The sequence below is a fragment of the Antechinus flavipes genome, chromosome 5 (genome assembly GCF_016432865.1).
Source record: "Antechinus flavipes isolate AdamAnt ecotype Samford, QLD, Australia chromosome 5, AdamAnt_v2, whole genome shotgun sequence".
NCBI lineage: Eukaryota > Metazoa > Chordata > Mammalia > Dasyuromorphia > Dasyuridae > Antechinus > Antechinus flavipes.
Window position 1 is genome coordinate 230,759,759 of NC_067402.1, and position 144,179 is coordinate 230,903,937.

Sequence of the window (144,179 nt, forward strand, 5' to 3'; positions counted from 1 at the left end):
ATCTGCCTATGACAGAAAGTTATTTCTAATGCATAATTTTAGTCCCTCCTGCTGCAATGATATGTCATTTCAGCAAACAAAATGTTAGATTTGGAGTCTGGAAAATCTGGATTTCAATACTTTCTCAGACACTATGCATGTCATATTGGGAAAGTCGTTCAACTTTCTCTATCTCCCAGTTTCCATATTCAAAACAGTTTAAAAATTATAAAAAGTTAAAAAAGCACTTACTTCACAGGACTATTGCAAAGATCAAATAAAATAATATGTGAAATTGTTTTGCAAATTTTAAAATGATATATAAATGTCATTTTAAAATTCTCTACTTCCTTCAGGTTGTATCCTTAGGGGAGCTAGATATAGCTTCAAGAGGTTCCTATGCTTCCCTTATTTTGCTTTTGGCTTTCAAATCACTATTAAATTATCAAAGTAATAACTATTTTTCTATATATGTGTCATTTATTGGACCTGATCAATATAGATGTGGGATTGGAGGAAAGAGCTATAAGTGGGTAAAGGTGTCTAGTGTAGAACAAAAGGGCAAGTAGAGCTGCCCTAGTTGTTTCTGGCTCCCCAGATATAGTAGTTGAGCACTTAGGCTGTTTGGGGATGAAGATGACCATAGTGGTAGAAGTAAGAAAATTCTAAAAGACTCAAGGCTTTGGGAATGATGAAACAATTTTCTTATAGGCTGCTGAGTAGGAAAAATTGCTGACTCAGTGAATCTTAAAAGAGAATGACAGTGATAGTGAATGACTAGTCTTGTCACTTTCTTCTCTTCCATGAATTATTAGGATCATTCTATCTCTTGAGGGCTGGGGAGAGGGACCATCCTTTTCCAACCCCAGCAATGTGGAGACTATTCCATGGGGTAGTTAGAGAAGGGGAGCTCAACTTGAAGAGCATGAGCCTGTTTTTTTTTTTGTTTGTTTTGTGTTTCCTTTTCTGATCATAGCTCATCAAAGAAGCAGTCCCAAGATGAGTGTGTTGGAAGCAATCTTATGAGATGAAGAGTTCTGGAGTTACTCAGTTCACAATTTTGCCTATTGGGAAGTTTGTAAAAACTAATCTATTACTTCTTTGAGAAACTAACTACCACTAAGGAGGAGCTGGAGAAAATTGTTTGGACAATGCAAAGCCAAGATAGAATATAACAATAACTATTCACCAGTCTGGCAAATTACTTGTTATTCTGAAGTTTAAGCTCCACCTTGCTGATGATTTGGTCTTGTATGTGTTATGCACTTTGTTGGGAGGGGAGAGAAAGAAAATATCTTTAGCAGGAAATTTAATTTCCATACTAAGAGATACACTTATTTCTATCTCTTCCAAAAAACAGTATAGGATCATAGAGCTTAAAAGTCATTGTGTTCAACCCCCTCTGTTTATGGATGAAGAAACTGAGACCCAGAGAGGCCCAGGGTCATGCAGCAAGAAGTTTCCAAAGTGAGATGCAAACCCAGTTCTTTCTGACTCTACTAGTATCCTAAGCTTTATACCACATTTTTATCATATCCATACATATGGGTTCCAGACTAGAAGCATCCTCAAGAGTTCATCTCTAGGCTATCATTTTGTCTCTAGCATGTTCTTCCATACATGAAAGAATATCTCCTTTTCTTTGAGATCTTCATTAGAAAGTTCTTCCTCAGGTCTAACCTCATTCCTTATTGAAATTTCAGCATGTCTCCTCATGGCTAATCCTCTAGAGAATATTCTGAATTCTCATCAGAAGGCACACATTTCCTTATTACCCAAATGTGTGTGTATAAGTACATACCCACACACAAACTACCCTCTTTGGATTAAATGACCTTTTCTCAGTTCTCAACTTTATTTAATTCTCCATAGTATTTGCCAATGCTGTCCATCCTTTTCTCTTTGTTGAATACTTCTTTCTTAGCTGTTCTCTTACTTATCTCATCCCTTCTTAGATTCATTTTCTATATTATCATTCATATCTCACTTCCTACTGATAGTTGTACACCAAACCTTTGTCCTGGATCCTTACTTTTTACTCTGTCTTGGTAACCCTATTAGATCTCATAGGTTCTCTTACCATTTTTATAAATATTTTCATATATATTAACCATAAATACCTGTATATAAACATATATGCATATGTGTGTGTTTACTACCCTCATGTCTCTCCAGAGCTCCAGTCTGATATTACCTATTGGATACCTATTGGATATCCAACTGGATGTCCTGTGGACAATTTAAACTCATGTCCAAAAGAGGACTCATTATCTTTACCACCAAAACTCACCCTTCTTCCTTCCTAACTTCCTATTTTTGCTTGAAGGTACCACTATCCTTCCAGTCACCAAGATTCACAACTTTGAAGTCATTTTTGCTTCTTCTCTGTTCCTCATCATTCTTTCTCCCTCAATATTCAATGAGATGCCAAGTCCTATCAAATCTTTCTCTACATCCTTCATGACTCATCTTTTTCTCTCCACCTCTCTAGTTCATTTGTCATCTAGATTACTGTAAACACCTCCTAACAGATGAATTCCTGAATTCAGCCTTTCCTCTTCTGTTCTGCCATGAATAGTCCTAAAGCACAAGTCTGACCACATCATTCCCCTTCCCAAAAGGTTCCAAAATGTCACTGTTATCTGTAGGGTAATTAAATGACATTTAAAATCCTTCACACCATAGTTTCAGCTTATCTTTGTTATTTTGTATGTGTTTGTCTCATGTCTACATTTCCCTGATAAAAGCCTCTTGGGATAGGGACTGTTCTATTTTTGTCTTCCTATCTCCTACACCTAGTACAAGATAGGTACTTACTTAATGTTTGATGGTTGAATATACAAAGACCTAAACTACAAGGGCCTTGAAACATTCCTTGACGTAAAATTCCTTTCTAGAGCCACAGCATAGGAGGGGACTGTCACTCCTATTTCTTGCTCCAAAATGCTGGGAAAACAGAGTTTATTGCCTGGTCAGGATTCTTCTGCTCCAAGTTTTTCAAGAAAACTCCTATGTCTTCCAGCTCTTCCTTTATTCCATAGATAGCAAGTACATCCTCTCTCCAATTTTCCTTGAATAAAAAGGAATACCCAGGACATTAACCTTCACACTTACTTTCTTATTTATCTTATTTTCATTCTTCTTTATCCCACCCCTAATATTCCTTAATCAGGGGGTTTAACTTAGGGCCTATGCATAGATTTTAGGGAATCCAACAATGTGGATGATGAAAAAATACATCTTTATTTTAATATAATTGGTTTTCTTTGAAAATGGATTTTTATTTCATGCATTCAAAAACATTGTTCTGACAAATTATTGATTAAATAGATTATCAAATGGGCCTGTGATACACACACAAAAAATGGTTAAGTACTCCTGGTCTAAGTTCCTTAGTTAGCAAATCACCTTTTCCCTCCCTCTACTGTGATCTGTCCTCCACATTTCTGGGGGCACATCTTTCTTCTTTTAGATCCCAGCACACTTGATGATGAAACCAGCTCTTATTTCTCATCTTTATTATTTTCCTAGATGAAGAGAAAATAATGAAGAAACTACTCTATCAGAATCCTTTAATAAGACAAATAGAGTCCTAATATCTAAACTAGGAAAGAATAAAACACAAGAGGAGGAAGAAAACCAATATCATTAAGGAATGAATATCAATGTAAAATTTAAAAACAGATCTTCTAGATCATGATCAAGAAGATGGAGAAGTAGCTATTTTCCCTAATCCTCTCAAATTTTTCAAACTAGAAATTATGCACCAGAAATACAGTTATCTGTATGATCTAGGATATTATGAACCCACAGAAGATTAAAAACTCCGTGGACTGACATCTAGCTAGCTCACTCAACAACCTCTTCCTTACTAACTACAATGATCCTAGTTGCAAGTAGACCTTACCCACAGGCTAGCAACTACACATCTTAACCTTTCCCCTACTCTCTTTTTAGTGCTTTGCAGTTTGGTATTCAAAATCCAAATTGCAGAAATTTGCTGACTTCACAATAGTCAGCACTACAGTAGCATCTGTGCTTCTAGAGCTCTGCAGAGAACAAATATACAGAGGGAAGGAGTCAGGATATAACAGCCAATCCCACCAAAAGGGGTCACACATTTTTTTTCCTTCTACTGAAGCTACCATTACCTTCTGTTATCTTGTAGGAAAAATATGTCTTTAGAGTAAGTCTTTTATATAGCTGATGGGACTAGGGAAATAGATTTATTCCCCAATTAAGAATTATTTGTCCTTTCCTCTTGTTTCCCTCCTCATCTTGTCTTTTTCCCTCTTCTCCCTCTTGGCTGTGTCTTTTGCCTCTATCTCTATCCATCTTCTTTCTGCAGTCATTCTCCTATTTTTATTGACTTTAATCATCAAAAAGATGATTAGATTGATAGGGCAAAGTTGTGCATTTAGATAGAAGAAAGAGGCTGAGATCCCCCAATTTAGTGATTCATCTGTAATCTCAGAGAGATTATATAGATAGATAGATTGATAGATTTCCCACACAACCATATCACCTCCTTCCTGTGCCTTAAAAATGAGGAAGACTTCATGCATCCTCTTCTAAGTCTGCCTTGAATGGAGCATTATGACAAGGTATCCAGTTATTCTGAACCACATCTCAAAACATCTGATTCTTTCTCCTTCTTCAGATACCTATAGGCCCAAGTTTGAGCTTGAGGCTTTGAGAGTGCCAACAAAACAAAAAAGTACTACACCAAGGTGTATATCATGCAGACACTCAATAGGACAGAATCTAATTCCAAAGAAGTCTAATACAGGTAAACTATTACAACTCAGTTACTCTCAAGTGGTTATTTAGGCTTGTTTTTGCCCATGGCCATTTTAATATCATAATGACACTGAATCAAATATTGAATTGTATTATTGTCTTTCCTATAGAAGTCTATTATAATGTTAATAACGTGTTTTTATATGTTTCCATTTTTAATATCAAAATTCCTTCAATCAAATATTTTTTAGGTACCTGCTATGTGCCAGACACAGCGTTAGGCCTTAAGGATTCAGGAAAGTCAAATAATTCCTACTCAGACTAAATTTACAATAAGATATGCCTACTTAGTGGATTCCACTCAACTGACTTATACTTTATTTAATGTCAAAATGTAGATTTTCTTACTATTCCTCTGTTTGCACTTCCCACAATATTCTCAACTCCATCTTTTTCTAACCCACAACTCTCAATTCCTGTTTTTTCCTGTGTGTTTTTAACTTAGTTTATAACACAGAACACAAATCTGCCTTTCTCTAATTTGCTTTTCTCCATTTCCTTCTCTTTCCTTTACCTTCCTGTTCCCACACCATAAGTTCCTTACTTATTTCCAAAATAATTATTCTATCTAGAGTGGGTTCAATTATTTTTAAACAATGCTGTGTCTTCATTTTTTTCATGATACAAGTTGAAGATGGGATATGATAATGGTTTGTATGACTCAGGATCAGGTGAAAAAGCAAATTTCAACCTTTTTTCCCCCCTTTCCCCTCTCCCTACAGGCATGGTTCCTGTGCCTCAGGCAGGGCAAGAGGGAAAAGGAAACAGAAAATTCATTGAGGAAAGAAGAATTTTCTTTTCTATGGATCTTGTAGAAAGGATCCTTGAAGCTGGGATAATTTACAAGTAGGTAGAGAATTTATTAGGTTCTGGATTCTAAATTTATTTGTTAATTGTTTTCAATCATGTCTGACTCTTCATGACCTCACTGGGGGCTTTCCTTGGGAAGGATACTGAAGTAGTTTACCATTTCCTTCATTTTGCAGGTAAGGAAACTGAGGCAAACAAGATAAAGTGAATTGCCCAGGATCACACAGCTAGTAAGTATCTGAGATCAGATTTGAACTCAGGAAAATGAGCCTTCCGGATTCCAAGCCCAAGGCTCTATCCACCAAGCTAGCCCTATTCTCTTTATGTTTCATACTTTATTCCCATTCTTTCCCTATCCCTAAGCATATTTCTCATGTACTCAATATATGATATCATCATACTAAACTTTATATAGGCAAATTAGAAAGACTAGTTTAGTTGACATTGATAATAAAAGATAAATTACAATGGGTTGATATTGTAGGGCTATTGGATTCCTACTACATTAGCAATCTGACAAAAATCCTGAAATAAGTGCCCTTTTATGTATAAAACTCTGTCCTACATTCTATGAGAGTGATTTGAAAAAAGAGGATTCCTGGTATCTGTGCTCTGGAAGTTCTAAGCTAATCATTAAAGCTAGTCATACACATGAAAAAACTGATTTTAATGACTATTTCCTATCCTAGATATAGAAAAAATACAGAATTTAATACAGTAAGAACTCCTCTCAAGTAGTTAATGATTAAAGATAAACATTATTGATATAGACAAAATATCTCACTACACTAAAGTATCTTAAGACTTGCTTAGTATAATAAAATGAACACATGAATTAATATAAGCCACTATGTTAGAATGCAACTTGTCAGACTCTTTTGGCCTTTTGTGCCCCCCTTTTTCAGGATTCATGTTTCACAGAATCCTGGGAATCGTTGCATTACTCCAAGATTCTTGTTTGGCTGGCATGGTAGCTTTAGTGGATTGACTGCCTGGTTTCACAGACAAGTTACTCCATTTCTCAGCTCCAGGAATTTTATTTTTTTGTCTTGCATACCTAGAAAGCTTTCCCTTTTGTGCTCTACTGACCTTTAAGTCTTCCTTTTAAGTCCCATCTAAAATCCCACCTTCTACAGAATCTTCCCTAACCCCTTTTAATTCTAGTGCTTTCCCTTTTTAAATTATTTCCTATTTATTTTGTAGCTTAAATTGCTATTTACTCTGAGGCAATAGAAGAACAAACAACAATATTTATTTGCATATTGTCTTCCATTAAATTGTAAGCTCCTTAAGAACAGAGACTATCTTTTGCCTCTTTGTGTACTTCAGATGTTTAACACAGTGCTTGGCACTTAGTAGGCTCTCAATAAATATTTATTAATGGTTGATTAAGCCCAAAGTGCCTTCTCTTAATTCTAGTTTCTTCCCTGTTATCTCAAATTTATCTCAGATATAATTTGTTTTAAACATATTTCCATATTAGTTATGATGTGAAAGAAGAATCAGAGAACAAAAGGGGAAAACCATGAGCACAAAGCAAAAAAAAAAAAAAAAAAAAAAAAAAGTGAAAATAATATGCTTCATTCTGCATTCAGACTCCATAGTTCTTTATTTGGATGTAGATAGCATTTTCCATCATGAATCTTTTTGGAATTGTCTTCGATCATTGTATTGCTGAGAAGAACAATTATTAATTATTAATCTTACAATTTTGACTTACCATGGTCAAAATTTTAAATTTCAGTCCTCCTAAACCTATTCTTTATCATCCACCAGGATTTCTAATTCATCCTTCCCACAATATTCTCTCATGTCATATCCCTGCTCTGGCATAACTCTTCCCTTTCCATTCTTAACCTTTTGGCCCACCAGTTTAACTTTAAAATTTCATTTACTCTTGAATCCTTTGCTCTCCTATTCTATTGAGCAAATCACAATCCTGGATTAGTCAAACCACTACCTACCTTCCCTTCTTTCCACTCAAGTACTACTAATTGAATCCCCTACAAATCTATAGCTAACATTTATATAACACCTACTATATGGCCAGGCATCCATCATCCTTTTCCATGAGATTTTTACAATCTTCTTTTATAATCTTATGCCTTTGACAAAATTCTCTTTCTATTGGACAAATAAGTTAAGTGTTAGGCTTTTAAGGCTCTTTTTGTCATCTTATGCCAATTGAGCTATGTAAATTGAGCTTCTTGCATAAAATTATAATTTTTGTTAGTCATCTATTATCGGTCCTTTAAAACATTACTTTTAAAACAGTTCAGGATTGAGTTGTTTCATTTACATGTTATATCTTTTACTCATTACTCTTTTTTTCCTAGCTTTTTACGTTGGTCTAACAAATCAGTGATCTAATATACAGCTGATTCAGGGATGCCTTCCACATCAATGAGTTTTTCCTGTCTATTAAAATATAACCAATTTCATTTTTGTGTTGTTATTCGAACTTTCCTGTTGAGTACCTAATAATTCTCTTTTTGAAGAAAATATTCATAAAATAAAGGTGCGAGATTTCCATGTAGTCTACAAAAGTTAGTGGTTTCTCTCATTCCTCTTTCTGATGCGAATATTTCTCACCATCTTCCATCATTCCTATCTTTGCCTTGAAGTCACCAACTATCTAAATACAAACTGACTTAATTTGCAGGCTTTTATTAAGTTCTTGATAGATTTCCCCCCTCCCTATCCCCGTTCTTCCTTCTATACTATGCACACAACATTGGTGCATAAGTGGCATTTATTTTTTTTATTATAGGTTTTTATTTACAAAACATATGCATGAGTAATTTTTCAACATTGACCCTTGCAAAACCTACTTTTCCCTTCCTTCCTCCCTAACCCCCTTCCCTAGATGTCTAATACATGTTAAATATGTTAAAGTATATGTTAAATCCAACATATGTATACATATTTATACAGTTATCTTGCTGCACAAGAAAAATCGGATCTAGAAAGAAAAAACCTGAGAAGGAAAATAAAAATGCAAACAAACAATAACAGAAAGAGTGGAAATGCTCTGTTATGGTTCACCCTTATTTCCACAGTTCTCTCTCTGGGTATAGCTGATTCTCTTCATTAACGAACAATTGGAACTGCTTTGAATCATCTCATTATTAAAGAAAGCCACATCCATCAGAGTTGATCATTGTATATAATCTTCTTGTTGCTATATATAAGGATCTCCTGGTTCTGCTCATTTCACTTGGGGCATTTATTTTTAAGTGACATTCTTTTTGCAAATCTTATTATGAGCCACTCCATACAAAATGATCAAATAAAATACACAATTCTGTAAATCATGTCCAACTCTTCATGACCCCATTTGGAATTTTCTTGGCAAAGATACTAGAGTAGTTGCCATTTCTTTCTATAGCTCATTTTATAGATAAGGAAACTGAGGTAAACAGGATTAAATAATTTGCCCAGGGTCATACAGCTAGTAAGTTTTTGCGACCAGATTTGAACCCCATGAAGATGAGCCTTCCTGATTTCAGGCCTGGCACTCTATTTACTTTACTGCCTAGTGGCCTATACAATATATAAGTATATAGTAAATACAAGTAATTTCAGCAAGATAGAAAAAACATAAGCAACTAGAGGGGATATAAGGAAAGACCTCATGGAAGGAGGTAGCACTTCAGATAAGATGGAATTGAGAGATTCTAAGAGGCATAGAGGTAAGAAAAGAGGAACATACTCAAGGCCTGTGAAAAATTATGAAGATTATTAGTTTTGGTTAGGGGGAAGAGGTAAGAAAATAACTTCTGTTTTGGACATGTTGAGTTTGAGATGTTCATAAACTATCCAGTTAAGATAGATCTAATGGGCAGCTCGTGATGCGTGACAAGTCTAGCTATATAGACCTGAGAGTGATTTGCAGAGTAATAACTGAAACTACATGGAGACAGTAGATTGAAGGATTTCCTATGGAAGTGGCTCATATCTGTTGGAAATGCTCTAGTCCATTCCCATTACAAAACCATGACAGCCAATGAATTTACCCAAAGAGGTTTAAGAGTGAGCCTTGGGATAACACCAGAAACAACATTCATGTCTTAGCATGAATTTTAACATAGTTTGGGTAATAAATGAAATATAATCCTTAATTTGAAGAAATGGGGCCTCATAAATAAACTAAGTCTTAATAGTATGTATTTCAAGATTGAAACATTAAAATGGTATGCTCTGAAAACATTTGTTTGATTGATCATGCAATTCCCAGGCTCAAGTTCTAGAAGCTCCCTTTCGCTTCTAGGATAAGAATTTTTTGTTTGGTATTTCTAACTTTGAAGGCTTACTGCAAATTAACTCCTCTTCTAAGGGAAGAGAATCCTGCATGACTCAACTTGCACTCTAGATTATAATATCAAAGGCTTCAATAATTTTATATCTGAGACACTAAAAAGAAAATCTGTTCTAGAAGGAAATCTTCTAGAAAACTGATGAAAAAAATTAAGTAACATTCAGAATTCATTTCAGTAAGGCAGTAAAAGGGATAGTGTCTAAAGAGACCAACGTGGTTACAATTAAATTCATACTTTAGAAGTACATGTACAAGACCATCAGGCAAATAAGTGAGAATAAACATAAAAGATAGCATATTCCTGTAAGAATTTAGATAGGCAAAATCAAATCCACTATGAATTGAAACTTGAAAAAATGAAGCTAACAAAAGGGCTTTTTTTTTTTAACCTCTTAGGAGAAAAAAGGGACAGAATTTATGCTTGGAATAATAAATGATGGAAGAACTATTTCTTTTCTTACGCCATCTTGCACACCAATCCACCTTCTACTCTTTCAGGTAGTCCTCCCTCATTAAAATGTAGTCTTCTTGAGTACATAGACTATCTTTTTTGCTTGCATTTGTATACAGGCAAACCACGTTCACTCTCTGGCACACGGTAATGCTTGCTTACTTCCTTTCTGTATTTGAGTTTATCTCTGGCCCAGTCCACTTTGATGAACAATGCTGCAAAATGTTACAAAAACCCTATCTGAGAACTTCTTGCCCTATCCTGTTTCTCCTTACAAGCAATATTGTTTTCATTTACTTAGAAATAATTTATAATCTAACCTGTCATCTAATCTTTATAATACATATACATTTATACATGTCTATATATAAAATGGTTTCAAAGAAAGCCTATTTGACTCAAGAAACTTTCCTGTACACCTTGACCTGACAAAAGCTTTCATCTAACCTGTACCCTAAAGTTGTAAGATGTGGGATATTACCTAATTGCATTATTATCTTGTCCATATTTCTCTAATTTCTTTGTGAGATTTTGTCCATTTCTTTGCTGGAACCTAGGGACATCATAACTACAGTATTTCTCTGGTCTATCAAATTAAAAAAAGGTTAACCAAGATAATTAAAGAAGGAAGAAAACTACAGCCTAATTTTTCTTCCCAGGTTAACCTCAAAAATATCACTAATGTCTTAAGACAGGGACTTTAAAACAGAGCAGTTTATAAATTAAGAAATCTACGTGTATTTGGCGGGGAGTGAGGGGGTAATGAGGTGGAGAGGGAAGGGTATTTTTAAATAAAAAGTTAGGAAATGTTTGTTCTGCAATTGTAAAGTTGTTATGACCTAACTCTTACTGGATCTTCATCCCTGGGCAGTAACGAGCCAAAATCAGGAAAGGGGGGCCATGGGTGTCCCTGGACAAGGCAGATTATAGCAAAGAGAGCAGAAGCCATTCAGTCCAAGCCCCTCATTTTACTGAGATGAAACTGAGGTGCAGGGAGAGAAAGTGAAATTGTCTCCAGCTTGGGAGACCTCTTGGGCTGAGGGGAGAGGACATAAACGAAAAATCTCGGTTTTGGTGATCCCCAAGAGAAACAAGGGTATTTCTACTTCTTGAAGTGGCGGCTTTTTTCTGGGGCTAATTTCAGTCCAGCTCGCTGTCCTTACGCACGCGCAGACGCTCAGCAAAGTTCCCCACCCTGGCTTTTCCCGCTACTGGATCTCTCGTACTATTCTACTGCCACTGCTTATACCTATGCCTCTGCCTCTGCCTCTGCCGCCTCTGCCGCCGCCGCCGCCGCTACCACGGCTAAGAAAAGCTTCCGGTGCGACGGAGGTGGTTCCGGTTCGCAGCGGTTCCCGAGTTCTGTGTTCGGCTCCCGGCCGGAAACCCCCTCGCGTGGCGCCCGGTTCCGGTTCGGTGAGTGGCGGCGGGAAGCAGGAGGGGGAGCCAAGGGAAGCCGGGGCACGGAGGCCGAGCTAGGCTTGGTCGGGACACAAACTTGACTGAGGTGGGGCTGGAAAGAGGAGGCAGCGGCTCGGCACCCTTCCTCCTTTCGGACCTGCCTCTTTCTCACCTTCGCCACCCCCACCCCCATCTCTCGCCAGCTAGTTCCCATTTCCCCCCCGGCAGCCGTTAATCCTGAGGGCCTGGTAGTAGTAGTAGTGGTGGTGGTGGTGGTGTTGGTGGTGGTGGCGGTGGTGAGAGTGCTCATCGTTACCCGCCGGCCTCCGGCAGGACGCAGCTCGCGCGCTACGGCTGAGGCCGCCCTCAGGGCTCGCGCCGCCTAGGGTAGACCGCGGTGGGAGGAAGAGGTGGGAGTAAGGGAAACCATCGGGTCCAGGCCAGCTCCCAGGAGAGTGCTCGGTCTAACAGGGCGGAATGGAAGCGGGGCAGCAGCCTTCTTAGAGCCTGGATCGGAGGCCGTTTAGGAGCATCTCTGTGACTTCCTCCCCTCCACCTCAGTGTATTGATTCCCTCTCTGCACCCACATCATGCTCCCTGTGAGCAGCTCCCGCTGTCACTCCACGGCCACCACTTGTGAGCAAGTCCGGAGTGCTGGAGTCGGGTTTCCTTTAACTCCCTCCTCCCCTTTGTTTGCTCACCTGATTCATTCCTCCTGGTAATTTCTCCAGGAGCTGTCACACTCAATCCCTTGAAGTCCCCGAACGTGCGCGGTACTGGAGAGATGTCCACTTTCTTCTGACTTCAACAGGAAGATGCCTATTTATCAGTAGCTGTGCAGTATGTTCAGTATCTTCCGTTGCAATAACTTACACCCCTTTTATCACTTCCAAGCCAGCCTTATTGAAGACTCTGCTCCATTTTTGGTGCCGTTTTATAAGGATATCAGCCGTTGTGGAAATTTTAAAAGTTAGATACAGAGCCTGGAATTCTATCCTTATTTATCTACTAACCCTGGTTTCCTTGGTTGCAAGTTCCAGCTTAAAATCTTACTTTCTGCAAGAAAACTTTACTGATCCCCCTTATTGCTAATTTCTTCCCTCTGTTAAATTATCTTCAATTTTATCCTGTCCTTATCATTGCAAAATTGTGAGCTCTTTGAGAAGAGGAACTTTTTATTTTATATCCCCAACGTTTAGCACAGTACCTGGCTCATAGTAGGCATTTAATAGGTGAGCCTTTCATGATTGTGAACTACTTAATCGGAGGAATATGATCATTGGTTGAATGGATTCTAGAATTTTTCATTCTTTAAATAATTGTATCACATAAATTATATTGAATTGAGAAATTGTATTTATCATGAAATTTGAAGCATATTTTTAAGCATGCCCTGGACCTTCTCTCCCCCCTCCTCCCACCCCTTTTTATCCCTCTCCTTGATACCTCTTGCTGTTCTCTTTTGGAATGGGAAGAAATGATGATAAATTCTGCTCTGAAATCCTGGTGCTACTCATTTCATTGCTTTTAACTAATTGCAAAACAAGTCTTGCTACCATCCATTTGATGAGAGCCAAATCTGATGGGTGGGAGTGGACATTAAAACAGGTTCTACTGCTGCTTATTTTAGATGATAGAACTGCTGCATATTGCTCTAGGTCTTCATCTTTTTTCAGCCCTTCTTCCTTTATCGTGGCCTTTACTTGGAAGTAGCAATAATATTATCCTTTTGTTACATATCCTTTGTTCTGTAGGAATCTACAGATAAGTGATAATATCTTTGACACAGCTTTCCTCCTTTCATCACCTTGATTCCTAACATTGGAGAGGTAAAATGTCATATTAGATTCCATAGGCAACTTACACTCAACATGTACAAAATTGAGAATTAGAATTAATTATTCTTTATATATTTGGTAAAATTTGCATGTAAATCTAGCTTTGAATATTTTTTCCTTAGGAAACTTCTTTATGGTTTGTTCAATTTCTTTTTCTAAGATAGGGATATTTAAGCAGTCTATTTCCTAAACATGTACATAGAGGAATCCATTGCTTTTCTCCCTCAATCTGAACTTTTTGCAGACTTTGCTCTTTCTTTTGAGAACACTATTACCATTTTAATGATGCAGATTCATAATTTCAGAGTCATCTTTGATTCTCTTCTCTTCCCCTCATACCCTATCTCTAATTAGTTGTTAGAACTTATTCATTCTTGAAATACCACATCTCTCATCAATTTCCTTCACTTTACTTATATGGCCCCCAGTCTAGTTTAGGCCCTTGTTTTTCAGTCATATCTGATTTTTCCTGACATTGTGGCCCATGGAGTATTTTTTGGCAAGAATAATGGAGTGATTTGCCATTTCTTTCTCCAGTGAATTAAGGCAAATGAGGTTAAGTGAGGTCCCATGGTCACACTAGTGAGTATCTGAAACTGGATTTGAATTCAGGATTTCTGGAATCCGGGTCCCGCAGTATTTTCTACTGAGCCATTTTATTGCTTTCTAGGCAATCAGAGGTTAAGGTGACTTGTCCAGGGTTACATAGCTAGTAAGTGTCTGAGGTTAAATTTGAACTCAAGTCTTCCTAACTCTAGGGCTAGGACTCTAACCAGGAAGCCATCCAGCTGCCCTCCATTTTAGGGCCTTAAATATCTCTCATCTGGAATATTAAGTAGCCCCTCCTATTTAGTCTCTTTGTTTCCAGATTTCTCCTTTTGAGTCCATTCTATATAACTGCTAAAAGGTTCTTCCTAAAGTATAGATGTGACTGTGTCATTTCCTTGTGCAAGAAGCTTCATAGGGCATTCATTGCCTTTGTAATAATATAAACATATTTTAACTTGGCATTTAAAGCCCTTCACAATCTTTTTTCTGCTGATTTTTCCAAACTTATTTCACATTATCTCTGATTCACTCACCCTACATTTCAGCAAGGCTGCCATACTTACTCCCTGAAGTTGGCATTCCAACCCCTACTCTTCTGTTTTTGATTTTGTCTTACTTGGTGTGCCCTCATTCAGAGTTGCACTTAAATCCATTTTTTTGCAAAGCCTTTGTGAATTTTGACACTTATTAGAATTCTCACCTTTCACATTGTAATATCCCCTAATAGCTTATGACAAAGAGCTTATAAGCTCTCTGAGTGCTATTTTTTTGTTTATGATTTTTCTAATTTAAAGTAACTATTACTGGACCCTAACTTCCTACCTTTACAATACCCAAATATTTCAGTTTGTATCTGGTTCAGTTCTGGGGAACCCTATCCTTTAATTAGGAGAATTAGATTGCTTGTTCTCACATTCTTTGGCAATTTAACAAACTCCCAGGAATAGTTCTATTCCTGGTTTAGTTTATAGCTAATATCCAAGTCTCCCTAAGTTGAAGAGTAAAGAGGTATTCAGTAATACAATATGAATCTAATTCCTATACACAGAGAAAGGCTAAACCTAGAACCACAAAGTATTGTAAAATAATTTAAACAGAATTTAGTGACATTACTATGGGTTACATTATGTTGGGATACTGATAATTAATCCTTACTAAAACAAGTTTGAAATGCTGTTAATTAGCTATTTTGAGGTTTGCCTTGGCTAAATCCAGTCAATTTTACTGGTAAAACAGATCCAGCTCTGCCTACTTCTAGTGGTGGTGGGTAGTTCTAAGAGCTTTTGAGTAGTTACTAAGAACTCCTCCCCTGATACCAGCCTGATCCTGCTGCAACCACAACCAACAATTCCAGAATATCCAGTTTGAAATGTCCAATAGGCAGTTGGTAATTTGGTTTGAAGTTCAGGGGAAAGCCAGGGGCTGGATATATATATAAATCATGACTCATACGTTTTAAAGATATTTAAACCCATGGTAGTGATGAGGTTACCAAGAGAAAGTATTGAATAGGTACTATGTCAGCCATGCAGCTAAAGTGCATGATATTGATGTTAAATCCACAAAGGAGGCTGCTGAGAGATGTTAAGTAGGAAAAGAACTAAGAGAGAACAGTGTCATGAAAGTCCTTCATTGTGCTTTTGAATGAGTATCTAGAGAGTGGTCAAGAGTCAGAAAACATGAAGATTGAAACAAGATCATATAATTTAATAATTAAAATACCATTGGTAACATTGAAATTTGGTTGAGAACCAGATTGAAGGGGTAAAGACAGCGAGTATAGATAGTTTTTTTCTGGAAGTATGGCTGAGAAAGAAAGAGGGATGTAATTAAGAACTTGTAAAGAGAATTGTAAAATACAGCTTTTGAAAGATTAGAGACAGTTGGACACATTTGAAGACAGTGGGGAAGGAACTAGCAATTAGGTCAATGATAAGAGAATGAAGAGATGACTTGAAGTTAAAACCTGCTGGAAAGATAAGAAAGGATAGGATCAAGAGTTCATGAAGAAACATGGGCTTCACCAAAGAGAAGTGCTTACCTTAATGTCAGATACTGGGGGAAAGGAAAGAGTGGGAATAGCTGTCTTTATTTATATATTTCCTCATAACTTTCCAGTGTCTCTCTTTGGATAACTACTAAATAGCATTCTCAGAGACTACTCTTCTATAGTAGCATTTATATAGTACTTTAAGGTTTTCAAAGCATTTTTAAGTATTATATTGGCACTGGAAAGAGTATTCCAGTGGACAGAGGCTGCTCTCCCTCCCTTTTCATAACAGAATACTTATGCATATTTGAGAAGAAAGTTAAAAGGTTCTTTTATATGATTAAGTTTTTATCAGTCATTCTTCTAAAAGGAAACGATCTCATTTTTAAGTAAGGGGAAAGAATCCCAGACTTAGAATGTCTGAATTAGCAAGGACCTCAGATGGTATCTTTTTTAACTTTTGCATTATATAGATAAGAAAACTAGATTTTGCTGAGGCTAAATGGCTTTTTCAAAGTTCCATGTTGTTGATGGGGCATTTGAATTTGAGGAGAGTGAATTGTGAGTAATAAATTGGGGATAGCCTTTCAGAAAAATCTGAGTTCATGTCCTGCTGACTGTGAGACTTTTACTGTCTCGTCTGACTTTTTATTACAGATGTTTCCCATCTGCTTCATTGAAGGCAGTTTTGATAACAGGAATTCTTTATACCAGTGAAAGCACAGCTATAACTCCACAATCTCCTATTCTCCAAAATCAAACCAAATCTCTTATCTTTGTTCTTTTTATCATTTTCACACAACCAATCACTTAGCAGAATGTGCTGGATTGTGTACTCTCCATTAGTGGTGTTATCACCCTATCAGGTTTTTGTCACTTCTTGCATAGATTATCATAATTAACTTTTAAATGTTCCTTGGTCTCCAGTCCCTCTCCTCTCTGTGTTTTACATGACTTAACAGAATGAAGGTTAAAATAGGTTTGGTATTTAAAGCAATTCCAAATTATTTTTTTTTTTTTTGCACTTAAATGTTTTAGCCAAAATAACTTATTTGCTGTTCCCTAAACTTGATCTTCCATCTCCTGCTTCCCTAAGCCTTTGTATAGATCTCTTTCATATGCTCTTTTTTCATTTTAGAAGCTTCAGCTTTTTTGAAGACTTAACTGAGTACTGCTTCTTATATGAAGCCTCTTCTGATCCTGCTTAATCTGTTTATGCTTTGTGTCTTCCAGTAGAATGTAATCTCCTTGAGGATAAGTTTTTGTTTTGTTTTGTTTTTTCAGAATTCAGCACAGAACTTTTTATGTAGTAAGTACTTAATAAATCTGCTTTCTTTTTTTAAAAGATCATTTTTATTTCATTAAATATTTCCCAATTCCATGTAAAAAAAATTTTTTAACAATCATTTAAACATTTTTTTGAGCTCCAAATTCTCTCTCTCCCTTCTCATTCATTGAGAAAAGATAAGCAATTTAAAATTGATTATACATGTGAATCCATGAAAAAATCTATTTCCATATTAGCCATGTCACAAAGGAAAGCATATATAAAACAAAAAACTTTTAAAAATTTAAATATGTTCAGTCTTCATTCAGAGTTCATCAGTTTTCTCCCTGGAGGTGCATAGCATTTTTTATTATAAGTCTTTGGAGTTGTCTTGAATCATTGTCTTTATTTCTTGTGAAATTTTTCAGTTTGTCATCTCTCTAATATTGCTGTTACTGTATAGTGTTCTGGTTTTACTCATTTCACTTGGCATGAGTTCATGTAAGTCTTCTTAGATTTTTCTGAAAAGCATTCTGCATCTGAAAGCATCATAATAGCATTTTATCACCATCACATACCACAACTTGTTTGGCTATTTCTTAATTGATATATGCATCCTATCAAATTTCCAATTCTTTGACACCGTAGAGCTCCCATAAATATTTTTGTACAAACAGGTTCTTATCCCTTTTCTTTGATCTCCCTGAGATATAGATTTAATAGTGTTATTGCTGGGTCATAGGATATGCATAGTTTTATAACCTTTTGGTTAGTGCCAGATTGTTCCTCTCCAAAGTGGTTGGACTAGTTTACAACTCCATTAAGTGTTCCAATTTTTCCACACTATCTCCAGCATTTGTCATTTTTCTATTTCTTTTTTTTCCCCCTCAATAGTACTTTTGTTTTACATGTAAAGAGAGTTTTCAACATTCATTTTTGTAAGACTCTGTGTTCCAATTTTTTCTCCTTATCTTCCCCCTTTCCAAGACAGCGTGCATTCTGATAGGTTAAACATATGCAGTCCTTTTAAACATATTTATATTTGTCATGTTGTGCAAGAAAAACAAAAACAAAGTGGGGAAAACTACAAGAAAGAGAAAACAAACCAACAAAAAAAGGTGAGAATACTAAGCTTCTATACATTTGATTCATCTCTCTGGAAGAGGATGGCATTTTCCATCCGAAGTCTATTTAGAATTGTCTTGAATCACCATATTTCTGAAGAGCCAAATCCATCACAGTTGATCATCACATAATCTTGTGATTACTGTGTATGGTGTTCTCTTGATTCTGCCCACCTTACTCAGCATCAATCATGTAAGTCTTTCTAGGCATGTCTGAAGTCATCATTTCTTATAGAACAATAATATTCCATAACCTTCATATACCATAACTTACTCAGTCATTTGCCAACTGATGAGCATTCACTCAGTTTCCAGTTCCTTGCCACTACAAAAAGGGCTGTTAAATTTTTTGCACATGTGGGTCTTTTTCCCTTTTTCTGCCTTATTAAACCTATCTGGTCAGTATGAGGTAATAACCTGAGCTGTTTTGATTTGCATTTCTCTAATCAGCAGTGATTTAGAGCATTATTTCCTTTGACTGTAGATAGCTTTGATTTCTTATTAATACTTTTTTATGGGAATGCCTTGTGGTTTTCAGCATGCCTTAGATTACTTTCGTGATGTTACCATGTCCTCTCTTGCTTCTGCAGTTGTGTAGGTTATCATATTCCATGTCTGAAATTTCCTTCACTCATCTTGTCAACTTTCTCTTCTAAATTCAATTGAGGTACCATCAATCCCTGGAAGTTTTTTCTGCTCTCTCCTATTCTCCAGTTAAAAATAAGCTCTTCCCCTTCAAATTGTTGTGCAGTTTTGCCTATACATTTTCTTTGCAATTTTCATGTTCTTCCTTGTAGCATTTGATTTTAAGCTCCTTGAGGCTGAAGATTATGTTAGGAACTTATTCTTAGCACATGGAAAGTTGTAATCAATGCTTACTGAATTAAATCCACCTGTGTTTGAGACTGAAGTAATTATCACGTTCCATAAACCTGTTCCTTTTTTTTTTATTTTTAAACATGTACAGTTCCCTTTTCTTCACCTATATAAAGTCAGTTGCCAAATCCTGTTGATTCTTCTTAGGACATGTTCTGCATTCACTTCTCCTCTCCATTCCTATTGTAACTGTCTTAGTTCCAGGTCCTCATCTCTTCTCACTTAGAAGAAAACAGCCAGAAGACTATTACAATCTATCTTCAGTCTATTCCTTTTCCAGTACATCTTCTACTGTTCAAGTAATTTTGTGAGTTTTAATAATCCCATCATTCTAATCCCTCCTTTGACTTTCCATGTCTGACTAGTAAACTATAAATTGCTGTTTCTAGAATTTAAGACTCTCTAATGTGAGATCCAAACCTAATTTTTCCGGCCTTCTCTTTATTGCTTTTTCTAGTCAAACTAGAATCCCCCAATTCACCACCTGTTTTCATCTTGCCTACAGACCTTTGCTTCTCTTATTTCTCTTTTTACCCTCTTTGAATTAACTCTTTCCTTTCCTCCACTATCTCTGACCCATCTTTTTTCTTTTATTGGAGTCCTAACTTCAAAGCCCTATCTTCTATGAAAACTTCCCTCACCACCTCTCTTTACAACTAATCTTCCTTTTCTCCTCCAAATGAAAATGATTTATTCTGTTTTTTTAAAAAAAAGATTTATTCTTTAGAGGCATCATGCTGTAATAGAGTTCAAGACTGGAATCAGGAGAGACTTCAAATCCTATTTCTGACATTTAGTAGTTTTGTGACCATGGGTGAATATCCAAGCCTAAATTTACTATAATTGCTCTCCCCCATCTGCTAGCCCTTTTACCTCATTAAATTTTTTGTTTTGTACCTTAACCTTTTTTTCACTGCCTTGACTCTTAAAAAGTACTCTAAACTAGATGCTTCCAAATAAACCTGACCACATCTAAGCCTGCTGTAATCTTAGTCTTCCTTTTTCAATGCTCCTTGGAAATCATTCTCATTTTTTTTAAAGGTTCACTGCGTCTCCTTCATTTTTCATCCTCTTTCACTTCTTTACAGCATTTGATACTTGTTGATCCCTTCATCTGCTTTTGGCATCTTTGAAAGTCCAGTTTTCTTTGTCTAAACTATTCTTTTCTCTCTCATTGATTTCTTCTGTTAAATTGGATATTTTCTAAGATTCTTTGGCTTTTCCTTGTCTCTCTCCTTTACTGATTTTGTTTATTTAGTCCCATGCCTCCTCTGTGCAGATGTCTTCTATATCTTATCTGTCTGTTTATCTATCTATCTGTTTAGTTCCAACTTCTCTCCAGAAGCATTTCTACCAAAATGTTTTTGATGTATTTACATTCAACAGATACAGAAAAGATTATATTACCCTACAAAACCATTAGGGCAGCTAGTTGGCCCAGTTAGCACCAGGTCTAGAATCAGGAAAATTTGAGTTCAAATTAGGCCTTAGACACTAGCTTTGTAACTCTGGGGCAGTCACTTCACTGTTTGCCTCAATTTCCTCATCTGTAAATGACTTGGAGAAAGAAATGGTAACTCACTACAGTATCTCTTGTCAAGAAAATCACAAAAGGGATCATAAAAGAGTTGGACATGACTGAACAACAAAATGATTTCCCATTATACTTTTCTGTTGATTGTATTATTAATCTCTTCTATTTCCCTTACCTTCTACATCCACTTAGTTGCTCAGGTATGTCAATCTGAATTACATGGTACAGTGGATAGAGTGAACCTGGAGTCTGGAAGATTTGAGTTTGACTCTGCCTCGGATACTGATAAGTAATGTGGCATTTGACTTCCATTTGCTTCTCTATTGTAAAATGGAGGATAATAGCAATGCCTAACTTGACAGGTTGTTGCAAAGTTCTAATTAGATAACATTGTAAAGTTCTTTGCAAATCTTAAAACCAGTATAAATGCTGACTCTTACTCTTAAAGCTTCTCCCTTCTGTTGCCACCCCTATTCCATGACCTCATTACCATCAGCCTGGACTTCTGCCATAAACTCCTCCATCATCTCCCAACCTCTAGTCTCCCACCATCCCTTCAGAATCATTGTTCATAACCTATTTAATTTGACAGATAAGAAAGATTTTTACCTTTCTTATGCACAGATCTGACTTGTCATTTTGTTGTACAATACCCTTTGGCCCAACTTCCTATCTGAATAATCTAGATTGTTAAGTATGGCACTCTTTAAGATGGCGGGGGGAAGTTTAGAGAAGATCTAATCTTGACTGCCACATCTAATGAGATGACTTAATAAGCAACAATTAGCAAAATACCTAATAATAATAAAAAATGTGATGCTTGAAAGCCTGAAGAATTATTCTGCTGACTATGAAATATAATTAGAGAAGCCCAAAATACAATACAAAGTCTTAAAGCTATGTGCTATTTTTGTTCTTTTGTAATTTTTCATTTTATTGATATGTTTTGTTTTTACATTGTGTGTAATTATTTAGTTTACTCCAATATTATGAGAAGTTTCTTGTAACGAAGTAGAGGTTAAACAAGATTAATAATAGAAAGGCTTCATTTGAAAGTGCATGTAACAATCACATCTGTGATTGCCCCCCATCTCTGTTTTTTAAAAAAATAGCAGAAATCTATTTTCCTATCCCTAAGCTATTAGAAAAAAAACCCCAGATTTCTTTTAATAAATATGTTCATACATTTATTCTGCACTGTGAATCACTTCTCTGTCATATATCACATATTTCAAAAGTCCTCTGGAATCATGAATGGTCAATGTATTGAACATAGTTCTTAAAGCTTTCAAAGTTGTTTGTTTTTATAATATCATTGTCCTTGCATAAATTGTTCTGGTTTTGCTTATCAGTTTGTAAAAGACTTCAAAACTGCTTATTTTTAGAATTGATATGCATTGTTCAGTTTAACTTACCTCCTGTATCAGTTCACAGAGATCTTTCTATGTCCTTTTGAAATCATCGTTTTCCTAATTTTTACAGCACAATAGAAATAAATCATATCCATATTCCACAACTTATTCAGCTATTCTTCAGTTGTTGGAATTGGTAGGGAAAATGACAGTTGAACTGGACTTTGTCTAATGAATAGAATGTCTTAGATAATAATGGGCAAACAGCATTCCAGGATTAAGGAATATAGTCTGTGCTCCAGACAAGTCTAAAGGCATAGTTAGTAGTAATGTGAGATAAAACTTGCAAAACAAAGCAGTGTCAAATTATGAGGGCCTTAAATGTTAGAAAAAAAGAGTTTGAAATTTATTTGAACAAGTAGCAAGGAGCCACTCAATGAAGATTCTGAACAAAGCTTATTACCTGACCACACCTATCTTTGAGGAAGGATATCTGGCAGCTTTATAAATGGTGGGTCAGGGAAGCAAGAGAGCTAAGATCTTAGATGTTTTCTAGAGTGTATCTCCCTCCTTTTGCAGGTGAAGAAATTCGGGACCAGAAAAAGAAAGGGACTTAGCTAAGGTCACAGAGGGAGTTTCAGGGTAGTAGTAGATTTTCTGACTAACCCTTGTACTAAGCCATTTCTTTAATTTCCTTCAAATTGGTGCTACTCCCATATCTTAATAAAGCTGTTGAAAGAGAATGAATGACTTACTCTAGCCAAAACTTAATAGTTTTTTTCTCAGTCCTCTTACTACAATCTCTTTTTGGCACTACTATACTTTTTAGAATGTTCTGGGAGGTTTTTGCCTCCTATTAAGTAAGCAGAATTTCTAAGGTGGCGTTTCTAATATTTCAGGACTTCCACTTTCATAAAGTGAGGTTAAAATTAAGACAGAATTGTTAGCAATTTTAGAATGCAATAATTCACTTGGCAGGACTTGGTCAATTGAATTCACACAATCATGGGGACTGGATAACACCTATCTTATAGGCTAATTTCATTATTTCAGTGGCAGCAAGAAAAATTGGGGTTGTTGTTATTTCAGATTTTCTAGGCAAAATTTTCCCCTTCTCTTAATTAAAATGATATAGTCAGACACTCAAGAGATGATTTTAACATACTCTTTTAATGAAATAATTATGTTGGAACTTCAGAATCTCTCCATACTATTTGTTAGAACAGCATCAGAGGTCATTATCATATCATAGCTATCAAGGAATTTGTGAACCCAAAGTTAAGCCTTGAAATTTTCTTGTTCCACTTTTTCTCCTTTGAAAACTGTGTTTATTTTATTATGAAGTAATTATTTTCTGCCAATTGGCTCATTTTTCTATTTCATACAAACATTCCCATGTTTCCCCCTAATATCATATATTTCTTATGCCCTTTGTGGCTAAACTTCCTGAGCTCTTTCGTTTTCGCTCTTCTCACTTTATCCTTAACTCCTTAAGATCCATCTTCTGACAGAAACTGTTTTCTACAAGGTTACTAATGATTTATTAATTGTTAGATGCAGTAGCTTTTTCTCAATCCTCATTTTCCCTGACCTCTGCAGCCTTTAACACTGTTGATCACTCTTTTCTCTATACTCCTCTCTGGATTTTTGGGACAAAAGAATAACCAAACCAAGAGTTCCCCTCATCCTACAAGTGTCTGCAGCCATAAGAGTCCCTTCCCCTCACCTGCACTCACTCAGTATTATTGATTCTTTCTCACCCAGGGCCACTTCTCTGCATCACAGCTAGGCCTGGCAATCCTAATTAGTCCATGGTTCCTTCTGTCATCCAGACTAAGACCCCAGACTACCAACACAATCTGGAGGTGAAAGTTTCTGTAGTTCCTGCTAAGGCTCTAGCCAAACCCAGCTAGCCCCAGGCCCCACTGTGGAGCTAACCTGGAAGTGTTTGCACTTTAGAAAGGTTAATCCTTGGCCTGGGGTCTCACTTTGGATCTTGTGTTGTACTAAGAGCCCTGTTCTGTCTCGTCTTTTTTTTTTTTTTTTTTTTTTTAAACTGTGTTTACCCTGAGAAGCAAATATGCTCTGTTTGTGTAGGAAATCTGGAGAGTTTGAAATTTTCTAACATACTCCTCCATAGTCTCAGAATTCTCTGGTCACATTTATTTTTAAAAAACATGTCCCAGAAGTCCTCCTTCCCTAAAATCTCCTGCACATTACAGTCTAATGGCTATGGCTGTGGGAAAGAGTTGAGTTTGGGTGCTCATTGAGTGCTAGAATTTCCAAGACAAAACTATTTTCCCTTTTACATTACATCTCACTAAACTATAAGCCACAAAATGGGGAATTAAGTGGAACTCTTTCTATCCTTTAAAAAAGCATTCTTTTTTGTGCACTGAGAGAATTATGTGCATATGGTATCTAGGAAGGGGCATTTTTCCCATTAAGTTAGAGAACTGGGAAATGGTAGCAAGTGAGGAGCAGATTGATACATTCTATATAAGATCAATCAGCAGAATTGACTTAGTTGTGATTCCAGAAAGGGAAGTGGGTTTAAGGAATTAGTACTAGCTCTGTGGGAAAATGGAGTAAATAGTGAAGTTAAAGATCATTGCTTTCCTGAACTGGTTCTAGAGAGACATCTTTCAATCAAGTCTGGGAAGAGGTAGAGAGCTACTAGAAAAGTAGGGAGTTTCTAAAGTGAGGAGAGTAGTGAATAATCAAAAGTTGCTTATTCAGTGATTTGCCTGATGAAATAGACTATGAAAAGACTACTTTAATTCTATGACAGATCTCATTTTCTACTCTTATTCAAAGTCTAAAGGCATTTTTAAAAGAAAATGTGTGGGAGCAGAGTTGGAAACAGTGGTCATATTCTTTTGTCTTTTGAGTTGGAAAATTTGGCTCATTAAGCAATTTTGAAACTTAAGTTATTGGAGAAATCTTAAGGGATCTTAATGATCAGACAATCTTTAGCAGTTCTAGGAAGATGTTGTGCAGTATAATATGTAAACTTTCTATTGTGCATTATATATTATTTCATCTTAGGGACTACAACTAATGTTAAGAAGACAAAGGCAGAGAATTATATACTGCCAGACTTTTATCTATCATTTTTTCTATCTGTATATCATTTATGATTAGATATGTGAATGAGCTAAGAAAGTTCTTCTGTGTTAATTTTAGATAAATCTGCCAGAATTAGAAGGTAGGCTAAGTCTGATTTATTGGAAAGAGCACCAAACCATGTTATAAGTAAGAAAGCTTGAATTACAATGTTGACTTTTTAGTTTTATGCAAGTTGTGTGACTGTAAACAGATTATTTATCTTAATTCTCTGGTTCTGTTTGTTCATTTGTAAAATGAGGGAGTTGGACTAGTGAATGATGTCTCTTAGAGATTTCACATTTGTGGCATAGTCTAAAGAGACATTTTCAGTTTACTTCACCTTAGTTTTATTATCTTCTAATCGTTCATTTTTCTGTCATAGGATCATAGGATCATAGATCTAAAGTTAAAGGGGACTTCAGAAAAGACCATCTAGTCCAGGAGTCTTTAATCTGTGACATTAAAACAATTTGGGGGGAGATAACTTTCAATATAATTAGTTTCCTTTGTAATAATATGTATTTTATTTTATAGATTTAAAAACGTTTTTCTGAGAAGGGGTCCATAGGCTTCATCAGATTCCCAAGGAGATTCATGACCAAAAAAATCATCAAGAACTGATCTAGTCCACTTTTTTGTTTTGCATTTGAGGGAAATGAGGCCAATTCCCTCTTGTTTATATTTATTTTGCTTTTAACTATTTACAAAGAACACAAAGACTAACTTGTTCTCTTATGTATTAGTATGTAATATTCCTTTATGTACTGTCTTTTCTAGGGCCATGTATCTTCTCTGAATTATGTGATGTGAGAAGGCTGGACATGGGTAAGGACAACCATATGAAGTAGAAATGTTGATTCCTTGACAATGTAGCTGCACTAGAGATAAGAAAACAAAGGTCTTGACAGATCTCATTTTCTCATGTTTCTTTGCACTTAATGGTATTTGTTTTTTTTTTTTTTTTAGTTTTTCCAGTTCTAATTACTTACCACATTACAGATCTTATTTTGATAAGGAGTTTCAAAAAGAGCATTTAAAAAGCATCTTCTTATTTCTCTTACAGAAGAAAGCAAAGTAAATTATTTGTTTTATGTGAATTTTTGATTTTATTTAAATGATCTTGGGAACTGGTGGCAATAACATTTCCCACTACTTAGTTCATAGCATTCTGCTTTTTTTTTTCTCTTGTAGAAAGGATCAATATAAGAATCTACTGGTAGCCAGTGTGAAGGAAATTTGAGATTGGCTATAAAAATACTGGTAGATTACAGTTTTACTATATTCTCTTGTGATGTTTATATTATATTGGCTCCCTCCCTACTTCCTTTATTTTTTTCCTATTATCTTCTTTTCCACCTCCTCTTTTCAACATATCCTCCTTCCTATTTCCCTTCCTCTCTCTCAGCCATATTACTTGTTGTTATTCTCATTGAATTTTGATGGTTCTTATCAATTTAGACTCTATCTATTTGGTTAATAACAAATAGTACTGAGTCATAAAACTAATCTCAGTTTGGAAGAGATCTCCCAGGTTATCTAGGACAGTACTTTCTGCATAGGAAATTCTCCCATAATATCCTCAACAAATTGGCATCTAGCCTTCACATGCATACTTCCTCTAGGACCAAGCAGAAAAACCCTCTTTTATATAAATCCCTGAGATACTATTTCCCTTCAATGTCTTTCCTTCTCAAAACTACAAAGTACCTTCAGTGTTCTCTTTAGTTTCCTTATCTGTTCTGGTGACTGTACTGCATTCAGGTTGCCATTTTCCTTCCTAAAATATGGCCAGAACTGAATAAGCCATACACATACTAAATAGGACAGAGTACAAGGGAGAGCATCACCTCCCTTACTTTGGACGCTATGTCTATTAATGCAGTATAAGATAGATTTAGTTTTTTGGCTAACATGTCACAGGGCTAACTAATTGAGATTGTAGTTCACTGAAACTCCCAGAACTCATTTATACAAGATGTTTTTTGACTATCCTTTCCTTGTTCTGTCCTTGGACATTTTACTTTTGAATCTAAGGACAAAACTTGATATTTATTCTTTTTTTTCCTTTTTGTGCGGGGGATCACCTATTGTTAGAGGCTATATCAAGGATGAAGGTTTAGCAAAACTTGTTTAAAAGGAATATATTAGTAAGAGGAGAAAGCCAATAATATGAATTATTACGTTTAAATAATGAAGTTTCTTACTTTACCACAAGCCCCATATATTGAGTTAAACCTAGAAATGTATTTATTTGCTTATTTTATTTGTTATGTATTTATTTAAAACTTAACTACAAAATAAAAAAAGAAAAATAATTGTCATGTGCATAGCAGAATATGAGAGGATTCAAAATATGTAATGCTAAGTTTGCATTTCAAGAAAGCATATATAATAATAGAAGACATGGAATTCAGAACTATCTATCTTTCCTTTGCTCCTACAATGAACTTTTAACCTTATTCTTTCTTCTCCCTTTCCTCTTCACCTCCCCCAAGCAGGCTACAGTTAAGCATGGGTATATTTCTATATACATACACATATGCATATACATACATCTGAAGCAATATTAATATGACTGATATTAATGTAGATTTCTCTTTTGATTGAATTTTTTTTATCTTTACCTGAGATCAATGATTATTAACCTATTTTTTTCCCAATAAATTATACTTCTAATTTTTGTTATTGTGTTTATGTATCTCTCTTGTTTCCTGTCCTTGCTAACTCTTCTATTTTACTTCTATCCGCTAGCTTGCCCTGATATATTATTTAACCTCATCCTGCCCCAAGAATCTCTCCCTTATCCTCTCCCCCTACCCTTTCTCTCTCTGTTTATTCTTTCCCTTTAATCTATAGAATTTATTCCATTCCCATTAATCTACCCACCTTATACCATACCTTATCCTATTCCCTACCCTTTTATTTCTTTATAACGTGAGTTCTTATTGAGGCCCTTGAAATTAATCTTTGATGTTGACTCTTTGATATTTAGCCTTAATCAATTTTTTCTTCTTTGATTCAGCCCCTTAATTCTATTCTGTTGAAATCCTTTCTGAATCCATATCTGTTTCTTAACATATTAGTTGGCCTTTCCAGCTTTCTGTCATCTACCAGTCAGACAAGTATACTATTTGTACTTTCATGCAGGAGAGTGTTTTAAAAATACTGTACAGGGCTCAGGACAGGTACCTGGGATGCTCTACTGTAAATATCTTTTCAAATTGCTGTAGACCCTTTATTCCTTATTCTTTGGATCCAGCTATTCAAACAATTCAGAACCTACCTAACTGTACAGTCATTTAACTCACATTTCTTTTATTTTATCCAGTAAGATATGGTAAGATACTTCAGCAAATATGGAGATATCCCAGAATTCACTATCAATGTTAATCCCTTGACTGAGTAACTTGTAACTGTCAAAAAAGGGAATGAAATTCATCTTCCAAGCACTACTTCTCTTCCTAGAATCATTCATTCTAGAAATTTGCCTGGTCAAACTTACCTGCTTATATTTGGAGACGACTATTTTTTTCAAAATGAGTATTGTATTTTCTTGCCTCTAAATTTGCTGTTTTCCATGATTTTTGAAGGATCATGTATCTCCACAGTTACATGTGCATACATTTTTTCATTACTTTAGGACAGGGGTCCTCAAACTATGGCCCACGGGCCAGATGCGGCAGCTGAAGACGTTTATCCCCCTCACCCAGGGCTATGAAGTTTCTTTATTTAAAGGCCCACGAAACAAAATTTTTGTTTTTACTACAGTCCCGCCCTCCAGCAGTCTGAGAGACAGTGAACTGGCCCCCTATTTTAAAAGTTTAAGGACCCCTGCTTTAGGATGTCAGGTTCTAAGAGCTTGAACTACTTGAAGAGAACTAGGTGCTTCTTAATCACCTCATCTATTGCAAATCTTATGCGCATTTCACATTCCTGATAATCATTTTCATGATTGTCCAACGAATTTTTCCCCTTAGCCAAGGCAAAATAAAGATTGTCATTTTTTTTTTTTGTCATACCTTATTATGCTATATACACCAAGCAGTGATCTTGTCCCTTCTTTAATCATCTTCTTGTCACATTGATGCATTGTTGGTGGAGATATGAACGAATCCAACCATTCTGGAGAGCAATCTGGAATTATGCCCCAAAAGTTATCAAACTGTGCATACCCTTTGATCCAGCAGTGCTACTACTGGGCCAAACCCCAAAGAGATACTAAAGAAGGAAAGGGACCTGTATATGCCAAAATGTTTGTGGCAGCCCTTTTTGTAGTGTCTAGAAACTGGAAAATGAATGGATGCCCATCAATTGGAGAATGGTTGGGTAAATTGTGGTATATGAATGTTGTGGAATATTATTGTTCTGTAAGAAATGACCAGCAGGATGAATACAGGGAGGCTTGGAGAGACATGAGCTAAGTGAAATGAGCAGAACCAGGAGATCATTATATACTTCAACAACGATACTGTATGAGGATGTATTCTGATAGAAGTGGATTTCTTTGACAAAGAAAAGATCTAATTCAGTTTCAATTGATCAAGGATGGACAGAATTAGCTACATTCAAAGAAAGAATACTGGGAAATGAATATAAACTGTTTGCATTTTTGTTTTTCTTCCCGGGTTATTTATACCTTCTGAATCCAATTCTCCCTGTGCAATAAGAGAACTGTTCGGTTCTGCACACATATATTGTATCTAGGATATACTGGGACATATTTAACATGTATAGGACTGCTTGCCATCTGGAGAAGGGGGTGGAGGGAGGGAGGGAAAAAATCGGAACAGAAGTGAGTACAAGGGATAATGTTGTAAAAAATTACCCTGGCATGGGCTCCGTTAAAAAGTTATTTAAAAAAAGAAAGAAAGAAAGAAATGCAAGAAGCGCAGTTAGAAAATTTAAAAAAAAATCATCTTGTCCTAAGTGAGAAAGCTGTTTTTTATATTGTCTTTAGTGTTCACTGTCAATCGCTTAGATTTAGAATTCCTAATGCCATTTTTACTCTTTTGTATTTACCATCCTTATTTCTATTTTCTATATGTAAATTCTGACTGAATTTATCATTTTGTAGCAGAAATATTAGCCTTACTTTATATTATTATATATTTATATTACATTTATATATTAATTTTATATTATGTTTATATTTGATTGTTATACTCTTACTGTAAAGAAAGATTTAAAGAGGATCAGAAAAATAGATGCAAGTTAAAAAACAAAAAAGAATAAAAAAATTCATCCCATACTTTAAAAAAATTCAAGAGTATAGAGTTTTAAAATGAGCAAATTTTTTTGGTTTAAATGCAAAAGTATAGGAGGTTTTTGGGGGGCAGTCTTTTAAAAAAATTAAAATGCTTGATTTTTAAAGTTTGAATAAAGTATTTTCTTCTTTTTAGAATTCTGTTTGCTACTTTGCCTTTAATATTTCCCTTTGGTACTTTAGGCTATAACTTTCTCAGCAAAGGATGGAAAATAGATTCTTTATTCAGATAAGTAGATATGTACCTTGTGAGATATTTATATTGTGAGATGTGTACCTTGCTAATGAACATGTTTTGAATTAAAATAAAATCTTTACTTAACCTTTTTCTTGTTCAAATTAAGATTACTAATGGTTAGAGTAACTAGTGGAAAGGACTCTACTTAATAGTGGAATTGTTTCATAACATCATCTTTGGAGATCACTCAAATTATGTTATGTTCTTTTTTTGATTGGTTCTTATTAAAAAAAAAACCTAATCATTTGATTGTTTTGGGGGACAAGGGTATGGGATTCCTGGATTATGATTATAGCATAAAAATGCATTACTAAAAATAAATTACAAAAAGTTTGATTCAGTAGGAGAGAGTTTAGTTGAAGCATACTGTAAAATGGATTTATTTGTGTTTTGTTTTTTTTTACCCTCAGATGAGATTTCTAAAACTATGAGGATGGAGTCTAGAGAAATAACTTTAGTGAATCACAACACCATATTCAAAACACATCTGCCAGAGATAGGTTTTCAAGAGAACCAGCTTTCACTTTCTGACCACCAGGTTTGGAATCATTCCATAACTTATTTTAAATGTTTTATCTTTAAAAATTTTCTTGAATATAATTGTGTTTCTCTGTCCAAGTGACCATTCTATGAATTTTTACAGATAAAGAACATTAATGAGCAAATTTTGGCATTTGATATTTTGCAAATGAAGTATGTGTCAAATTACTTAGGAGCTCTTTCAGGCAATAACATTGAGGAAACAAAAAAAATTGAGGCAACATACCATATTCTCAATATTTATTGAACCCTTATAGTATAAACATAAATGTTCTAATTTAGTAGAGTTGCTAAGCAATGATAAAGAAAATGCACCTGCTTGTAGCTGCTCTAAGAGCCTATAATTGAACTGTTGCTAATAGTCTCTACCCAAAGGCCTTTGAGAAGCTCATAATATTTGCTGGCGAGCCAAATTTTTCCCTTTGGTGCTTTAGGCTATAACTTTCTCAGCAAAGGATGGGAAATAGATTCTTTATTCAGATAAGTAGATGTGTACCTTGTGAGATATTTATATTGTGAGATGTGTACCTTGCTAATGAACATGTTTTGAATTAAAATAAAATCTTAAAAAATCTTTTGAGGTATTCCATTCTTTTTCATTTTTGTGTCCTTAATCACTTTGTCAAACTGCCATTTTTTTCCTTCTCATATTTTTGGTTAATTTTCTTATTTTCCAACATATATTACAGCTTCACTTAATGAATAAAATTACTTTTAGTATATATGTTCTCCTTCACGTCTTTTGATTTGAAATCTGAAATTTTTAAAACATTATTTTGTTTAGGGATTGCCTTCTAGGCCTGAAAATTTGGATCCACCTTTTACTTGTTCTACAAGAAGTACAGTATACAACCCAAATTATTATTCAGGTATGATGCATTTTTTGGAGTCATAAAAAATTATGTTTATATATATATGGTGCATATTTCTTTCTAGTAGGGTGTTTGTAGGTACTGTTTAGCTCTTAACAAGAATGATGTGTCATTTCTCTCCTAAAACATTTCTTTAAAGCTCTTTTGATTGCTGTTTTTTTATTCCAATCACAACTAAATTTAAGTTTTATTTAGATTTTTGGTCATTCAGTGGTGACCCCAATTTGGGATTTGCTTGGAAGAGATAATGAAGTGGGTTTCCATTTCCTTTTCAAGCTTGTTTTACAATGAGGAAACTAAGGCAAACACAATTAGGTGATTTGCTCAAGGTTACACAGGAGAATGTCTACCAGATTTAGACTCATGTCTTCCTAATTCCAGCCCTGGCCCTCTTGTCTAGTGTGCCACCAAACTGTTTGAATAGTTTTCCTCTAATCCAGCCTCCTGTTTTGCTATACATTACTGGGAGAGGGGGCCAGAAGGAGAAGCAGTAGCATTTGGTAGAATCCGTATAAGTTTAGGTTTTAAAAAGTTTAACTTTGCAGGAGAATCTCCAAAAAATTCCTTAAAAACTCCAGTTGAAGAGGACTACAAGAAAATGGGAATAATTATATAATATACTATACTTGGATTCAAACTTGTTCATTAATATGTGAGCTATAAATTCTTTCTAGCATCAGTCATAGCTGTTTCTATATGTTTATTATACATTCCATGGTTGTCAGGTGCTTGCATTCTTCTGAGCTGTCCTTATTTTCTGGCCTTTCAGCTTATGTTCTGCTTTCCTTCTAACTCTGATATTCCCATAGAAGAGAAGTATATCTATGAAACATGTTGAAAAGTATATTGACAGAATTGAGTCATTGACCTTTAAATTGGACTGTGTAGAGAAGAGAGCACTGAACTGGGAATTAGGAGTTATTGATTTCTAGTTCTGAGTTTGCCATTAATCTGAAATATGACTTTGGGCAAATTACATAACCTTTTTGGACTTTAGTTAATTTAAGCAAAATAAAGTGGTTAAACCAGATGATCTCTTAAGATTTCTTTCAGCTCCGAAATTCTGATTTTTGTTGCTCCACTGACTTACCCATCAGTAAAGGATTTGGGACATTAATGTTTCCATTTGAATCCAAGTTATATTTCCTTGTAACTTTTTCCTACCCATTTGTTTTTGGGTGTTACCTTGTTATAAACTATGAATTCATTTTGAAATTTCTCCTTCAGTCTACCCATTTCCAAATTATCTTGGTAAGTTTTTTGTTTGTTTTTGCAACTTTTCTTGGACCTGTTCATTTAAACAATTATTATTCTAGTCACTTGGTAGGTTTTTTGTTTGTTTTTGTAACTTCTTTTGGACCTATTCATTTAAACAATCATTATTCTAATCACTTTGGCATTGCATCTTGCCAATTGATTAGACCAAATGGAAGTCCTCGCTACATCTGTCCTGTTATCATGACTAGGTACCAGTATTTGTTTCTTCTCTTATTCTAAGATTCTTTCCTACTCTTCCTCACGAAAGATATTTCATTTCCTGATTCTGAGCATTTTCACTGCCTCTCCCTGCTCATCTCTAGCTTCTCTTCCATCTTCTAGCTTCCCGGACTTTTAAGTCCCAATTACAATCCCACCTTCTCCAGGAAGCTTTCCCCAATCCCTCTTAATACTAGTGTTTTTGCTCTGTTGATTATCTCAGCATCTTTATACATAGTAGTTGTTTATATGTTGTCTCTCCCATTGGACTGTGAAGTCTTTGTGCATTGAGTTTTTTCCCTGGTTGGTTGTTTTTTGTTTTTGTTTTTCTTTGTATCTCTCCCACTTAGTATACTCTCTGGCTGTAGTAGGTGCTTAATAAGTTATTGACTAAGTGAAATAGAAATAGAGTTGCATAAACTGGGAGTCATAATAATTATTGTTTTTTTAGTAAGTCAGGTTTTTATGCTTGACTTCTTGCATCAGGTTTTTAAAAATCTCATTTCTATCAATTTAAAACCATATTTTAAAAAGAGAAACTAAAAGATACAATGGACAGAGAATTGATCTTGGAGCCAGGAAAATCTGGATTCAGTTTTTATCTTTGACACATATTAGCTATCTGTTCCTGGGTAATCTCAGTTCTCTAGGTCTCTTCAGACCTTAAGTTGCAAAAGAAGATGCAGATATCTGCATTGGTAGAAGTAGCAATCTTACTTGAGTTCCCTGTGCCAGTGAATTCACAGGTCTATCCTTTTCCTATTCTGATTTTTTAAAATCTGCTTTTGAGTTGATGAACAAAACAAAACAATGTTATTGATGGTGGAAAAATTACAAGCATCGTTTCATTTTTAATTCTGATCTTAACAGATAAAATTAGTATTTCCATATATGTAAAACAGGGAAAAAAGATTTCATGAAACCATGAATCTCTATTATGTTTTTATTTTCTTAAGTATATAATAAATTTGACATGCATCTTTCAGTACTGCCCTTCTTTTCTGTAATTCCTTTTGTTGTCTTCTGTACATTTCAAAAATGCTTTAATGACCTTTTCTTTCCTTTTCCTTATTATTCTTAAGGTGTCCAAAGATTTTGTATAAATTGTTTTCCTGGTTCTGTTCACTTTACTTTATACCACTTCACATAAGCCTTTTTTGGTTTCTCTGAAAACCATTCTTTTTTGTGATGCAATAATATGTCATAATTTGTTCAGTCATTCTTCTATTTGAAAGATTCCCCCTTTGTTACTAGTTTTTTGGTTCTAAAAAAGAGTTGCTATATTTTTTCATATATGGGTCCTTTACCTTTTTAAAATTTTCTTTGTAATATAGTGCTCAGAGGGTATGCATAATTTAGTGACTTCTTGGGTGCCATTGACTTTTAAGGATTTTATTCTAGTAGTCTTTAAATGGATAATAAACTTAGTGCACCTCCAAAAAGGGGAATCACTGATGCCACTTCTTTGGCAATTATTATTTAATATGTAATCTTAACCATGACATTTACAACTCTTGACTTTTCAGTAATTTAAGAATCCCAATCAAAACTCTTCCTGGGCTTAATGTTGGTAGTGCTCCCTTGTGGACCTTGTCTTGTTTTAATCTTGCTTCATCTTCAACAGCTGAAGAGAATTCTGTGATTGCATTGCGATCCTGAAAAACCCAGCTAATTCTGGATGTGATGACTCCATGGTATCAGCTCTTGAGGCTAAACCTTTTATCACATACCACTGGGAAGGTCACTCTGCATCAGCCTTGATCTCAAATTTCGTGCCTGTCAGGATAATTTAGATTTCTTGAGAGACTTAATTCCTCAAATAGACACCATTACTTAGAGACTATTTCTTGGTTAGATTTAAACAGAAAAGTGTGAGAGATGAAGGTAATGCTTACACTTCACATTGTTTAGATTTGATATTTATGACATTATTCATGAGACTTCCATTGTTTTAGCTTTGTCATGAAGATAACACCAATAGATGAATGTAGTTGATAGGAAAATGTGTTGGGAATTTCTTTAAAACAAAGAACAAAATATTATAATCTGATTTTGAAATCAAGTAAATGCAAATTTCTTGTAATTAAGCTAAGATGAATTGATAAAATATCATTTTTTGCTAATGTAAATAGCATCATTTTGAAAAATGTTCTGTGAAAGAAACTTTGGATTTGTAAATAGATTTAGAAAATGAGTCTATAATAATCATTCTAATATTTCCATTCTATAAGATCATGTAATTTAGAGTTGTAATGAGCCTTGAAGGTTATCTTATCTACCCTCCCTGATTTGCAGATGAGGAAACTGAGGCCCAGACCACTTAAATGACTGACTTGACTGAAATCATTCCTACTAAATACCAGAGCTGGGATATGAATCTAGGTTTTCTGAATCCAAATCCATGTCTCCTTCACAGCCAACACACTGGAGGCCATCATAGTTGAATAGAGAGAAAAATTCTTTATCATCTGATTTTGTTGGGTGTGTCATGGATTAATCAAAGGATAATAGGTTTATTTATTCTTACCTTGAATCACCAAGTGTCAGTTAATTTAAATTTTTTAAAAATTTACTATAATTTTTCCTCTCTCTAACTACAATTTTAAACAGATGTTATAATTTTACTTTAAAAATTTTTCTACCTTACTATCTATTTTCTTTACCTTGTGAATTTTAAAAAATGTGGTACATCAATTCATGTAGCTTTGCCCTTTGACAATAAGAGTCAATAATGTTTTAAGTCATTTTTTTAAGTCACATCCAAATCTTCTTGAAACCATTTAGGATTTTCTTAGCAAGAATACTGGAGAGTTGCCATTTCCTTCCCATCTCATTTTTCAGATGAGGAAACTGAGGCAAACAGGACTTGGGCCAGGGTCACACTATAAGTGTCTGAAACCAAATTTGAATTTAGGAAGAGAAATCTTCCTGACTGTAGGCCTAGAACTCTATGTATGCACTGCACCATCTAGCTGCCCTATAACTAATATTAATTATAGAGCTTACTTTTGTGCCAGATACTGTGCTAAGTGATTTATAATTGTTATCTCCTTTGATCCTCACAACAACCCCAGGAGGTAGGTGTGATTATTATCCTCATTTTAGAAATGAGGAAATTAAAGCAAACAGGTTAAGTAACTTGTCCTGGGTCACAGCTAATAAAGTCTGGATTTGAACTTTGGGTGTATCTGATTCCAGACTTGACATTCTATTTACTGCTTTGTCTTTTTATTCTTCATTCTGTTTTTTCTAGTGCTAGAGTAAGAAGGAATCTCAGAAGTCATCTAGTCCTAGTCCTTCATATTGCAGAGGAGAAAAGTAATTTGTCTAAGGTAGTAAATGACAGCAGACTTCAGAGGCATATCATTCTTTTCAATCTACAGGTCAGAGAAATTGGTGTCAGTAATAGCAGTCCTCAGAGTGATACAGATAGTAGTCATGTCTAGTGACAGGGCAGGTGATGGGTCATTTCTATTGTACAATAGTCAGAGTTGTTAGTTTTTAGAAGATGTTTAGCAGTCCCTCCCTCTATAGAAAGTCCTTGGTTGGAGAAGACAATACTTAACAAAAAGGAAGTAGCACCAGCTACTCATTAAATAACTCATGTTTTTAATTTTAATTAAAATTTTCCTTAGACTTCTACTTAGAAGATGTAGTTAGGGGTCAAATATTAACTTTAGCTGGAGATCCTAGGATCATATTGATAAGATACATGGCTCTAGCAGAATTAATATTCTCCATTAAGTTTGAAGTTAACAAAATTGAGAATCACCTGTATTTTATAGAAGTAAAACATTTTTAGTATTTAGGACTCTGTTTCTTTAAATGCATGATTTGCTACATTGCTTAGAACATGATTTCTATATACAGAATGCCAGATAAAGTTATTTATGATACGCATAATTTTTCTCTTTTAGATAGCCCTTCCTCAGACAGTTTTCGAGTTGAACCAAGAACATTTGGTCAAAGTATGAATGGCCATTGGAGAAATTCTACTCCTGCACCACCAACTTCAGCTTTACAGAAACCTAGAATCAGCCGAAGTCTTTACCATGACACTCGAAAGGCCTCCAGGTTAGTGTGCTATGTACATTATAAGACACTACCTTCAATTCTACCTCAGCTTTGAAAAATGTTCATGCAAATGTAGCTATTTGAATTGTTACTTTTTAGTACAATGGAATTTTTGGAATCTAAAATTGAGAATTGGGACAAGTCTTATTCTTAAATGTAATATAATTAGAATTACTTTTTATTAAGTTTGATAAAGGCCAAACCCTGTCAGCCATAGATATGAAAGGGTTAAGAGAAACATTATTGATGGCACATAGGTATATAAGAGTTCCTTTAAAATGGAGATGAATACTTTAGATAACTATTCAAAGTTGATTTGTACTACAGAGTTCTTGTAGTAGAGAAATCAATACTATCTGCAGGTTCCTCATATGTATCCAATCAGTTCTCTGATTAACTTATACAATTTGACTTTGTTTAGGACAGATGGATATTGCTACTCATCTGATAGCTTACAGGAAGGCATCTTTGATAGCTGTAGAAAATGACTTTATTGGGGCAGCTAGGTGGCACAGTGGATAGAGCACTGGCCCTGAAGTCAGGAAGACCTGAGTTTAAAATCTGGCCTCAGACACTTACACACTTCCTAATAACTATGTGATCCTGGGCAAGTCACTTACGCCAAATGCCTCAGCAAAAAAAAAGAAAAAAGAAAATGATTTTATCCTAGTCACACTTGTCTCAGACCATTCTGTGTCCTCTTCCATTCCTCAAAGGGACTGTGCTGAGCAGGATAGCCTCTTAACCTTTTTTGTGTTATGGATTGCTTTGTGATCTGTTTTGAGAAGTCTGTGTCCCTCTTCTCAGAATATTGTTTTAATATTGTAAAAAATCCTAAGATTACAAAGAAAATCAATTACATTGAAATAATTATCAAAAAATTTTAATAATATCTTTTTCTCAATTACATGTGAAAACAGTTTATAAGCATTCATTTTTACAAGATTTTGAATTTTGAGTTGAAATTTTTCCCTCTCTCCCTTCCCTAGCTTTTCTGGAAATGGTAGGCAATGTGCTATCATGTAAAACACATTTTCATATTAATCACAATTATGAAAGAAGAAACAAGTCAAAAGAAAAGAAAAGATGAAAAAGAATAAAGTGAAGGAAATGCTTCGATGTGCATACAAAGTTGTTTTTAGTTGTATGTGGATAGCATTTTCCTTCATGAGTTCTATTTACTTTCCTTGGATCATTTTGTTGCTGAGAAGAGCTGAGTCATTCATAGTTGATCATCACACAATGTTGTTGATACTGGGTACAACATTTTCCTGATTTTACTCATTTCTCTTTGCATTACTTTGTACACTTCTTTTCAGGTTTTTCTGAAATCTACCTACTCATCATTTTTTTATTGCACAATAGTATTATTCCATTACATTTATATACCACAGTTATTCAGCCATTTCCTAATTTGTGGGACATTCCCTTAGTTTCAATATTTTGCTACCATGAAAAGTGCTGCTATAAAATTTTTGCAAATGTATGTCCTTTTCCTTTTTTTACGATCTTTTTGGGTTATAGACCTAGTAGTGATTTGCTAGGTTTAGAGGCATAGTTCCAAATTACTCTCTAGAATGATTGGATCAGTTCAAAACTCTATTCGTAGTGTATTAGTATTCTAATTTTCCCACATTCTCTCCAGTATTTATCATTTTCCTTTTTTGTTGTGTTAGTCAATCTGATAGGTATGAGAGGGAAGTCAAAGCTGTTTTAATTTGCATTTTTCTTGTCAGAAGTGATTTAGGACACTTCTTCATATGTCTATAGAAAGCTTTGATTTCTTCATCTGAAAACTACCTACTTATGTTCTTTGACCATTTATCAATTGGGGAATGATTTGTATTCTTAGGAATTTGACTTAGTTCTCTATATATTTGAGAAAAAAGCCCTTATCAGAGATATTTACTATAAAGATTATTTTCCACCTTTCTGCTTTTCTTCTAGTCTTGGCTGCATTGGTTTTGTTTGTACAAAAGCTTTTTATTTAAATATTATCAAAATTATTTATTTTACATTTTGAATGTTCTCTCTCTTATTTGGTCATGAATTCTTCCCTTCCTCATAGATTAGATTTGACAGGCAAACTCTTTCTTGCTCTTCTAATTTGCCTATACTATGAATGTTATGGAATATTATTGTTCTGTAAGAAATGACCAGCAGGATGAATACAGAGAGGACTGGCGAGACTTACATGAACTGATGCTAAGTGAAATGAGCAGAACCAGGAGATCATTATACACTTCGACAACGATATTGTATGAGGACATATTGTGATGGAAGTGGATTTCTTTGACAAAGAGACCTGAGTTTCAATTGATAAATGACGTACAAAAGCAGCTACACCCAAAGAAAGAACACTGGGAAACGAATGTGAACTATCTGCATTTTTGTTTTTCTTCCCGGGTTATTTATACCTTCTGAATCCAATTCTCCCTATGCAACAAGAGAACTGTTCGGTTCTGCAAACATATATTGTATCTAGGATATATGCAACATATCCAACATATAAAGGACTGCTTGCCATCTAGGGGAGGGGGTGAAGGGAGGGAGGGGAAAAAAAATCGGAACAGAAACGAGTGTCAATATAAAGTAATTATTAAATAAAAAATTAAAAAAATAATAATAATAATTTGCCTATACTATCACACTTTATGTCTAAATTATAACCCATTTTGACTTTCTCTTAGCAAATGGCATGAGATGGTTGGTCTATGCCTAGTTCTTGTCTTAATTGTTTTTCAGTTTTCCCAGCAGTTTTTATCATATAGTGCGTTCTTATCCCAAAGGCTAGGATCTTTAGGTTTTTTTCAAACACTACATTACTATGGTCATTGACTACTATGTCTTGTGTACCTACTCTATTCCACTGATCCACCATTCTACGTCTTAGCTAATATCAGATAATTTTGATGATTATTGCTTTATTATAGTTTGAGATCTGATATTGCTAGGCCTCCTTCCTTTCATTAATTTCCTTGATATTCTTGATCTTTTGTTCTCTCAGATGAATTTTGATATTTTTTCCATCCCTCACATATAATTTTTGGGTTTGATTGGAATGGAACTTAAGTAAATTAGTTTAGACAAAATCATCATTTCTGTTACATTGACTGAAGTCATGAACAATTGATATTTTTCTAGTTTTTTAGATCTTTATTGGTGTAAAAAGTGTTTTGTAATTGTGTTTATGTAGTTCCTGGGTTTGTCTTCACAGTTGAATTTCTTTTTCCCTCTCTTGCTGTTGGATTTTTCTTAGTTATATAAAGTAATACTGATGATTTATATGGTTTGTCTTATAACCTGCAATTTTACTAAAATTGTTAACTGTTTCAAGTAGTTTTTTTTATTTTTGTATTAAAACTTTTTATTTACAAAATATATGGCATGGGAAATTTTTCAGCATTAATCTTTGCAAAACCTTCTGTTCCAAATTTTCCACCTCCTTCCTCCCACTCTCTTTCCTAGATGGCAGGTAGTCTAATACATGTTAAATATTAAATATATATATATATATATACACATATATATATGTATATATATGTTAAATCCAATATATGTATATATATATTTATACAGTTATCTTGCTGCACAAGAAAAATCTGATCAAGAAGGGGAAAAAATACCTGAGAACAAAATGCAAGCAAAGAACAACAGAAAGAGTGAGAATGCTATGTTGTTCAGTTCACTTAATTCAGCACACTCAGTTCCCACAGGCCTCTCTCTGGATGTAGCTGGCTTTCTTTAGCACTGAACAATTGGTACTGATTTGAATCATTTGTTGAAAAGAACCATGTCCATCAGAATTAATCATCATATAGTCTTGTTGCCATGTATAGTGATCTCCTGGTTCTGCTCATTTCACTTAGCATCAATTCACATAAGTTTTTCTAGACCTCTCTGAAATCATCTTGTTGGTCATTTCTTACAGAACGATAATACTCAATAACATTCATATACCATAATTTATTCAGCCATTTTCCAATTGATGGACATCCATTCAGTTTCCAGTTTCTAGCCACTACAAAAAGGGCTGCCACAAATATTTTTGCACATGTGGGTTCCTTTCCCTTCTTTAAAATCTCTTTTGGGATATAACACAGTAGAAACACTGCTGGTCAAAGGGTATGCACAGTTTGATAACTTTAGGGGCATAGTTCCAAATTGTTCTCCATATTGGTTGGATCCATTCACAGTTTCACCAACAATGTATCAGTGTCCCAGTTTTCCCACATCCCCTCCAACATTCATCATTATCTTTTCCTCTCATTTTAGCCAATCTGAGAAGTATGTAGTGGTATCTCAGAGTAATCTTAATTTGCATTTCTCTGAACAACAATGATTTGAAGCACCTTTTCATATGACTAGAAATAGTTTCAATTTCTTCATCAGAAAATTGTCTGTTCATATCCTTTGGCCATTTATCAATTGGAGAATGGCTTGATTTCTTAAAAATTTGAGTTAATTCTCTATATACCTTAGAAATGAGGTCTTCATCAGAACCTTTAACTGTAAAAATGTGTTCCCAGTTTATTGCTTCCCTTTTTATCTTGTCTGCATTAGTCTTATTTGTACAAAAACTTTTTAACTTAATACATTGAAAATTATCTATTTTGTGATCAGTAATGTTCTCTAGTTCTTCTTTGTTCACAAATTCCTTCCTCTTCCACAGATCAAGAGGTAAACTATCCTATGTTCTTCTAATTTGTTTATAACAACATTCTTTATGTCGAGATCATGAACTCATTTTGACTTTATGTGGTGTCATGTGTGGGTCAGTGCCTAGTTTCTGCCATACTAATTTCCAATTTTCCCAGCAGTTTTTGTCAAATAATGAATTCTTATTGCAAAAGCTGGGATCTTTGGGTTTGTCAAACACTAGATTGCTAGTCATTGACTATTTTGTCCTGTGTACCTAATCTATTCCACTGATCAACCAGTCTATTTCTTAGCCAGTACCAAATGGTTTTGATGACCACTGCTTTCTAATACAAATAGGCCACCTTCATTTTTTTTTCATTAATTGCCTTAAAATTTTTGATCTTTTGTTCTTCCATATGAATTTTGTTGTTTTTTTTCTAGATCGTTAAAATAGTTTCTTGCGAGTCTGATTGGTATAGCACTAAATAAATAGAATAGTTTAGGTAGTATTGTCATCTTTATTGTAAATATTTGCTCGACCTGTCCAAGAGTACTTGATATTTTTCCAGTTGTTTAGCTCTGACTTTATATGGAAAATGTTGTAGTTTCCCAAATATTTTATACTATCAACAGTTAGTTTAAATGGAATTTCTCTTTGTATCTCTTGCTGTTGGATTTTGTTAGTGATGTATAAGAATGCTGAAGATTTATGTGGAATTATTTTGTATCCTGCAACTTTGCTAAAGTCATGGATTATTTCTAATAGTTTTTTAGTTGATTCTCTAGGATTCTCTAAATATACCATTATATCATTATCAAAGAGTGATAATTTGGTTTCCTCATTACCTATTCTAATTCCTTTAATCTCTTTTTCTTCTCATTGCCAAAGCTAGCATTTTGAATACAATATTGAATAGTAATGTTGATTGTGGGCAACCTTGTTTCATTCCTAATCTTATTGGGAATGATTCCAGTTTATCCCCATTACATATGATGCTTGCTGATAGTTTTAAATAGATGTCCATTTATTCCTATATTTTCTAGTGTTTTTAATAGGAAGAGATTTTAGATTTTATCAAATGCTTTTTCTGCATCTATTGAGGTAATCATATGGTTTTTGTTAATTTGGTTATTGATATAATCAATTATACTAATAGTTTTCTAATATTGAACCAGCCCTGTATTCCTGGTATAAATCCTACTTGGTCATGGTGAATTATCTGGGGGATAATTTTCTGTAATCTCTTTGCTAATATTTAAGATTTTTGAATCAATATTCATTAGGCTGATTGGTCTATAATTTTCCTTCTCTGTTTCGTTTTACCTGGTTTGTCATAAAAGGAATTTGATAGGAGTCTTCCTTTCCCTATTTTTTCAAATAGTTTATATAGTATTGGAGTTAATTGTTCTTTAAATGTTTGGTAGAATTCACATGTAAATCTATCTGGTCCTGAGGATTTTTTCTTAAGGAGTTGATTAATAGCTTGTTCTATTTTTCTAAAATGGGACCATTTAAGTACTTTATTTCCTCTTCTGTTAATCTGGGCAACCTATATTTTTGTAGGTATTTCCTCCATTTCACTTAGGTTATCAAATTTATTGGCATAAAGTTGGGCAAAGTAACTCCTAATTTTTGCTCTAATTTCCTCTTCATTGGTAGAAAGTTCTCCCTTTTTCATTGTTGAGACTAACAATTTGATTTTCTTCTGTCCTTTTTCTAATCAAATTAGCTAAAGGTTTATCTTTTTTGTTGTTTTTTCATAAAATCAACTCTTATTTTATTTATTAATTCAATAGTTTTTTTTTTTTACTTTCAATTTGATTAATCTCTCCTTTTATTTTTAGAATTTCAAGTTTAGTACTTGATTGGGAGTTTTTAATTTCCTCTTTTTCTAATTTTTTTAGTTGAAAGCCTTGATCTTTTCTTTCTCTATTTTATGTAAGTAAGCATCTAGAGATACAAAATTTCCTCTTACTACCACTTTGGCTGCATCTTACAAATTTTGGTATGTTGTCTTCTTATTGTCATTCTCTTGGATGAAATTATTAATTGTGTCTATGATTTGCTGTTTCACCCATTCATGCTTTAGGATGAGATTATTTAGTTTCTAATTACTTTTTGGTCTATTTTCCCCTGGCCTTTTATTGAATGTAATTTTTATTACGTGATCTGAATGATCTGAAAAAAAATGCATTTACTATTTTTGCCTTTTTGCATTTGATTTTGAGGTCTTTATGTTCTAATATATGGTCAGTTTTTATATAGGTTCAATGTACTGCCGAGAAGAAAGTGTATTCCTTTCTGTCTCCCTTCAATTTTCTCCAAAGATCTATCATACCTAACTTTTCTAGTATTCTATTTACCTTTTTAATTTCTTTATTCATCTTGTGGTTTGATTTATCTAGTTCTGAGAGAGCAAAGTTGAGATCTCTCACTATTATAGTTTTGCTGTATATTTCTTCTGGTAGCTCTCTTACCTTCTCCTTTAGGAATTTCCATGCTATACCACTTGGTACGTATGTTTAGTATTGATATTGTTTCGTTATCTATGGTATCCTTTAGCAAGACAATTTCCTTCCTCATCTCTTAATTAGATCAATTTTTGCTTTTGTTTGATATGAGATCAGGATGGCTATTCCTGCTTTTTTTTTACTTCACCTGAAGCATAATAGATTCTGCTCCATCTTTTTCCTTTACTATGTATGTATCATTCTGCTTTAAATGTGTTTCTTGTAAACAACATATTGCAGGATTCTGGCTTTTAATCCAGTCTGCTATCCCCTTCTGCTTTATGGAAGAATTCATCCCATTAACATTTATGGTTAAAACTACTCATTCTACATTTCCTGCCATCTTCTTAATCCCAAATTATACTTTTCTCTTTCCTTTTCCCCTTTCCCTCCTTCCCAGTATTTTACTTGTGAGCACCACTTGTCTCAAGCAGCCCTCCCCCTTTAGAGTCCCTCCCCCTTTCTTATACCTTTGCCCTATTATTTCTGTTTTCCCTTCTATTTAGCCTACCTCTTCCCTTTTCACCTTTCCCTTCCCACTTTTATTAAAGTGAGAAAAGTTTCTCTGTGAAACCAAATATGTCTAATATTCTTTCTTTGAGCCACATTTGATGAGAGTAAAATTCACACAATGTTCATTCCTCTCCCTTATTTCCCTCAATTATAATATATTTTCTTTGCCTCTTTCTGAGATGTAATTTCCCTCATTTTACCTCCACTTTCCCTTTTTTCTGGTACAATCCCCTTTCCACCTCTAATTTCTTTTGTATATTATAACAGTAAAATCTTATATATACCCATAACAGAAATAGAGTTCTCAAGAATTCTTTTCTTTTTACCTTTTTATGTTTCTCTTGGGTTCTATATTTGGAAATCAAATTTTTTGTTTAGCTCTGGTCTTTTCATCAGATATGAATGGAATTCACCTGTTTCATTGAATGTCCATTTTTTTCCCTGAAAGAAAATGTTCATTTTAGCTGCATTCCAGGTTCCTTTGCCTTTCAGAATATTAGATTCCAGGCCCTTTGATCCTTTAAGATAGAAGCTGGTGGGTCCTGGGTAATTCTTATTGTGGCGCCTTGGTATTTGAATTATTTTTTTTTCCTGGCTCCTTGTAATATTTTTCCTTGGTCTGATAATTCTGAGATTTAGCCATGATATTCCTTGGAGTTTTAATTTTGGGGTCTCTTCCAGTAGGTATTCAGTGAATTCTTTTAATGGCTATTTTACCTTCTGATTCTATGACATCAGGGCAATTCTTTTTGATAATTTCCTGAAAAAATAGTGTCTAGGCTCTTTTTTTTTCATCATGGTTTTCAGGAAGTCCAGTAATTCTTAGATTGCCTCTCCTAGATCTATTTTCCAAATCCGGTTTTTCCCAAGTAGGTATTTTACATTTTCTTCTATTTTTTCATTGTTTTTGATTTTGCTTTGATTTTTTTGGTGTTCAATTGGGTACTTTTAATTTATTGTTTAGTTTTTTTAGTTACATGCTCAATTCATTGACTTTTTTACTTTGTTGATTTAAAAATTTAAAGAAATGAAACTTCCCCTAAGTACTACTTTGGCTCCTTCCCACAAATTGTTATATGTTGTCTCATTGTTGTCATTCTCTTTAATGAAATTATTATTTCTATGATTTGTTCTTTGATCCACTTATTCTTTAGTATTAGATTATTTAGTTTCCAATTAATTTTTAATCTTATCTTTCCACTGCCCTTCACTGAATGTAATTCTTATTGCATTGAAATCCAAAAAAAAGAACATGTTTAATATTTTTGCCTTTCTACATTTGATTTTGAGATTTTTATGCCTAATATATGGTCACTTTTTAATGTAGGTGCCATGTACTACTGAGAAAAAGTGTATTCCTTTCTGTTTCCATTCATTTTTCTCCAAAGGTCTGTCATGTCTAACTTTTCTAATTTATTTCTTGTTTATTTTTTGAATGGATTTCTTGATAATTGTGGGGATAATTGATATGCCCCATTAATATAGTTTTGCAATTATTTCTTTCTGTAACTTATTTAACTTGTCCTTTAAGAATTGAATGCTATACTACTTGGCATATGTATGTTTTGTGTTGATATTGCTTTATTGTCTGTGCCTTTTAGTAAGATGTAGTTTCCTTATCTTTTAATTATGTCTATTTTTTCTTTTTCTTTTTCTGAGTTTAGGATTGCTGTCCTTTCTTTTTCTTAACTTCAGCTAAAGCATAGTAGATTCTGTTCCAGTCCTTTACATTTATTCTAGATGTGTGTCTCTGCTTCAAATGTATTTCATGTAAACAACATATTGTAGGATTCTGGTTTTTGATCTATTCTGCCATCTGCTTTCATTTTATGGGAGAGTTTATCTCCCTTATATTCACAATTATAATAACTAAATGTGTAGTCTCTCCATTCTATTTTACCTCTTATTTATCTTTTCCTTTCATCTTTTTTGCTTGTCTATCACCTCTCCTGATTTGCTCTCTTTTCTGTCAATTCCCTCCCCCTCTTTTTACTTGATCATCTCCCCTCCTACTTCCATGTCAGACAAGATATATTTCTATATTTAACTAATTGGCTATATATTTTCCTCTTTGAGCCAATACCGATGAGGGTAAGGTTCAAGTAATACCCACTGCCCATCTTTCCTTCTTCCTCTCCATTGTAATAGCTCTTTTGAGCTCTTTTGTGCTTCTTCATATGTGTAGTGATCTTGTTTTCAAAACGCAGCCAGGTGATAAAAGTCAGATGTTTCATTGCCTCTAATATAGCCCAGTTAGCTTAGAGGTCTCCGAATATCTCCAAATCCAAAGGTTCTGTCCTTTAGCCTCTGCCTCTACTTTCTTCAGCCTCCAATCAGCACAGAGATGGAATGAATCTCTTGTCTCCTTCACTTGGGGCTCGGCTAGCTTTCTGGTGAGTCTTTCAGACTAGCTTGGTCTCAGTGGGGGAAGTGCAGGATCCCAGCCACTAACTACAGTGGTGTGAGATGAAGATGAATCTGGTTGTCCACTGAACTCTCCACTCGTAGCTTTATCCTCTGAAAACTCTTCTTCTGCCACCAGCCAGCCAAATGGAAAATATTCTGGAATAGCTCTCTCTTCACTGGCCTTATATCTGACTCTTCTGAGAAAATGGGATTATGGATTTTCTCCCATGGTGCTCTCTGGCCCTAAGAGCTTTAAGGGAGGTGTGAATTTTGATTTAATTCTTGTTTCTCCTTACAAAAACTTGAAATCCTTCTATTCCATTGAATGACCATTCTTTCCCTCAGTGTATTATTTAATTTCACCAAGTAAGCAATTCTTGGTTGTAGTCTTAGCTCTTTTACCTTCCAGAATATTAAATTCCATGATCTCAGATCTTTTAATATTGCTGCTATTAATATAATCCTGATTGTGACTTCGTAATATTTGAATTATTTCTTTCTGGCCACTTGCAATATTTTTTTTTTGATTGAAATTATCTAGAATATTCCTTGAAGTTTTTATTTTGGGATCTCTTTCCTCAGGTGGATTCCTTTAATGCCTATTTTGCCCTCTGGTTCCAGGATATCAGGACAGTTTTGCTTGATAATTTCTTGAAATATGTTGTCCAGGTCCTCTGTCTTCCTTTTGATTATGGTTTTTATGTAATCCAATGATTCTGATATTGTCTCTCCTGGATCTGTTTTCCAGGTCAGTTCTTCTAATGAGGTATTTTACATTTTTAATATATTTTTAAAATCTTTGGTCGATTCCTGATGTCTCATAGAGTCATTATTTTCCACTTGCCCAATTTTAACTTAAAGAGTTGTTTTCTTCATTTAGCTTTTGTATTTTCTTTTTTATTTGGTCAGTTTTTTTTTTTTTAAGAGTTGTTTTCTTAGGTGGATTTTTGTGTCTCCCTTTCCATTTGACCAATTCTCCTTTTTAAGGAATAGTTTTCTTTTTCCATCTGTTGACTCTTTTTTCCCTCTCTTGCATCACTCTCATTTCTTTTGCCAGTTTTTCTTTTGTCTCTCTTCTGTGATTTTTAAACTCCTTTTTGAGCTCTTCCATGAGTTCTTTCTGGGCTTTCTACTTTTCTTTGGGATTTTGCCTATAGGTATTTTAGTTGTCCTCTTCTGAGTTTATGTCTTGATCTTCCCTGTCACATAATAACTTTCTGTGGTCAGATTTTTTGGTTTTCAACTTTTTTTTTCTTTCTTTTTAACTTTGAACTCTGCTCCTGGGGTGGAAGGAGCACTATCTCAGGTTTTTATTTATTTTAAATAGTAAATAGTAAACTTTCTACCAATGAAGAGGAAATTAGAGCAAAAATTAGGAGTTACTTTGCCCAACTTTATGCCAATAAATTTGATAACCTAAGTGAAATGGAGGAAATACCTACAAAAATATAGGTTGCCCAGATTAACAGAAGAGGAAATAAAGTACTTAAATGGTCCCATTTTAGAAAAATAGAACAAGCTATTAATCAACTCCTTAAGAAAAAATCCTCAGGACCAGATAGATTTACATGTGAATTCTACCAAACATTTAAAGAACAATTAACTCCAATACTATATAAACTATTTGAAAAAATAGGGAAAGGAAGACTCCTATCAAATTCCTTTTATGACAAACCAGGTAAAACGAAACAGAGAAGGAAAATTATAGACCAATCAGCCTAATGAATATTGATTCAAAAATCTTAAATATTAGCAAAGAGATTACAGAAAATTATCCCCCAGATAATTCACCATGACCAAGTAGGATTTATACCAGGAATACAGGGCTGGTTCAATATTAGAAAACTATTAGTATAATTGATTATATCAATAACCAAATTAACAAAAACCATATGATTACCTCAATAGATGCAGAAAAAGCATTTGATAAAATCTAAAATCTCTTCCTATTAAAAACACTAGAAAATATAGGAATAAATGGACATCTATTTAAAACTATCAGCAAGCATCATATGTAATGGGGATAAACTGGAATCATTCCCAATAAGATTAGGAATGAAACAAGGTTGCCCACAATCAACATTACTATTCAATATTGTATTCAAAATGCTAGCTTTGGCAATGAGAAGAAAAAGAGATTAAAGGAATTAGAATAGGTAATGAGGAAACCAAATTATCACTCTTTGATAATGATATAATGGTATATTTAGAGAATCCTAGAGAATCAACTAAAAAACTATTAGAAATAATCCATGACTTTAGCAAAGTTGCAGGATACAAAATAATTCCACATAAATCTTCAGCATTCTTATACATCACTAACAAAATCCAACAGCAAGAGATACAAAGAGAAATTCCATTTAAACTAACTGTTGATAGTATAAAATATTTGGGAAACTACAACAGGGGGCTGCACACCTAATGTTGCCTTGAGGCCCACAGGGGACCCTTGTGTCTAGTGCTGCACTGGGGGGGGGGGGGTGGATAGTGGTTGACACTGCTGGAAGCTGTAGAAATCTGACAGCTTACCTAGTGTTGAGATGGAGTACTAATGCTGTTGTCTGGAGTGTACTGAAACAAGTGGGGTGTTTCTGCATTTTCCTTGGTGGTTCTTAGAGCTGACATCTACCCATTTCCTTGGCTGTGCTGAGTCACATAGTTGGGGATGAAAAAAGCAGGTTTTTGGTGCTTGCTTCACCATATTGAGGCTTAGGATTTACTACTGGTTTGCTGAGGTGGGACTTCCTCCTGGTTTGGGGAATGCTTTGTCCTGTATTGTGTTCGCCCTTTACTTTAGTGAGACAGACCTTTCCTGCTGATCTTCTAAGTTTTTTGAGCTCAAAGATTATTTCACCCTGTCTTTTTGCTGGTTCTGATGTTTTAGATTTTTTGGGGGGGTTAGGGGTACTATTTTGTATTGTTTGGAGGTCAACATGGAAGAGTTGTGATGATTTGCTGGTGACTGCCATCTTTGTTTCTGGAAGTCTATGTATCCCCCAGAAAATTAATAGAAAAGTTCATAGACCCTAGATTTAAAATCCCCACTCTAAATTTTATTAACAATTTTTTTATCTTGATAAGACTTAATTTTTCAGTATATCTCTTTACCTGTAAAGCCTTATAATATAAAAAAGAGAAAAAATTGACAGTACAGCAAAACTAATTAACACATTAATCAAGTCAGACAATGTATGGTGTTCTACATAGTTCTTGATCTTTGAAAAAAATGAAAAAGGTACATTCTAATTATACCTCTTCAAGTCAAGCTTAATCATTATAAGTATGCAGTGTTCAGTTTCAAATACTGTTGTTTTCATTTACATTTCTGTAGTTATTGTAGAACTACAGTTCTGTAGTTATTTCTGTAGTATTATTACAGTTCTGTAGTATATTCTGTAGAATGTAGTTATTACATTCTGTAGTTATTTTCCTGTTTCTGCTTATTTCAGTTTATATTAATTCATGTCTTCCCACAATTTCCTATAGTCTTTCTATAGTCATTGTTTTTTATGGTGCATAAATGACATCCTGTTAATGTACCATGTAGGTATTCCTCACTTGATCATCAAGGACTTTGTTTCAGGTTCTTTAACCATGAAAAGTGCCACTATAAATATCTTAGTGTGTTTCAAAGCTTTTTAATACACCTTTTAATCTTTAACATTTTTTGGAGCTAAAGCATTGAGATCACTGACTCAAAAGCTATTGACGTTTTTATGACTTTATTTACATAATTCTATATTGTTTTCCAGAATGGTTGGACCAATGCACAGCTCCACCAGTAACTTTAGTGTTTGCTTTTCGTTCCACACTATCTCCAATACTGACTCTTTGCCAATTTGTTTTGCGTTAACTCAGAATTATTTTGCTGTGTTTCTTCTATTTGTGATTTGGAGCAGACTTTTGTATGATCATTAAACGTTTGCAATTCTCCTTTGGAGAACTATTAATTCATATCCTTTGACCACTTTTTTATTGTCCAAGTGTAGGATGGTAGCTTCTAAACTTCTACTTTGCTAATAGTGGACCTTTGAGTGAGGATAAGATAATTCTATCTTCTTGTATGGAATTGTGCTTTCTGATAAGCATTGGTTAACTGTTTACCTATAAATTACTTTTTCTTTGAAATATTCTTTAAGTTTAGAGCCATCTTGCAAATAGATATAATTTGAAGAACCTCATACGTTCACTGGGGTATACATTTTATTCTAACTTTGCCACCTGTTCTCATTCCATTCTTGCCTAAAGCTCTGAAGGAATATTAGCATTTTTATGAAGCAGCAATACTTGAGTTTTAGGTTCATCTTTCTCTTCCCTCCCCTTCACTCCCTGGTATACATACATACTCCTTCTTCTTCTATATTCTCAATACAGATTACTATGAGTAATTGATAAAGATAGAATAGAAATGAAAGAGTATTTCAAATTTCTTGACTTGTTTCCTGATTTTTGTACAAATCCAGCCTGGTTTCTATAGGATCCAAGGGAATCAGAGATATTTAAAGTGATTTAGTTGATGTAGATAGGCATCTTAGTGAGAAAACGGATGAGGAAGAGCACACCAAGATTTTGAATTCAGTCTTACAAATAAGGCTTCATTTGTGGGGTTCCTCCCACAAAGATGTTTTATTTAATACACCTCTCTCTGGGCAGGACAAAGAATACAAGTTCTTCTAATTGACAGAATGAATTCTAGTTTGACAGGGATTTTCTTTAAATGGGAAATAGTTGAAAGCTTTAAATCGATGATTTGAGCAAAAATGGGCTATATTGGAATAGTTACCTAAAAGGAGTGAAATGAGCTGATAGAGAATGATAAAAGGAAATGAACATGGCTTGGGTGCCCTCTGGTGTTGCTTCTCAGTAAATTTTTGCAGTTTTGTCTTAGTTTTGTTACTGGGTTAGAATCAGATTGTCATAAATCCTCAGCTGGAGGGGACTCAGAGACCATCTAGATCAATTCCCTGATTATTCACGTAGGAGAAACCTGAGACCCAGGGTAGTTAAATGAGTTGCCCAAGGTCCTGCTCTGTGGCCATCTTGCCAAATCTCTTCATTTTATAGATGAAGAAATTCCTCATTCATGTTCACACACAGTCAAAATTTTGAACAAGATCATTCAAGTAGTAATTGGAAGAACTGAAATTTGAATCTAGGTCTTTAGTTTTTTCCACTTTGTTGTCTTCATCCTTAATTTACGAAAAAAATTGAGATACAAAGTGGGGTGGTTGTAAGAAATATGTGTGTACACATGTGCACATGCATATTCTTAAATGCTGTCTTCTCAAGCATATATGATGGAGATAGATAATTTCTTTTAGGTAGAAAATCAATCCCTTAATTGATTTTAATTGAATTATGGTTTTTTTCCAAGAGAAAACTTATAATGATTATTAAGCTGATATTATTTTTTGTAATTGTTAACTAATTTTTTGTGTAATTTTCACAGTGGAATGTCAAACACTTTTGTTGGAAAGTCAAACCATCACTGTCATATGACTGCATATGAAAAAACTTTTCCTATTAAGCCTGTTACGAGTCCATCATGGAGTGGTTCATGCCGTCGCAATCTCTTAAGCCCAAAGAAAACCCAGAGGCGATATATTAGTACAGCAGAAGAGGTAAGAAAAACTGTTGATATTTAAAGTTATGATCTCTTCCCTTACTATAGCCCAGTCTGATAGCCCGACAAAGAAAAACTGGAATTTTTCTTTGTTTCTCATCATTTATAAAAAATTTTATTATTTTTCACAGTACTTTTTGTTTTGAAATTACATTCATTTCTCATTCTTCCTTCCACTCCCTTACATAAAAAATTTAAAAGGAGGAAAAAAAATTACTTCAGCAAAAACCAATCAATAAATCATGTCTGACAGTGTATACAATATTCTACACCTAGTCCCCTACCTCTTGACTACCTCCTCTGTGTTCGAACTTGGTCGTTATAATTACCCTTATTCAGTTTTGTTTTCTTTTGCTTCAGTTGTATTTTTGTTTATTATTTTTCTGGTTCTGCTTACTTCATTCTGTATCAGTTCGTGTAAATTTTTCTGTCTTTGTCTGAATTCTTCATATTCACCATTTCTTATAACACATTGTATTATTATATTCCTCTGTCTCAATTTGTTTAGCCATTCTCCAGCTGAAGGGCATTTACTTTGTTTCCATTTCTTTGACACCACAGAAAGTGCTGCAATGAATAATTTCATTCCCTGTCTGAGATTGTTCTTTCTGTCTTTTACTAGCAGTAAAATTTCTGGGTCAAAAATTATGGGCATTTTAGTGATTTTCTTAGCATTGATCCATATTTTTTTTCAAAACGATTAGAATAATTCACAATTCCACCAATAGTATATCTTCTAATAACTACTCCACCTGCCATTCACATTTTCTGAAGAAATCAAGGAGGTATTTTGGGTAGATTTTTTTTTCTCTATTGCCCCCTTTTCTTTAATTTTTTTAAATGACAGTTTTCACTGCCAGTTCGTACTTGAACAAAGTCCCAAATGTCAAATTACTTCCCTTTTCTCATTTAATATCTTAACCCTGTTTCCTCTGGAAACCTAATAGGCTAAATAAGCTATGGAAATACTTATCTGTACCTGTCATCACTGTTAAATGACTTTCACTATCAATCCATCTCTAAAAACTCAAAGAAGTGAAATCCAGTAGTCCTTGCTCTCCCAACCCCTTGTTCCCCCAAAAGAAGGAGAAGGGATATGTACAGGTATGTTTATTTGTCATCATAATTGAAAATTAGAAACTTTTGTGACCATGAACTATTATGTTTCTTTGGATGTTATGAGTATTCTATTCAGCATTTTATTTATGGACAAATATCAAAACACCAAAAGCTTATGATTATTCTTTATCAACTGTATGAAAGGAAATATAGTATGCAGTTGATATATACTTATTGAATATATGTAATTATATATATTGATACTTATACTATGTGCAAGGCTATGTGTTAGCATTATAAACATATGTAAGGTATTATTATGTTTGTATAATATTTTATAATTTTGAGTGTTTTCACATACATACATACATATTTTGTGTAATCAATTTTCTCCTACCAGTCTAAGCTCTCCTTCTTAATCTTTTTTTGCTTAGACTGGTAGGAGAAGTCAGAAAGAGGGTGTCCTGAAAACCATCAAGGGTGATCTGCCAATGTCAGAGGCTAAAGAAGGATCAAGGAGAATGAAAATTGAAAAAAACCCATTAGATTTGGCAAGTAAGAATAAATAATTCTTATTACTATAAGAATACAATAAGACTATTCTCTTGTTAGGTCTCAGTGTCTCAGTTCCAGTAAGAGTGCTTTTTAAGATCCATTGTTTAAAGATGAATAAGGAGCAGGTGGAGGAATTAGCCTTGGTAAAGACTAAAACCACCTCATCTAAAAAGAAAGGCAAGGGAAGATTTAGTGGCAGACTATATATGCATGATTGTAATGTTCTTAGTTCATTTTCTGGAGGTCTTTGGGGCAGTCTTCTTTTCACCACAACAATAGCCAGATGTTAAAGTCCAAAAGTCTTTATTGTCTCCTTCACCTGGGTGCTCAGCTAGCTTTCTCTTGGCCTTCAGAAGGGACTTGGTTTCAGTGGAGAAAATGCAGGAGAACAGGCCAGCCACCACAAGGCTGATGAAGATGGAAAATTAATCTCTCTCTCTCTCCTTGGTTCCAAGAGCTTGAGCTCCTGCCTCCAGTCTGCTTGTCTTACGTGGCTCTGAATCCCAGCTTATATGCTCTACACTGAGTATAAACCAATCATTATATCACTAGAAACCATTATTTATTATAAGATTAAATCAATCATACTGAATTTAGAGAGAGAACTATTCATCACTGTGCTAAACTAGATAATCATTGTGTCTTCAATGGTTAACACCTTATAAGAATCCTTGTTTCAGAGTTCTGATCGGTAACACATGATGTCATTTCACTTTTGGAAAATATTTGATTATTTTAGAAATTAAATGTAATATAAGAATTAACTCTTTAGTTGCTTTGTAGAGAATAGTTTTTATGGATTGCTAAAATCAGAAATCAGATTGAAAGGATAAAGAAGAAAGTAAAAGCCAGCAATACCAATATAGGATCTGTCTTGTTAAGAAAAAAGGACATATTTATACAGAATTACTTATAGCAACTCTTTTTTATGGTGGCAAAGAATTGGAAATTGAGAGAGTATCCATCAGCTGGAGAATGATAACAAGTTGTGGTATATGATTATGATAGAGTTCTGTTGTGCTACAAGAAATATAGAGTAAGATGGTTTTGAAAAAACCTAGGAAGACTTAATAAATTGATACAAAGTGAAGAGAGCAGATTTCACACGTATAACTGATCTCACATTTCTTGCCTTCTCCTTTGATAGGGAAAGGACTGGAGAGAGGGAGAGATTTAGAATGTGAAATTTTAAAAACAAATGCTAAAAAATAAATAACGGATTTTTTTTTGGAAAGAGTGGGAAGAGAAAAAGGGAAGATACTTACTATAGACAACTTTGAAGAATTTAGCCACAAAGAGCTGAAGACATACAGGATAATTGCTAATTGGGATAGAAGGATCAAAAAAGATTTTTTTCAGAATGAGTAAACATTCTGTTTATAGGCAGAAGGGAATGAACCAGGAGACAGGGAGAGAAGATAATCAGAGGGATCATTCTGTTAGGGGAGCCCCAAAGGAATGGGATCACTTGAGCAGGTAGAAGAATGAACCTTGGTAAAGACTAAGGCCAACTCATATAAAAAGAAAGATAAGGAAGGATTTAGTAGCAGAAGGCATATGAGTGATGAGTCATTTCACTTCTGGAAAATATTTATTTTAGAAATTAAATGTAACTGGGGAAAGTGTGCAGTTAGGTGGTGAAGTGGATAAAACACCAGTCCTAAAGTCAGGAGAGCCTCAGTTCAAATCTGGCCTCAGTCACTTAACACTTCTAGCGGTGTGACCTTGAGCAAGTCACTTAACCCCACTTGCCTCAAAAAGAAAGAGCGAGAGATTAAATGTAACGGAAGAATTAACTCTTTTTAGATTTTGCTACTCTTTTCTATGTTAAAAAAATCATTCTCAATTTAACACATATTTTAAAAAATTTCTGTATATAAAATAGAAAAAGAAAAGAGGATCATGTATGAAATCACATTTTTAAAAAAAGTATAAAGTTGAATGTGTTACATTTTCAAAGTTATCCTACTTGTCTGTTTCCCTTGAAATTTCCTAATGTTTCCCTGTGCCTTTTTTTTTTTTTTTTTTTTTTTTTTTTACATTATATGGGGGAAAGTCAATATATTTACATATGAATAAGGACCAGGTAATTTGAAGAGGGAGAAATAATTAAAATTGGTGAAACCAGAATAGGCTTCTTGGAGCAAGTGATCTTTGAGTTGAGTTTCTAAGGAAGATAAGAATCTTAAGGTGTTGACAAGAAAACCTGTATTTTAGGCATGGAGTGTCCAAAAGCACCATAATTCCTGACTCTTCTCTTTCTCTCTTCCTTAAGACCTTCCAGAGCTTTGGCAGAATTTCAAGAATTCCCAAACACTACTTTCAGAAGTACTTGACTCATTTTAATTTTCTTCACAGACAGTTCGAGAAGGGGAGAGAGAGATCTACAGACAATTGCTACAGATGGTTACTGGTAAACAGTTTTCTACAGCCAAACCCACTACACATTTTCCTTTACACCTGTGAGTCACAGAAATTTCACGTTATGAGTCACATATTTCAAGTTAACTTGATGCCACTATTTAACTTACATGATATTTGAGACTATTCTTCTCTTGTTAGGTCTCGCCTCAGTTCCAATAAGAGTGCTTTGGAAGATCCAGTGTTTAAAGATTCAAACTCTTATGCCACTCAGACCATTGGCTCTAACACACCATCGAACAACTCGGCCAGCATTTTAAATACCCGAGAACAGCTGTCCCACCCCACTATACCATTTCCCCCATCTTCCTATCTTCGGGATGTTGCTACAAATGAATCCAAGAATTCTGATCCCCACAGTCAACCTCACCAACACTCCTCTCCTCCACATCAGCCAAATCACATACCAGCTCCAAATGCACAGTCTGAAGGTAAACCTATTGTTGCACAAACAGTGTAACCAATTACTTGTTTTTATTTTCCCTAGTGCCTTGATTTCTGTTCCCTAATCAGAAATTTCCTAGGTAGTCTGACTTGACTAGATCTGAAGGCTTACAAGGTACAGTATAACCTATGATTAGCTGGTCCTCAAAAAAATAGAATTCCCCCAATTTTTAAATAAGGTATTTGTGAGAGAAAGGCAAATGGCAAGAGAAAAGCTGGTAACACATTTAGCAGAGAAAAATCCAATTCATTTATGTATATTTTGACTTACCTAATTTTTTGTGTTTTGTTTTGTTTTTTACAATGGGATTAGTCATTCAAAAACATCTATTGGCTCCATGCTCAAGGTCATCCTACTTGAAGCCATGCAGGATCGTCAGTGTTGAAGGAAAGCAGTCCTGTGTTCTGAACATTCAGGGAAAAAAAAGCACAAGCATACGTTTTTTTTTTTTTTTAATAATAGCTTTTTATTTTTCAAAATACATGCAAAAATAGTTTTCATCATTCACCCTCGAAAAACCTTATTTCAAATTTTTCTCCCTCCCTCCTCCCCCCCTTTCCCCCGCTAGACAGCAAGCAATCCAATATATGTTAAATATGTGCAGTTCTTCTAAACATATTTCCATGTTTATCAAAAAATTGTTAGGGTTTTTTTTTTGTTTTTGTTTTTGTTTTGTGGTTCTTTGGTCATAGTTCCAAATTGCTCTCTAGAATGGTTGGATCAGTTCACAGCACAAGCATACTTTTTTGAAGCAGGGGAAGACAGTGTGCTGCTTGGGGTGGAGGAATGGGGGGGGGGGGGGAGGGAACCAGCCATAGAGTCAAGAAGGGAGGCAGCATTTCTTACATGAAAAAAAAGACATTTTATTGGGAATCAAGGTAATCCTGATTATACTGTTTACTATTTTTGTGACTTTAGGCAAATCACAGAACTTCTCTGGGATCAGTTTCCCATTTTTAAAATGAGAAGTTGGTCAAATAACTTCGATTGTCACTCTCAGCCTAAAATCTGTGATCTTGTGATGCTCTTATGGCACTAGTTTAAGTCCGGCTTCTGACATATACTAGCTTTGTGACTGTGGAAAACTTCTCAGTGCCCAGTTCAACTCTCTTAAGATGTAAATTACAACTTTGTTGCCTTTGTAAAGGAAGTTACTATGCCTGAAATTCCCAACACAAGTGAAATCACAGGTTAGAAAAACCTTCCATTGCCCTTTACCCTCTTGGGGGGAAAAAACAGAAAAGTAGTTTTATAAATTATAGAAGGATTTTTAGGAAGTTTTGAAATGATGAGTTCAGTTTAACTTTTTCATTAACAAGAATATTAAGTTAACTAGACTACCTTGTTCACCTAAACATTCCATTTTATTATAATAAGTCTTTTTGCTGAACATTAGAGTAATTTTTTTCTACCCACAATGCTTATACATTAAATATTTTTGTCAATTGAAGCACATGATGCTATTTCCAGCAGAATACACAATTTCCCTTCTGTGCTTTTATTTCTAATCACTTATTTCTTAACTATCTACCACTTTTAAAAAATCCTTTGAAATTAAATTTTTGTATAGTGTCAACTTTACAGGTACTTATACATTGTAAGATTTGAGTTAAATGAATTAAATATTTTAACATTATATTCATTTCCAAATATATTCCTTTTTCCTTTCCTACCCAATAAATCCTCCCTTGTAACAAAAGTTGTTTGTTTTTTTAAAGAGTTGTCTTTCCTACCTTACGGTGGGAAATGATGATCTAGGTGTTGGATGAGATATACATTTTCAGAGAGGGCCAATATGTGGATTTGTTTTACTTGGTTGATTACAAGGAATGATTTTAGGGGTTTTTTTGTTGTTGTTGGAGGGAGAGTTATGAGTGGTAATGATAGTGATTTCTAAAAAACAAAAAAGAAAAAAAGTATTATTGAAAAATTTAAAAGTTCCCAGAAGAAAACAAGAGGAAGGGGGCAGGGATAAGTAAAGCGGTTTTATAATTACTATTTTAAACTTATGCTTAAAAATAACTAAGTTCTATGTGATAGAGAATTTCATATGCAGCCCTCTTTTTCTTTTTGTATATGGAAAGGATCATTAATTTGTTCATGTTTTTCAAATCCAAAATGCTTTTAAAAAATTGAAAAAAAAATCCAGCAAAACTAGCATATCAACCATATTAGATAGCATGTGTACTATTCCCTACTTAAACTCTTTCACCTATGCAAGGAAGAGTAGAAGGGACAGATTCTTATCTTTTTTGTGAGCCAAACTTGTTCAGTATAATTATATAGCAATCAGATTTTTTTTTTTTTGCTTTTTCTGCTTATATTATTGTAGTCATTGTCTGTATTTTCCTGGTTATGTTTTCTTTATTATGCATAAATGCATATCTTTCTGTGCTTTTCTGAATTCTTCATATTCATTTTTCTTATAGCTTAGTAATATTTTCTGACAGTTCGCTAACCATATTTTGCTTATCCATTCCCAGTCAATGAGCATCTGCTTTGTTTTTTGCTACTATAAAGACATTGCTTTTTTATTGTTGTTTATGGGAGTTTTCTTTTTCTTATAGCATATTCTTAACCATAGGATCTTTAGCTTAATAATATGAATAATGATAAGTGATTTTTTTTTTTAGTATAATTTGAAATTGTTTTAGCCACATTCACATCTTTCAACACTGACTATTTTCTTTTCTTGTCGTTTTTACTAACTTATTAGTGAGAGGAAACTTCAAGTTGTTTTGATTTCTGCAAATCAGAAGAAGGGATTTTTACATGTGTATTTGTTCTTTATCCTGCTCCCTTAGTGAATTGTTTCAATCATCAATTGTCTCAATCTCTTTGCTAATTATTTTGGGCTTTTTTTGTAAAATATATCTTCAGTTAATGCATGTACTCTTGTTTTTTTCTTTACCAGTGTTTATGCTTTTAATAGTAATATTGTTATCACTAACATTTAGAGCCATGTTAAATAACAGCAGGGAAAAGGAACCATCCTTGTTTTGCTCCTTTTGTGGAAGAGATGTTCACTTCATTTCATTTCATGTTCATTTGCTTTTTAATGTTTCAGTTTCTCTTACTACACCATCCACACCAATGAGATCTAAGTCTGCCTCTATACCATATTAGTAGGAAAAGGGAAATAAAGGGAAAATATGAAAGGACAAACTGATAAACTATTATTATTATATTTCATCTTGACAATTTATGCTGTAGGATTTTTATATCTGGCATGGGATCTGGTTTTCATCACTTTATGAATTTATTAACCCTTCCAACTCATCGGTTTTATCCAACTGCGTTTTCTTTGTAGAACTGGAATATAGTCAAGAATGGGAACTTGAACTGTAATTAATTTTAGAATATAACAAAGCAAATTGCTTATAACTAATAATTATATAAGTAACAATTCTTATTGAGTGCTTTTTGTTTTTGTCTAGGCTCAGACTCTGTCATTTTACTCAAGGTGAAAGATTCCAGAGCTCCTACTCACAGGTAAACTTTGGAAAGATCTGTGTTCTTGCTCTCATTAGCATAAGTATGTTTAGCAAGCCAACAGGATTCCTTTGTTCAAAGAAGATTCTCTTAGTTGAAGTGAGGACTTAAGGGATATGAGGCAAGATTTTCTGTTAGCTGTTAGGGTAATAATATTTAATACAATTAGTAAATATACTTAGTTCTATGCTGAGGCTTTGTTCTTTTAAGATAGCTTTTATGAAGGAAGGGGTTATTGAGCTAGGATTGGGCTTTACTTCAAAAGGCATGAAATAAAGTTGCTATCTTCTTTTTGTACTTACTGTATTTTGTTGGATATATGTGAAACCTTTTGATTTTCAGTTAATAACTATGATTAGTTAGGTAAATTTTAATTCCAATGAGATTTTTTTTCTTGTCCTTTTAATTTTACTTAAATTTTGTATTGTTGTATTTTTGGTTTTACATCACCTTCGTTTTTTTAATATATTTGTTTTTCTTTTCCCTTTTTTGAGAGTCATTCTTCCTAAGAGAGTCAGATGTACTTTCAAGAGCCTATGCATGTATATATTTTTAAGAGAATATAAATACATTTGATTAACATTATATTTTTAAGAAATGGCAAAAAACTAATTTACTTTGAACTATGTCGGGGAGAGAGTAATAATTCCAGTCCCGTTTATTTATTTATCTTGGTCTTGGATATGCTTTCTCATATTGTTGGTCTTTTCTCTGGCCCCATGGGATAATGCTAACCTTTATTTCTTTGCCAAACTTTGGTCCTTAATCTCTTGATTTTATTAATATAGAGTTTACCCTCTATGGTTATTTTTTTTTGATGCCCAATTATAGCTTTTTTAAAATTTAAAGACTTAGAATTTCATTGCTGTTAGAGGCTTTACTGTTAAGGAACTTTCTTGATCAAGGCAGATCATTACCTTCTTTGTGACTAATGTTTCTAGAGAATTGCCTCGGAGCACCAAGAAGTCAGATGACTCAAACCACCAATGTGTATTGGGGCAAGACTTGAACCTAGAACTTCTGATTTTGAGATCAGCTCTCTAACCCTTCTTCCATACTGCTTATCATCTTTCTGCCCAGTTATAATAATGTTATTTTATCTAAATATCTTTAATTCTGCTTCTAATTAGTCATGTTTAGTTCAGTTTTAAATTCTTAGTGAAACTATTTTTATTTTCCCATAAGCCTACTGTTCATTTGTCACATTTTATTTTCTTCTTCTCTAGTCCTTCCTTCTTCCAGGCAGAGCTGTGGATCAAAGAATTGTAAGTTGCTTATTTTTAGAATATTTTTCCTTTTTTTCTATCCATTTTTGTATCCAAGTAACAAGTCAGTTATCCGGTTAGTCAATAAGAGTTATTCAATTACACTGTCACTTAATATTTTTTTAATTCTATTGTATTAAAGCATTTTAAGTACCTAGTTTTGTTAGATATAAAATACTAATTGAAGCCAAATTCAATTGGAAAAGTATTTCAGTGTTAGTCATTATTTAGAAATGGAAAAGAAATGATCCTTTAGTTTTCACATTGATAAATATAATGTATTAACATTTCAGAGATCCACAGCACACTGGCAAAACTGCCAAGAGTCTTTAGCATTCAGTTTCCAAAACAGATATGCCAAATGGGTTGGGTTTGTTTGTTTTTTTTTTTTCCCAGAATTCTATACTGGTTCTTACCTCAGAAACCTAGGCTTTAGAGACTCCATATATGGTTATTATCCCGTTTACTAATATCCCCTCCTGTCTCTTCTCCCTCTTTAGGAGAAGACTCCTAATATATTTTACTGTAGCTTGCATATTCAGATTTTTTTTCACAAATACAAATTGTGTTGAAAACCAATGAGACTACTCTAAAGGAAAGTATTTTAAATCATATTCTTGGCTTCTTTTTGCCTTGACATTTAGGATCATAAATAAAAGATGATCTCAGAGTCCATCTTTTCCAACCTTCTCTTTACAGTTGAGAAAACTGAAATACAGGGAGGATAAGATCTAAATTAATGCTAAGGTCACACAAAATAATGTTTACAGGTGGAATTTGACTCTCTGATTCCACTGCTAATATTCTTCCTACTATACTATGTTGCCTGATGGTGATATGAATGCAATCCTATAGAGATTTGTTCATTTCTCAGACAATTTGATTTCGTTTCTTTGGTTTGAGAAAGAATGGATAAGAATAAGAAAGGGAAAGGGGGGACTTGTACCTTGTACTGAAGACAATGATTTGCAACTGCTGTTGGGCATTAGATAAGATTTCAGAGCCTTCATAGTAAATTAATCACCAGAGCTGGTATGCTGATGTTGAGCTGTGATTGTCCTGTTATCCATATGGTTTTTTTGGAGGAACTACATTGAATTGACCAGTCATTAGTGTAAAGGACAATCTTCTTTTAGGTGAGTGGGTTTATATACTATATATTTTGTAGCTCTTGTGCTGCAGAGGGAAATGGATATGTTTACAAGACAGTACAAATGGAACAGTTTGGGTATTTTGAATATGAATCTTACTGGAAGTAAATTAGGTTAGTTAGTTAGTGTTAGGATTTTTCATTTCTCATGTTCCCTTAGAGTTTTTGCCTCCTTCCCCCCAGAATCAAAAGCAGCTGTTGGCAGTGTTCCTTATTCCCATCCCACTCTATTTTGGAGCAACCAAATCTCTCTTCATAGTTATTTTTTTTTTTTTAACTGAGTCAATTGGGGTTAAGTGACTTGCTCAGGGTCACACAACTAGGGAGTGTTAAATGTCTGAGGTCAGATTTGAACTCAGGTCCTCCTGACTTCAGAGTTGGTGTTCTATCCACTGCGCCACCTAGCTGCCCCTCATAGTTGATTTTTAAAGCCAAATGTCTTTTTTCCCAAAGTAGCAGATTAATATACGATGATCATTTCTGATGGACATGTCTCTCTTAAACAATGTGATGATTCAAACCAGTTTCAATTATTCAGTGATGAAGAGAGCCATCTACACCCAGAGAAAGGACTGTGGAAACTGAGTGTGGTTCACAACATAGCATTTTCACTCTTTTTGTTGTTGTTTACTTGCATTTTATTTTGCTTCTCTTTCTTTTTTTTTTTTTAACTGGTTTAATTTTATTTTTCTTGTGCAGCATGATAATTGTATAAATATATATTGCATTTAACATGTAGTTCTACCATGTTTAACATATTGATATGAATGTGGGGGAAGGAGGGGGAGGGAATTGGAAACAAAGTTTTGCAAGGGCTAATGTTGAAGAATTGTCCCGCATATGTTTTGAAAAATAAAAAGCTTTAATAAAAAAGAAAAAGCCTTTGTAAAATCTAAAAATAAATGAATGAATGAAGAAAGAAAAAGAGAGAGGAGAAAAAGAAAGAAAGTTAAATCATGATGGTACTTTATTGCTATGTTTCTCTTATGCTGATTCCCATTCTCATTTTTGGGAAAGATTGTAGTTTCCCATTTCTTAATCTCATCATCAAGGACTCCAAAAGATTATACTGGCAAGCAACTGATTTTTTTCCCCATTTATATCAAAAATTTTGCTATTTTCTTATTACCAGTACTGTGAGGTTACTCTGTTCTGGAGCAAGATGAAAAAATTAATAAGTAGGAAGTTTATACAGGGACTTTCGGACTTGGGTACTAAGATCATAGATAAAGAGCTAGAGAAGACCTCAGATTCTATCCATTTCCAGCCTCTTTTTATAGCAGAAGAATTGTATTTAAATTCACATAATTAGTATTTCATTCTTAATATTTATCTGAAATGTATTCAGTGCTAAAGAGATGTCATTATTTCCAATTCCTAGAACCAGCGTTTATGATTCCCGAGCACGGGAGAGATTACGTAAAATTGAAGAACAGAAAGCTCTGGCATTACATCTTCAAAACCAGGTAAGGGAATTAGAGAAACCTAATTATCAGCCCAGCCAAATTGAGATTTCAAAAAAGAGCATCTTGATTTGGGTTGGAGTCTGTTATAACAGCTTAAATGATACATTGTATGTTAAGTCCATCAAATATTCTGTAGGCTGAGGAAAACCAAAGTAGAAGTTTTTTTTTTTTCTCTCTATCCAGATTGTGCTACATAGATATAGTAGGCTTAAGTACAATTAGAACACCACCTCCTGATTCTAAAGACCTCTCTTTTTTAAAAAAAATTAAATTATAGCTTTTTATTGACAGAACATATGCATGAGGAATTTTTCAACATTGTCCCTTGCACTCACTTCTGTTCACTTTTCCCTTCCCTCCTTCCACCCTCTCCCCTAGAGGGGAGTCAGTCTCATACATGTTAAACATATTAAAGTATATCTTAGATACAATATATATGTGCAGATCCGTACAGTTCTCTTTTTGCACAAAAAAAATTAGATTCAGAAGGTAAAAATAATCTGGGAATAAAAACAAAAATGCAAGTAGGCCACATTCATTTCCCAGTGTTCCTTCTCTGGGTGTAGCTGATTCTGTCCGTCATTGATCAATTGGAACTGAATTGAATTTTCTCTTGTCAAAGATATCCACTTCCATCAGAATATATCCTTATACAATATTGTTGTTAAAGTGTATAATGATCTGCTCATTTCATTTAGCATCAGTTCATGTAAGTCTGTCCAAGTCTCTCTGTATTCATCCTGATGGTCATTTCTTACAGAACAATATCTATAACATTCATATACCACAGTTTACCCAACCATTCTCAAATTGATGGACATCCATTCAATTTCCAGTTTCTAGGCACTACAAAAAGGGCTGCCACAAACATTTTTGCACATATAGGTCCTTTTCCCTTCTTTAATATCTCTTTGGGATATAAGCCCAATAATAACACTGCTGGATCAAAGGGTATGCACAGTTTGATAACTTTTTGAGCATAATTCCAAATTGCTCTCCAGAATGGTTGGATCCATTCACAGCTCCACCAACCATGCATTAGTGTCCCAGTTTTCCCACATCCCCTCCAATATTCATCGTTATCTTTTCCTGTCATCTTACAGGTGTGTAGTGTATCTCAGAGTTGTCTTAATTTACATTCCTCTGATCAATAGTGATTTGGAACACCCTTTCATATGAGTAGAAATAGTTTCAATTTCATCATCTCAAAATTGTCTGTTCGTATCCTTTGACCATTTATCAATTGAAGAATGGCTTGATTTAAAGACCTCTCTTTCAGAGACTACAAGAACAAGAGCATTCAGTACACGATTCAATAGATCTGCATCTTCGAGTGCCTCTTGAAAAAGAGATCCCTGTCACAATCATACAGGAAGAAGAGAAAGAGCCTGACAGAGTGATTGATAATGAAGATGAGTTTCCTGAAATCACAGAGGTGAGTTACATCCAAAAGATATTAATGAACTAGCAATTATATCCTGTTTTTTGCTACATTGGAAAGAGATTATTTTAGAAAGCAAAAGAGTAGAAGAATTTCTAGCATTTCACTTTCACTGCTTTACTGTAAAATGTTGCTATAGAACCCTGGTTTCTTCATTTAAGCACCCTTTATAAATGTTAGTATTTATTTTTACTAAGTCACGCTTTTATTTCTATATCACATTAACTTCCAAAAAACTTTAATTCAAATTTGATCCAGGGAATCTCTTTTTTATTTTCACACTTGTTCGAAATTGACTTTGCCATGTACCTTCAACTTAAATGTTTGGATAAGGCCTCAATAGATATCAATTGTTAAGCACTCTGGGTCTCAGAAATGTGCTTCTTTAAGAATCATAAGACAATTACTTGTTTGCCTTAATGCTGTGTTCCTTTTGAATACCTCCTCCCTAGATATACTACTTTCCCAGTGATCCATCTACCTTTGGGGGGAGGGGGGAATATATATATATAATATGTGTGTGTGTGTGCGTGTATACATACATACATACATATATATATATATATACATATATATATATATATTTTTTTTTTTAAGAAGAAAACAGAAGAAGGAAAAAATCAGTTTAGCAAAACTAACCAACACATTAGCTGAGTGGGATGATGCATTTTGTGTTCTGTTCATAGTCTGTTCTGTACAAAAAGGAGGAAGGTGCATTTTCTCCTCTCTTCTTCATGGCCATTATATATTAACTTATACAACATTAAAATTATACAACATTTAATTTCTTTGTTGTTGTTCTTTCCTTTTATATTGTTATAGTTGTGTATATTGCTTTTCTGGTTCTTATTTCGCAGATGATGATCATAAGATCATGTTTCTCTGAATTCTAATCATATTCATTGTTTCTTACAGTTGAGAAATAATTCCATTACAGTTATATACCACAGTTTATTTAGTCATTACCAAATTAATGGCTATATACTTTATTCCCAGTTCTTCCATTGAATTTTTAATATTTTTAGTGTTTAAAGATACATATAAAGGTTCTAAAGAATAAGGTAAAAAAAATTTGCATATCTTAATGAATTGCTAGCTAATCTTCACAAATTTTTGTTCATAGCAGATGACATACATTTTACAAACATATATATTTTGCCAGGAAAAACATAACTATCTTAGGAAATTAAATTTCTTTAAAAGGCTGCTTTTCTGGGAGCACTTGCTAACCGTAAGACAAATATATTTTCTTATTGAAAATATTTTGGACCAGAGCATAAAACTAAAAGACTTAATGAACGCTGAATGTTTGGAAGCAAAATTGGGCTAGAGAATTGGAACACTTTCTCAGACTCAGATAACAGTGTAAAACATTAGTTTGACTCTAATGTAGAAGTCTGTCAGTCGATACTCATTACATACTTACTATGTGCTAGACATTGTGCTAAACACAAGGGATACAAAAAATGACAAAAGATAGTCTCTGCTTTCTGTGTGTTCTCAAGAAGCTCACAGTCAATGGGGGAGACAACAAGCCAAGAATTATGTGCAGATAAGCTCTGTATAGGATAAATAAGTTATAATCAATAGAGGGAAGGCACTAAAATTAAGGAACATAATAAAAAACTCCCTGTAGAAGGATGGTTTTAGCTAGGACTTTAATGAAACCAGGAAGCAGAAATGAGAAGGGAAGAGCAATTGAGGCACAGGAGACAGCCAAGTAAGATTCTTCAAGGTGGAAGATGTTGGAACTGTCTTGTTTCAAGAACAGTAAGGAGGTCCCTGTCATTGGATCACAGAGTAAAAGAAAAGGACTAAATGAAGAGGAGGAAAGGGGAAATAAGGGGAGGAAAAGATGCAGTGGTGAACTTTTAAATAGAGAGTCTACTGGAAAAGGCACAGAAGACAAAACATAGGTAAGAAGGATAGGAAAGCATTCCTTTGCATCTCAGTGAAGATTATAGCCTGGTGATGATGGAGGAGGATGCACAAGGATTAATGGAAATTGACTCCTGACTTCAGAAAATGACATTTCTTTGATTGGTAACACCCTTTGGTTCTTTAGGAAATGGAGAAAGAAATAAAGAATGTATTCCGTAATGGAAACCAGGATGAGATTCTCAGTGAAGCATTCCGTCTGACTATCACCCGCAAGGACATTCAGACTCTCAACAACCTGAACTGGCTCAATGATGAGGTAATTTCTCATCTGTCTCAATGTTAAACCCTTTTGGCGAAGTGGAATGTGAATAAATGGGCAGTGAATCTAAGAAATAGATTTATAGACTAGCTTTGTTTTTCCCTTATTGTTAGAAATTAGAAAGAGTAACAGAGATTAAGTACTCATCAGGTGGTAAACACTGTTCGAAGTACTTTACAAATATTATCTCATTTAAAACTCAACAACAACTCTGGGAGGTAGGTGCTAATTATTATCCCCATTATATATCAAGAAAATGGAAACAGAAGTTAAAGAACTTGGCTCTGAGTCACACAGCTAATAAGTGACAGGCCAGATTTGACTTCTTCAAGAAATTCTTTTCTCCTCCTCTTGCCCAGTTTTTCCAGTTTTTGAAAACCTCTTTTTGTTTCAGCTATCTTCCTTTGAACACATGAGCCAGTGTATTTCCTATACTATCGTCAAACATTTCAACTTTATAAGGAAAACCTATACTTTTCCATATAAATCAACTTCTGTTTTTTTGGTCTTTATTTCCTCCTTTTGTGTCTCAAGATAGGTGAGTAAAGTGCTGGAAGATAGGTACAAGAGCTTAAATCCCTGAGAAAGAGGCCGAAGCTTACCACTTCAACTCAGGATTTATTTGGAAAATTCTTTTCAATTTCATACTAGGTCCTAATTAATTTTGCTATAGAGTTACTTTCAAGTTTCAAGTTCAACATTTAAGCAGGGACTTGATATAAATCAGTTGATAGTCATTCTATCTTAAAATAGCATAAGAGGATTATTTGTGTGCACTGTGTACCATTTAAATATGCTTCCTGTCCCCATTTCCCCCTGTATACTTACCTTCCTGATGTGGTAAAAGACAAGAGGAAACAATCTAGCAAATATAACCCAATGAATTGTTTTAGAGATTTGTGGCCAGTTTCAATTGGATGTGTCCAGTGATAAATAAGGCTCTCAAACTGTGTCTGTTACTGCTGAAAGCCATTAATATTCTTGAAAAGGCATCATAGAATTTTGAAATTGGTGTACTGATCTGTCTCACATTGTTAACAAGGAAGATTCATATTTGTCTAGGTCTTTTCTCATTAAAGCTTAGAACTTCAGGTGAATTGCTTTCCAATCTTATTTTTAATCTATCACCTAAACAACTAGGGATCTGTCTGATTTGGAGAAGATTGTTTTAAAGTCAGAGAAGAGAGCTGGGTTGCACATCTGTTTCTGATATCTATTTCTTAAGTTTACTTAGATAATTAGAGAGCTCCCAAGCTTCAGGATCTGGAGTAAGGCTCAGTCTTACTGAGGAATGGCAAACTTAAGAGTTTTGTACCACTGAATAGAGTAAGTATATCCCCAGATCTTGCCTTTTTAAGAACCTTCAGATAAGGATCAGATTCTTGAATTTCAATGTTGTCTCCAGTCATTAGAGCCCTGTGGCTTTGATTGGATGACATGCCATCCTGTGCCTACTACTTTGGGCACCATTTGGACCATATCATTCAAATTGATTGTATTTTTATTTCATCACAGGCTAGTTGCAAAATGTGCATATCAGTGGCACATTACTCTCTATTATGATATTTTGATTCAGAGAAAGGTAAAGAAGTCTGAAATTCTCCTTCTCCCAGGGATGCTAGGCTTGTTTATCTGAACTCTGCATAGTAGCATTAGGACTATGGGCTAAACAGTGTCAAAAAAAAAAAATTAGCCTGACTTTTTCCTCATTCTAACAGAGATGGGGATTAGGGGTATGGAATATTACATATAATTTCAGTTTTGCTAAACTGCTTTCTCTGCCTCCCTCTCATTTTTATTTATAATTTATTATTATAAAGAAGCCATTCTCAAATCTTTTGGTCATAGGACATCTTTACATTCTTTAAAATTATAGAAGACCCTTGTCCCAGACTTTTTGTTTATATGGGTTATGTTTATCATTATTTATTGTATTGGAAATTAAAACATTTTAGGATTAATATGAAAATAGTCTTTTTTTTTTTTTAAGTTTTTATTGACAGAACCCATGCCAGGGTAATTTTTTACAGCATTATCCCTTGTACTCACTTCTGTTCCAATTTTTCCTCTCCCTCCCTTCACCCCCTCCCCCAGATGGCAAGCAGTCCTTTACATGTTAAATAGGTTACAGTATATCCTAGATACAATATATGTGTGTAGAACCAAACAGTTCTCTTGTTGCACAGGAGAATTGGATTCAGAAGATATAAATAACCCAGGAAGAAAAACAAAAATGTAAGCAGTTTATATTCATTTCCCCATGTTCTTTCTTTGGGTGTAGCTGCTTCTGTCAATATGAAAATAGTCTTGACCTCATGGAGGTCAAGTATCTTGAAGGTCCCCAGATCATATATTAAGAACTGCTGTTATAAAAAATGGTTCTCTGGGAGAAGAGATAGATTGGGAAATATAGATAATTTCTTTTTTTTTTTTTTTTTTTTTATAAAGACCTGACATATCATTGGGGAAGATGAGAGCCAAAAGACAATCAGCTGCCTTATTAATCTGAAAACTGGCTTGAAGACATAAATTTATGATCTTATTTATTTATTGTTCCCTCCTTCTTTATTAATGTTTGAGTAAACTAACTAACAGAACCAAATATTGTAGTTTTTTTTGTTTATACTTGAAAAGAGTTATTCAGAGGGCAGCAGTGAGTGATCTCTGAATTCAGTTCTTGCTGTTTGCTTTTTCAATAAAAGCCCTTATTGAAGAAGTATTTATCAGCATTCCTTTTAATTTCCTTGTATTCTTGAAGGGCCTGTTTCTTTACATTCATGGAAAAGGGGTCAGGCAAGCTTGTGGCAAAGCATTATTTAGTGGAAGAGAATGGAAAATTGGTAAATACTTAGAGGGAGAAGGTAAGTTCCCTTACCTCATCTACTTGAGACAATCCACTTTGCCGCAGATAAGTGGACGATCTATGGATGAGAGTTTGGAAGTTTTTTGAAATTGTCTTCTGAGGAGTTTCAAGAGCACTGTCATCTCTGAAGACAAGCACAAATGCCCAAACTAAGCACAGAGCCACACATCTCATCCTCGTACATTGTGGGAAGAACTTAACAATTATGACCTGACATTTCTTTACCCACTTTGAAAGACATCACTTTATTTCTAAATTATGGTCTCTTTATTTCCTTCTGAAATTCTCCCTTTCTCCCTTCAAACAGGTATTTCTATTAACAGAGAATTCATAACCTTTCAAAAAAATGCACCTTTCAGTGATTTATAAGTCTTTCCTCATCAGAAGAAGTGGCTGACAGGTATTATTCTCCCCATTTACAGATGGGAGAACTGAGACCCAGGAAGGAGAAGGGAAGGCTCCCTCTGGTGCTGTGCGGAACTCACAGAAATTCAAACTTTGTACCTGAAAATCTGTTGTGCCAAAAATCATTCATTAAATCAGGAGTGGAAATCAGAACTCTATTTTTTACTCCATTTGTACAGAAAGCCATTGGACCACTCCATCTCTGGGTGACTCCCTTAAAAGAGGAGCAGGCCACTACTAATGATCAAAGAACAGCAAAAATATGAGCAAGTCCCTTGGACTCCTGTGGCTTTTGTGTTGGGGCAGGCTGGACATATTGTCTCCTTTTTGTGCAGGGGAAATCTACTTACCATAGAGTACCTGAGTTGGTTTGTACAACATCACCTATATTAAGAAATTGATAAAAGTCATTCAGGCACTTAAGTGGAAAACACTTACCTAGGATAAATGCAAATAAGCATTGGCTATTTTATTTCTCTGTGTAGCCCAGTGTGCTCATGGTCATATCTACTAGAAAAGCCAGAATAGTTAAAGGATTTTCCTCCCTAACTTCTGTCCTGGAGTGATCTAACTTTTATTTGCCAATTTCTACTGTATTTTTGGTGGGTTTTTGGTTTTGGTTTTTTGGGGGGAGGGTTGGTGGCAATTGGGTGCATTTCTTTTTTTGGTTCTAGTTTGTGGATCTTAAATAATTACTACCAGTGTTTGCCAAAATGAGTCAGAGCAACAAAATACTTGGAGTTTCAAGTACTGCATTTCTTACTTCCCCCAAACGAAGAGAGAATATGGGGAAAAGGTTGTCTCATAAGCAGCACAAGTTGGGAAGCTTACAGCTAAAACATACACAACAGATGTTAACAATTCTGAAACTCTAGCTGACTGCACAAACAAAATTTCCTACTTTGCAAATGTCATCTCTTGAAGTCGATGATCACAACTATTGGTTTCACCAGCTATTGTTCTTCAGACCTGTGCTGTAGAGGAAGTGTTCCCATTCTATCACTAATTAAGGAAGCCAAGGAATGAACTTTACCAGACGTCACATGATTTCTGTGGCAGAATCAGTTATAGAATGCTAAATGCTTAATTCCTCTTTTGTGTCTGGAACTGCTCAGGCTTATAGAAATGGCAGATTGGCAGTGGACATGGACATGGGATTATTTCAGTTCCTCAAAGGGCAGCAATTTAACCTAAGTGGTGCTAAGGAAATCGAGCAAAGTAATGATGAGAGGTACAAATTCCAACAACTCTGAAGTTTAATCTCTCAACCAGCAATTTAGCAAAAATGACAAAATACAGAAATAGTCAAAAAGTTAGAATGGGTTTAGGAAGATAGGCACAGTAATATACTATTGTGAAAGCTGAAATTGTCATTTTCTGGAAAGCAGTTTGAAATTATGCTAAGAAATCAGTAAGATGAACATACCTTTGATGTTAGCATCTATATGTGCTAAACATATACTCCAAAAGTTAGAGACAGAAAGGCTCCAATCTATGCAAAAATATTCATAGCACTTTTTGTGGTGTCAAGGAATTGGAAATAAAGTGTCCATGAGATATAGATTGGGAAATGGATGAACAAATTATAGTCTATATAATGTAATAATACTGCTCAGGACAAATGACAAATGTAAAGAATTCAGAGTACTGAATGACTTATGTAAATTGTTGTAAAGTGAAATAAGTATGATCAAGAAAAACAGTATATAGAACTATGATTAACAGACCTGGAAAGAACAAGAAATCATAAACCTAATACCATGTCATGATCCTTTAGAAGAGTTGGGAAAATGCACCTTCCTCCTTTTGTTGTAGAGTGTGGAATAGTATAGGTATGACTATTGCATATGACAGCAGATATGGTTGATATGTTGAGTTTACTAAACTGCTTTTCTTTTTAATCTTCATCATATGGGTTGATTAGCCTGGTAATAGAAAGGGGAATAGATACTGAGAAATTATTGTAATGTGACAACCAAAAGCATCAAAAATAATTTTTTTAAAAATTATTTAATCTTGTTTTTAAAAAATAAATGAAATCACAGGGGAAATAATTGTAAATCACTAGGCTTCTTTACTAAGCAAAGATTTTTCATATAGGTTAAAAATTAGCTGAAAACTCTTGGAGTTTTGTTTGTTTTTATTTCTTGTGGGGAGCATTTTCCTAGTGTTGTTTGTTTTTGTTTCTTGTGGGGAGCATTTTCCTAGTGTTGTTTGTTTTTATTTCTTGTGGGGAGTATTTTCCAGATGTTCATAAAGAGAAAAGAGAAACCAGGCAATTTAAGAGAATCATTACTCTGGTGCTTGTTGAATTCCTACAGTGTGCTCACCACTGTTAATTATATTTGAAATAAAGAGATTTTCACTGTGGTAGTCCTGAGATAGATCTTCTCTGAATGGTTCCTTAATGGTTCCCTCAGGGAACTCCAGATTAGTGAGGGTCACCTTAGAGAACTGATGTTGAAGTCTTTTGAAACTTTAGCAGAAGGATAGATCTGACAGTTTTTCACTTATATTTTCATTAGAGAACAATCTTTTGGTATCCACCTGTGTTGGTCAGGGCAAAGCAGAGCTTTGTCCTGATCTCTCTGTGTTGTATATTCCTGATATATTGGCTTATTTTGTTTGGATGGAATCAAAGAATTTATAGCCAAAGTGCCAGGTGAACGTCAAGAACACTTGAGTTCAAATCCTACCATAGACACTGATTAATTGTATAATCTTGGGCAAACCACTTAATCTCTCTCTTAACATGTAAAGAGCTTTGTAAATCTTAAATCTAAATGTTAGCAACTATTGTTACTATTGGTGAACAAATAACTTTGCAGAGCAAAAGTAATAGCAGTAAGCATTCTCTGACTTAAGGAGCTATGCCTTGTTTCACATTCTTTCTGCTTGTCAGATCCCTTGAATTTTTTGAGTGTTATTTTCTTGTTGGGAAAGTGGGCACTAGTGATGCTTTGACTTTGTGAATGAAAACATGAAAAATTTAAAGTTGAAAAACAGAAAAAACAAGTAAAAATAAAAAATCTGTTGATAAGATCTAAAAGGTTCATTTTTTTCTTTTCTTAGGAATAAAATGCTACCCCAAGACTTCAGAACATTCTTTACTTAACCATACTTCATTTTACTCTCCTGCCATCTTCTTCCAGTTACCTTACTTCAAGAACTAAACACTATTCCTTGGAAACTAACCTCTTTAGCTTCTGAACTGCTATCTTGGGGTCTCAGTTATAATTAGTGTATGCTTCATATCTGAATCACTGGCTCTTCCAGCAATATTTTACTGCCCCCCCTTTTTCTGCAATATTTTATTGCTCCCAGTTGCCTTGCCACCAAGCTTATGCACCTTTCTTATGCACCCCTTACTCTTTGTAGTTCTTGAACCATAATCAGATAAATACTGATATTACTGCTGGATACTCTCCAGTGTGAATTGAATTTAGAATGAACTTTATTGAGAGAAAAATTATCTTCAGTGATCTAACATTACAATTACAAAACCTCTATATGGGAAAACTCATTTAAACTGATGCAATATAAAGTAAGCAGAACCAGGAAAACAATATACAACTATGTAAATGGAAGGAAGAATAACAATAAAAAAATACCCCATGAAACTGAATGCTATGAAATTATAATGACCATGCTTAGGCTTAAAGACAAGAGAAATGACTACTCCCTATTTCTTTACAAAAATGAGGAAACTCTTGAGTGTGGAACATTGTATGCCAGACTTGGTCAGTGTATTAATTAGTTTTGTGAAGACTTTTTTCCCCCTTTTTTTATTCTTTTGTTATTAGGTTTATGGGGAAAGATGGGATAGAGGAAAGTTATTAGAAAATGAAAATCATATAAAAGACATCAAAATTCCTTAAAAGATAGAGGGTGCTGAGTGATATTTGTTTTATTGCTTGTGCCTCCAACTAACCATATTGACAAGTGACACTTCTTTTCTGAGAGATGATATCAAGTATTTTATTTTTTAAAATGTTGTTGATATCTTTAATTTTTGCTTCATTTACATTTCCCAATATATGTTTCTCCCTCCCCAAGGTTCACTAACAAAGAATAAAAAAGAGAGAGAAAAATAATTAAATAAAATTAATCAGAATTTTCTGTCCAATATTATATTCAGTGTTCAATACCCATAGTCCCTCATCTCTTCAAAGAAGAGAGAAGTATATTCTCAGATCTTTTCTTTGGAACTGAATTTAATTATTGATTTCAGAGTATTCAATTAATCAGTTCTAATGCTCTTTCCAAATGCGTTCTAATAACTGTTTATGTTGTTTCCTGGCTCTTACACTGTCTGTGGGTTTAACAGTTGAGGCAATACTGGCCTTAATTTTATCTTTCCCCATCACCACTTTATTAAGCATTAAATATTTTAGGGTTACTATTGAAAATTACTGTCTTCAAGAAAATTGCACTGCAATATTATATTAATAAGGCTTATATTTTCAGTTATCTTATATACTATTGGAATAATATTGTAATAATTTTGTATATTATTTCCCAGTTCTCTTTGCTTCAATTGTATCAGTTTATACAAATTGTCCCATACTTTTCTATTTTCCTATATTCTTAGTTTCTTAATATTTCATTACATTTATTTACCATAACTTTTTCAGCATTCCTCAATCTACTTTGTTTCTAGTTTTTAAAATATTTTGGTGTATATGGGATCCTTTTTCATTATTGAACTTCATAGGATGACATTCTTAGTATTATTCCAAATTACTCTCTAGGGTGCTTTAAGTAACAGCTTTAACCTTTTATTAGTGAGTTTGTCTTTCTGCAACCCTTCCAACATTGACTCTTCCATTTTTTTGTCATCATTGCTAAATTTCTGTGTCTTTTTTTCCCCTGCATATCTCCTTAATTAGTGATTTGGATAAATAGTTCTTATTTTTCCTTTTTTTTTTTTTTTTGAAAAATATTGATATCTTTTGTTTTTATGTCATCTATATTTCCTCCATTTTTCTCCATTTTATTTAACAAAAAAGTTGCTTACAGGAAAAAAATAAATAAATGGAAGAAGAGAAAAAGAATAAATAAAATTGATCAAGAGGAGACATTAAAAAAAAAAACAAAACTCTGAAAACATGCGTATTTCACATCAGTGGGCATCTGCAAAGTAATTGAGGGAAGTGTTTTTTAATATATTTTTGTTAAGACCATGCTTACTCTCTGTAATTTTGTAACATCCACTTTCAGTTCTTTCCATTTGTGGTTTTTGTCATCATTGTATATATTACTTTCTTTTCTTTATTCTGCATCAGTTCATGTAAATCTTTTCATGCTTTTCTGATCTTGTCATAATTGTTGGTACTTATTGACAATTGATATTCTATTTGCTTAGTCATTTTTCAGATGGTTGCCATCTACTTTGTTTCCAGTTATTTGCTACCACAGAAATACTATAAATATTTTGGTGTATATAGAACTTGGAACAACCACCTTAGGGTATATCCTGAGCCATATGTCGACATATTAGTCATTTATTTACATAGTTCCAAATTGCTTTTCAGAATGGTTGAACAAGTTCACATGTCATCAACAATTCTTTTAACATAAACTATTCCCATTTTAATCTGTATCAGTTTGCTTTATGTTAGGTGAAGTTTCAGAGTTGTTTTAATTTCTTTTTCTTTTATTATTAATGATTTGGGGGATTCTTTCATATGATGGTTATTAGTTTGTATTTTTTTCTTGAAAATCATTTTATATCCTTTGACCACTTATCATAAATGAATGTTTTTGAGTCTTATATATTTGTGTGAATTGCCTGTATAACTTGGACATCAGGTCGATATCAAGGATCCTTGAAACAGATATTTTCCCCCTTAATATCCGCTTTCCTTATCTTAGTTAAGTTAGGTTTGTTTCCCACCCCTCCCCACTATGAAATCCTTTTAAATTTCCCTGTAATTGAGATTTTATATTTTGTCTTTTATGATTAATTCCATTCTTTATTTGGTTAAAAATTGTTCCATTATTTTACAAATTCTGATTTTTCTATCTGAGTTAAGTACTTATATATTTGGAACTTATATGGTCTAAGATGTTGGTCTAAATGTATATTTATTGTGAAACTGCTTTCTCATTTCCTCAGAACTTGTCAAATAGGGTGCCATTCCCCAAAAAGTTTATGATCTTGGGTTATTGAAGCCTGGGGTAATTATTTGGATTGTATTTGATTCTAATCTCTTCCTCTGATTTACTTTTCTATATGTATTTTTTTTACCCAGTATCGAATGGTTTTGTTAATTACTACTTTATGATGTGATTTTAGGTCTATAAGTACTGTTCTTCTTTTATTATAGTTTTTTTTTTTGAGAGGCAATTGGGGTTCTGACTATCATACAGCTACTGAGTGTCAGGGGTCTGAGGCTGGATTCGAACCTGGGTACTTCTGACTCCAGGGCTAGTTCTTTATCCATTATACCATCTAAGAGGTAGCTCTTACTAGGTTTTTTTTTTCATTGTTGACCTTCAAATTATTAACTTTTTTGTTTCCTTATAGATGAAGGTTCCTAATCTTGTTCTTTAAAAAAAAGTCATAATATAAACTTTAATATTTAGATCATGTATCCATTATGATCTTATTTTGCGGTTGCTTGGTCTGTTGGTATAGTTGGTCCAAATCTAAATTCTGCTAACTTGCTTTTCAATTTTCCCAAATTCTTATCAAGTAGTTTGCAGTGTTTATGGTTGTCTTTTGTCAAGACTATATTACTTAGAGAAGATGATAAGCTTCAAATGTTCCACAAAGAATCTTACTGATATTTCATCATGGAGCATTGACTTTACACTCTGTGTGGATTTGCTGGGAGTCGATCCAGCATTGGCCCTTTATTCTCACAACTCTTCCTATCTCTCATCATATTTTTACATCAAACATTAATATTTTAAAGATAATTATTCTGAAGAAAATAGGTTATTTCAAGAAGAAGTACCCTGTGATATTTTATTAATAAAGCTTTTATTTTCAGTTATCTTCTACGGTGTCAGGTTAACATTGTTGTTTTTGGGTCCCTTGTTATTTCATTCTCAATACCTTTCTCTACCATTTTGTAAATAAGCATTCATTATTCACATACTTTATCTTGCCATATTACCTAAGTATTACCTAAGTAGTGTTTACTAATATTTGGTTTCTACCTACTTAATTAATGTCACTTAAAAAAATATAACACAAAACTTTGGTGGAAAGAAGGATTTAGTCTCTTGGTGCAGCATGATGTTTTATTTATCGGACAGGTGAGACACTGCTTCCCTGAAATACCTTCTTTTATCAGTTTTCTTTTCACTGAGAATAGAGAAGAGACCTGTAGTAGTATCACCCTCCACAGCTAGATGTTAAAAATTCAGCCTCTACAAAGTCTAAGGGGAGATTCAGCCCATTTTAATTATTTAATGACTACTAAAATTCTATTGGGCATTACCCAAGCTTGTAGCATTGGGGCCTTCTGGACCCATCCCTGCTCAGTCTTTCTTAGGTCTATGGGAAGTATGATGTTCTTGCCCAGCCTATTTTCCCTATGGCACCCACCCACCATTATGGTTGTGCATCTGTATTGCTGTTCTCTAGGCCATGTTCCCTTGTGTTCCTGGTGAAGTTTCTTGCTGCTTGCCCCAGTATATAGTTGCCTACTGTTGGCGTAAAGGGCAGTAGCTCACTGCTTTGGCATCCTGGTGTGTAAATATTTGTCAAAGGATGGGGGTGTTTTCCCATTCCCCAAAAAGCATTCTGAAAAATGTCCCTGTTTTCTTAGTCATATTTCCAGGCTGTGGGTCAGGCAGCCCATTCATTCCTTGGCTGTTTGCAAACTCTGCCATGGCCTCAGCTGATCATAAGCAGCATGCAGCAGCCTTTCACACTATCCTCTGAAAGGGGAGTTCTGGATTTACAGGGAATAGTGGGAAATGTGTTCACTATGAGGGGAACTTCCTTCACTGCAGGAGTCATACATTTCTTCCATATAGCTTTCCTACCTCTTCCATCCAACATGATTTTGGGCACGTAACAGAATCAGAAAAAATGGGGAAAACTAACTAAACAGTCTCATTGGAGAGCAGCACTTAGTTATGTACTTTATGTTTTCATTTCAGACTTGAGGTAGAAATAATTTGTATACTATATTTTATCTTTCTCATATCAAGTTGGCATTAATGATGCCACTATCATGTGCTTTGAATTGTTTTTTGTTTTTTTGTTTTTGTATTAGTGATAGTTTTACACAGGGACATCCATACCTTCACCATTTTCCTTATGAACTTTTGCAAAGTGATAGACTAAACTAAGGTGTGTAGCCATGGAGCAGAGTTTGCCTTTGGGCAGAATTGAGCTTCTGATCTTGACTTCATTAAGACCATTCTTTAATAAGCATGAGCTTAAGATATATTAAAGATTTATTTTCATTTTCAGCATAGCCCCAGTTGATTAAAATAGCTGTTGATGTGCCTGATTAATCCACATGCACTTCTCTTTTTGCTCCCCTATGAAATTTCTCTCAAGTCTTAACTTCTGAAATCCCTTCATCCCTTTTCTCCATTCATCTTTCTTTTTTTTTTTTATTTTTTATTTAATAATTACATTATATTGACACTCGTTTCCATTCATCTTTCTAACCTCTTTTTTCTTTTATACTTGTTTTCTAGTACACTAATTTGTTCTCTCTCTCCCTCCCTCCCTCCTTCCCTCCTTCCTTCCTTCTTTCCTTCCTTCTCCCTCCTTCTCTTTCTTCCTCCTTTCCTCCCTGCTTCCCCCCCCCCCCCACACACACACACATTCCTTCCTTTATGTGCTATATTGCCACTAACTACCCTTCATTCTTTTGATCTAAAATTGTAAGAGTGTGAAGAATCCTTGGGTGTCTTTAGAGACCGAGAATATTTGCACTGAAACTAAATTGATTGGGGAAACATATTATAGTTGTTAGTAGATGATTTGTTGGGGTTTTTTTCCTATATATAACATAACTGTTTAAAACCAATATAATATTTATGCAAACTCTCTTTCTTCCTCAGATCATCAATTTCTATATGAATATGATAATGGAGCGAAGTAAAGAAAAGGGAATGCCAAGTGTCCATGCATTTAATACCTTTTTTTTTACCAAGTTAAAAACGGCTGGGTATCAGGCAGTGAAACGATGGACAAAGAAAGTGGATATATTCTCTGTGGACATTCTTTTGGTACCTATTCACCTGGGAGTACACTGGTGTTTAGCGGTGAGAACCTTTGATAAATTTTAAAAGAAACATGGACATGAAGAATGAATAGTGGTTCTTCACCTTCACTTGGGACCAGGAAAAAATTAGAATGACCTTTAGAAGAAGGGTTACAGTTTGGAGAGAAGGAAATACTTACTGTCAGGATTAGTGACAATAGAATACTGAAAAAAATAGAATTTTTTTTTGGTGGGGTTTAAAAACAGAGGAAGAGAGCTGCTAAGCAAGTTGCAGAATAAAGGGAGGACTAAGAAAATTTCCCAGAAGTGCTGTACCAAAAGCTCTGTAACGCTTACTTTCTGCTTGAATCTGTGATTTTAATTTACCATGCAAGCCTACTGATTTAATGATTTATATGATTAAGTCATGTAGTTCAACACATTTATGAAATTATCCAAATTTACTTTTTTGAAATTAGAAAGTAAAATCTTTCCTAGCTTACTGTTCACTTTTGTATTTTTTTTATGTTATTAAATGTAGTATAAAATTTAGTGCCCATAAAAATACAAAGATAAATTATACAATTCCTGCTGTCATAAAACTTCCAATTCAATAAAGAAAATAAGAATGTACACACATAACCATAATATAGAATAAAATGTATTCAGTGCTTAAGAGAGAAAAAATGCTATATGCTTTCTGAGGTCAGAAATATTCTTGATGTAGGGAATATCAAAAAAAAAGGTGTCAAAGGAGTAAATAGTAAATAGTAAAGGGCCATAAGGAATTTCCATAATAAAAGAACAGGATTCAGTATCAATCAAGAGACATTAAGCACCTATTATGTGTTAGGCACTATCATCATTAGTCACTGGCACAGTTAGTCATATTACTATCACATAACTATTTTTTTAGGCATAGTAATCCCAGTGATGCTTTAATCAGGTTGCTTTTTTCCCTCACTGATCCATATTTTGTAATTTAAAATATTGAGATCATAGAGAATCTTGGAGCAGCTCATAAGATGTAGAGATGCATAGGCTTTACTTTGGTTTTTAGTGCTTTCTATAATTCAGATATGACTAGAAGGTTACCCAGTTCATAACCCAACATAGTGCTTGATTAGGGAAAGTTCAGGAAACCTGTTTTGTTCACTTTATAAACATAGTCTTTTCTTTTTCCTAGGTAATAGACTTTAGGAAGAAGTATATCACCTATTATGATTCAATGGGTGGAATAAACAGTGAAGCTTGCAGGATCTTGCTGTAAGTAGAAAGCTATGAACAGAGAAATGAAATATCAGGTTGCATGTGTGGTGTTTTTTCAATTCTTTAATTATTAGGAAATTAGGAGAATGTGTCTGGTAACCATATTTATTTTTCACCAAAAAATGGTGTGTGTGTGTGTGTGTGTGTGTGTGTGTGTGTGTGTGTGTGTGTAAATAAATAAATATATATATATGTTTTTTGTGTATATATATATGTGTGTGTATATATATATATATATTTGTTTATGTACACACATATAAACATATATGTGTATGTATTCCATATTTTTGATATATGAATGTATTTATGTCTGTATATATCTAGACAAACATATATACACACATTGGAGCATCATGGGTAAGAGCTAGAATCAGGGTCGAGAAGACCTAAGTTTAAGTTCCATCTCAGATACATAGTGACTCTATTCCTGGACAAGTCAAATACCATCTATATATAACTATTACATGTAATAAAAGTAATACCAATTTTTTCCCCTGAGGCAATTGTGGTTAAGTGACTTGTCCAGGATCACACAGCTAGACAGTATTAAGTGTTTGAAGTCAGATTTGAACTCAGGTCCTCCTGACTTCAAGGTTGATGCTATATCCACTGCACCACCTAGCTGCCCCAATAACAATAATATTAAAAATTGAGCTGGATGGGGAGAAAACAGGAAATAACTCTTTCAGTGTTCCAAATAAGAAACTTTTAAAATTAAAATGATCTTAGTACTTCTATTTTGTTATAGGAGAAATATTAAATTAATATAATTAACATTTTCTATGATACTCTACTAGATGCTAAGGATACAGAGACAAAAGTGAAATAGGTCCTGCTGTCAGGAAGTTTACAGTCAGAGGAGGCAACTTTACATCTAGGTCTGTAGGTAACAATTTGCAGAGCATGTCATGAGCTTTGGGAAGCAATGTAAACTGGAGATGATCAGGAAATGATTCATATCAAAGGTGGCTTTGATTTAAGTTGAGTAATGAGTTAATAAGGGTAGATTACATAAGGTTGAAAAATGTTGGAAAGAAAGTATAGGTACTTTTTGTGCTAAGAGTCTGGTTGTGAAAGATGATGATTTAGAGGATATTAGAATCTATTAAGAAATTTTTAAGGATGGAAAAGACTAGGTATGTTTTCAGACAGTAGAGAAGGAACAAGTAGTTAAAGAGAGAGTAAAGATAAAAGGAAGATGAAAGGATTGTAAGGGCAATTTGCTAAAGACAGATGCGCAGGATCTGTATTGATGCGTTTTGAAATGAAGAGAAGAGGGAGCTCATGGAAAATGGCCTCAATTTTTTCAGTGAATGATATGAAGTAGTGGCCTTAGTTGTGAAGATGAGTAGAAGATGGGAATTTGAAGAGAGTTTGAGAAATTGCTCTGGTGAGTAGAACTGCAAATTACTAGTGGACCCACTCTGGGAGTGATTCAGGATTGGAGTTGGTAAAGAATAATCAATGAGGGGCAGCTAGGTAGTATAGTGGATAGAAGTCAGGAGGACCTGAGTTCAAATCTGGCTTGAGACAACACTTCCTAGCTGTGTGACCTTGGGCAAGTCACTTAACCCCAATTGTCTCAAGAAAAAAAAATAAAAAAAATAATCAATGACAGGACAGGGACACAAGGGATTCAAGAGTTGAAGAAAGGGTAGTGTTGAACTGATTAACTAAAGGGTTAAGATTGAGAAGGGAGAAAAATGAAGCCAATGCAGGGTTTAGCCAAGGAGAATCCCAAAGAGGAATTAAAAGCCATAGAGAAAACAAAAAATAGGTTTGATAGGAGTGAAGCATTGAAAGATTGGAATATGATTGTAATAAAGGGATTTCAGTTATTGGTCACAGAAGTGGCACAGCTGTGGATGATGACAAGATCAAGGGTGTGATTAAGATGGAGTAGATCATGGGAGGTGAGTAGGTTAAGAATGGGGAGGTTAGAATGTTTGAGAGAACATCAATATCTAAGTTCAATGTTCCTTGGTCTTTTGAATTTGAATAACAGTTTAGAGTTCTTTCCTCGTTATAACATTTTCCTTGTTGCCCTGTCAGCTGGGGCAAATTATAGAATCCAGAGTACATTTCTTTCACAAAATAATAAAACTTAATATTAGTGCTGTCTTAATGTCATTGACTACTAGATTCTTCTAGAAATGTAGTTCTTGCCACATGTCCCCAGAATTCAGTAGGGCTAAACTAAATTAAAAAGAAGTAGCAATTTATTCCTGAATGCTCATGAGATAAAGGTGATCATATCTGACTCATCTCTATTTTTGTCACATGGAAAGTACAAGTTTGATTTTTAAGCATCTTAGACAATTTGAAAACCACGAAGTACCCCCAAAATTCCCAGAGGAAGCATAGCAATTCTTAGGTACCATTCAGTCCCCAAAACCCCAACCCCAAAATAGCATGATATATTTTACCTGAGAAAATAGACTCTTATCCACACTTAACACCATACACCAAGATAAGGTCAAAATGGGTTCATGACCTAGGCATAAAGAATGAGATTATAAATAAATTGGAAGAGCATAGGATAGTTTACTTCTCAGACCTGTAGAAGAGGGAGGAATTTATGACCAAAGAAGAACTAGAGACCATTACTGATCACAAAATAGAAAATTTTGATTATATCAAATTGAAAAGTTTTTGTACAAACCAAACTAATGCAGACAAGATTAGAAGGGAAACAATAAACTGGGAAAACATTTTTACAGTCAAAGGTTCTGATAAAGGTCTCATTTCCAAAATATATAGAGAATTGACTCTAATTTATAAGAAATCAAACCATTCTCCAATTGATAAATGGTCAAAGGATATGAACAGACAATTCTTAGACAAAGAAATTAAAACTATTTATAGCCATATGAAAATATGATCCAAATCATTATTAATCAGGGAAATGCAAATTAAGACAACTCTGAGACACCACTACACACCTGTCAAATTGGCTAGAATGACAGGGAAAGATAATACGGAATGTTGGAGGGGATGTGGGAAAACAGGGACACTGATACATTGTTGGTGGAATTGTGAACACATCCAGCCATTCTGGAGAGCAATTTGGAACTATGCTCAAAAAGTTATCAAACTGTGCATACCCTTTGATCCAGCAGTGTTTCTACTGGGCTTATACCCCAAAGAGATACTAAAAAAGGGAAAGGGACCTGTATGTGCCAGAATGTTTGTGGCAGCCCTGTTTGTAGTGGCTAGAAGCTGGAAAATGAATGGATGCCCATCAATTGGAGAATGGTTGAGTAAATTGTGGTATATGAATGTTATGGAATATTATTGTTCTGTAAGAAATGACCAGCAGGATGAATACAGAGAGGACTGGCGAGACTTACATGAACTGATGCAAAGTGAAATGAGCAGAACCAGGAGATCATTTTATACCTCAACAACAGTACTGTTTGAGGATGTATTCTGATGGAAGTAGATCTCTTCAATAAACAGAGCTAATTCAGTTTCAATTGATCAAGGATGGACAGAAGCAGCTACACCCAAAGAAAGAACACTGGGAAATGAATATAAACTGCTTGCATTTTTGTTTTTCTTCCCGGGTTATTTATACCTTCTGAATCCAATTCTCCCTGTGCAACAAGAGAACTGTTTGGTTCTGCACACATATATTTTATCTAGGATATACGGTAACCTATTTAACATATAAAAGACTGCTTGCCATCTTGGGGAGGGGGTGGAGGGAAGAAGGGGAAAAATCGGAACAGAAGTGAGCGCAACGGATAATGTAAAAAATTACCCTGGCATGGGTTCTGTCAATAAAAAATTATTTAAAAAAAAAAGAAAATAGACTCTTAAATGTGTAGACAACAGAATTGTTTGGGAAATAAAAACCTATGATTAGACTTCTCTGTAGCCTTATATTTTAATCATTAAGTTTCAAAACTGGTGCTTTTTTTTTCTTTCTCATTTTTCTCCTTTTTGATCTAATTTTTCTTATGCAGCATGATAAATGTGGAAATATATTTAGAAGAATTGCACATTTTTAACCTGTATAGTATTACTTGATATCTAGCAGATTGGAGTAGAGAGAAGGGAGAAGAAAAATTTGGAATACCAGGTTTTGCAAGAGTGAATGTTGAAAACTTATCTTTGCATATATTTTGAAAATAAAAAGATAATTTTTTTAAATTTTTAATTTTTAAATTTTTTAAAGCTGGAAGGAACATTGGATTTAGTCCATATATCTTATTTTGATCATTTTCTTTCAACTCCTGTAGGCAGTACCTAAAGCAAGAGAGCCTTGACAAGAAAAGGAAAGAATTTGATACTAATGGCTGGCTTCTTTTCAGCAAGAAAAGCCAGGTATGTTGTTTCTTGTTCTGTTTTCGCATCCTAGAAACCCTAAGGTGGGACCCTAACTTAAGTTCCCCAGAAAATCCTCCTCTCTGTTCTTAGTATCAGACTTAGCAGTCTTCAGATACTAGGATCCCAAACTCCTTACCTCCTTTGCTAAAATGATCACCATTAAATCAGAACAATTAGCATTATTGAGGATTTTGTTGCAGGTTATCTTCTTGGAGTTCAGGTGGCCTAAACTAGTACCAATGTAAATGCTGGTTAAGAGGGGGCTGTGGAAACACAATTCTTGCTACAAGTTTAAAAAAAAAAAGTCACATCCTTGACTGCAATGCCACATTCTGTCCTTAATTCTTTGTTGTATTTTGTTTTGTTTTGTTTTTTCTGGGGGAGAAGTAGTAGGTACATTCAGGAGATGATGATCTCTCACAGATAAATACCCTTTATACTCTTGGTATTGTCTACCCCTTGAGGCTCATTTAAATCCAAGAGTAGAACAATAAGGAGTCAGATGAGTATGATTTGTTTTTCTTTTAGGAAATTCCCCAGCAGATGAATGGGAGTGATTGTGGGATGTTTGCCTGTAAATATGCTGATTGTATTACCAAAGACAGACCAATCAATTTCACACAGGTGAGTAGATAAGGTCATGGGGAAAGAGGTGTATAAAGCCTTCCTATCTTCAGACTGTTGCAAGATTAAACACACACACACACACACACACACACACACACACACACACACACACTGCTCTAGATATTGGCATGATAGCATGAGCTTTAATATACTTATTATATATACTTACAGCCTGTAAGTATGATGCAGTAGTCACTTGTTATTCCAGATAATATAGGCTGAAAGCGATGATTAAGACAAAGTTAGCCCAGGTTATTCCATTAAGGGACATAACTCCTGTTGTAAACTAGGAACTTTGGACTTAATCAGAACCTCTTCTCTTTCTTTCCAGTTCTCCCTCCCCTTTCCCCAAAAAAATTAGAAACAAGACCACTGAGTTGGGTTTTATTTGAAATTTTGGTGTATGGCTTTAAATTAGGTTGAAAAAAGCCTTACCTCATCCTTCTTTGAAATCCCAATTAACTCATGGTACTGTTCCTCTTTTATATATATCTTATATGTAGCATTTTAAAGTGATTTTGTCTCTACCATGACCTCTGAATGGCCATGGAAACAAGTGTGACACATTATTAGAAACCTAATCTCACTGCTGAGACAGGAAACTTCATATAACAAATTATTTAAGGTTTTATGTAAAGAAATGGGAGCCAACCAGGGAATTTTTGAATAATATAACATGGAAAAGGAGGCAGCTAGATGGCATAGTGGATAGAGCACCAGCTCTGAACTCAGAAGGACCCGAGTTCAAATCTTGCCTGAGACAACACTTCCTAGCTGTGTGACCCTGGGCAAGTCACTTTACCCCAGTTGCCTCAGAAAAAAAAAGAAAGAAAAGAAAAAAAAACTTTAAAAGTGTATATATATATATAAAAACATGGGGAAAAAATGAGAATCCAGGCTTGAGAAGAATGAAGAAGCTAAGAACCATTGGGCAGTGATATATAATGCTTAAGGAAGCTGTGTTTGAGTGTGTGAGTATTGTAGACTGGAGAGCTCAGGGAAGACTTCGTGGTGGAGGTGGTATTTAATTTGGACTTATAATGCACTTAAGCAAGTGACTAGGGAGAGGAAGGACATAGGAAACAATTTAAATAGAGGCCAGAAAAGCTCAGGCCATGTTTGTGGGACAGAGAATAATCTAATTTGACCAGCATTTAGAGGGCTTGGAGGGAAATAATGTTAGACAAGCTTGGGGAAATAGGATGACTTCCCATTTTGAAATGACTCCTGTACTAGGCAAAGTGGTTTGAACATTATTTGGTTGTAGGAAATCGCTGAAGATTTTTGAGCAAGAGAATGACATTACCAGATCTATACATAAAAAAGCACATTCTGGCAGCAGAATGACAAAAGGATTGGAAGGGGAGAAATTAGAAATAGAATAGAATGTAAGAAAGCTTTTGCAATAGTCAAACTAGATAGTAAAATGAAGTCTTACCAATATTGTAGCAGTAGACCTATAGAGGAAGAAATGGATGGGAGGAATATTTTGGAAGGAGACAAGACTTAATAAGTAATTGGATATAAGAAGTAAGGGAATAATAAAAGAAGAAATTTAAAAAATAGTAAGGGAGGTAGAAGTTTGATTCAAAAATAATACCAGAATTTTTAACTTGGAAGACTGAGTAATAGTGGTTCCACCAATAGAAATGATGAAGTTATTTGGAAGATTGAGTTTATGAGAACAGATAATAAACTCTTGTTTTGGACATGTTAAATTTGAGGTGTAATGGGGCATCTGGTAAAGATGCCCTTCTGATCTTGAGAGATGTGAATATAAAAATAAGAAAAGAGATGAGTAGAGATAAGTATTTGGAACGTCAGCGGCATAGATTTGTAGCTAGGGGAGTGAATCAATGCTAAGGGAGACACTATAGAAATAAAAAAGAAGAGTAAGTAAGGATAGAACATTGGGGAAGAGGCAGAGGACTGACTAGAGAGATAAAAGAGAAATAGTAGAAAAACATAATTCCTCTGAAACCCTAGGAGGAGAGACCTCAGAATTTTGACTACCCCTGAAGCAGTTACTCAATCAGTATTAGATGCTACAGAGAGGTTAAGAGGAATTAAGATTTGGCCATTGAAACATAATTGGTTAAAATTGAAAAGATGGTTTCAGTAGGAGGGGGAAACTGCATTGCTGGAGGTTAGAGATAGAGAGTGATGAGAGATCAAGGCATTGAGGGTAAACAACTTATTCCAGAAGTTTGGCAACAAAAGGTGGCTGGACTGCTAATACTCCAGACAAGGCTTTTTTTTTCTTTTTTCTTCCTTTTTTTTAGGATTTGGGGACATCTGAACATGTTTGTAGGTCAGTGGGAAAGACCCAGTAGAGTGAAAAAAAGATTGAGGACTCATAAGAGGGGAGGGGATGTCTAGAGTAAGGTCTTAGAGAAGATGGGAAGGGAGGACACAAGTAACCTTAGCAAGGAATGGATATGGATACAACTTACTCTGGAATAGAAAGAAATTCAATTCAGCAAACACTGAGTAGGAAAGAATATGTAGTGCTAGATGAGAAAGTTTAAATGGAATTTAGAGAGTTCCTGTCCAGTGACCATGATTTTAATCGAGTGGAAGGTTACGTCACTTACTATAAGCATGGAATGTTTGGAATATGTTTAGAACACGAAGAGATTTGGAACAGTGAATGGAATCAGTGAGGATTGGCTAATAGCTACAAGGGCTTATCTCAGGTGATTCACTATAAGGTATACTGGTTGGCATTAAATTGATTTGTGACCTAGACCAGTTGAGGAGTAGAAGCAAATTGGATGATAGGGGTCACCTAGGATTAAAAGTCAGGTATTGTAGAAGGCTTGAAGAAGCAAAGTCAAGGAAGTTTAGAATAGCAACTATTGGAACATTGAAATTTCATAGATGAAGCCAAAGATCAGGAAGAGGGAAATGAAATCCATTACTCTTTCTAAGAACTTTGGATATACTAAATACACCTTGTCAGTGAAAGAGCTACAGTATCATTTTAGGTAGAAAATTGGGGGGAAATGGAAGAATGAAAGAACATAAGTAAATCAAGAACATACAGTTAGGATAAAGTAAGGATTATTTCATTACTACTGCAAATTCTTAAAAATCAAGAGAGAAGAAATGAGGAGGATAGAATGGAGCAGATGTATTCCCGAGTTACTGTCATTAAAGAACCCTGAATGAAAGCGAAGGGGAGAATCTTGAGAGATCTTCAGAAATCTGAACATGTTTCTTTGTCTTTCCTAGCAACACATGCCATACTTCCGGAAGCGGATGGTCTGGGAGATCCTCCATCGAAAGCTTCTTTGAAAGCCACCATAGTCAGCAGTCACTGATCCTGTTGGGGACCAGCTCTGAGCTGTTCCCAAGGTCTCTGGACAAGAGGCTTTAGGAACAATTGCTCCTACCTTGTTTTGTTGTTATTGTTGTTGTTGTTTTAAAAACCCTAAAGAACTTCAATCCTGGACCAGATCCTGGCAAGATGCATTCACAAGCACACCTGCCTTTCCTTTTGTATCTCAGAACCTATTTTTGCAACGTAACTTTGGTGCTGTGAAAAGAGAGAGTAAGGGATTTTTCTCAAGCTGAAGAGTGAGACTGTTTTCCCCTTCTCCAATTCTGCCATATTTTAAAAGGGCTTTAACCACCTTCAATCCTTGTTAACCAAAATGGTCCCTGCAAGTTTCCTTAAGATCTGAACAGGCTTGAAAATTATTTTTTGTTTCAGATGTGCCATTAGCTTTGGGTTTTATTGGGAGATAAGGGTATGTGCATCCGCATGTATACCCATACACAACTGTCAAAGTTTGTGGACAAGAATGTGATTTTAAACTGGAATTCTGGCTATATGCTTGGACCACTGTTCCTGTTCAATCTCCTCTACATGGAAGCTGACTTATTTGATTTTTATCAATTCCCATATTCTCCCATTCCTTTCCCATACTTCATATGAAGTGTATCATGCAAGCCCTAATCCCCTAATCCCCTAGCCTTTTCCCTAGATGTGGGATTTTGCCTGGGATGGAAGTTTGTGGGATAGGGAAACCCACAGAGGAAGCAGATGAGAGAAGTAACAAAGCAACATTTTCAGTGGCTCACATTTCCAAGCAAGAGAAAGGACCTCAGTCTTTAACATAAAATTCCAGCATTGAATAAATGACTGTAGGTACAGTTCATTCTGTGGCAAGTTAGTTTAAATATATTTCTAACCACAGAAAATGTAATATATGTATTTCACAAGGAAATGCTTCTTTTTTAAAAAGGGGGGAAAAAAGCTGAATGTGTTCATCAGTCACAAGTCAGCCTGCAGACTTGTTTCCATTTTCCAAATTTAGCTCTAGCACACACAGCTCAAGCCCTGTATGCAGGGTATTCATGGGCTTTCTGACAGAACCTTTTGAAACTTGAATGAATTCTGGCTGAGGAGAGGGGTGGAGGGTGCAGCATACTGTGGATAATGAGTTGTTCAGCTCTAGCACAGACAGGATTTGACTTGGGATGCAAAAATCTCTGCTCTTTCTGTCACCCTCCTACCCACCATTTAAGAGCTTCCTTAGGCTTGGGTAATGAAAATGAACTGTCAGTGTCATTTTGTACTTAAGTTCCAAAAAAAGGAACATTTTATACTCTTTTCTGTATTGTAATAGGTAGTTTTGTATTAAATCCTTTCTCCTCTTCCCCTATCCCCATCCCATCCCGTCTCATATCGCACTTTTCCCTGGTCTCATTTGAAGATCTTATTGTTTTCTACTGAGCTTGTTTAGTACATTTTTGTATGTTTGCCACAAGTTACAATTTTGAAATGAAAATTATTTTTTTTAATATTCCATTGTTAACTGAATGTTGATGTGCTCACCCCAGCAACCATCCTATCTCTTTAAAAGTCTGCCTTCTTGGGAAAGGCCACTTTTTTTGTGTGTGTTTTGTATAGGAAATAAATGGCTTTCAATATCATGACCCCTCAGATTCTCTTTCAGAAAGCCATTGGCATGTTAGTTAGCTGTAGAATTGTAGACTTTGTCCGCTTCTCATTATTTGTTGTTATTAAAGAGACCACATGATAAAGGCTGAAGCACAAAATTTAGAGTCCAGATACTTCAGTTCAAATATCAACAACTTTCGCTTGCTGTCTTGGACAAGTTACTTCCCTTCTTGGTCTCACCTGTAAATATAATGTGAGGTTGATTAGACAACCTTTAAGTTTCCTTTGGGAAATATGATAGGAAATATACTGGACTCTAGCCTTGAGTCCTAACTCAGGAGAACTGAATTCTCATCTAAGCTTTGTCACTGGCTAGTTGTAGAACTGAGTTCAAGTTTTTTTTTTTTTTAAATTTATTTCGTGTCTTAAGCAATCATTTTTCAAACTTACAGGGTTATTATAAAACTCAAATGAGCTGCTATGTAAAAAAATGCTTTGGAATATATATACTTCCCATAGATAAGAAAGACCATACTTTTGTATAATGGAATTACCTATTCTTTCTTAGCTGTCCAGCCAGACCCTGATTGCTGGTGGATAGAAGCTCATTCTCAGCAGCCAGGTCCATGTTTCAACCAACCAGCATTTATTAAGTCTGTCAGGCACTGTGCTAGGAAACAAATATAATGAATAAAACAATTCATTCTCTTAAGGAACTGGCATTTTAATGGATAGAAGAAGAAAGAGGGTAGACAGAGAAGTCCCATTACCGGTTTGCAGGGTGTATTGCTTAACTTAATTACAAAAAGGAAAAATCAAGCCCACTAAATGCAATTCTACCACATTTAAAGGTATCACTGCTTGACTTTTAACTTCTATATTCTTTTTTTGCCTTTACTTTCCATACCCTTCCGAGGTCTTCTGGATCATTTCCCAGCTAGCCTTCCTTTAGTAATTATATTTTTTCTCCCTTTCTACTCTTTCCAACTTTTTGTTCTTTTTTTTTTTTTTTTCTGTCAAGAACAGCTTCATATTTCAAATGTTTCTTGGGAACAAAACAAATCAGTCTAGTAAACATTTCTCAACCATTCTGCCTCATGTTGACACTGCCTTGTACTTGAATTAGTCTCCACAAAACTGAAATGAGCCCAAGAAAAGAATGAATCCTTCTTAATCTTTACATTTTCAGCTCAACAACAAGACCAAAACTAATTGAATGATTCAGAGTGTGGAGGATTATATTGGGGGAAAGATAAATTTAGTTTTGGCTGGGCAGTTAGAAATGTCCTCTGAACAACTCCAAATTAAATCAGATTTATGTTTTTAGATTTTAGTCATAGTTTCTTCCCCTAATTCACTCTTCTAATTCCATCTAAGCATGGAGTTTGGGAAGAGACTCCCCACCTTTGTCTAGAAAAGAGATGATGAAGTAAAATATCTGTGCTCAGTTAAGGGAAGGGAATGTTCCATAGAAAGTAAGGAAGGGATAGGTGAAGGCACAAGTCCCAGTGAAGCCTTTGGATAACACAAGGCAAAATATCCTGAGCCCAGAGTTCTTAGGAAATGCCTCCTCTTCCTTTGCTTTAATGGACATGTTGTCTCAATCCTGGGACTCCTACAGTTTTGAAAAGGATGAGGAAGCTTCTCAACAACAGGGCAAGTTATGGAGCTGGTTATTTTGCTTCTTTACCCAGGATTCTATCTTAGCTTTGGAGGGATCATGCTAATAATGGAAAGAAAAGGTTTGTAAAACCCTTCACTGACTTTTTTCTAATTCAATTCTGTTTCTGATACCTGGGATTCATATTTTAGATTTCTAGTTGTATTCACTTGAACTCAGAAAGCAAGACCCTAAGTCTGAAGAATTCATGTAGAAGTAGAGTGCTGATAAATTAAGAATTTTATGGAAGAGATTTTATGAAAGATCCATTGGTTATAGGATTTTTTAGAGTTTAAAAAAATATAGAGATAATCTTGTCCATTTCATTTTGTAGTGGGGAAACTGAAATCCAGAAAAGTCATCTGGGAAGTAAGTGGCACAACCAATATTTGCACCTACGCCTTCTCATTCCAAATTAGCATTCTTTTCCTCTGCACTATGTTTGTTGAACCAGATTATCTCAAAGGTCTTTTCCAAGTCTCATTCTGCACACTTGATGGTAAGCTTCTAAAAGACAATGATCAGGACTTGTTTCACTTGTGTACAATTCAATATATATTTATGTAACATTTACTTTGTGTAAGTCACTGCCTTCATAAATTCTGATGGTTAAAAAGACAAGAGCCCAAGCCCTAAAAGTGTTTTAATATCCTATGTAATATCCTACATAAAATACAAAGTAGGCACTAAACAAATGATCTAGGGATGTTTGAGAAAAGAGACATTATAAGCTGTGTGGATCAGGAAAAACTTTACAAGGGAGGTGGCATCTGAACTGAGCTTTTAACCTTGGTGTCATTCACAGTCCTTCACCTATATACATTTATATACCTATATCCAGTCTGCTGCCAGATCTTTTCCTTTCTACTTTTTTTCTTCTCCTTTTACCATATGTCTTGTATGGGAGAATGTTATCCTGGGCATGTAATATGCCCTCTTTTCTCCATTCACAAAGCTGCCACCCTGATGCAAGTTTTTTTCTTACATTACTGCAATAACTTTCTGATAGATTGTTCTAACTTAAACCTCTATGCTCCAGTCCATTCTCCATTCAGCTGCCCAAATGATCTTTCTAAAACACAGGTCTAATAAATTCCAGTAGCTACCATTACCTCTAAGATCAAATATAAAATCTTCTGTTTGGCTTTTAAAACTTTTCACAGCCTGGTTGCTCCTTCCTTCCTTGTCTTTTAACACTTCGGTCCCTGTACTCTATGAACCAGCTACACTGGCCTCTTCTCTATCTTTCACATATAACCTTTCCTTCCAATTCCGAGCCTTTTCACTAAATGCATGAACCCCTCTCTGCCCCCACAAATCCATCTCCAAGCCTCCTGACTTCTCTGCTTTCAAGATTCAGATTATATCCCATCTTACTGCAAGATACATCCTTAACTCTCCTCTCTCCCAACACATCCTTCTGTAGGACCTCCCCACTGAAATTACTTCCATTTAGAATATTTGTTTTCTTCAAAGTGCTTGGCCCAGTGCTAAAGTTTTCAATGGGTACTGGTTAATTGATACCATATTTAACAGAGCCTTATGACTTCCCTCTTGGGAAGGATCATAAAAGATTCTAATCCTGCCTTAGAAGAACTTCTATTCAGAATTGAAGGCCGGAGAAAACATGCATATGTAAAATGACTTAAGGAATATCAAATATCCTATCAGCATAAATGATATCCCACCTATAGGAGTTAGGTAGGCATTATCCAGAGAAGACTTCAGCCACAACTCTTCACATCTCTCTTAAACATTTGTTCTCTATGAATATTTCTATAAATTTTGTCCTTCACATTGGGATAATTCCTTACACTGAAATGGCTCCTAATATTGAGGACTATCTCCTTCTTTAGAATATTCCTTCAGAACTGTGCTAAGGCCATCGGACTTCCACTAACTTAAAGCCCAAGGGTGATATGTCTGTCTTTCTCTATCTCCCTGCCTCTATTTGTTCTGTCTCTGACTCCCTATTTTTCTGTCTCCTGATCCAGTTGGACATCAGTGTTTGGTCCAATAGTTTCATCTGTATTACTCTGAGCCTGGCCTTTCACCAATATTCTGAATGCAGCTCATTCATACATTTAATTTCACATACCTGGATTTAGGAACTGGAACTCAAATTACATTTAAATGAATAAAGCACTGGCACTTTTAAAACCAGACCTGTATGTAAACTCTATATATGAGACCTTCTGAAACCAGATACCAATGACTACTGAGATTTTCCTACCCATCCTTGTTAGTTTCCTGGATTCTGATTCCCTTTTTGACTCCTTACTCCTCTGAAATCCCTCCTAAAACACTATGATGTTTCCTTCATAAACTTTTCAAATCAAAAAAGAAGAAAATTAAAAGCTAAAGCCATTTTTAAAAGCATGTTTAATGTTTATAGAATTGATGCTTATCTGTGTAAGATCTAGATTGTTTTCTGATTTTAGCATTCTTTTTCTTGAACACAGTTAAGATTTGTCAGGCAACGGGGTGGGGAAGGGAGTAAAGAAGTTTTAAGTAACTTCTTTCACAGTTTTGTGGTGTGGTGGGAAAGGTATTTCTAACTCTGTGTTACCTTAAATCCCCACCTCTGGGATTCAAATTTCAGTAAAATGGATGGTGTTGGATTAAATGACTTCTAAAAAGTCCCAGCTCTAAATCTATAAGCCTAATTTCAGAAATCACCTCTTTTCCTAGTTTCCTTGGCTCCCTCTCTTCTCTCAAGTTGTTCATCACCTGTCCCCGGCTGTTGCTGTCACTACATCTGACCTGATGACCCAGTCTCCTTTGGACAATAAGATACTTGTATAATCTATCCCAGGAACTATCTAATTCAACATTTTTGTGTAATGGATACCTACCAACCTATCATTCTTTCCCTACTTGAAAACCTCCAATATACTCATTACCTCCTAAGACAGCTTGTTCCCTTCTAGAAGAACCCAAGTGTTAATCTTTCACTCCATAAAACCCAATTACTTCTACCCTTTAGAACTAAACGGAAATGAGCAATTATCTTTTACATGACATCTCCTTCAAATATTTCACATATCTATCCTGGATCCCAAATTTTTTTTCTCTTGTCAGGATCTTGCCACTAAGGAATTCAGCCTTTCTATTCATGCATAGCAAAGGCTGACTTCTCATTGCCAATAATAAACTTCTTTTTATCAGTCTAGCTTTTCACGTTTGTAAATTCCTTTACGAAGGACCTCTGCGCCACAAGAGGGGTTCCTACAACTTCCTACCTTGCACTGAATCCTAAAGGGGATTTAGGGGAGCCAAACCTCTTCATTTGGTTCTCTGAACCCCAAACCTGCCATTAACCTAATCATTTAACTCCCTGATCTTATCATTTTGGTTCCCTGAATCTAATCTCATCAGTACCATGTCACCTCTTGTGTGTTGCTGTCTCCTATTTTCCTATACTCTACTCCCTTTTATTGAGTCTGCAGTTCACTAAGGTTTTTAGATCTTTTAAATTTAATATTAACTGTAATCTAGCCTTCTCTACCCTATTCTATATCTGGATAATTGTTTTTCTAAATTTAAGTGAGAGTCTTACAAATATATATTAAATTCCATCTTTTTAAGCTCATTTCACTTTTTTTTAGAAATCTTTTTGGAACTTGACTTTACCATCTAACATGTTATTAGTCCTCTTAATTTTGTGTCATCAGCAGATCTGATAGTCATGCCACTTATGGAAGATACTGATAATTATTTAAAAGAACAAGACCTAAGTGCAGATCTCTGAGGCACTTCATTAGAAACCTCCTTCCAGATTGAAGTTTATCTGGAATTGATGAGGTGTGGTAATGAATGGGTGAGGTACCTATTGCTTGGAGACAGGGAGTTCACAAGTTGAAAGCCAAAGAATTTACTAATTCCCAGAAGCTATGGCAAAGAGGAGGCTTTATTAAAAAAAATTGCCAAAAGGTATTCTCTTAGTGGGCATATATTTCTCAATGGAAAGAGAGATCTGCAAATAATCATTTTTTGATGATCCATTTTTTGTGTAATTCTAGGGGAAGTTTTGATAATTCTCAATTGAATGTGAAATCTTGCCTGGGATTGTGACTTCCCTACAAGATCAATAGGAGCTTGATTTGCTCTTGAATGACATAGCTTATCGTACTCTGAAATAATGTGAGACCATTTGGAGGTATAGATTAAAGGGGACATGGTTTTTGTGATTTTACATAATATTACAGAGTTCACCTTGTCAGAATCATTCAGTTACTCCTATATTTACCTACTGTACAATCCATCCATTCCATAGCCCTCCATTTTCTCTACCAGGATATAAGTAGTTTTATTAAAATACAGAAATACAATTTTGATGACATTCCCCTGACAGGTGAGAAATCCTATCCAAAAAAAAAGTGAGTTAGTATTATGACTTCTTAAAACTATGCTGATGCTTAGTGACCAACCATTGTTTCCTTTTCTAAATGTTCATTTATCATCTTTTTTAAGGACATATTTTTATAATTTTGTCAGGAATCAGTTAAGTTCATTGATCTCATAATTGAGACTTCTTTTTTTAAAAAGTCCTGTGACACATTTCTTATTTGCTGTGGTTTTCCAGAGATTATCAGCAGTGGCTCACATTAGCCAGTTCCTTCAGAACTCTGGGTTATAGTTTAAAGCAATCATTCTCAAACTTTCTGGTCTCAGTGTCCCTTTACACTCTTAAAATTTTAGGACACTGCCTCCAAAAAGCTTTTTATGTCAGTCATAGCTATCAGTATTTATCATATTAGAAATTAAAATATCTTAGTATTATGAAAGTAGTTTTGACCACTCAGATTCTTTTAAGGGGGAGGAAAGGGTGGTCCCCCAAGGCATACTTGAGAATGTTTGATTGAGAGACTAAATGATCATGGTAATTTGAACTCATTTAGCATAAGCAGGGGTTTCTTTTTCCATTTCCTTATAAAAGATTTCAGAGAATGTTAGCACAAGAAGGAACCTAAGAGTTATAGGGAATTTAAACCTCTTCATTTTACATACTAGGAAGCAATCTGAAAGAGGCTAAATGGCTTATACACAAGTTATCTGAGCCAAATTCAAATCTAGATCCTTTTGACTAAGTTTAAACAAACATGATGGCCACTTGATGTGTTTGCTGGAGATGGGGTAGTCCTCATGTATGCCAATGAGCCTTATAAGAGAAAGGTAGGCTTACAGCTCCCTCATCAGGTCTTCTGTCTCATTCATTGCTTCCTATCTTTTCTGGAGAAAATCTAGTTCTAAAACCAAACTGGGAGGAGCTCTTTATGCACATAGGCATTACTCAGTCATCAGTCAGATCACTCTGGGCATTCACTCTGTGCCTAGCTCTGTTCTGGACTCAAAAATTTAAAAATAAAAAATAAAAGATTTCTGCTCTTGATTAAATTCAATGCTAGTTATTCTGCATTTCTTGAAATCTTACTTGTGGTTGTTGTGACTCCTTCCTACTCTATATCCCCATACCATTGGCTAAGTTTTTCTTTAAGATTTCTTAAATACCTCTCATATCTATTGACCTTTCATAATTAGAACCTTCATTGGCTGTCCTAGAATGCATTATGAATTCCCTGTTATTCCAGGTTTTCAAATGGAGGCTGGATGATTACTTATCGGGAGACATAATGAAGATTGACAGAGTTGGGGTTAGTGGAACCTTTAGTATCTCTGCCCATTGTTTCCAGACTTCCCTAATCACAAAATAATCCAGGAGCACAGCTTCTAGCTATTAATTGTATAGCTGACTTCCCCATGAATACTTGAGCTCCTCTACCTACATTAAGAGAATAACTACAAAGCAAGAATTCTTAATCTGAGGTTTATCAACTTAAAAAAAAATAACTTGTAGTAGAATTTTTTTATAATTTTATTTGTTTTGTATAGTTTAGAATATTCTGAGAAGGGGTCCTTAGGCTTTGTTAGACTGCCAAAGTGACTCATGATAACAAAAAATGTTAGACCCCCTTGCTGAGTCCATCCACCCTAGAGGGAAGAGTGACTTCAAAGTGGAGGGGCATCAGACTGTTAAGACACAGTCTCCTTGAATTGTTCTACCTCAGTTACTCTGCCCCAATCCCCAGGTTACAAACACTACTCTTCCCTCTTAATCATCAGGATGTTTGATAAGGATAAAGATCTTCTGTTTTAGACATCATCAGAATGTCTGGTGCCTTCCCCATTCTGTCATTGTTTTTGTTGATCATCAAAACCCTATTAAAGAATCTTTGAATCCCACATTCCATACTGGATACTTGGAGATGAGAGTCCGATCCAGTCAATTAATTAAATTCTCCAATAAATTATTATAACTCTAATCTCTATCCTGCCTCAGTTTCTTTAGCATTACAAGACGACCACAGAGATGGCTCTATTGAAAGGGGGGAGGAGGCCGCTGGAACATTACTCAATAGTAAACAGTTTTCTGTGCGTTATTTAGCTCTGTGATCTTCCTATCATTATTCTGTATTCTCTCAAGGTGGAGTTTCTTTCATTGTACTCAGAGGGTTTGGGAATCTCAGGAATGCATGCCCCTGCCCCAACTCCAGCATACAGAACACCATCTTCTGCAAGGATAACTTCGCTCACTAATAAGGTCAGAGCTTCTCCTAAGGAATAGTGGAGGAAAGGAGGCTGTGTACCTCATGCACTTCCCCCTCCCACCAAAGGGAATTCTCTTTAGACTTCACATCCCCACTTTCCTACCTTTCCCTTCCCAACCCCTATTTATTCATTCCCAGCTCACTCCTATTAAAGCCTGCTTTGATTCATACTGGCTTCCCTCCTCCCCCCAGTCCCACTTCCCTCCTCTGGGGCCCCTTTTGATGGTAATTACTCCTAATTGTTTTCCGTTGGTTCTCTAGGCCTGCCCCTCTAGTCTTTCCCTGGAAATAGAACTGTTTGCTCCTCTATCTCAAAGCCAAGATCTTTCCTAATCTAATTGAAACTTCACACACCCACTGGGTTGGGGTGGGGACTATAGGCAGGGCCTCCTAATCCTGGGAATAGGTTGGTCCGTGATGGGGAAAATTCCTGGGGGGCTCTCTGCTTGCGGAGTCTATGACAAGAGTTGAAACAACAGGCTTCATTGTGGTTAGATGTTAGGGATACCTCTTAAGGAACTGGAGGCCTATCTCTTCCTCTAGGAGCTTCAGCCTTAGTAAAGACCCTCATCTTTTTGGCCTGGGAAGTTGACGTGTTTCTTTGAGCTCTTCTTTCAAAATAGAACCAGCCACTCCATTTCCATTCAGCCAGTTCCCTACTTTCAATTCCCCACCCCCACCCCCACCCCCTTTCCCTCTATCCACCTCAGGACCCACAGTACTTTCTCCCCATCCCAATACCAAGCCCCCTCTCTGTACTCTGCCTTTAGCCTGAGCACCATTCATGCCTTGGGACCTGTTTGGGGTGTGGGTAAGGAGGGGAATCAGGTGAGGAGGAGCCTCTTTGCCTGAGCCCAAGCCTCTCACAAGCCCCACCCCTCCTAGCACACAGAGTGGTTTTGTACAGCTCCCTTCTGGGGTGGCCTCAGTGTCTGGAGCCTTTCCATCACCAAATAGCACAGTGGGGGCTGGAGCTGAGGCTGACCAGAATTGGAGGTTTGGAGATGGAGAGGGCTCCTTTTGGGTCACCTTGTCCCTTAGTTGGGACAGCTGTTCCCTTCAAAACTACCTTTTAATACCCGGGCCCCTAACTGTACTGGGGACTAGTTAATGGACTAATATGAATCTCCCTCCTTCAATCCCTTTCTCCAGACTGGAGGCCTTAGGTGGCATTTATTTCTAATACTGGGAAGTATGAATTTGGAGAGCAAGGGAGGTTGAAGAAACAATCTGTTCTTTTCCAAGGCAGATTCTTCATATTTGAAAACCCCCATCCTTCAGTTCATTTCCACCTTAAGACTTTTAAAGTCTTGATATCAGAGTAAACAGTTTGCCAACCCCCTTCTCTGATTTTCCTACCTAGTGCCACATCTCCTAAACCCAGAAAGATGGTATCATCAGGAATCAGAGCAGCATCTATAAAAAGAGACCTAAAAACCCGAGGTGTTACAGGAGTGACCGAAATTCTGGATGATAATGATACAAGGAGACTGAGAAGCAGTTGCATTCTCTAACCTCTCACCTCTTCCCTCTTGCCTCCAATTTATTTCATTTCCAATTCATAAGCGACATCTGCATCAGTAAAGGCTGTCATGGAGGTAAACTTTCTAACAAACAGAGAAGAGGACTGTAGTCAAAATAGGCATTTTTCATAAGTCTTTCATCAGTCTCCTGGTTCAGCCCTTTGATGTTCTGGTTCATTTTAATTACCTCTACTAAAAAAGTACTATCAGGTCTCTTTTTCCTTTCCTTCCCCACTGGTTACTAAAGGAACTCTCCTGAGAGGGTCTTACTCAGGAACAACTCTCCAGTGCTTCTGCTGTTTCTTTTGTTTCTTGTGCCCCTCTATTTGTTACGGGAGCCACCTACTAGTGGCTGCTGAGTTGCTACTTCTGACCAGCAGAATAGATCAGTTCATGTGAGAGGATGATAATATTACAAGGAGACTGAGAGGCAATTACATTCTCTGACCTCTCTCCTCTTGCCTCCAATTTATTTCATCTCCAAATCACAAGCAACATTTGTGTCAGTAAAGACTAATTTACAGTTCCTTCAAGTATGTTATGATTCACAGCTGTGGGGTTTTTTGAAGAATTGACTTGCTCCTTCACACTTAGGCATGGTCCTCAACACTGAGGCAGTGAATATAGTGAATGGAGAAATTAGTTTCATATAAGCCATACAAGGGCTGGCCTAAGAGAGGTTTCCACAGGCTTGGATTGAATCTTTTGCTTTTAATTTTCTTTTATAAGTAGATTGATATCTGATTGTTTAGACATCTTTTAGTGTTGAGTTTATTAAGTTTTTAAAGTGAAACTAGGAAATAAATCAAATTTACTTTGTTCTTTCTTCTCACTTCTCTATGATGGAGCCAGGAATCTTGAAGAGCAGTGTTACATGAAGCTTAAAAGTCAGAATTTCTGCCTCTCTCTATGTAACTTTAAATCCTCTTTTAGTATCCCTACATCAACCACTGTGGGCCTACACCCCTACTATCATATCATAGGAGTTAGAGGTGGAAAATTCAAGTCCCTCATTTTGTAGTTGGGAAAACTTGAGTATTGGAGAGGCTATGACTATCAAAGTTCAGACAGATAATAACAAAATTTGAATTGGAGCATAAATCTAATTCCTAATCGTCTAGTGGTCGTTTTATTAAGCCACACTGTCTGTCTCACTCAGGGAACAACTCTCCATATAGGAGACCCCCACGCACTCACCCTTAGTAGGTAACTAGAAATTCCAGCCATGGGTCCATAGATTGTTAATGAACCCATTGGGAAAGGGAGAGTCTGTACATGTATATGACTGGAAATGAAGGAAAGGGGAACATAGCCAGGCGAGTGGGCCCATCACTGTGGGTTTGGCTCCTCTGGTGAAAAAATAGCAAGTAAGGACAAGTGTCTCCCTGTGTTCTGAGCTCCCAACCTCCCAGACAGGAGCCACTCAGTTAAACAAGCCCTGGCCAAGGGCAACAGGAGCCAGACCTAGGCAAGACAGAAAGATGCTGGTGCAGTAGGGGAGACATATAGCCTTGAGTTGGGCAAACAGCCAGGTCCATCAATCACAAGAAAGATGTAACTTGCCAACATGTCAGTTAGGGATATAATGGATGGAGGGAGGCAATATGGGGTGAAAAGATGGCTCACATAGGCTAAAAGAAACACACACACACACACACACACATACACACACACACACACACACACACACACACACACACAAACACAAATAATAAAACATGAGGACAGTCCACTCTTCCCTCTCCGTTGTTCAGGAATTATCTGCAGCCTGCCTCTTGACTAACGAGGTCCTAGGTTATTTGACATTAGAATATGTGTCTGTGTATATATATTTGTATAATAGCTCTCTTCATTTCAAAACCAGACCAGAAACTGAAGTAGATTTTGGATATCCATGCCATTATTCATGCCCCCACATCCCTCCACATAGTCCTAGAACATGAACTTGCACATGTAGGCTCAGATGATTTTAACCCCTTCATTGCCATATGAAGAATGACTATGATTTCTCCAGCTTGAGGTCTTGGTGCTTTTCCTCAACTCCTTTTGTTTCTTCAAACCCAAGCCATTGGCTGATCTATGTGCATTTTCAAAAGGAAGTAAATAAGCATTCATTAAACACCTACTATGTTCCAGGCACTGTGATGATTACAAATATCTCATTTGATCTTCATAATAGTCAGGGAAGAGAGATACTATTAGTCCCATTTTACTATTGAGGAAACTGAAGCAGACAGAAAATTCTGAGATTGGATTTATACTCATATCTTCCTGGCCTGAGTCAGCTGCATTTTGTCCAACACATCACCTAGATGCACATTCAGGCAGTCAATCTGGCACATATTGAACAGTCCAGAAAGATTAAATAGAGCCGCTGACTCCAAAAAGGAGTCAGTATAATGATGGAACTATTATCTCACTAATTAGTCAACAAGCGCATATTAAACGCTTACTAGAAAATATGCTAGGAATACAAGTATAAGCAAAAAGAATATACATTGAGATATAAACAGGACTATGCATTCTTAGCTTAGTTGGCACCAAATGAGAGAGAGCCTGACAGCTGTCCTTCCAAGAGCCTGAGCCTAGAGTATGACATCATACTTGAAAAAGCTCCTCTTCACCACATGTTCTTCAAGCCATGTATATATAGACTTTACATATAATATATAGACTTTACATCTCTCTAAGGCACTTCAATTACATGTCATCATACCTTCCAGAATCAGACTCCCCAGCTTTGTCTATATGGGAGAGTAAATTTGCACACCAGTTCCTATTACACATTTTCCTTTTCTATAAATAGGTATTCCTACCACCACCACCACCACCACCACCACCACCATATACAGTTAGTAGGTTCTGGTTCTGGAAGTGACTTGTGGATTTAGTTATCCCATCTTGAATTTGCCTTCTGACTGCCCAAAGTTCTAGCATAATATTCACTACTGAGAGGAATAAGACTCTTGACATTATCCAGGCCTGAATATATTTGTGTAATGGACATGATCAGGTACTTCGGATATGCTAGACAAGAGACTATATGAATCATCTCTTGTAACATGCATACATATGAATGGGTTAGGCCAGTTCAGAAAAGAAAATGATTCGGTGCTAAAGGAATTGTTCTTTGTCATGGCCTACAAACTCCTTACTGATCTCTTTTGATAGGCACTTTGGGGAGTGCCTATTCTCTTTTTAGTCCTTATGATAAGGGAAATTTCAGGTTATGTGCTCTGACCACTTATCCTAACTCATGCTCTGGCCTCTTGCTCAAAAGCATGCATAAGCAGAGGCTCCTTGAGTTCCTAGGATAGTGGGAGATAGGCAAAGGACAGGCTGAAGGGGGCTGTCCCTGAGGGGAGAGACCACCTTCTCTTCCTCTTTCAAGTGTCACTTGGAATCCAGGCAGCCTCTCTCTTCTGACTTTCCACTTAAGTAGGGGAAAGAATTGTTCTTTCTTCTCTTGTCTTTCTCTCTTCCTCACATATATAAGTGGCTTAGCAAACCTGAGACTGACTTTTAAGTCCCTGGCTGCCCCTTTTGCGCTATGTTTCTTTCACTCAGCACTAGTGATTGAACAGTGATTTTGAGATTCATGTTTCTGGGCTGGTGACTTCCTCATGAAATCAAGAGGTCAGGAGTTTCTTGGTGCTAATTAGAGGTGCTTCCTACAACTGTATTGTTTTCTAGCAGGAGGATGTGCCATGCCTTGGCAAACCAAAAGACAACTTCAAATGAATTACTTGAAAAGTGCAGAGGCAATATGAAAGTAATATGCCTGTTTAATAGTGTAATGCTGGAGAAACTGAGGCAGGATAGAGATTAGAGAACAATTTAATAATTTATTTAATGGAAAGGTTTCCTGGGATCAAATGGATCCATGGTTTGGTCCCAAGACTGAATGAGACTATCATCTCCAAGAATCCAGCAGTGAATGTCAGATACAAGATTCTTTTATAGGGTAACAAGAACAATGACATAATGGGGGAGGTACCTGGATGGGGATGACCTAATGGGGGGAGGCACCTAGCATAACATAATGGGAGGTACTGGAGAGGCTCCTGATATTCTAATGATGTCTAAAATGGATAAAGACCTTTATCCCATTAAACATTAAGAGGGAATGATTATAGCCTAAGGTCTAAGATATAAAACCTTTATCCTAACATTAAGAGGGAATGCTTATAACCTGAGACAGAGTAACTGAGTAGGACATTAGGGAAACCAGGTCAGGACATTAAAAAAGAACTGTGGCACAACAATAGTTCCATAAATCTCTTTAATAGGCCTTATTCCTGAGAGAGTATAAAAGCAGTGATGAGTTAATTTTTTTTTTGTGCTTCAAGTATTTGTTTTGGAGGAAATAAATAGCTGTTCTATGCTTAAAAGAGGCTCTGTCAATACCCATTGTGTAAACTATCTGCTATGAGCCAAACTTGAGTTTGAGGCATAATGAATAAGAAAGTTTGAGAGGAGCCTCACTTTGGGAGCCAGGTTTTCCAGGACAGGAATCTGATCCAGGTAATTCCAGAACTAGAGTTTCTTGGTTGGAAGAGGAATATACTTCACTCCTGAGGCTGTGTGTCTTACATATTGGTACATGTACCAAGGATAATCCTCTTTGTTATAGACTCTACATTCTACCCTTTTACAGGGATCAAGGGTCCAGAAGTCCCTGGTCAAATGTGACCTTCAGCAAGAAAAAATGACATATGTGTCACTGGAAGTAGCCAGAGCAAATGCTCAGCCCTAATTACCTACCCCTACATCAAGGGATACAAGGGACCAATAAATAGCTATGGCATCCCAAGGAGCCAGTCCTTCACTGCTGAGCCAGAGCAGATGCCTCACCAGAAGCTAGCTATCTTTATGCATGCTCCAAGGAATGACCTCTAAGGATCTGATCAAGGAGATCTCTTGATTAAACCCATTACACTTATTTTCCTATTACAATTTCAGTGGTTCCTTTTGTTGGTGGTGTTTGGGGTGGGAGGTAGGAGAGGAGAATGAAAAAGAGAGAAAAATGAAAATGTTAGATCTCTGTTAGAAAGTGTCTCCTTCTCAAGGCTCCTTAATCATAGTTCAGAATAGCATCAAGCCTCCTTTTTCTCTTTCTCCAACAGAAATTCTGATTCAGCTGCCTTAGACTCACTGACTTCAATTGTTGGTAATGTCCCATAACTCTGTCAGGAAACAAAATACAACTTAGCCCTAACCCAGTATTTCCTCCCTGACTTCAAACATTCAACTTCAACTTGTTTCCAGGAAGCCACTGTATTAATAACTTCATCTATTTGCATCTTGCCTTCATTCCCCAAACCCCAGGGTAGTATCTGGGGTGAAAACATACTCCCATACTGCAGGTTCAATAAATCTGCATCTCTTTCTGCTCCTTCCACATGGCCCCAGACTCCTGTTGAAATTCCTGGCCTATTGGGAGGAGGTCAGGCAGAGGGAGTCAGAAAAGAAGGGAATGTGGAGTAGTTAAAAGTAGAGGCCAGGGCAGCAGGAATAGGGCACCAGAGCCAGGGCTGCCTGCCTGGTGATCTTTTCCCTGATTGCTGGAATTTTAGAATGGAACACTTCAATTCCTTGGTTCAGAGGTCATCTGAGGAGGCCCTTTTGGCAAAAGGAGCCAGAGCCTCAGAGGGAGGGGGGAAGTGCTTTGCGGGAGTCCTGAGCAGTGTGGTTAGAGTGAGGGGGCAGGGAGCAGTGTGGAGGCTGTGCAGAAGAACTGGCCCCCTCCCAGGGACCAGCCTAAATGTCCTCATTGTTCACTACTGTGGCTCCTACAAGAGACTCCTTTCCACTCCTTGGCTCCTCAGGTATGGAGATGAATACTGGGCCCCTTCTAGCCAGAAACTGGGGAACAGCTAGCTCCAGGAAGAGGCTGTCACTCCATAGGGTCCCAGAAGGCATGGGGCTCATTAGGTAAAGATGAGTAAGGACACCTGGGGACAGAGAAGGTTCTGACTCAATGACTCAAATCAGGGTGCCTTCACAGTTCGAAGAACTCATATTTACTCACATATTATTAAGCACATTTTTGTGTGGTTTATGATTTTTTTGTTATTATAAAGTGCTCAGAAATCCCCCAAGCTGCTGTTTTTCCTCAACCCAGGGAACTTTTTCTCTTGCCTCAAGAAGAGGCAACTTCAAGACCCCAAATTGCCACCCAATCATTGTCCTTTCTTTATTCTCCCAAATTAAAATAGTATGGATTAAGAAAACATATCAATTTTTATACCCAGATTTAACTTCATCAAGTTGCTACGATTAGGAGGAGATCATGTTCATATTTATATGTATATAGAAAGGGAGAGCATTATTTAACTTCTCCTAAGAATTTAAGAGTCAAGGTTCCTCTACTCTCTTCTTCCCTAATCTTGTCTAAGATCCTATTGATGAGGTTAGTGGCAGTGCAAAGAGTTGAGATGTGGAAATCTCCTTCTGGTCAGTGCAGGTCCTTCATGAAAGAATTCATGAACCCGAAATATTGAATGGCAAAAAGGAAGTTTATTGTTGGATGAGAAGTCAGCTTTGCTAGGAAGACTGACTTCCAAGTGGTAAATTCCTATTAGGGAAATGGAGTTTAGTACTGAGAAGAGAATGTCTTCACAGCAGACAGGAGTCCTGGTAGGCAGCTATGCCTACTCCAGACTTCTACAAGGATCAGGAGTTTAGAAATATCCTTTATAGAAATCTGAGGCTTAGGTTTCAGATTGAAAAGAAAGCCAATGCCCCCAGGCCTAGATGTTTATCAATATGGGGGGAAGGAACTGGGTCAGATCTCCAATTGAATGGAAATCACTTTTAAGGCTTCCTGAATAAAGTTTCTCCCCCCTCTTCTCCCCTCTACTACCAATGGGTGGCATGGGGTGGGGTGTGTAATTTGCCTTAAAAACACCAGCCAGAAGGATATGCTCTCTCTCATAGACTCTCTAGAATTTGGGAGTCCAGGAATCAAAGGGGACAGAATTTCAGAGATTTAATATTACAGATCAAAAGGGGACAGCATCATTCTCACTGATTATCCTAGACTTACAGACCCTTTCACAATTTTAAGCCCTCCTAGATTTTGTTCCAATTCTATTTTAGTCATTTCTCTGGTGCCTTCCAAAGATGGGCTGGTAAATGCCATATGCTTAAACCAACAATCTTTCCCAATCCCCTAATTATCCCAAAGAAATTTGAAATCTATTGATATTTATATATCACAAGCCCCCACTTATGATGTGTTTATCTTTTCTAGTTGCAGGAGAATTCAGTAATGAAATAGTATAGGAAGAATGATAAATAAAATATTTCCCCCATAGACCTAAGACATAGTTTCCCACAAATACACCATCAGTAAAAAGTATGGTTATGTATGGAGGATAACACATGTAGAAGTATACACTCCCCATCTTTCCTCAATGAATTGTGTCTGGCTCACAATCCTTTCCAACTCCTGTCTTCAGATATTACTTCAAATACCTTAGTCTCTCAATCCCTCAACTTTTTAATTTCCCATTGCCTACTTATTCATCTCACCTCAGCTACATACTTTTTGTTGGGTCAGTTATTTTCAATCATGTCTGACTTTGGGGGTTTTCTTGGCAAAGATACTGGAAACTGACATTTACTTTGCTCTATAGATGAGGAACAAGATTAAGTGACTTATCTAGAATCACACAACTGGTATGTATCTGAAACCAGATTTAAACTTAGAAAAATGATTTTCCTTCTTCAGGCACATCAATAACCCTGACTTTGGATCACTCCAAAATGATCCACTTGTGTTAGGGGTCAACAGCCCTAACTCCGGAGTGGAACAGACCTTATGTGACCAGCACTGCCTGTCCACCTGAAATGGCGAAGACTGTGAGTATTGAGGGGCGAGAGCCAGGGTGGTGTGAGGCTCCGTTTATTACAAAGACTGCAGGTCCTTTTATCCTCTTGGTGCTTGTTTGTAGTTACTATTTCATACGTAATCACATCTTAGCCTATAGTAGATACATGATTCTCTACAGGAAGCTACGCATAGATATGTTGTGTACATTCTTTTCCTAATAAGGATATTCAAGGTACTCCCCTCTAAGGCCCGGCACACCTCTCCTGGGAACTGCCATGTTGCTCCTTAGGGTGGGAGCCCCTTCCACCAGTGCCATTTTGTTCACCCTTACAAGGCTACGTTCAGATTACCTGAGCCGTGCCCTGTGTGATTGTCCAAGGCTGAAGAGCTGGGTTGGCAGACCCTCTTACACACTTGGACATAAATAAATCTTGAAATTTCCTTATCAGTTCATAATCTTTTGTCAATCTACCTCTCCTGTAGCCTTGCCACCCCAAACACTGTCTCTTCTGAGAAAAAAAAAATCTTTCTGGCTTTTTTCTTCAAAGAATCTCTGTCTGGTTCTTTCAGAGTTTTAGCTAAAAAACTTTTCATCTTTAGTGAGAGATTCTTTATACCCAAGTGTCAAGTTCTTTCTACTCTTAGGTAAACAGAGCCCTCAGGCTTAATATATTGTTGGGAACACAATATATTGGGAACTTTGCTTTACCTCTGGTAGACGTTTTCTTCTCTTCTTGTGAGAGGATGATGGTGATTCAAGGAGATTGAGAGGCAGTTGCTGTTCTCTGACCTCCCTACTGAGAGGCCCTTGCCTCTCTCTTCTTCCTTCTGCCTCCAATTTATTTTCCCAGTCCACAAACAATACCTGTGTCAGTAAAGGCTGCTTTGCAACTCCTTCAGATGTTCATAGCTGTGGAGCCTCTCTGAGAATTGACCAGCACCTTATAGTGTATTTAGGCATGGTCCTTAACAATATATTTTTTGAACCATACTTCCTCTTTGCTTCTTGTTAGACACACTCAAAAATGAGCATTCTTTTTTATTTCTGAACTGGGGTTTTTTTTTTGGTCATTTAAAAAAAAACTAATGTATTTGTTTAAAATCTATATGCAAAATAAGAAAAAGAAAAATAGAAAAAGAAAAAATATTGTAAAAGAACACATTGTCATGTGTCCAGCAGAATCAAGGAGGATTCAAAATATGTAACAATAAATTTCCTTTTCAAGAAAATATAAATAATAATAGAAAATATTGTGTTCATGGCTGTCCATCTTTGCTTTCTCTGCTGTACACTTTTTAACTTTATTCCTTTTTTCCCCTTTTCCTTCCCACCCCACCTCCTCCAAGCAGGCTATAGTTAATCATGGATATATTTAAGTATAGATACATACACATTCACACTAGAGTGCACATTCTTTATGCCTCCCTATTTTAATCTTAGAGACTGACTAGACTAAAACCAGTCAGTATCTATCCTCTAAACTACCCTCAAAAGAAATTGCCAGGGTTCTTGTGTAATACTGGAGAAACTGAGCAAGATAGAGATTAGAGAACAATTTAATAATTTATTTAATGGAGAGATTTACTGGGACCAAAAGGATCCATGGTTTGGTCCCAGGGCTGAATGAGACTATCGCCTCCAAGAATCCAGCAGTGAATGTCAGATACAAATTTCTTTTAGAGGGTAACAAGAACAATGACATAATGATTATGGTAGGGGAGAACCCTGAAGTTGAAGTCAAGAAGATCTGAGTTCAAATCTGTCTTTAGACAGTTATTATCCAGGTCATCCTGACTATTCCCTTACTCTCTTTTAGATTCAGTTTTCTCATCTATAAAATGGAGATAATAATAGCACTTACCCCTCAGGGTTGTTACATGCTACTTTTATTATTATTATTCCTCATTGCTTCATAACAGCTCTATGTTCTTTTTAATGAGAATCAAATTAGACTTTGAATTATAACTAGAAATTGCTGTTTATTGTTGTTTGTCCTTCATTCTCAAAGAGGACCAAGACATCAGGGAGTTGATGCCATGACATGCAAGTGAATAAGTGAGGGAGGTGCTGCAAAGTTACCAGCCTCACATTATCCTCCAGAGGCACCTGAGTTCAGTGGCAAAATGTATATTTAGGACAATTGGAAATGTACTGGGATGCCTTTTTAAACTAAAGTCTTTCCCAGGTCTCAGTTTGTCTGAGGCAACACCCATTCAGTGATTAAGATTAGGTAAGATTTGAGACAAAGAATGGCCTCTTTTACTTAGTCAAAAAATTAAAATCAGTCTGGGAAGGGAAGACCATCAGGGTTTCAGAAACAATATTGGATAGATGGAAGAAAGAGCATTTTAGGAAAGGAAATGTCTTTCCTTTTCTTTCTGCAAAAGCTTTAGAGTTGCAATATGCATGATATATTTGAAAGTTCTAATTAGATTCGCAAGGCTAAGGAAAATATCAAACCAATAAGAAGAATTGGACCTAGATTTTTGAGGACCTCGAGTTCTGCTAGAAATTTGGATTTTTCCTTTAGTCAAGAGATTAAAGTCAAAATTGTTCAGAAGCAGGCCCATCAATCCAAGTGATATTAAGGAAGAACTTGCCCTGTTATGATGAGTTAAATTACATTAAAAATATTTCAGATAAGTGCCTCCATTTTTTCTACTTAAATACTATTTCATAGTTTCATTGATCTGTGAATTCATCACAACTCTAAATATAGAATCTACTCCCTACCCCCAACTTTTCTTTCCACATTCATTCAAGAAACATGAATTCCCAGTGAATAGCACAGTGTCTGAAAAAGAGTGGGTTCTTAATAAATGCTTTCTTTTGAATCTGCTAGCCATATAACAAGTTCTTTAGGTGTTTATGGACATCCTCTTTTTCCTATTATTTCTCAAGTAGTTTGAGATAGAATATTTCAAATTTAGTATGCAATGCATTGGTGTAGCCTCCAGCCAATTAAAAACTTCTTTTTCTTAGATTCTTCCATGAATATTCACTCTGCCTTCATATCATAGTAGATTAAAACAGGTTAATTGGAACAGGGAAACCATGGGAATATCAAGAAGCATCAGGAAAAAGGAACATTAAAATTAAGCAATTAAAATTAGGGTCAAGGTTCTCTTCCTCCCACACTTTGATTCTCAAAAGGATAGTCCTCTTATTCCAACTATCTCAGAACAACTCTCAATTTGGGAATAAATTAATATAAAGCTAGGTTAGGATTTTGCCTATCATTACAAGAACACTAGCATCTCTATAACCTGCAAGCTACTGCTTGACTACACAAAATGTCTCTTCTTTGTAGGAAATGAAGTTTGCCTAGGGTTTGAAAGGACACAAACCACAAGCCAAGAACCAGTAATAGTGTTGAAATGTCTCAACATGGGGGAGAGAGAGACAGAGACAGAGAAACAGAGACAGAAGCAGAGTTAACATTACAATGTTTTTTGCTGGTGGCCTTTCTCTGGTTTAGGAGTTTAGAGAAAAAAGATTGAATTATACACTTCAACTTCCCAGATAGGAGATAGCATTTATACACACACACACACACACACACACATGTTCATGTAAGAATAGTAGTAGGGTAGGCAACAAATAGAAATAGTTGAATAGACCTGCTCACCATATCATTCCATTACAGCTATGCATAAAAATATATATCCTGTAATTATAATCCCAATCACAACATTAACTGATACCTAAACCTTTGACCCAGCTTTTATTATAAACTCAGATACTGACCTTAATGAGATCTCTAAAACCATCTCTAACCCCCATTTTAATCTCTGATCCTAACCCAAATGCTAACCATGCTAATGTTGACCATAACTGCATTCCTCTTGAACTTAACCTAAAATTTAAGCCTCAAACCTAAATTTAATTAACTCTCACGAGATCCTGAGCTTTATCCTAAAATTGTCCAGGAACACTTCATGAAACTATATCCCTCATTTCTGTGATTGACTTTTAAGTGAGACCTTAGAGGACACTAAAAGAATTTTGTCCCTAGTTCCATGTTCCTTCCTGCCCTATGAGTGAGAGCTTTTAGTATTCTTCTTTTTCATTTCCAAGCAGCTTCTAGAGAATTATATGAAGAGGAGAAAGAAGAAAGAGATGAAGAAGTCTGCAGAAGTCACTAATTTGGGGGCCCAAGTTATTGCTTTGCTCCCAATACAAATGCTTGCTGTTCTTTGAAGCATCTCTTCCCACAAATACTTCTAGTTGTTTCCACCAATCACTTCCTGAGTCTGGATCAGATTACTATTAATATTCATCAAAAAGTTGAGTTCAATGTCAGGATCAATTTCCAAACTTTCTTAGAAGAGGGAGGGATGTAGAATAAGTATTTATGTAATTCCTACTTTGTGCTAAGTGTTTTACAGTATCTCATTTGATCCTGTCTTCTTTCTCCCACTTCTTTTCACCCCAACCCACTCTTTCCATATTTCTGTAGTTATGTTGATGTTGCCACTATATCCCTAGTTGCTCAAGTTCATAATTTTAGTCATTCTATAAGTGTATAAACCCCAATGTTTAGGCAGATAAGGGAAAACTAACACTTCTGGGGTGAGGGATTGCGGAACTCTTTTCAGGGTTGCTTATCCACAGTTGGTGTCCATCTTTCACCCAATTTTTATCTGTGGCTCCAAGAAGCTATAGCATGTGCAGTGACCACTTATAGAAAAACTTTTTTTGGTAGATGGGCTAAACCAGGTTGAGGGTAATCAACAGGAATCAACAGGGTTAGGAATGTCTGTCCCTAAAAATGTGAAGACTTCCTCCAATGGAATGGGCAGATGAGACCAATTTGTTCTAATGGTCATGAATGTCGCTGAAGTGGGTACTGTGGAGGATTTAAAGCTTGAACACTGAGGGTGCTAAGCTCATTCACTGCATCCCAGGCCAGTGACTCAGGAAGGCAGTAACTTGATGACTGTGCAACTCTGCCTCAAAGCCATGATCATGCCATTGGTCCTCTTCAAACATTAAGGACACAAAGCAAATGTGAGGTAGGCCTTGTATTCTCATTGGCAAATGGAAGTTAAATGATACAGCTAGTATCTGAGTTCAGATTTGAACTTAGGTCTTCTTGACTCCTGGCCAATCACTTTCAGGTGTATTTCACTCCATCTAGCTTCATGGGCTTAAACCTCATGGGAACAATAATAGTGAGGTCATAGATGTATTACAGGGTGGATTCAGGTACATCCTAGTGTGTTAGCAGCCCTTTGCCTAGATCAAGAGCTCATCAGGGGTGAGAGTGGCTTTTTTAATCTCTTGGAACCCCAGTTTGCTACAATCACCAGTATTGCTACTTCCTCCTTTCTTTTCCCACTTGCATAGAAATGGAGTAGTTACTCCATTGCTCTTCTTACCCAGGCATCTATGAACTTGTTGTTTAAAATATTTCAATAATTATATTTAAATATAATTGGTTTCCTTTGTAAATCTATGTATTTTATGAGTTTTAAAACATTCTGAGAAGGGCTTCACTGGTCTGCCAAAGGGGAAGATGGTTAGAACCTCTGGTCTAGTACTCTGATTAGTCTGTAGTCCTATGGCTTTCTATAATCCTTTTTTAGATTCTCTGTGGTGCCACCTCATTGCTTAACTGGTGTTTCTAAGGGAAATCTACTTTTCTACTGGGGTCTGGGTTCTTCTTTCCCTGTTTCTGCCCCGGGGATCTCCCTTGTGCCTTGGAACTCCATCTGGCTGCCTTCAGACAGTTCAGGGAAAAATCAACTAGACAATTTTTTTCTTTCAGGCTTCTTTATTTTCCCTGGATCATTCTGAGTTATGTGGCCTTAAGGTTTTGGTTGGTACAGGTGAAAAAGGCAAAATTTATTTAAAATTTTAGAAGTATGCATCTCTGTTCACCGGTCCTTAAATTCTACCATTGGTCTTTCATCACAGAGTGTGGGGCTAAGGAAACAGAGTCTAGCTGGGAAAAAATTGTTTTGCCCTAGAAAATAAAGATGAAAAGATTATTGTATAAATAGGGGACGGGGGAAAGAGAAGGGGAAAGAGAAGGTTTTGATTAAAAAGACCTCTTCACAAAGTAAACTTTGGTTGTTAATTTTTTTTTGGAGGGGGGAAGTTCAGGTTTCATGAATTTTCTAAATTCTTGTTCTTTTTCAATGAATACTAAATATTTGTCTTGAAAATTAAAAATAAAGTTCCCTGGGTACACAACCTTGTACATGCTATATACTGTGTTTCCCTGATAATAAGACACTGTCTTATTAAATTTTTTTTTGGACAGAAAAACACCAGAGGGCTTATTTTCAGAGGAGGGCTTATTTTAATGAACATTGACAGCAATTTTAATAAACAGGTAAATGTGAACAAAAAAAAGTACCTTTGTTCAATAATGATCATGTCATCTTCTTCAACAACATCGTCATAAGTGTCCATACCCTGAATTGCGTCCTGGATGTCTTGCGCCTCTATTTCCTTCAGAAGAAGTGGACCCAATCTGTCATGTCCAGCAATATAGCTCTCTTTAAATGAACATGTCTTGTCCAGGTAACCTGCTCGTAGTGCCTTGGAGACACAGCTGTCAGTAATTTTATCCCATGACTTCTTCACCCAAGTCACGACTTCTTGCAGACAGGGCTTCACAAAGTTTCCACGCTGATTTCTTTCCATTCTATTTTCATTGTAGTCATTGACTTCCATGCGCAAATGGTCCTTGAATGGCTTGTTTATTGCAATATGAAGGGTCTGGAGATAGGCAGTCATTCCTGCAGGATCATTACTTGCTCTATTCTTCTCTCTGCAAGGAAGTTCTTCATTTCTTTAGCGAGGTGAGTGCTGGCTGAATCCTAGATTATCAGACCTCTTTGATTACCTCGCATAACAAGTGGCAGCATTAAATCAACCCACTTTCTTATAATGGCTTGTATATACCAGGCTTTTTCGGTTTCAAGAACGTAAATGCCTGATGCACGTTCAATCTTATCTTTCTTGCTCTTATTGATGATTAGAGGTGTGGCTTTCTTTCCATCCAAATGAATTGCCAAAACACAGATGACCCGTGCAGACAGAATAATAAAATTATGACCATCAGTCCTTCTTTTCACTCCATCATGCCCCTCAATAATGTTTTAACCCCATCATGCTCCCTGAGTGCTTGTTCTATCTTCCATGATGCCCCCTGAGTTCTTCTTTTATCCTCCATCATGCCCCCTGAGTTCTTTTTTTATCCTTCATCATGCCCCCTCACTCCCGCTTAGAGGGTACCATAAGTGTGTAGCACAGGGGATCACCTTCCCTACAGTAGCAATCTCAATAGGGCTTATTTTCGGGGGAGGGCTTATTTTAGAGGAATCTTACACAGTAAGGGGAGGGCTTATTTTCAGGATAGGTCTTATTATCGGAGAAACACGCTAATACAATGCTGTGACAAAAGTAGGTTTCCTCCCCAACCCTCCCCAACCCTAGGCTCTCTCTTCCAGTGTTTGCAAAGGAAGGAGAGCACTGTGAAGGTTGCTGGTGTAAGACTAAAGCAAAGGATTGAATGGGATCATTAGAACATCTCTAATCTTTGATTCCTACTTACCCAGTTTAGGAAAATAGATCACTCCTCTTCTAAAAAATTTACTGGATCACAAATGGAAAGATTTTCTTTCCTCAACTCCTCATTTAATAGATGAGCAAACTGAAGTTCAGAAGGATGAAGTCAAGGAATCATAGTGATGGGATCTAGAACTAAAAAGGATCTCATATGCTATGTAGTCTGGCTTATTTTTATAGATGAAGAAACTGAGTCCCAGAGAGGTGAAATAACTTTCTCAAAGTTGCTCAGGTAGTCAGAATTAGAATTTGAAGCCATTTTAAAACCATTGTACTACACTGTCTCTATGACTTATCCAACATCATAAGCTACTAAGTGGCAAAGCTAGGATTTTAACAAAGATCCTTTGTCTCCAAAATCCAGCATTCTGTTCACTATACCTTGAGATTTCCAAACATCTCTCAGCTTAATTAATTTTAGTACTTTGTAGTCATATAGTATTAAGAGAAAAATTCCCTAGTTATAGGGCATAAATTAAATTCAAATACAAATTTTAGCAGAAAAAATGTTTTCTTTCCATTTCCTTCCTACAAAATAAATAGGTCTTCACTGGAGAAAATTCTTTCCGTTAGTAAAGATTTCTCTGTGTGCCTTTCCCCAATCTCCCACTTTATCCAGTTACTTGGCCAGTCTTTATGTCAATGGTGATAGTTATCGACAAATCTGTCTGCTGAATTGAGAACAGAATGGGGGAATAATTAAACCACAGTTCCTTGAAGAACTGTGTGTGTACTGTGTGTGATACTACCACAGTCTCTGAGATGATAATTGGCTTTCCTTGGAAGAATCACAATCTCCCCTGGTTTGGGGGAGGAGTTATTTGTTTTGTTTTGTTTTTCATCTTGTCTTACCAGGTTTGTCAAACAGCAGCAGAATACCTGTTTTGTCAATTAGACTTCATGGTCTTATCATCCCTCCTCCATCCTGGGACATGCTACCATAGCTGTTTGCCAGTGTACTTTTAGGGTCACTCTCAGCATATAGTCTAAATCTATTTTTTTTTAAGACCCATGAGTACTTGACTCTAAGGATTATAGCAACAGTATTATTTATTTTATTGCTACACTGATAGCTACAATGTGGAAAGCTCTGGACGTTGGAATCAGACGACCAGAATGCAAATATACTTTTGGCACCTAAATACTTTATTTGTCCCAAAGAAAAACTTTTCTGAACCTTAATTTCTTCATCTGTAAAATTAAGGGGTTAAATTAGATTATCTCCTTGATTTGGTATCTCTGAAATTTGGCTATAATGTTCCTTAGAGTTTTCATTCTGGGACCTCTTTCCAGAGATGATTAGTGGATTCTTTCAATATCTATTTTGGCCTCCGGGTCTAGAATATCAATAGTTTTTTATAATTTTTCAAATTATATACAGAATATAGTAAAATTATTAGAATAGAATAGAATAAAAATAACAGGTCCTCCTTTTGATTATGGCTTTCAAGGTAGTCCAGTGATTCTTACATTATGTCTCCTATGACTTCTTCCAATATTATGTTTCTCTAATCATGGGGCCATGTTACTGCAGCAGTAACTTCATAGTTCTTTATCTATTACTTTTAACAATCATGTAATAAAAGCTCACTGTGGTCAAAGCAGCATGGAAGAGTGGACAAAGACAAGTCTTGGAATTAGGAGGCTCTAGATATATACTCATTGTGTGGCTGTTAAGCAAGTCACCTCAACTCTTGGGTCCTCCAGGTATGTGTCATGTACAGAAAAAATGCTGATTTTTATTGATAAGAGTTTTACACTGGAGTTCTTGATACGAAATACAATTTGTACCCCCCCCAAAAAAAATTTTTTTTTTGTCCTAGGTACTGAGGATAGAATTGTAGCAAGAGTAATCATGGAGCTGAAAGAATTATGTTTTGCAGTGACACCACAGCTCCTTAGTGGGGCCCATGATTGTGGGGTTGTGTCAAAGCTGATTGGCCACGTAGGCAGGAAGAACCCTTATACAGGAGGCTATGAAAAGAGAGGATAAAAGCTCCTTAACACATATCTTTCTCTTTCTTTTCTTTTTGAATGTGCCACTTAGAATTTGGGCATTTTCTCTCTTGGACTTGAGAGAGGAAGGGAGAAACTTTTCTTCCTCCTCCTCCCTTCCCTTCCTACAGAAGCAGCTATGAGCAGCAAGACTATGTATGTACTTACCTAGAGAAACTCTACACTGGACTTCAAGTCACTGGCTGTCTCTTCTAGATTATGTTTCTTTTTCTTGAGACCAAGTTGTATTATATTGAAATTATCTTTTCTTTGAGTAGTTGATAAAATTCCTTTGTAAATATAAAATCCCAGGGTTTTTCCCCTTTGTTAGTTCATCCCATTCAAATTTAGTTATGGTTGTTAATTGTGTTTTTCCTTTTGTCCCTCTCTTTATTCCCCATGCTCTCAACCACATTTGAAAGGGTGTTTAAAAAAGGGGGGGGAGGAGGATAGGGGGAAGGCTTAAAACCATTGTTGTATGCTTGATGCAATCTGCTTCTGAGTTTTGCCTCTTTTCTCTTTCCCTTTCCCAGAGTCCATTCATTAGTTTTATACATTATTTTCTTTTAAACTTTCTTAGTGATCCACCTTCAAAGTTAATTTGTTTTGCTTATGATTAATTCCTCTTTATTTCCCATTCTCTGCTTCCCCATTACCTCCTTTTTCTTTGTTCAGCTGAATATATTTTTACACCATATTCTATCTGTATTCTACTCTTTGACCAATTCGTAGAAAGTATTGCCTATTCACTCACCTTTTCCTTATTGAGTCTTCTTCTTGGGACTCTAGATAAGATAGTAAGTTCCTCTTCCTTCCTTCCTCTTTCTTCTCTGGCATATTTTCTTTTCCCTTCCTTTCCTTCTTTCAAAATCATTAAATGTAACAAAACAACTGCATAGTTGCTCTATTTCATTTCATCTTCATCTTTTAGAATATAGGCATTTTAGGCTTCTATGGTTCCTTTAATTTCTCAAATACTTTTTTTTTGACACCTATATTTGTATTTTAAAATTTTTGTCCACCTCTGTCTTTTCAACTATAATGTTTGCCGATCACTTCATTAAAGATTAATTTTATTCTTTGTAGAATCATGCCTTTTCTTGGCTAAGTTCTTCTTAGTGATGAGCCTATGATTTTTGCCTTTTGTAATATTGTATTCCAAATACTCTGCACCTATAGAGCTAGATCTTGTGTGATCCTCATTGTGACTCCTTGGTATTGGATCTTCTTTCTGATTTCTTGGAATATTTTTAAAAATTTCATCTAGAAGCTCTGGATTTGGGGTACAATATTCTCAGGAGTTTCTGTTTTTGAGTTTTATTTAGATGATGATTGATTGGTGGATTTTTTTTTATTTTGCCTTCTGATTCTAATAAATATAGATATTTTTCTTTAGAGATTTCTTGAAAGATGATTTCCAAACTTTTTGGTAGTTCTAATTTTTAGCTAATTTCATCTTTATCATGTGTTCTAGGTACTTTTTTTTTTTTTTAATACTTGAGATACTTTATATTTCTTTCTCTTTTCCTCTCTTTCTTGATTTTGACTTTTAAGATTTTTTTAAATTGTCTCATGGATTCATTAATTTCTATTTGGTCCATTTTAATTTTCAGAGCATCTTTATAGATAGATAGATAGATGGATAGATAGGTTTTATACATCTAAGCTATAAATTCCTCTTTTAACTTTTTCCTCCCATCTCATTTATTTTCCTCTACTTTTGTCATTTCATTTGTAATATAATTTTAAAATTTACTTTAAAAATTATTGTTTTACTTCTGGTTGACCTTAAAGCCAAGTTATGTTTTTCTTTGGAGTTTTGCTTGCTGATGTTTCAAAGCTATTTCCTTTTTCTAGATTTGTGTCTTGGGTATTTCTGATACCATAATATATTTTTTATGATAGGTAATCTTTTTTGTTTACTTATTCTTCCAGCCATAATTCCTGAATTAAGACTCAGTGTTAGTGCCAGGCTCTGCATTTTTGTAGGGAATATCAGGACTTTGTTTAACCCTGATTTGTGTGAAGCAGCAGATAGGTGGCACAATGGATAAAATGCTGATTCTGGAATCAGGGAGACCTGAATTCAAATCTGATCTCAGATGCTTTTTAGCTTTATGACCCTAAGCTAGATACTTAACTTTCTTCTTGTTTCTTCAACTATAAAATTTAGATAAGAATAGCAACTTAATCTTACCAGGTGGATGTAAAGAACAAATAAAATATTTGTAAAGTATTTAGCAGTGTCTGAAGTACTATGTTTTTTAAAGATCTTAGAAATGTTTAAGGCCAAGAACTTTCAATGAACCTAAGTGGTCTAATATAAGAGAAAATTTTATTGCTATTTTCCTTATTTAAACTTTGAAAGTACATGAGCCTGGTTTGGTCTGGACAATACAGGCTTACACTTATTGGAGCTTCAGTAAACTATTTCTGCCTCAGCCTCTATTATTTATCTGAAAAAGCTTCATCTTTAGTCTAAGCTTTGCCCTGGTCACTTAATTGCAGTGCTAAGCCTGGGTCTGAAGGACCAATCTCCAACCCAGCTCAAGGATCAATGCCACAGCTGCTGCTTACTCCTGTTCCTTCTCTTGACCCAGTACATAATCCTAGGAAAGGTCTTAACTATATAACTATTAACTATATCTTCAGGTCAGATTCATGACTAGCTGCAGTTTTCTCCCCATGCTGCAAATGAAATTAGAGCAACATAGATATTGACTGACTTCTACATTGTATACAGCATCAAGCTCAATCTTAGATGGACTTAAAACCAGTTCTTGCCCTGTTACATAGCCTAGGCCTTAGTTCAATCCCACTGCTATGATAGATCTTTTTGACCTGGCTCCTTTCCCAATGCTTCAAGCTCTATTGATTTTTTCTTATAATGACATGGATTGGAAAAATGACTCACTGTGCATTTCCTTTGGATTTCTCAGTCACTGCTTAGTTGGGTTCTCTTCCTAGATCTTTGTTTGAATGGGTTGTGAGGGAAAGTTGGGCTATACTGTTTCTTCCTACTCTGCCAACTTTACCAATTTAACCTTAGAAGATTTGAAGTGGACTGTCTACAAATCTCTTCTCTTATGCTTCTATGTTCCTGGAGTTGTCTGTTCATAAGAATCAGGCCAAGTAGAGTCTTTGGCAAGTACCAAGGCAAGGTAAAGTGACAATTGGGCTTCTGGAGACATAATTTCATTGAAACAATCACTTGTACCAGGTTCAAAAAACTACTGTGTTTATGTTTTGATATCTTAGTTGCTACTGAATAGATGATGAAACATGATTACCTTTTTTTTTTATGACAAATAATTTCCTTTATTTTTATTTTAAAAATTAGGAAATATTCAGAAATAACCATTACATAACAGCTATAGACAACATAAAAACATATACTACATTTAATTTGATAATAATTATCACAAAATTAAAGAAAATAATTTTATTTTAGAGGCTGCAAGTGGAGAATGCAGCAGTTATAAATGTTCTTCCACTCTTCAAATTATCTGACATTATAGCCAGAACAGAATTTGTGCCTCCATCAATGCTTTTCTCATCACGTGTCATAGAAAGAGCCCAAAATGCTTTACAAAATCCATTACATTTTAAGACCATTTCCAATACCTGTTTCTATAAATCAAGAAATCCATTTATTCAAGGTTACATATGGAGAATTAATCACACAGAAATCATATCATCTTCTTTCTCAAAAATTAAAATATTTTACTGTTCTTGGCATATCTCTATGTGATGGCATGGGTTTTTTTACATTTGCATTAATTGGAAATATACAGTCAAAGTTCATGGGCTTAAAGTTCATGAAATATTGAAAAGTTCAATACAGAACTATCACTAATAAATGTTCCACCAAAATGAGACAAATTATAAGGCTGCTATAACCTCTCTGGTTTAGATTATACTTGACACAGATACTTGCAAGTATTATCATAATGTAATCTAAGAAAATACAACTGAAAGAATAGACAAAGCACTTTAAAAAGAGAAAGCTTAAATAGCTGCCTAAATATTCTGAATCAAGAACAAATAATTATGGTTAATGATTCACAGGAACCTCTACAATACAGTTTCTATGAACAGGATGACTATCTTGTGAATCAACTGAAAAAAACCTATTCAGAAGAGTTATTGAAACAATAAAGATAACAGCCTTAGCTTTTAGAGTGAGAGAATGGGAACAAGACACTTCTGGGCTACAATTTTCACTGGTAAAAGGAGGGTGATGAAAATAAATATATGGGATTCTTTCGGTCAAAGAATTTCTGATTCTTTACTCAAAACCTAGTCCCTCAGGATGCAATCTCAATTCTTAAATAACATTTTCATTTACTTTTAAATGGACATTGTAGACAAATAATTGTAAGCTATATATGACCTTTTAAGCTTTAATATCATATTTAAATTATTAATTTTTAAATTATCAATGATTTTTAAAAACAAAAAAGGTAGTATTTGTGCTATAAAGAAATATTAAGTCACTTTATCCTTTTTTTAACACAATATATTATAAACAGATATACTAATAACACTGAATTTCACTTGCAGAATTCCTCTAATTCATAAGGGCAGTATAATAACAAATATGTTTACAAAAAAGACTGAGCTGAAACATAATAATTTACAGATTAGTACTTAGCAAAATATGGATATGAAATTTAAAATTTTTAAGAACTAGAAAAATCAATTAAAATATTGAAGGGAACACATTATGAAACAAATCCAAGAAAAATGTCATACCAACAAATATTAAAATCTAGTTGAAATTCAATAAAATCTTCTTCCATTTTCTGCCTATTTTTGAAGGGATAGGCCAACAGTTAATATGGAATATTTCTAAATAATGACCAAACAAAAACAAAAATTCACTTTTTCCTTTTTCCTTTATTTGAAGACTTTGATCCTTTTTCTGTTTTGGCTTCCCAAAGGGCATTCCTTACAAATCTTGAAGCAGCTCCTTTATCCAATTTGGCAGCCATTTTCTTGTCTGTAATTTCTTTGACTCTGTTTATATATATTCTTATTCTATCTATTTCTTGCTTTACTGGATGTTCCTTGGGATTAACTCCTTGAGTGGCCAAGTAAACCCAAAACATTGAATTCAATGTATAAGCAGAAACTAAATCCAACTTGGCCTGTTCAAGTGGGTCCAACTTTTGTAATAACTCATTTCTAGAAACTGACATCATAGTCTTTAGCATTTCATCCACAGAACGAAGGGAATTATCAAATGTTGACAGATAGTCATGAATTTCTGTTGGATAGTCTTCTCCACTAATTTCTTCTTCTGCCATGCTAACTCCTCTGGCATTCGATCCTCCGGACGACGGCGACGGCGACTCCGCCACATGATTACCTTTTGCTCAGAACTGCCCACTATGATTGGGCAATGTAAGATAGAAGCTCTAAAAGGATTGAGTAGGCCATACGAAGACTCCATTATCAAATGGAAATAAAACACCAAAGATTATATTCTCCACAGTCTCTCAGAAGTTAGTACTCTTCATGAAAAAAGTGGTATCATTGTTGGGCGTTGAGACTTCCTCTTCTAGCTTCAATGCTTCATCCCTTCTGTTAGTCCAATCTTGAAGAATCTTGTTTTGCTTGGTTTACTTATGATTCTGCCTGTTATTAGAAAGATATATGCATTTGAACTTTAGTGCTATTAATCTAGTAATTGATGATTGAAGATTCCTTGAGAGATAGGTATCCTGGAAATTCTTTTCAGTGGAATGCGCTATGAGCTAAATGTATGGCTTGTTAGATTCTTAAAGGATGAAGAGAAGATTTTTATTTATACTGATCCTTAGGTTGTGGCTAAGGATTTATCAGAGTGGTTTGCAGAAGAGAAATGGACATTTGGGTAAGGATCAATGGAAGAATTTTGCCTACATTTCTCACAGCAAATTGTAAATATGTCAGTATGGTCTAATGAATGGAATAACCTGGCTGATACCCCCATAGAAAGAGCAAAAATTTGTGAGTGAGCTCATTATCAATCTGACTATGGAAGTTTTGATAAGCATGATACCATATGATCCTCTTATCCAAGGACTATGGACATACTTCTAGCCAATGATGCCTCTCATGCTAGTCTGAGCTTCTGTATTGAGGGACCTGTACAGTATGATCTCATATGGATCTTAATCTGCCTTTGTTTAGTAAATTGATTATACTGGCCTTGCATCCAAGGATAAGTGATTTGTCCGCACTGCAATCAGTACCTAGTCAGGATATGGAATCATAGCTCAGTTAAGTCTGTAATGGTCACAATCACTATCTAGACACTTACAGAAAAATTGTCTTCCCTGTAGGGTCCTCTTGTAGTATTCCTCTGATCAAAATACACAATTTTATTGCAAAAAGAAAAAGGTTTGATATTGTAGTTCTCATCATCACATTCTCTGGATTTTCCATATTCCATATTACTCCCAAGTAGCTAGTACTGTGGATGGTAGAATGGACTTTTAAAACAATAGTTTCACCACCACATTCCTGATTATGAGATTTGGTGATATATCTTTCAGAGGCTGGAAGATACTATTCATGAAGGAAAAGGGTGGGGAACATTTTGTCCTCTATTGGTTTCTTGATTCCCCCCTTTAGAAGGCCTTGCTTGACCAGAATAAACTATTTTTATATATAATTCTTGTTGATCCTCTCCAGACATTTCTTCTCTTCAGGGTCAGCTAGGTCTTGAAGTTTTTACCCCTTGGAAAGAGACATGTAATTTGGAGAAATGGTTGTGGTACCAATTAATTGACAAATTTTTTCTCCAAGAAGGTTTGGACAGCCATTCTCAGAGAGAGTTTAGAGAGAGTTTAGAAGTCAGCTGACATCAGAATATCTCCAAAGCATTCGTTCTCCTTTCATTTTAGGTATATAATATATCCCTTATTGAACCTGTATAAGTTTATTTCTGCTTCAATTGGATCTATGTAATAAACACAATATTTATCTATTTTCTGTCTACTTCATTTACATGTCTATTTAGGTTCTCTTTTGGTTTTTCTCTCTCTTTCTACTTGTCTCTTTCCTGGACATAACCCAAGACTTCTTAATTTTTTTCCATTTATAACCCCTTTTTGCCCAAGAAATTTTTATGTGGCTATATATATATATATATATATATATATATATATGAAATAGGTATACAAATTAAACATTTATTGACAGTAAATCATAAATAAATTTGTTTTAACAATCCTTTGATGTACATATAACTTTACCATTTATTAAAGACAAAAGCAAATTTGCATACTTAATGAAATGGATGTGCTTATTTATTTTTACATAAAGAATTAAATCTTGGTCAGATATTTAATACCTTTTACTGTTACCATATTTTTCACAACTCCCACATTCAGTTATGCTACCTCATGTGAGATTGCAACTCACAGTTTAAAAAGCTTTGTCATAAATGACTTCCTTCAAGCCTCTTTAAGTCTTTGTAATGCATTTATCATGCAATTGTGTAGTTATTTCTATTTGTGCTTTATCACTTTATGGACTTTAAGTTCCATCTGCATAGGGATGGTATCTTCATCTAAACTTTATAACTACTTGAGGATCTAGCTGAGTGCTTCAAATACTAGTCTGATAAATGTTGAATGAAGGAATAGATGAGTCTTTCCTTGAATTTCTCTTTTAATGTGTGTTTCAACTTCATTTGAGTTATTGTCTGTTTTCCTATCTCATTTTTGATTTCCTTTTCTGTCTTATGCATAAGTCAGCTGAAGGGACAATGGTAGAAAACCTCTCTGGGACAGCATAAGGCCACCAAGAGTCTTATCTGGGGTAGTAACTGCCAGGGAAAAAATCTGTCATAAGATAGCTTCTCATTGTAATGATTCTTACTAACTCAGTGCTAAATTCAGTTGCTCCTGTTCTGTTGACAGAATGCAAATTATGTCAGAATCTTCTAAATGTTGGCGCTTTGGGGTAGAGATCCATTTGCCCAGTCCTAGCTATAGCTCAATCCTATAGACTGCTTGGTGAGCCCCAACCCTGGATGAGACCCTCCCCATTTTGCAAGAACAGAAGTCAGAACTTACCCCTTTATGGTCAAAGTAACTAGTTCAAGAATACCATTAGACCCTGTGCTTTTCTCCCTCTAATTCTAGCCTTTAATTGCCTTTGCAAGCAACTCCTTGATGCATGTGGGACTTAGGCAGAGGGTGGAGAAACCATTAGAACCACTTTCCTGGATACAAAAGCTTCTTTCTCCCCCTTCAAGATGAGGTTTCCAGGCAGGTTATTTTTATAGCGAGGCTCCAGCAGGATCCTTTAGAGAAAATAAATAAAGCTATATACAACAGTTCTTCACACACACACACACACACACACACACACACACACACACACACACCCATCCTTCCCTGGAGAGGGGCCCAGCCTGGCTGAGCCGACATAGGGGCGCCCACAGCCCCAGAGGGTCTGTTGAGTCCTGAAGAAGCTTATGTGAGCTCCATAGCCTTCCAAAATGGCAAGGGAAGAAAAATGGCTAAAGAAAATGAATTCCTGATAATTCCAGCCAGAGTCTGGTTATACCTGCATAGTGGATCCTTAGAGTTTTGTACATTCAAGATTTTGGGGGACCCCAGGTCCAAATTCTTGGAACTAGGAGTAAAGTGATTGTGAGGACCAGAAAGAAGGCAGAGAAAGTATTAAAAATACAGAGTCATATTGAAGTGGTCCTCTATGTAAAGGCTGAGCTATTCCAAACCTAAAAGAAAGAGAGGATGTTAGTATAGCAATACCCTGATGAATAGGTTTGTACAGTGACACCCTGATGAATAAGCCCTCTGAAAACAAAGTTTCTTTATAATTAAAAGTACCCTTAAATTTTACTTTATATGGAAGACCAATTCTACCCCTTAATAAATGACCTTTAAAAAAGCAAAACCAAAAATATCTTTATATGTTATACGTATCTATAGTTGGTAATGATTTTTTTTTTAATCTAACAATTTCTAACTATAGCTGTGCGGTTTCTAATGGGAAAGCTCATAGTAATAATCTATATTAAGAGAGCACTTTTTAAATTATCAAAATGTTTTCTTCAACATGAAGCAAAATACTATTACACCCATTTTCTATATGAGGAAACTGAATCTCAGCAAGAAAAAACTATTTTCTCTGCTACATAACTAAAAGATAACAACACAATGCATACCCAGTTTTCCCAATTCCAAATCAATATTATTTCTATTACACTTTGCTACTGAACTTAGAATATTTCTTTGGGGCAGCGTCTCCTTTCTTCCATCTACATTCTTCATTAGTAAGGACTGCCTCCTCTCTCCTCTCCTTTCCTCCTTCCCTTCCTTCTTCTCCCTCCTTTCTTCCCTCCCTCTCTTCACCTCCCCCCCCCTCTCTCTCACAGGGAACCAGGATCTTTCTGCTCTCCTAAACACCTCTCAAAACAGGAAGTGAGTTGATATCAGTTTTAAGTTTTTTATCATGAAACTAAAAGCTTTATCCCTGGTTGAAGGAATTTTAAGCATTATACAGCCAAGTGGAAATAGAGCACTATAAATTAAGCATACAATTCTTTCTAGAATATGTTGGTTCTTATGCTTTTTTGATGACATGGCCCTCTTTGGCTATCTGGTGAAGTGTATGAACTCCTTCATAGAATTTCATTTTTAAATGTGTAAAATAAAATACATAATATTACAAAGGAAATCAATTATATTGGTTTTTTTAACCAATTTTTTAAACGTATGTGTCTGCTCTAGGGAAAAGTTTCCCTAGGGAGAATACATTGACAGTTAATGTGGCTATAATTGCTAAAAGTCTATCCTAAGAGCTTCTGTGGGCAGAAAATAATGTCCCCCAGTGAGAGTGATACTTTTTCTAGTATCTGGAGTTTTTCCTGCCCTCAAACCTTTTCAACTGTGAGCTGCTTCTAGCACTTCTGGCTTCTAGCTTCAAGAGGAAAGATGAAAGAAACTTCAGGTGGCTTCTGGGAATGTTAGAAGAGTAAGAAGTCTTCATCATTCCCTTAACCCCAACTTTCTATGCTAGAAACTTCAGTGAGAAGTTTCCTCTTGAGTGAAATCCAGGACCTCTTGGTTTTTCTGAGGTATCTCTCCAATGGGAAAACTCCTTCACTCTGTGTTGTCTGGTATATATTCTCCTATGTATACTATGATTTAAATAAATGGATTTCTTTGTTATTTGCTATGTGTATTCATTGTGAAACTGGTATTTAGTGGGAAAGGAGTCAAGCCTTGGATATAGAGCCTTCCTCCCTTGCCCCCAGTAATGACAAAACAATGGAAATTTAGATTGAAAATGATCAAATCCCCAAGACTAATATTTAAGGGAGTACCTCCTCTTTCTGAGGAGAGCAAAGGAACCTTCTTTGACTTCTACTTCCCCTGCTGGCAGGAGTGAGTCTTCCTTGGAGGAGGGTGAGGGAAGCAAAGGCTAGAGATCCCAGCGTATGAGTCATATAACGATAAATCCTCAAAACTTGTGGCCTAACACAGTGATATATATTGGTGATGACTAGTTGCTGGTATTGGGGAAAGGAGGACAGGAAGGACAGATTTAAGAAATTGGCTTTATAGTTCAGTGGAAGATGGATTGGAATGAGAAGAGACATGTGGAAGGAAGATCAATCAGAAGGTTATTGTAATAATCCAGACATGAGATGATGAGAGCTTGTACCAGGATGATGCTAACATAAGTTATTCAAATTTATTATTCAAAAGATATTATATAGATAAAATCAACAGATAAATATGGGGGTTTGATAAAGCTTAAAGAGTTGAAGATGATACCTAGATTGAGAGCCTGAGTGACTGAGAGTATGCTCAACAGTAATAAAGAAGTTAGGAAAAGGGAAGAGTTTTAGAGAAAAGATAATATTACTTTCAAATGTGTTAAGTTTAAGATGTCTATAGGACATTCAGTTCAAGATGTCCAATGAACAGTTAGAGATGTAAGACTGGAGGTCTGTAAATAAACTTTTATTAAGCACCTATTATGTGCTAGGTTCTATGCTATGCTCTGAGATTATAAATACAAATACAAATGAAAACTAAGACAGTGTCTGCCCTCAAAGAATTTACAATCTAATGGGAAAAGTTGGCACTCTAAAGCCAAGATGAGTGGCAGGAGGAGAGAGAAGGTACTTAGTGTGGGATCAGATGGAGAATTCCAAAGGAGTTCAAAAGTGGTATAGCCATGAATTCAGCAGGACTTGGCTTGGCAGCATCTAGATAGATCAGAGTCTAGCAGATCTTATAGTCAGCAAACTGACTCAATCAATCAATAGAACTGAGTATCTTACAGAAGTTATTAGGAAGCAACCTGATAAGGAGGAGACAATAACTGGCATTAGTGAAAGAATCAAAGACATGAGTTGCCCCTCTACATACCTGCTCTAGTCATATGTGTTCTTGAGGTGTGTACCCCCTTCATACATGTGTTCCAAACATCCATGTATTCTTTTCCACATATATTTCCTTTGTATGTCTTCTTTTCCAGTTTATGATGTGTATTTGTGAGGGGAAAAGTGTGCCCCAGATTTATGGAAGAAATATTTTGTTCCCACTCTTCTTTCTATGCATTTTCATTAATTGTCTTTGCTTTCTAGTCAATTCTCTGAATGACTTAAAAGATAAGCACATTATTGCAATGGTTTTAGTGAGTGCATATGCACCAGAATAGTTTTATCTAGGATATCTGCCTCATGAAAAGCAACATATTTTTATCCTTAACAGCTTCTTCTAATGTATTTATCCTTCATCTCTTCATTAATGTATCACCTCCTACACTCTCAGCAATACCTTTCCTCATTTAGACACCCCTTTTCAAAGTCAACCTCTTCCATGAAGCCTACCTAAATTAGCCAGCTCTTAACCTCTTTGGTGAAATCCCTCTATGTAATGAAACATTCCTCCAGACTCGTCAATCTATACATTGGCATTTTCCTTCCATAAATGCTAATGCTAAGAATCTTTTGGAGCCATTGAAAGTCATTAGGATGACTGGACTCTAACTTCAGATAAGCAGGATAAATAAACTCTTCATCCAAGGGGAAGTTAGTTCTGTTCTCTTTGTCTGCTTGTCATACTTATCAAAGTCACATTCTCAAGGCATGCATAAACACCTTTCTCAGAAGCATCTTTTAAATGGGTTTTCTTGCTTTATTTATTAGACTTATCCAAAAAGGCAGATAACTTGTTAATCAGCCAGCTAAAAGATCACTTTTAAATTGTGCTGACTTTTCAGTTTGAGTGGTCCTTAATATTTGGACAGAACTAATTCAGTTACAGATTACAAGATTATTGAAAAAAAAATAAAGGAAAGCTTAAGATACTCTCAATCCTCTTTCCTATTCCTCACTCCACCCTATCATTTCTCAGTCTTTGAACAAATCATTTATGCTTTCTAGATTTGTTTCTTCATTTGTAAGATGGTAGCTGGATGAAATGATATCTGAGGTCCTTTCTGGCTCTAATCTGTGACCTTGTACCAAACAGAGTCTCATGTGCAATTTATATAGGGAGGCGAGAAAAGATACTTCTTGTAGTGTTCTGGTTGGTTTTCTGGAGATCTCTGGACCAGCCTTCATTTTAGTCGAGTAATCACCACAAGAATAACCAGAGATAAAGTCCAAGATATTGTCTCCTTACCTGGGTCCCAGGTTAGCTTGGTCTCAGTGGAGGAAATGCAGGGGAACAGGCCAGCCACCACGGTGGTGTGAGAGGGAGTAAATCTCTCTCCTTGGCTCTGAGAACTTGAGCTCCTGCCTCCAGTCCTCTGTCTTCTCCCAGTCTGACCCTGCCGCAGTTTGTCCCAGCTTATATGCTCTAATATAATTAGATCATTTATAGTATACTGAGTATAAACCAATCATATCACTAGGGAACCATTATTTGTGATAAATCAATCATACTGAATTAGAGAACTATTGATCACCATGTTAAACTAGATAACCGTTTTCTTATCAATTCCACTGAGTTAGCACCTTGTAAGAATCCTTGTTTCAAGTACAGAGCTCTGGCCCATAACAACTTCTAGCATTTTTTTGGCTCTCTTCCCATCCCACCCCTTTTCATCCTTTTGTCCTCTCCTCCCCCTAACATCCTTCTCCAAGAGAGACAGATTCCTGCCAGGAGAGAAGCAGCAGGTTGGGGCAAGAAGCTGGTCATTCTACTCTTCTTAGAGAGGAAGGTATAATATCTCTCTATTTTCTTAAATAGTGTTAGTTAAGGGATTTAATCTTTAAGTTCAAATTAAATTACTGATCAGTATTCATAAATGAGGAAGGGGGAGGCAAGTTTTATATCCAAGGCTTGACTTCCTTCCCACCAAATACCAGTTCTACAATGAATACACATAGCAAATAGGAAAGAAACCCAATTTATTCAAGTTGATAACAAAATAGAAATCACAAAAAGAAATATATGTATATTAATAAGGTTGGGTTTTTGTTTGTTTGTTTGTTTGTTTGTTTTTTTGGTAATAAGTTTGGGTTTTGTTTGTTTGTTTTTGCTGAAGCAATCTAGGTTAAGTGACTTGCCCAGGGTCATAGAGCTAGGATGTGTTAAATGTCTAAGACCAGATTTGAACTCAGGTCTTCCTAACTTCAGGGCTGGTGTTCTATCCACTACACCACCTAGCTGCCCCTGTAATAAAGGTTTGAGAGAGGATAAGAAACCACCCAAAGATAAATTTCACAAAGTCTCTTATGTAACAAGCTGAAAATAAGGATATGTTGGTTCTTCTCAGTCTTTCTCCCTTCATTTCATGTGCCTTCTCTCTTGACACTGGAAGCAAGAAGCACTAGAAGAGAATGAAGAGATTGGATTTTTCTTCTCCTCTGCTCTCACCAACTCCTCCCCATTCTTCACTCAGGTCTGAAGCATTAATCTGCACCAGTGAGGAGACTCACATATAAACAGATTTTAGGGATTGGTTACAATTCTATACTTGTTTCAATCTAATTCAGCAAACATTTGCTAAATATTTGGGACAAAGCAATAATTTTGATATGGTTTTATTTTGTGATAGCAATAGTCCTGTGTATTTCTACTGACATTATACTGATAATTTAGTTTGACATTGTCCAGATGAAACAAGATTGAATTCATTTTTTTTCACCGTTAGGCAATCCTCAATTTGTTAAGGGCTAGATTTTGTGCCATACACATTTGTTACTCACTTTTGTTGTGTTTTTAATTCTCTGATTTTTAAGAATAATTACACAAAATGTAGTTTTTAAAGTACTTTGATGACTGTAATGTTGTAAAGTACAATATTACAGATGTTGTAATGACTGTTGATGTGGGGAAATTAAGTGTTTCAAGTATAGTAGGGTTTTAAGAACTGACTGGCATTCTGGGATTTGTAGTTCAGTTTCATCCCAACTTTGAGAAAAAAAAATATGGTTTATCATAATTTTTGAACCAGGAGGCAGAATTGAGTCATGCTCAGGAATTTTGAGAACAAATATAATTTGCTCAGCAGTAGCAGCAATAGAGGAGGCATTATTCTTAGCCCTGCATACCTGCATGATGGAGTGATAGGCAATAAAGAAACAGACATACACAGAGATGAGAGAGGCAGACAGAGAGAGGGATAGAGACACACAGAGAGAGGGATGGGAAAGAGAGAAAAAAGAGGGGGACTGAAATAGGGACTTTAACAGGAAGAAGGGAAAGAGAACAATGAACATAGCAATTTAGGACAGAATCATTGCGTACACCCTGCACAAAAGACTTAAAGAAATCACCTGACAACAGAGAAGACCAGGATTGAGCAGTGCTTCTCTTCCTTATCCCTATACCTAGATACCAGCCCCAAAAAAATTTCAGGGAAAAGAAATTATCTAGAAAGAGGAAGCAGACAACACCATCATATGCTTCAGAGAGTTCATGAAAGATGAGAACTAAGAAAAAAAAAGGACCACTGGATTTTAAAATTAAGAAAACATTAATGACCTTGGAGAGATCAATTTCAGTTGAGTGTAGAGGATAGAAACCAGATTGCAAGAAGTTGAGAAGTGAGTAGGAAGTGATAAAATGGAGTCGGGGAAGGTAGACAGTTTTTTTTCTAGAGGTTTGGTTTTGAAAGGGAGACAAGATGGAGAATGGTAGTAAGATATAGTGAAAGTTTTCTTTTAAAGATGGTAGAAATATGGATATACTTGAAAGCAACAGGGAAGGAACCAATAAATAAGCAGAGTGTGAAAATTAAGGACAGTTAAATTGGAGGTCAAGGTTCAGGAGAACACGAGAAGATGATGAGATCAAGGATATATGTAGAGGCACTGAGATAGGCAAAAATAACCAGCCATTTCATCCTCAGAGATGGAGCAAAGGAGAAGAGAGAACTTTAGAGACCATGCTTCACCTTCCCTGACATGAAGGAAGATGAACTGAAGATGGATGTGAAGGATAATAACTGAATTTTAGCTAAAACCTTTGAGTAACTAGTAGTTGAAAAATGAGTGTCATGCTTTAATAAGTAAAATCAAAGAAGTACTTCTACATGTCTTTGTGAGATTTTCTTTGTCAACCATGAGAGCATTAAAACCAACTATTGAAATACACTAAACTTAGAATAAGACCTTTAAAATAGGTGTATTACAAAATGTTAGATCAAGATATTCAAATAATAACAAAAAATATTGAATCATGTTGATTTCATTAAGAAGTACTGTGGCATATTTTATGAGAATGGAAAGGCTGTGTACCATTAAAAAATGAAACGAACTATACATGCCTAATCTGTGGTAAAATCTGAGCTCTTTTCATTTGATCAGCCATAACCATCAACCATAAGGTACCACTGGGTATCTCAACCCAACATAGTGATGCTATTTTGGTTGAGAAGGAATGACAACCATGACATGTATATAATTTTACAAATAAATATACATATAATGAGGAATGTATGATAAATTAAAGACTTTTTTTTCTGATAGACATCCACAGTAAAACAAAACAAAACCTTTTTTTTTTTTTTTTTTTTTTTTTTAGAGAGCTGCAGATCAATTGAAGGAACTTGAGATACTTTGGTTGAAGAAAACCAGAGAAAACTTAGAAGAGAAAAAGTAACAGTAGGAAAGCTTCCCAAAAGAGGAGAACTTGAAGCTAAGCTCTGAATGCTACATTGATAGATGGGAAAACTTGGTTGCAAGTCCCTTTGGATCTGAAATCACACATTGGATTTTAGATCCCAAATCATTTTTCTTCTTTTTTTATTTACATTTCCTGTGGAAAGTCGGGAGAAAAAAAATCGATGGATCATCTTTTGAGTTGTTTGCATTTGGAAAGGGAAAAATGCTCTTCTGCTTGGAAAACTTTTTTCTTGGTACTTTTACAACTCAAACACAACTTGGGTTTTCAAAGTCTCTGGCTTGGCATGTTCTGCCTATCCTCATCCTGAAAGAGGAGGTCTCAGACACCTGGGCTAAAGAGAAGTTTGCTTTGGGTATAAAGTTTGGAATTTTTGCATTTTAGGTCATTAGCAATCCAACCAATTCAGTCCCTTCTGCCCAGACTTTCTGCCAGACAGTATAATTCCCATCTGCCTCTGTGGCTCCAGGGAGCCCCTCGAAAGTACAGGACTTTCTCCTGACTTAGACCCTGGAGGAATGTATATAGAGTAGCAAGTGTCTTTAATGAAAGCATTTACTTTGATTCCAGTGACCTACAGATGGCACAGGATGATCCAGGTGGGCAGTTTATCTAGCTTATTTTCCAGGTCTATCCAACCTCCTTCAGAGACAATATATTGGAATAGAAACTGTCCATTCAGGAACATTTTAATGGGGAGATACATTCTGTGGGTCACTTGGTTCTTTATATTCACCTAATAGAAAAACTGGGTGTGATTAAGTCTAAAGAAAAGTACATTTAAGGGTAACATGATGACTGTCTTCAAATCAAGGACTATCATGTGAAAGGATATCATGTAGAGAGATTTCATTTATTCTTTGAGATTTTAGAGGGCAAAATGAAGAATAATGGATAAGAGTTACAGAGAGACAAATTTCAATATAAAGAAAAACATTCTAAAAGACCTATCTTAAAATGTAATAGGTTGCCTCATAAGACAGTGAGTTCCCTGCACTAAAGAGATTTAGACAAAAATTGTTTGACTATTTAGTGATGATGGTCTATGGAGAATCCAAGCATCATAGAGGAGTGTTGGGACTATGTGGTCTCCCAGTTGCTTTCTAACTCTTAGCTCTTATAGGAGATAATCTTTTTTTGGAGGAAAAATCTCTATTTGACAAGGATTGCTAGATAAAACAAAAAGCAAATTGGCAGAAATTGTGTTTAAGAGAACATTTTACAACATATAATCTGTTAAACTAAAAATAAATTCTCTATATGGATATTAAAGGTCACATTATTAAAAAAAAAACACAAAACAAACCAAAAAATCCAGAAAGCAATCAGATAAGGTTTAAATAAGCTATAACTAATTTTTGCCTAAAAAGAGATCTATCTCAAAAATGAAATTTTAAAATGCACTTACAAAATCAATGCAACTAGCATAAAAAGACAAAATTATAGATTGAGGGAAAATTGCATTAAATATCTAATAACACACATATAAAAGCCATTTCCCCAAAGGATTAGTAGTCAAAAGAGATGAAAAATGTTCTTAAAATAATTACAAACAACTAAAATCTCTATGAAAGATTGCTCCAAATCAGTAATAATAAGAGAAGTGCACTTTAAAACAGCTTTGAGGTTTTACCTCACACTCTTTTAATTGGCCAATGTGATAAAATATGGGAATCATTAATGTTAGAGGGGTTGTAGAAAGACAGGCACACTAAAATAACTGTTGGTACAGTTGATAATTGTTCCAGTCACTCTAAAAACAATGTGAAATTACAATAAGTAAGACATTAAAATGTCCATATGCTTTGACCCAGAGATTCTACTGCTAGGCATTTACTACAGGGAGAGCAATGGCAAAAGAAAGATTACATCTACACTAAAATATTTACAGCAGCACTTTTGTGCATGTTGTAGAAAAAAGTTAGAAATGAAATATCAATTAGGAAATAACTAAACCACTGTTGTGAACATCATGAAATATTACTATGCTATAAGAATTAATATATGGATACAGAAAACCATGGGAAAAAACTGATAGGAACTAATATAAAGTGAAGTAAGCAGATCCCAGGAAAACATCATGCACAATGATATAAAAATGTAAGTTTGAAGAATGATGATAGAACAACTGAAACGGACTGTTTTGAAATTATAAATAACCTTGATTCCAAAACAGAGATTTAGGAAGATCACTCCCCCATTCCCTAATACTTTGTAGAGTTTTTTTATGCCTTATGTGAATTTCCTGAATTGCTTTCTCTTTTTCCTCTTTAAACAAGTCTTTGCTATGTAGCATGATTTTCTGGGAAATGGGGGAAAAAGGAGGAATATGGGGGGGGGTATAAGTAAAAACAAAACTATCAATAAAAATCCATTGAAAAATAAGAATAGTCCTAGTTCTATAACATTGGGTAAGGATTCTTTGTATCTTTGTATTAATTAATTATAGTTGTACTGCCTCTTGTATTATACAGGTTTGTTACAAGGAAAATACTTTGTAAATCACAAATGTTTGTTGTTATAAGGACTCTATTAGCTGAGACCTCTGATCAAATGGATGTACTAGCACGTTGGTAAGCATTGTTTTTGGATTAGTGTATCTTACTAAATGGGGATGAAATGATTGGTTTAGGCTGTTGTGATTCCATTGGGGATATAATGCTTCCTTAGAACAATCCTGCAATATAGGTGCTATTATTATCACTGTTTTATAGATAAGGAAACTGAGGCTAAGGGGGAGCATTAATAATTTGCTCAAAATTATACAATAAGTGGGATTGAGATAGGATTTGAACTCAGATCTATACTTGATCCCCAAGTCTAGGTCTGTATCTGAACTGGCTACCTCATCATCGCTAAATTGTTTGGCTTAGACTGTTGTGATTTGGAGCTATGCCCTTGTTCTGGATGGGTCTACTGAAGAGTCTTTCTTTTGCCTTATATGTCTTTTCAATCAGATCTAGAGATTAGCTCTGCTGGGAGCTGGTTCCCAATATGTCTTTTGTTCACCCTGGGATATATTGGAATTGTCTGTCCTCTCACTTATGTGACCTGAGAAGAAAATTTCTGGACCCCCAAGTCCTGGAATCCACCATTTCAGAGCAAAAAAAGTGGAGTGCATGGGCAGCAAGTTCAAGAGTACAGAAGTCCTGTATTCTAGAGAGATGAGAGTTCTAGAATAGCCTCAGCCTCTTGAAGAAAAGTAGCATCATAGAATCCAGAGGAAATTCCTGGGCCTCCTCTTAGAGAGAAGAGAATTATTTACATGGCCCACAGAATGAGAATAAGCAACACAGAGCAAAGCCATGATCTGAGGGAGCAAAAGACCTAGCCTATACTTTCTAATCTTAATGAATTATTCAAATAGGCCAGATTAAATATAAAGGGAGTTGCCTGTCTAGCAATTACAAGGTTGTTTTTTTTTTTGTTTTTTTTTTTCTGGGGAATAGAAGACCTTAGTGCTTTATGATTGGATGCCTTTATGGATCTCTGTAGTGAAAGTGGGATTTACTTAAATGTATGTGGTGATTGTGGTAGTAGTAGAGTTTAGGGGTTGGGAGGGTTTTTTCTCTAGCAACCTCATTTGTTTCCCTTAGGAGGGGAGTCCAAACCACAGGGTAGCTCTTTGAGCGTGATATACTGCAGAGGCCCTGAAGGAACTTGGAACTTGCCAGAGAGGGAAGAGAATTTACCAACTGTTTATAGGCTACTGTGATTCTTTTATGTGTTTTCTGCATTTTTTTATGGCATAAAATACTGACTGTCCAATGCATTGTTACTCATAATATTTTTATGAGAGCTGGAAACACTTTCCATCCCTACATCTGTGAAGATATTGATGCCATAGTTGTGTAGACATTATAGAGCTATATAGACATTATATATTCTAACATTTCCCAAGAGAAACCCTGCATAGAGTCAAAACAAACTGTGACTAAGGGGGTTTGTCTCCAAGATTAGACCTTAATCATAAGATTCCAGAAGTCCTCTTGCTGGGTCAGGGATTATTACTCTAGAGTAATTTATATAGCTAAATACCAAAATAAATGTTTCTATATAGTTCTATGAAGTAAATGTTTCTTGAGATTTCTTTGCATTTTTAAACTGTAATAAGTCTTTAACCTGTGTATAATACTACACTGAGAAATAGTATTTATAGGTAATAGAGGAATAGGAAAGCCAGATGCTTGTCTTCAAGAAGTTTATAATCTAGAAGGAATAAAACAAAACATACCTGAAATGATTAGAGAACTATTACAAAGCTAAAGATAAAAAATCTTAAGGACACTTCATGTAAATATCAAATGGATAAGACTCAGATGTACCAGTATGAATGTTATTGCCAGATATGTTTTAATTGTTTGCTTTTTGAATAATTGGGCTACTAAGTAGCTCTTAATCTGTTTATTTTGTATCCTTTGTAAATTTTGTATGAAAAAGGCAAACTTATTTTATACAAGGCAGTCAAAATGCTTGGATCTTGGACCAAATCTGTTCTGGGAAGAACTTCTAAGAATGAATCTCAAAGCATTGGGTTCAAGAGGTTACCAGGCTTATAAAGTTGGACAGGAAACTAGTTCCAGGAGTTGGGTCAAAATCACAGTATTTCAGGAAAGCAGGAGGGGGACCTCTTAAGGATGAATAAATAAATATATTTTCAAATGAGAAAATAAACTTCTATATTATTTTTCCTTTTGAGTAGAGACTGTAGAACAAAGTAACTTCTGGAGTGAGGAGGTAACATGGGGTTCATTAAAAGCTTGAGGGATTTGGAAACAGACTTTGATGATGATCCCTATCCCTGTATCCTTGATTGAAAGAAAAACTCTTTGGAACACAGCAATCTCCTGTTGAAGACCAAGACCCAAGAGAAATTTTAAAAAGATTTGAAAAGGGAACCCCAGAGCTAAAAAAGCAAAGGAAGAATAGATTTACTTATCTCTTCCTCTTTCCTGCTCCCTGCCCTGTTCCTTATTATGATCTAATTTTTGGTTTCAATGAAATAAGACATATCTAAATGGATTCCAGAAGATGACAATCCCTGACACAGTACATAAAGTGTTGGGCCTGGAGTAAGAAAAACTCATCTTGAATTCAAATCCAACCTCAGACACTTATCAGCTGTGTGACCCTGAGCAAGTCACTTAACCCCATTTGCCTCAGTTTCCTCATCTGTAAAATGAACTGTAGAAGAAAATGGCAAACCATTCCAGTATCTTTGTAAAGAAAACACCAAATGGAATCCTGAAGGACACAGCTGAAACAATTCAGTGACAACAATAGCAACAACAAATAGATTCTAGAAAATAAGTGCCAACTGCTTCTCTTTGGAGGAATTTAGTGCTGGCTTTAGCATCAGAGAGCCTGGATTTGAATCCCAATTCTTTCATTTACCACTTGTATAACCTTGGACAACTTACTTCTTTGGGCCTCAGTTTTCTCAAGTGTAAAATGAAACAGTTGAACTTTATAATGTCTAAAGTTCTTTCTAGCTCTAATCTGTGATTCCATGTTCTTAAATATTCTACTCTGGAGTAGTGAGAATCCATTTTATCTTATACAGTTGGATTCAGATGCCATTCTTTCTTTAAGTGGACGTTTTCACATAGCAGGTATGGTAGAGTTCTTGGAAAGAAGATTTGGTTTCAAATCTTGCTTACATGATTGCTAGCTGTGTGACCATAGATTAGCCACTAAACCTTACTCGATCTGGCTTTTCATGTCTCTAAAGTTTTTACTCTATATTTGGTTTCTACTATATTTGTAAAGAGTTTGACATATATATGAGGTCTGTGATATTATGATCTCTAACAGGCTATATTCAGTTTTATAGAAATCAGACTCAAAAATAGCATTGACAAGGTTCCTGCTTTGTGCTTGTCCTGCTTATCAGAGGCAAAACTTATGTTTTTTTAGGGTTTCTATTCCACAGAGACAGGGATTGGTCATCTTCCAATTTTGACAGGCATTGAATTATTTCTAAAGAGAGAAAAGGGGGAATGAAAATAGATAAAAGAGGCAGAAAAAGATTTGCTCTTCTTTAAAGATTAATAAATTAACATATTAGATTTAAATAATTATAGAAACATTAATTGCTCATGAGGAAGGAGGGCCAATATAACAGAAATGACAATATAGCCTAATTTAATTTACTTATTTAGGGCTCTAGCAATCAAACACCCCAAAATAAGGACTGTCCCAGGCATGTTGCATGGAAGTGCACTTGTATGGATCAAAAGGAAGTAGAATAGACATCTCTGACCTCTTCTTCAAGGGAGGTTCTAAATCCTTCCAAGAGGGGAATGAAGAGGTTGGGCCAGAAATTTGGCCACTTAGTTTTCCTCAAAGAGAGTGAAGGTACTGGGCTAGAATTATTTCTATCTACTCCCTTAAATATTACTAACCTAGGGGAGTGTTTTTCAGCTTCAAGCTCAAATTCTGGTTTTTGTTTTTTTTTTTAATGGGGAAAGGAAGACCCAAGTTTTATATCCATCACGTTCCCCCCCAAATAGCAATTCCACAATGAACATACTTAGCAAATTACAAAGAAATTCATTTATCTAAGAAGATAGCAAAACAGAAATCAGAGAAAGTCTACATAGGAGAATATGGTATGACAATATAGAGTGAAAGCTCTCTTCCATTTGGACAGAGTTCAGTTCAACTGAGAGAGACCTAGATCTCATCCAAAGAGACATTGCCTGAAATCTTAGTAAGCTGAGGATAGGGACTTGATGGAGATTGGCAGCTCCTCTCGAGTTGGCTTTTCCCCAGTTTTGTTTTCCCTTCAGCAACTTGAATTGAAATCAACATTGCTCTTTTTCTCTCTTTGAAGCTAGAAGCCAGAAGTACCTGAAGTAACTGCAGAGCCCAAAGAGATTCAAGGAAATTTGAACCAGGTCCAAAGACTTGAAGAGAATAAATTACTTGAAGAAAGTGAACCTCTTCTGTCTTTCACTCTCACCAACTCCACTCTGCCCCTCATACAGGAGCAGGGTATTGATTTCTACCAATAGGGAGGAAGTCCTATTCAGATGAGCTTTGAGAGTTGGGTTATAATTATTTTATTGATCTAGAAAAAATAATAATGAAATTTACATGGAAGATCAAAAGGTCAAAAGTCTCAAAAGTAATGATGAAAAAAATTGTATATAAAAGGAATCTCACAATACTAGATCCCAAATTTTACTACAAATCAATGATCATTAAAATGATTTGATGTGGTTGGGGGGTGGGAGGGAGGAAACAGTGACAGGAAGAGAGACTAATCAGTGGATTAAAAACACAATTTACAGAAGAAAATACAGTAACAGTCTTTTATAAACCTAAGGATGACAGTTACCAGATCAAGGATTTCCATTTAACAAAAACTGTTAGTGAAACTAAACAGCAATTTGGCAGAAATTTGATTTAGACCAGCACCTCACACTATACACAAAATAAACTTCAAATGGATACAAGACCTAGATGTTTTCAAAAGCAAATTCGAGGAGCAAGGAAGAAATGATGTTTCAGATTTATGGATAGGAGAAACAATTCATAATTAAACAAAAGAGAGAAGGATCACACAAAATAAAATATGTAATTCTGATTTTATAAAGTTAAAAAGAGTTTGTACAAGCAAAACTAATATAATAAAAAAAATTAGAAGGAAAATAGGCACCTGGGAAATGTTCTTTCCAACAAGATCTTATTTCCACGTTATATAAAGAACTGATTCAAATTTATGAGACATAAACAGTCATTTCCCAAGAGATAAATGGTCAAAATGTATGAACTTTCAAATAAAGAAATCTAAGTTATCAGTTAGCTAAAAATAATGGGAAAATGCTCAAAATCACTAATAATTAGAGAAATGTAAATTAAATAAAATTTTAAGTTCTATTTCATACCCATCAGATTGGCAAACTTAACTAAAAAGAAAAAAAATGAAAAACATTGGCAAAGCTATGGGAAAACCTGAAAGCAATTTTAAATGATGCCCAGATAATTACCCTTTGAGACAGCTATACCAGTCCTAGGCCCATACCCCAAAGAAATTAAAAAAAAAAAAAGGAAAAGGGTTTATATATATAAATATATAAACATTTTAGAAATATATGTTATATATAGAGCAACTTTTTTTGAATCCTTTACATTTGAATTGTTTTAGAAAGATTCTGAAGATCACCTGGCAGGATAAGACCCCAGACACTGAAATCCTTTCTCAAACTAAACAGTCAAGCAT

The 144,179-nt window shown here is 35.4% G+C and overlaps 2 protein-coding genes across 4 annotated transcripts; one reads left to right on the plus strand and one right to left on the minus strand.

Annotated features, from left to right (window-relative positions):
- Positions 1-11,691: 11,691 nt before the first annotated feature.
- SENP1 (SUMO specific peptidase 1) lies at positions 11,692-92,664 on the plus strand. Of its 3 annotated transcripts, XM_051961128.1 has the most exons (18): positions 11,692-11,774; positions 26,175-26,222; positions 31,309-31,436; positions 32,223-32,307; positions 37,704-37,860; positions 53,381-53,552; positions 57,527-57,630; positions 57,731-58,020; positions 61,472-61,526; positions 62,753-62,791; positions 65,323-65,407; positions 66,687-66,842; positions 68,914-69,045; positions 81,353-81,556; positions 82,682-82,761; positions 87,009-87,093; positions 87,625-87,720; positions 90,958-92,664. In XM_051961128.1, the coding sequence occupies exons 2-18, from the start codon at positions 26,219-26,221 to the stop codon at positions 91,018-91,020; spliced, it is 1,935 nt and encodes a 644-aa protein (XP_051817088.1). In that variant the 5' UTR covers positions 11,692-11,774; positions 26,175-26,218; the 3' UTR covers positions 91,021-92,664. The 3 variants fall into 3 exon arrangements, with proteins under 3 accessions (XP_051817088.1, XP_051817089.1, XP_051817087.1); XM_051961127.1 differs by lacking the exons at positions 11,692-11,774; positions 26,175-26,222 and having other exon boundaries at positions 30,822-31,436; XM_051961129.1 differs by lacking the exons at positions 11,692-11,774; positions 26,175-26,222; positions 81,353-81,556; ... (2 more) ...; positions 87,625-87,720; positions 90,958-92,664 and adding an exon at positions 72,334-75,365 and having other exon boundaries at positions 30,819-31,436.
- Positions 92,665-123,128: 30,464 nt separating this feature from the next.
- On the minus strand, positions 123,129-125,190 carry LOC127537851 (nuclear nucleic acid-binding protein C1D-like). Its single transcript, XM_051961173.1, has one exon. It carries the CDS (start codon positions 125,144-125,146, stop codon positions 124,718-124,720), a length of 429 nt encoding a protein of 142 aa, XP_051817133.1. The 5' UTR covers positions 125,147-125,190; the 3' UTR covers positions 123,129-124,717.
- Positions 125,191-144,179: the final 18,989 nt, after the last annotated feature.

Bases quoted from the DNA above. Each gene is read 5' to 3' on its own strand.
- SENP1 (XM_051961127.1), top strand. From the start codon at position 31,272: ATGGATTTATTTGTGTTTTGTTTTTTTTTACCCTCAGATGAGATTTCT. The intron at 61,527-62,752 runs GTAAACTTTGGA...CTTCTTCTCTAG, and splicing joins TCCAGAGCTCCTACTCACAG to TCCTTCCTTCTTCCAGGCAG. The intron at 65,408-66,686 runs GTAAGGGAATTA...CCTCTCTTTCAG, and splicing joins CATTACATCTTCAAAACCAG to AGACTACAAGAACAAGAGCA.
- LOC127537851 (XM_051961173.1), bottom strand. From the start codon at position 125,146: ATGGCAGAAGAAGAAATTAGTGGAGAAGACTATCCAACAGAAATTCAT.